Source organism: Cryptomeria japonica, chromosome 5 (assembly GCF_030272615.1).
Source record: "Cryptomeria japonica chromosome 5, Sugi_1.0, whole genome shotgun sequence".
Classification (NCBI taxonomy): Eukaryota; Viridiplantae; Streptophyta; class Pinopsida; order Cupressales; family Cupressaceae; genus Cryptomeria; species Cryptomeria japonica.
Window position 1 is genome coordinate 7,352,541 of NC_081409.1, and position 144,179 is coordinate 7,496,719.

Genomic DNA, 144,179 nt, shown 5'->3' on the forward strand with positions numbered 1-144,179 from the left:
AGGTCACATCAAGGTCTTTTTGCTTCAATCCTTGTCTCTTCTTATGAAGTTGGACTTCATAATCCTCTGGTAAGTAGTTCTCCTTGGTCTTACTCACCATGGCCTTCCAATTTGCAATAGGTAGCTTCCCCATGCTAACTCTCTCTTCTTGCAGGTACTTCCACCATGTCAAGGTTGCTCCCCTTGGTCTTGATTTGGCAACCTTAACCTTTTGAGCTTCTGTCACACCTTCACCCTCGATCCATTCCATGACAGTGTCAATGTCCATCCTTCCACTGAAATGTGGCAATCCTTCAAAAGCTTTGGTATTCAAAGCCTTAATGGCCTTTACAAAAGGTTCTTTATTGACCAGGGGGTTTGGTTTAGGTATAATGTCATCTATGTCAATAGTTTTCTTGCCTTTATCCTTGGTGTCCTCACCCCAGGGTCCATGTGTCCTCTGATCAACCACTTCTTGCAGCTTGTCCCTTATCTCACTCATAGCTTCTTCAAGAAGTCTATTCTTCTCCTTCTTCTCTTCTACCTCCCTAGCCAGCTCTGCATTAGTGACCATTATGTTCTCCCCTACTGATACCACAATATAGAGACATGCACGGTCCACCAAATCTTTAACCAGCTCTGATACCAATATGATGGGAATGGGTATGGAGTAGACTAATCTAGTCTATGCTCTTTGATCCTTTCCTTGGATCACCAGGTGTTCCAACCACACCCTAGGGTCTCTAGGACTTCCATTGCTTGTGGAATTCCCCTGATCTTACCCAATCCACCCACCAACAACTTGCAATACTTCTCTTAAGGTCTCACCTACTCGTGAGATTCAAAAGAACCCTTACTTAGGCTCATAAGGGTTTGGCTTATCCTACACCTTCTTAGGTCCTAGCAAGGTTAGGACTGGTTCTAAGCATGGTTTTCCAACCATTCATGTACCCCCAAGAGTTTTAGGCCTCCCTATCTATTACCGATCTCACCATTTTGCCTCTATCTTGCAAAATAGGGCTACAAGGAATGAGCCCAATTAGGCCTCCATTCCGGACTTTTAGGGCTCCCTCTTGCAAACGATGACCCAACTTGTGAAACTCCCCAAAAGGACTGCTGTTCAATTGGAAAAAGCTCAAAGATTTCCTAGGTTTTAGGCCTCCAAGTGTCTGTACACTGCCCTAGGTGAATTTTGGGGTTTTTAAGGGTTTTTAAGAGGGTTTTTAGGCCTGCCAGGGTCACAGTGAAGGTTTAGTGTTTCTACCACCTTGTCTGGATTGGTGGAAGCTTCTCCTTCTCACCAATGGTTCTCCACACACCCCTCTACAACTCCTCCAAAGGGTGCATCCTCCTCTAACCTTCCTTGCTCTCACGGACCTCTGTAATCTTGACCCTTCCTAGTCAGGCACTGTCCAGTCTCACCTAGGAGTGGGTCTTTGGATGGCTTCCTTGCATCTTCAAGGGCCCTTCTTGCTCTAAAGTAATGTACAGGGTCTATACTCCTACTCCCCATGGTTTCATGGTGATTCCACAATGGGGATAGGAGTTGTTAACCCATTGACACAAAACAGTCCAAAATTGGACAGTGAAAGAGTGTTTTACAAAATATTTACAAAAGACTCAAAACCTGCACAACACACTAAAGCTAATTGCTCAAAATGGAAGAGTAAACACAAAACAAAGCTTTCAACACAATTTAGTCTGCAAATCAATCCATTATCACTCTCTAATGCTCCATTTGTGCCGACTGACAACAAAATCACAGTCACAATCAAGGTCTCTTTTCTTGGGTTGTACAAAACTAACATCCAAACCATCATTTTAGGGTTTGAAACTATATATAGTATCCTTTCCTTGGTCTGTGTGCCAAAATTAGGGTTGTCCATGCTAAGCTAAGGTTTTTGACCTATTAGGTGGAAAAGTTGCTTGACAACTTTGAAAAGTTGTCATGCAAATTTTTGCAACTTTTGAGCAACTTTTCCAAAGTTGCTTTTCTTAACTCCTAGGCCTACATTGGGTTATCCTATGGACACCACCATGCTAAAAGGACCCCAAACTCATCAATGGCACACATAAACTCTCCTCCACAAGAAATGAGAACCTAGGACCTAAATTAGGACCTAATTAAGACTAATGAGCTCATGGCTCTTATTACATTTACAATGGCTTCTTAAAGAAGCAAAACACCAAGAAAAACCAAAAGGAGGAAGACCTCAGAAGGGTGCTCCCACACCACATACTCAGAGCTGTGTTATCTGGCAAGGGTCTTGCTTCTACCCACTTTGTGAGGTATTCTGTAGCCATTACAATATATTTGCACCTATGCCTGCTACTCGGTTTCAAGGGTCCTACAAAGTCCAGACCCCACCGTTCAAATAGCTCATGTGGCTGTGAGGGAAAGAGGGGCATGAATTCTCGCTCGAGTAGTTTTCCTGCATGATGGCAAGTGTCACACCCGACCACCCACTCCCGTGCGTCAGTGTGTAGAGTTGGCCACCATGGATTGGCCATAAGTACTTTCCCGACAGTTGCATCTGGTCCCATGTGTCCACCTACTAACTTGTCATGTGCTTCCTTCAAAACACTGGGGATTTCCTCCTCCATAACACATCTCCTTAGGATTTGGTTGGGGGCCATTTTATATAACAAGCCATTGATTAGCTAGAAAGTCGTACTCTTCAATGCTAGCTTTCGTCGTTCCCTCGGGGGCATCTCCTTTAGGAATGTGGAAGTAGAGAGGTACTGGCCAATATTTTCATACCACAATGGTAGTACTTCAATTTGGAACAAGTGTGCATCTGGGAAGTCCTCGTTCACCCCTTCGACCGGTTCTCCTAATCTAATCCTTGATAGTTGGTCAGCTATCACATGCGATTTGCTTGGCCATACAATAATGGTGAAGGTGAATTGTTGCAACAGGAGTAGCCATCTCCTTACTTGACTCTGGATAATTGGTTTATTTACCAAGTACATTAGTGCCTGATGGTCCATGTATAACGTGAACGGAGTAGCCAACAGGTAGTGGCAAAACTTTTGTATCGCATACACCATCCTGAGTGCCTCCCTCTCTGTTGTGTTGTAGTTTTGTTCAGCCCTTGACAAAAGTCGGTTGGCAAAAAAAACATAATGATCCAATCCTTGCATCCCTACTTGTGCAAGGGTAGCACCAATCGCAAAGTTGGAGGCATCGATGTGTACATGAAACTCCTTATTCCAATCCGAGTACACTAGTATTGGTGCACTTACCAGCTGATCTTTCAATTCCTTGAAGGCTTCTTCCTGCTTCGTACCCCATACGAATGACTCTCCCTTCCTTGTCAACTTGTCTAGGTCCCAAGAGACTTGTTCAAATCCTTTGATAAATCTTTGGTAGTAGCCAACGTGGCCCAAGAATGACTTCACCCCTCTCACATTCATCGGATTTCCATGTTGACGATCACTCCTATCTTATCTGGGTTTGTCTTCAGACCTTCCTTACAAACAATGTGGCCAAGAAGCTTTCCTTGTAGTACCATAAACCTACACTTCCTCGGGTTAAGAGCTATCCTATCTTTCTGACACCTCTCCATACATTCTCCGAGTGCCTTTAGATGGGTGTCCTGGTCACTGAAAATCGACCAGTCATCCAAGAATGCCCTGAAATTTCCTATGGACATTTTGTCAAAAATGTGTAAAATTATTCTCTGGAAGGTTGTCGATGCATTACATAACCCGAAGGGCATGCGATTGTAGGCATACACCCTCTCCTCCACCACGAATGTGGTCTTTATCTTATCTTCTTCCGCAATACTTATCTGATTGTATCTCGAAAACCCATCTAGAAATGTGTATATCTCATGCCCAGCTACTTCTTCCAGAATGTTGTCAGTGAATGGAATTGGGAATGGATCTTTGATTGTTACTGCGTTTAGGTACCTGAAGTCCATGCATATCCTTATCTGATTAGCTTCCTTCTCGAGAGAAATGACTATTGGGGAAACCTAGTCACTTGTTTCCACTTTGAATATGATCCCAACTTCCAACATTTTGTTGATTTCCTCATTCACCTTGGTGGCGTAGTTCTTGTTCATCCTGTATGGTCTCCTCCGTATGGGTTGGGCTCCTAGTACGAGGGATATGCGATGTATGCATAATTTCGGTGGTAACCCCCTTCAAGTCCTTGTAGGTCTAGGCAAATATGTCCTTGTATTCCAGAAATATCCTGAAAGCCGCTGCCTTCAGTACAGGGTTCCAGTCCTCCCCTACGAGTATCACCTGCGGGTGCTCATCCTTGCCTAGATTGACTTTTTTCACATCCCTTTCCTCATACTTGATGGGTTTGTCTCGTTCAAACTGGTGGGATGGTGTGTCATCCACCCGTGCCATTCCCTCCTAGTACCTACCGTACTTCGAGGGAAATGACTATTCTTCCATATTGCCACTTGATTCCCCAATCTCGCATATTTGCAGAATGTGGCACTCCGGGTGGAAGACCTTGTAGTCCTCCATCTGCCAATGGAAAAGTCTGGCTAGCAAACTAGTTCCATCTTCAGAGCATCTATCCAGTTCCAACACTCCTTCTTCGTTGGGTTCCCTCCCTCCTCTGTCTCCGTCGGAACCCCACTCCCATCTATTTGAGTCCTCCGAGTTGGAGTCAGACGACGCGAGCTCTTCACTGACGGATTGATTCCTCAGGTCAATCACATACTTATGACCTTCACTCTCGATTGAGAGTGTATTCTTCTTCCAGTTATGATTGGCTCGAGCCACGATCAACCATCCCCTTCCTAGGAGGGCGTCGTATGCTTTTCTCTCTAGTGGAATGACTACGAAGTCCAGAAGGAATTGTTGTGTCCCGATCACTACCTTTTGTGCCATGAGAGTCCTAAGGGGTTTGATGTCGTGTTGATCCGCACCAACAAGATGAAATATTGGTGGCCAGAGAGTAGGCTTGCCAAGACCTCTCCAACTTTCTTTCGGTAGCACGTTGACTCCAGACCTGCCATCCACAATGGTGTTTGTGAGCTTCCGTCCCATTATGTCCATCTCCACCATGACAAGTTTTCATCCAATGCTTACTGTGAGCAGCATAGGGTCCATGGCATCCATACCAGGTTCCTTCACTGGAGCCGCACTAGGTGGTTTTGTCTTCGTCTGGTGTTCCTGACTGATGGTGATGTCATCGACTGCATTTGTCAAGGCCATCCTCAACTATGGCATGGTCTGTAGAAGGTCGGATACCCGTACGAGTATAGTGGTCTGTAACATTTGCTTAATGATAGTTTTTTCTGGTCCTGACCAGAGTCGGGTACTGGCAGCCTGGTGTGAGGCCTTCTATTCTTCTGCCATCGCCAGCTCAATATCTGCCCTGGCTTCCTGGAGTCTTTCCTTCTCCTTGCGAGGGTCAGGATACATGGCTTTCTTGTTTTGCAATCTTGTGATTGCCAGTATGCCTTCCTCTGGTTCTTTTACCTCCAGCATATTCACCCCTTTTTGCTTTGGACACTTTGTGTCCTCACGATTCCCTAGACCACAGTATTTGCACAACAAACTTCTTGTGTCATCTCCATTTTGACATTCCCACGCAAAGTGACCCCATTCGTTGCATTTCTGACATTGGATCATGGGTCGTCCCTTTGCATTGTATTGAATTCTACTCCTCGGGGTGTTATTATTGGCCTTGTTGTTACCCCGTTGGTTGTTTCAGTACCCTCCAAGAGAGGCATAAGAGTTTGTTGTCGGCTTTGGAGGTGTCGTTGGCGGTGTGACTTGGTTGGATTGGGCATATAGCACTTGTGTACTCCGTGCTTTCAAGTTGTACGAGCAATCCTTAATGGAATGTTCCATTACTTGGCATATGTCACAGAAGGCTTTTTGAGTGCAACTCCCCTTAGTGTGCCCTTCTATCTTGCAGTCGGTGCACCATAGTTCCTTTTCCTTCCTTGCCACTTTCTTTGTTAGCCTTTAGTTTTTTTATCATCCTCATCATATCCCTTCGGAGTGCTTGCACGGTTTTGGACTCCCCATCGTTGTCTTCATTTGTACTATCACCATCGCTGTCTTCATTTGTACTATCACCATTGCTCACCTGACGCTTCCCTTGGGATGCCTTATTTTCACTCTCAATATCCATCATGCGGTTGTATGCTTCGTCATACGAGGGCAGAGGGACCACTTTTATCTTCTGTCTGAGAGATGGTACCGGTCCTTCAACAAACCATCTCTTCTTCAGGCTATCAGCCGACTGGTTCTCCATTTTGTTGAGTAGTTCCCTTAGCTTCCTGTTATATGCCTGAACACTTGCATGTTTTCCCTACTTGGTATTGTAAATCTTCGCCCTGATTTTATTGTCATCCCGTAGGAGTTTGAACTCCTCTTGGAAATCCTTCTTCAGACTGTTCCATGACGTTTTATATTGGGCATCCAGGTCTGTATACCAATCAATTGCTATTCCTTGTAGGGTGGTTGGAAATGCCTTCAACCAGTGATCCTGGTCGTCCTGGCCATTTGCCTCCCAAATGGTCACGCATGTCTTACAATGTCGTACGGGATCCTTCAATTCGTCGCCCATGAATTTTGGAAGGTTTTGTTTCTTCGGGGTGTGTGCCATTGTTTTTGTTTGGAGGGTTTTATGTAGTGCTTGGAAGTTACTATATGTCCAAAAGGTATTATGTGTTTGGAAGGTACCGTATGCTCTTGACTTGGTTGGACCCCTGTTCGCAGGGATTTGGTCACCTTCGCTCCTATAGTCCCTCCTTCTCGGGGTTTCTGGATCTGACCCTCCTATTTTGGTTCCCTCTGGTAACGATAAATTCCTGATGCCGGATAATGTCATTTCAAAAATATTGGTGATCTCTTCATGCAAATCTCATACCGCCTCCTCTCCTTGTTCGGAATACTCTGACAGGTTGCTCTGTGAATCGGCTCCAGAGTCTTCTTCACTCGACGTCGAGTGTGGGGCCTGGTCGACAAGATCTTCCTCCGCTACGTTTGGAAGTGGCAGGCTGCTGGCGACCTCCTCCAACTCCTTCCACGTGCACGCCTTTTGTCTCTCCCAACTATGGCTCCGACTCACACTCCGACTTTGACTATGTTCTTCAGAGCTCTTTGAGTCAACAACTTCCTTTAGTCGTCGTCTTCGTTTGACCTGTTCTTTTATGCAGAGAGACCTTCGTACAACTCCCTCGTCTACTCCTCCTCCTCCAGTGGTAGTTGTATGTTTGTCTTTGTTTGGCCATGGGGGCATTAAGTGCTAGGGGTACGACGTTGGCTTGTCTTACTTTCCTCTTCCTCCCTATGGTTTCACTCTTCGTACCTTTGGAGTACTTGTTGCCGACGAAGTTCCCGTGCAGTTTCCTCCCTTCGGTCTTAGAGTGCAATCAGATTTCTAGCGAGTAACCTTGGAATACTTCCGAGCATGTCAAAGACGAGAGTGCTGATAGTGAGTTCACCACGCACTGTGCCTTCAGAGACAACTCTCTCCCGAGCTTCCCTCTGCATGTACTACGTGATTGACACGTCCCACAACTCTACCAAGTTTGTCGTCAACTGATCCTCTCATGCCTCTTCCGCAGTACTTTCTTCGTGTGTGTCCCTATCTATGACAGTTAATTGCTAGTTGAATGACCAACCCATTAATTCCTCCCACATGCAGCTATAGTTATCTCCAGGTTCATTCAGACAACGATGCTAAAATGTTTGGTCCTTAATGTGAGGTTGGTAAACTCATGGATAAAACAAGGATATCCCACATGTACCAACTATTCATGTAACAAAACATTCATATATCAAAGCGTGAGTAACAATAACAAAACAACTATACCAAAAGAATGATATCTTTATTGAATTCTCAAGAATATGTCAGTACAATACCATCCCTACTGAGGTTCCATCCATGTCATATATAGACTCGATGGTTGGCTCAGTTGCCAACCGCCACTAACTACCAACTACCCCACGAGAACCTCTCGGCGACTCAACATAACAAACATAAACACCCAAACCTAACTACGAACTAAGATGTGTTATTGACCCCTAACACTACCATCAGGAAACCTGATCCTAACTTTACCTTGACCAATAATGTCTAAATGTGAATCATCACCCAAGTACACCTTGCCTCCATTAAAGTCTTCATATTCAGAAAATCAATCTTTATTGGAAGTCATATGAAAAGATGCACCAGAGTCAATTAAATCATTGCCTGCATGAGTAGCCAAAGCTACAATGAATGCATCACCATATCCCTTCTCAAGCTCAAATTCAAAATCGTAGTTCTTTTTCTTCTTCTTTTCTTCTTTGTGTAATACCCTAAAAATGGTCATCTAAACCATGGGCCCCTAATCTCGACTACATCACCAAGGTCCTAACCAAAGACAATTAAATCAATCTTGAGCACCTAATTAATTAATTCCTAAATCATCAATGTCACATGAAAAATTAATCACTTCAATCAAATAAATCATCAAATCTCTTTAATCAATTGTCCTATTTATTTAATTAAATATCCTAGCATATTTAATTAATAAATCAATTTGCCATTAAATCATAAAAAATGAATTAATTTGAAAAAAAATAATAATTAATTTGAGAAAAGAAATCAACTTGAGATATTTTGAAAATACATTTTGAGATAACTTGAGAAATCTCAGAAAAGCAATTAAATCAATTAAATCTCAAAATTGAATAAAAATATGCAATAAATCAGTTTTTTCTGATTTTAACTTAAAGAAAAACAACTTTTTTTTATTTTTTTCAAACAAATCTTGAGCAAATAAAAGAAACATGCATTAAATCAATACTTTTTAATTGATTTTATCTCCAATGCAAACTCAGACTCGAAATGCATTAAATCAAGCTTTATTAAATCTATCTCAAGATCAACTCAATCTTATCTCTTCTAAAACTGAGAAAAGCATCCAATCATCTCAATTCACTTGGATTGTGCTTCTTCTTGGAGAATCTCGATCGCTCATCAACCGTTGGTCTCTCTCTGGATTTTCTATAAATTTAGGCTCTCATCTCTCAATCCACTATTCTAGAGATTTTATTGTTATCATGTTGGTTTTGCTCTAGAGTTGTTGAGAATATTGCATCTTAGCTTATTGCATATTAGCTTAATCGTGCTAGCTTGATAGAATCATATAACTTGATAATTATTGCTTTCATCTAGATTTCATATAGCTTAATCTTGCATTCAAATAGATTAAATCCTTGTCTTGGTGTAGTCTAGAGTCACTGGTATTGCTTAGATAAATTTGAGAGCAAATCGATACTCGCATCTTTTAGGAGGCAATAGGTTGATTTGTTATATTTTTTACATTTATTGATTTTGATCAACTAACCATGCATGCAATGATTTATTGAGTGTTTGTGTTTCAGATACAGATTCCAAATTTCACACACACACACTTTACAATCCTTATAGATGTGTTCTGGTTTACTGCAATTCCAACAGATGACTTTGGACTTTCTAGGATATTTTGATCTCTCTTTGGACTTGGATTTATTACGCTTCTCATTCTTCTTGCCTTTTTCCTTAGGTCTTCCACGAACAGTTAGGGATTCCTTTGAACTGATGGATACCTTCCTCCACATCTTTTTGCCAAGTAGGGCACCCACCACATCTTTAGACTTCAAAACAACAAAAGTACTATTGATAGCCATAACAAGAGAATCCCACGAATCAGGCAAAGAACAAAGCAAGGTCTGACATTTCTCCTCTTCGTCCATCTTAACACCAACAAATACCAATTGAGACACCAACATATTAAATGCTTCCAGGTGGTTTGCAATTCGTCTAGCCTCTTCCATCTTCAAGGAATACAATTTCTTCCTCAAGAAAATCTGATTTAATAAGGATTTCGCTTGATACATCTCACCAAGCTTAGCCCATAACTTTTGTGCAGAGTTCTCTTCGTGGACATTGATCAGAACAAAGTCTGCCAAACACACTCTTATTAGACCCTTGGCTTTACGATCCATAACATCATATTGAGTAGCCGCAATAGGATCTAAGGGTCTTGAGACATTTGCATCAACAACATCCCACAAATCTCGATCTATTAGCAGATCTTCCATCTCCAGCTTCCATATATCAAAATTACTGTCATTAAATTTCTCCACCTCTATTCTCCTTGACGAACTTGCCATTTGAAAATTCCTGCAACAAGATCAAAAAGTGTCTTCTACACAAGCTCCCACTCAAATATGGATTAGTTCAAAAAACCCAACAACTCACAACTGAAACCAAAGGTGATCAGGCTCTGATACCATTGTATGGAAGTTAAGTAGCGAAATAAATTCCTACACTAACCTTGAGAGGAGGGTAATGGAAAACTTTTTCAGATCGTTACAACAGTCACAAAAACTTAACAAAAATAAACATTATATCATGCATACCACAACATAGTAACACAATGATTTACGTGGTGAAAACCCTTTTGGAGGAAAAACCCCACACTCCAAAAGCTGCCCAATATATTATTTAGCAATCAATGACAGATTACAATATACTTGTAGAGAAATCTCTTTGCAATAGTACCACTAATCAAAGATTTAGAGGTAACTCAATAGCCATAAGACTCTTACACACAACTTCTATCTCACACACCTCATATATAGGAGATACAATACAAGAAACCATCAAACGGTATTACAAAACCATGGGCTAAAACCACCCAATAAAGAATAGCCAACCTTATCTCCAATCTAGATGCCTTATGATGTGTCAAAACACACATGTCAACACGTGTCCCTCCCTTTTATAGCTCATTTATGTGTTAGATGCATTTTATATTTCCTATTTTAGGAGTCCAAACTTCCAGAGGCCATAACTTGTGAATCGTGTGTCCGATTGACGAATTGTTTGAAGCGCCAAAAATCTTGCAAAGTGCTCCATCACCTAGTAAATTCTATGTCATTTACGCCCACTTTTCAGGGCATTTCGGAGGGTCTAAAGTCCTCAAAATTAAATTTAAACCTTTCATCGCACTCTAAAAAACCAGAAAATTTAATATCTTCAAAACTAGTTGTGTTCTTGTGATGAAACTTTATTGGTATGCTTATCTAGCCAACCAAAAGCTTTGGGGAGAATTTCGCACCATTTCATGCTCAAATGAAAACTTACTATAAATAGTAACCTCATATAAATGCAAGGTTGAGACACCATTTTCCCAATTATACATGCAAAGTATTTTTCAACAATTTTAATATAAGTGTTTAGAAGTTGATATTTCTGATGGGAAAATATATCTCTTTTTTTTATGTAAAATGTTTAGGATGATTAAACAAATAAAGCAATCGATAAATAATTAATTTTGATAAATGAGTTAGGACTTGAAATATTAAATGTTAAATTTATTGTAAAAATTAAATGCGTTTATATGTAATATTTGATTCGATTTTGGAAATAGGAAAATGACAAGGAAACAATTTGTCACAATTATTTTAGGAAGTGATCGATAAATGCCCCTAAATTTGTAAATTGATTGTGAGTTGCTCTAATTTATATCAACAGTTATGGATTTGATGTCCTTGACTACAAATGTGATTTAGTATACAAAATTGAACTTGGATCCGTGATAACGAATGTATAAAAAATTGAGTGTTAGAATCTAGTCACCTTGATTAATGATGCCTAAATCCGAGTTAGGGTTGGCAACGTTTACAAGCATTTTGAGAAATTTGTTGAATTGTGAGGGTCATTGATTCAACTCTTTTGGAACAATGATTGAGGATAATAAGCAATCATGAAATAGATCTAACACGATGTCACAAGTTGAGAATGTAAAATTGATTCCTAAAAAATCTCTTTGATCTAAATGTCCTTTCACATTCCAACATGTTTTTAAAACAATTAAAGAATGTTTTTATATACAAGAGCATATCACAAAAAATTAATTTAGAGCAATGAATAAAAGATCTAAATATTAAAATAAATGTATAAAAATACATGATGATAATAGATCTAAATATGATGATATCATAAATTGAACACACAAAAATATACTACCTATAAAATCATTATTATATAATTTACTACTAATATTAAAAAAACATTTTAATCAAAATAAAACTATAAATATAATTTTCACCATTATAAAATGATATATATCTAAAATATTTGATTTAGTAGTCATTACGAGTTACTACCTACTCCCCTGTAGTTAAAAAATATTTGATGGTGTAAGGAACCATTCTGTCAATATCAAGACGTATATGCTTGTACAAACATGCAAGCACTTGTCCAATAGAGTGAAGACACTACACTCGCATTTTTAAAAAGTCAAGGTGTAAGCTTCGCTACACGTCTATTCCATTTCATCCTGCAATGCTCCTTTCACAATGAAAATCAATTAATATATTCCCCTCTTTATTATTTTTAAAAAAATATCAATTAATATATTCCCCTCTTTATTATTATTAAAAAAAGTCATCAATTTTATTTTAATCTATACGACTTGTCTCTCCTATACTCATTTAGGCTGCTTGGAAGAGAAGCTGAAGGTAGTTACAGCATTTAAGATAATCCCATAAATAAAAGACCTGGACTTTTCAGAAGCTCTAACTTCTATACAAAATTGTACGACCGCCATTCGAACAGGGTGGATCGGAGTGAAAAAAATAGAGAGAAAAAACAAGAAAACATGTTAAGCTCAGGCATTAATTTGAGCATGACTATATTAGGTTTTGCAGTGAGCGTAATGTTCATAATGTTCGTGTGCATTCGGCTGCTGTGCGCCAGGTTGCATCTCAGAGATCCAATTATACGAAGAATTGAGTCATCTTTATTTCAGCGGGGTTTCGGCGGGGTTAGTATTATGTTTTTCTGCGTCAACAGTTAAATATGTGCGTAATTAATACAGTTACTTTTCAAAAATTTATGTCTATCCAAAGAAAGCTGTTATTTTTCGGTTATTTGTAGAATTGTAGTACAGAAAATTTCTGTGTGCAGCTTTAGAGGAATTATTGTTGGCGAGATTGTTATTATTTTCCCCTTTTATTTGTTTTTAATGTATATCTGAATATTGACTTTATGTGGAAGTGAGTTGAAGTCTAGTCTATTAATTTGCCATAAACTCGTCAGACCGCTTTACAGTTTTTTGCCCGTAGTTGGTGTTATTTGTGGTGGATTGATCTCTACAGATTATGATTTGTACTGCAAGGAAGCTAAGTAATCGTTTGATTTAATTTATCTATTAGTGTAAGTGGATCTAAGAAGTATAATTTCAGAGGCGCCGGCGAACTGTAGGGAAAATTTTGGGAACACTATCCCTCTGAATGTGTTTCGCATATCGAGGTTCGTTTTTGCGGCGTAAAATCTTCGTAGAATATCTAGATTAAGCTGTGCGTATGCTGACAGATTTGTGTTGAACAGTTCATTAACAGTACTCTTCAACTTGGTATTGTATGTGTAAAAGAAATTTCGATCTTTGATCTAACCAACCTCTACGTTAAATTTTTGTTAATTAAACTAGCAAGATTGTTTACTTTCCTTCGAGAAATGAAAAACGTATACAAAATTAAGTAATGGTAAATCCAATTAGTATCAAGAGCTGGGTTATATACGAAATATTATCTAAGCTACTGAAATGATGAAGAGGGTTAGGAAGAGCATCTCCGATTCACCGGTTGGAGCTGAAGATCGTTGACTGAAGCGGAAACAAACTTGAGCAATGAGGTTCATGAAATTAGAAGCAGATTTTGTACAGAAGCATGACAGGTTGTGGTAGAGACTGCCACGGAGTAGTTGCAACCATAGTAGTGTGGTGTGACGCAGTACTGAACACATGAAAAGTGCAGAAGTGAGGGAAATTGAATTTGGAAAATTGCTGCAGCTATCATCTAATTCGGTAGGGACCCTACTAGAGCCGTGGCGTTCTTTGAGATCCGGAATCTTAAACTCCTACAATTCGTACATGTTCCTCTGCTTCTTGTCGTTGTGTTTGCAGATTTTGGAGACGGTTTTTCTGTAAACAGATATTAGGGCCAAGACTTGTAGGGTGGACAAGAACAATTAATTAGGTTGCTTGGGAGCCCACCTTATTCAAGCCTTTGCTTGGTTTATTTTAACTTCCATGTGTAACATAGAAATATCGGTGCGTGATGGCCTGGGTGCAAAAAGTGCTGGTAAATAAATGTTTTAGGGAGTTTCTACAAGCTTTCAACCACTGTGTGACAAGTGCTACCGTGAATTTAAAAAGCAAGGGTTATGGATTTGCCGAGATGTCAAGGGTATATTGGGGGTGAAGTATGGGGCTACGAGTTTATGCATGGGTAATGATGGTGGCATTAGGAAAATTGTAGAAGCTATGGAAGAAGTCTATAGAAGGTTGGAAGAGCGGAAGAAGAAACTGATAGGTTTCTTTTGGAGAGCTCACGGAAACAATAGCCAAAAATCTAGAATTAGAGAAACTAATTGTAAAACTTAAAAATCTTGAGATGAATGATAATGTTTGAAATAGCTCATTTAAGAAGATAGCGCGCATGGTAATTGTTCCAAAATGCAAAAACACCACAAGAGTTGGCTTTTAATTGTTTGAAAACGGTTTATTGTGCGTGGCCACTACTGAGCTCGTATGTTCAGGTCTCTACTGCATTTGCCTTAGAGTTCGAATGGGCACAAATTTTCAGAAAGTTCAGAAGTTGGTCAGAAATAGGAACTGAGCAGGGTCATGTTCATATGACATCTTGAAAGTTGGTTTTAAGGCTGAGGAATTGATTAAATTTATCCTAAAGTATGTTATAGGAATTGATACTAAAACGAGTGTATAATTTAGGTAGAAATTGCAAATTAGGCAATTTCCAACTCTATATTTAGCAGACTTACGAAACTGGGTCATATAGTATGCTAAATTAAATTGCATAGATAATAATTTGAAATTTTTGAACGATATAGTAAAGGATACGTGGGGTTTTGCTCCCTCTTCTCTTTCTTTGCTCGTCTTTCCAGTATGCATTACAAGGCATACGCATAAGGAAAATCAACGATTGTTCATCTAGGTAAAGTTAAAAAAAGTTAGAAAATTAACAACATCATATATTATCTATCATCTTTCATTTAAGTGAACTCGGTCGGGTGAGAGAGGAGAAAGAAAAAGTAATAGGAACACAGGAAAATGCTGGCACGTGCTTTGGGTTGACTGTGGAACAGGAACTTAAGAAAAGTGAGAGTAGGAAAAATAGGTGGCCAGGCCAGGCCTAAAACAACCTGGATAACATGGTGTATGGACCACAAAATGATTTAGGGACCATAAAAATTGGCTTAGGGACCAAGAATTGGGTAACTGGAAATCCTGATTAAGAATGTGGTGGAGTATATTACCCCCTTAAATTTATTTAGGCTATGGGATGGAATTAGTTTAAGGAGTTTTTGGATAGAAAGAAAATTGTGCTAACGTGTAGGATAGAAAGAATAATACAAGGAAGGAGTAAGAAGTAGGCCATAGCGCCCCCAAGAATATGTAAGAAGTAGGAAAATAAGAAAGGAATATCAAGTATAAAAGAGATAGGATGCAAAGCAGTGATGGCCCCCGAAAAAGTGTATATATTTTTGCCATTGTAATGAAGGCCAAGAAAGAGAATAATATAAGCATGTCATATGAATCATAAAGATAAACAAGGAAAATTTGCAGGGTTCCATGGGGACGCGTCCCCCCCAAAAATCTTGTGTCCCCTATATGGGGACATATTCAGGACTTGGGGACTTGGGGAAAGTCCCCCCACAACACCACCACCTCTACCACCTCCGCTGAGGATGCCATTGGGTTGCTTGCTGTATGGCACATGCCATACATACTAATTGCAACCTTTAACTTTGTGAAAGCTAGTTTGCCTTTCATGGGCCAGTCATAGAGATGTTATATTGCAGATTTTGCCTTGAAAGTTTCAATTCACCTCAATTTGTATATCAGCACCGGCCCCCCACCGCCGCTCCGCTGCTGTCCCCTTGCCATCCCCAAATTTATGCCCTTGGTCCCCCCATCTCCGAAACCCATCCTCGTGTCCCCTTGTCAAGAAACTCTGTGGAACTATGAAAATTTGTCATCATATGAGGCCGTGTTAAATATCCATTTATATAAGAAGAATCATGAGTAAATTATAGAAAGAAAAGTAACATGAGTGGAATGGTGTAAAAGTAGCGCATTAGAGAAGTCAAACATAGATATGAGAGTATGGAGTAGATATCAAGAATGAAGAATAATCATGAGAAAATTATTGAAAGAAAATGTAACATGAGCAAAATGGTGTAAAGGTAGAGCATTAAAGAAGTCAAACATAGAAATGAGAGTATGAAGTAGATAAAAGTAAAGAGATAATATGGAAAACAAAGGGATCTATGTGTATGAGGTCAAGAATATTGGAATTGTACAATAGAATTGCTCATGTATTTGTCATCATTCCCCATACACATAGAACAACAAGTACAAAGGAAGAAGTAGGAATAAAGAAGTGGGAGACCATAAATATGGTGGATGGGGATAGTTGTTTGTGGGTCAACATTAAAAATGTGTGAAGCACCCTAGTTCCTTGAATTGTCCCTAATTATATAAATATCAAAGGAGATGAGTTTGGAATTAAAACATAGAGAAGCAATCCAAATACATATTAACGAAAAACATAATGCGTCTCCTTTTCTATGTAATCATGTTCCAAGAAGGATGGCATGAGTCATCCATACTAAGGAAGGAATTGATGACAAAACATATATTGGAAGTACTAAGAAACACAAAGAAATTTGTCAATCATAGAATTATAAAAAGTATCCTCCAAGCAATCATTGTTGTCATAATATCCAGGTGAGAGCTTTGCCAAACATTTCAGATGACTAAGAGAAAGTTCCAAAGGAAGCTCAAGAGAGAAAGGTGTGTTAAGAATAAATCTAGAAGGTAGAGAAAGAATGTTAGCAATGTTCTTAAATAATGCCTCATTAGAAGGGAGAGGTGTATTAAGTATTGTAGAAGTGAAAAGAGTAGCAACAGTAGTAGAGAAATTAGAAATACCAGTAGGAGGGTCCTTAGGAATGGTAATAGGATTCATAGTAGCACCAAATAAAGGGGAACTATGGTAGTGACAAGTGGCGTATGAAAGGGAATACAAAAGTTAGTAGGAGTAATAAATTTAGGTTGAGGCTCTAGGGAAAGCAATTTGTGTCTTGAGGCAAATCATTTTTGAAGTTAGGGTTAATTAGAGGAGAGAGATGGTAGGAACAAGTTGAAGAGGGAATATTAGGTGGGGCTAAGAAGGGTGGTAGGGTAGGAGGGCCACAATAGGTTTAGGAAGAGGAGGGCCCTTGGATTTTGGCTTTGTTTGAGGTGGGTTGGGTGATTTTAGGTTGAAGGTTGAGGCTATGGCTGGGGTTGCGGTTTAGGCTAGGGCTTGGGAAGCTTGGTTTGCAGGTTAGTATGAGGCCTAGGAGGATGAGAAAGAGGAGTGGATGTAGTATAGGAAGTGGTGAAATAATCTGGCATATGAGGCTTGAGAAAAAATATCAGGGACCTCAATAGGAAGAGCAAGATTATCAGTAAGAATAATGGGCCTTCTAAAGCCAATAACATTCATATAGATTAAGCAAAGTGTTATGTCATGTGTAAGGAGGCCTCTTAGGATTTGTAATGAAAGGTTCTATTGTGAAGTTCCCAACTTTGGAGGGAGGCTAAGGAGGCTCTATTGTGAAGTTCCCAAGTTTGGAGGGAGGCTAGTACTCATGACGTGGGATGGCGATTATCTCATTATCATGCATGAGTTTTAGGCATTGGTGAATCATTGAGGAAACAACTTTGGCAACATCAAGCCAAGGATGACTTGAGAGAATGCTAAATTAGCTAGAAATGAGTATAACATGACAAAGAGTAACAAGCTTTTGGACCAAATTAAATGAGAAGAATAACACATACCAATATATTAATAAAAGTAGTGTTCCACAAGGAGGTGGCCCTTAAAAAATTGACATTTCTAGGATGAGGATGTCTTGAGGTGTAGGGACTTGAGGGAGATGTCCCCTCACCGTGTCATTATTACTTCCTAGTTTCGAGGATGTTCCTCTCAAACAAGGAATGTTTATGGGACGTTTCCTATTTTTGGGGTGTTGGGGATCTTGGCTGTTTATATAACTTGTCTGCCTCCTATACCATCGTGAGCTTATGCTCATAGGTTGCTTGTGGAGACCTCTCTTGTGCGCACATGGTGGTGGTGTTTGGTACTTGGCCGATTGGTGAGTATTGTGTGGCCTATTGATTGGTTGACTGGAGCTAATGTGGTGGGGAACCCACCACATATATCGTCTCAGCCCTAAAGGGCTTATTTTTTGCCGCTGAATTGTTCTCTGTGGTCGTATGTTGGAATTAGGGGCTTTTGTGGATTCTGAAAGTGCCTAGAATAGGCCTTTTTCATTTTTGCATAACTTTTGCAAACAGAGTCCGATTTTTGCAAACCAGATATCGAAGGAAAGGTCTTTTCGTCAACTTTGCAATGGTTAGTTATTTTTCACATATTTTGTTGTTTGATGCCCTTTTTAGCTCGTTGAAGTCAGATATTGGTATTGCTCATTTCTTGTGAAGAAAGGAGTTATTTGATGGTATTGTGAGGCAAATTTGTTGCATTCTCTTGTTTCATTATGGATTTGCCTCAAATATAATTTCTAACTCCATACAACTATCATAAGTGGAAATCCGATATGGAGATTTTATTATTGAAATTGCAATTGAAGCAAATCACATCAGGCCAAGATCCTGAACCCATAGATGCTGTAGAAAAGAGAAAATGGTTTGATAGAAGGGATGAAGCTCTTGGAACTCTTATTTTGCTGATTTCTACTGATCTTTGATATCATGTTGCATCTTGTACACATCCCAATGATATTTGGACTATCCAAGAGAGTCTCTTTGGTAAGATATATAAGATGAGGAAATTTAGGTTGGAGAATGAACTAACGAGTATTGATCCTTGACATTTTGATAATATCCGGGACTTCTTCACCAAGCTCAATTCTTTCAGGTTGCAATTGTCTAAATGCAGGGTTACAAAAGATGATGAGTAGTTGATCTTTTCTATTCTCTCTAAGCTAGTTCCTGATTATCTTGTATTTGTTTATGCATTTTATGCTACTATGGATGCTCTAGGTAGTGCACACAAAATGCCTTCTTTTGATGGTTTTGCAACACAACTGACAAGGGAACAAGCAAAGTTGGCACAAATGGGTACATTGACGCCTCCATTGTCGCAAATACTTCTTTTAAAGGACCCAAATCCAAAGGCTTCAAGTAGCTAGGACAAGAAACATAATAAGGATTCTAAGTCTAATGAGAGAGCTAAGGATTCTCCTTCACAACCTCCTCCTGAGTCCAAGACCTCTTCTCAAGAGGAATCATCCAAAAAGAAGATCAAATGTGTTTATTGCAAAAGATCAAGACATGATGAGCATAAGTGTTATATTAAGAAAATTGATGAGCTTTCACACCTTCTTCAAAAGCACCATATCCCGCTTCCCTCATCAATTTCTCCATCTTCTTCATCATCTCAATTGGCAGCATCTTCATCAACACAGTCAGTAATTGCAGGATTTGTCAATGGGATGAAAGGTAAAGAACTCTTGGCTTCCACTATTCCTAAAAACGGGAGATGGCTTCTTGATTCAGGTGCATCTCATCATATGGCATCTTCTTTGGATATGTTCTCTTCTTTTGAGCCTTGTTGTTCAGCTAACATTTTGATGGGTAATAATATATATATATGAAGGTTTATGGGAAAGGTTATGATCTTTCTATTATGTTCTTTGTGTACCCTCCTTGACCACTAATCTCGTTTTAGTTTATTAAATTACTCATGGTGCACAAGGAAAGATAGTTGAGTTCACTCCTGATCATGTATACATTATTGCTATAGGTATGGTTGATCATGCATCTCGCTTGTATTCCTTCTCTCATTTTGCTCTTGATTATGATGTTCCTTTGGCTGATGTTCACACCCTTCCATCAAGGGTGAATCGTGTTTGTGAGGAGAAGTTTGGTCATTTGAACCTTGGTGTTCTTAAGACTAGTGTTGAGCTTCCTCCTCCTCCTACACCTGCTTCTTCAAATTTAGAGATTGCTTCTATTCAAAAGGTTGATCATAGTGTTCCAAATATTGCTATGTGGGATGAGTATTTGGCAGTTATTTCAGACTTGTTTGTGGAGTCTCATATTGCAGATTTGGGAGACATACTTAAGGGGATTTCTCTCCTCTTTGATGTCAGTTCTAGAACAATCTTTGATACATTGTCTTTGGAGATTGACATTGATGAGTTTTCTCCTTAACTTGCTTTGTCACATTCCTTGGTTGAGTTTGACCATGAGTATGTGGTGGCTTATTTGAGCTTGGAGTCTTATCAAATTTGAAATACTTCTCTTTTGATAATTCCTTCCTCCATCTTTCAGTTGGACATAGGGTGACTTCTTCATCATTCAGTGGACTTGTTTGCTTGTAGGCATTGGATTATCTTTTGTTTCCAGGCATACTTTATTGGCATTGAAGCTTCTTCATTATGGTGGGGGGGGGGGGGGATATCATGTCTCTCTTCTTCCTTCCTATGGGTGGATTCTTGATTGTATATACATGCATCATCATCTTGTTTCATTTCTCTCTTTTGGAAAGGAGTTTTATCCCACAGGGTTCTCTCCTTTTCTCCACTTTGTGAGAGATCTCATTTCATTTCTTTTCATTGCATTGCATTTGCATTGCACATGGCTACCTAATTGGTTTTGTAGCTGGGACCCATCTTGCATCTTGCTCATATTGCATAATAATCTTCTCCCTAAGTTGCACTCAAGGGGGGGTGTTGGAGTAAATAATATTTAATCATGCTTAAGTCCAACTTAGGCATTTATCATTTAATATTTTAGGTTGCATTAATATTTGTAGCTGAGTAGTTGTTGGTAGATGGACACTACCTACTCTCACATATGATTGAGACACATGTCCATACCATGTGATCTCCTTCCTATTGCTCTTGCCTTTATAAGCAAGGCCAATGTACATATCTCAACATCTCAAATCAATTCATCTCTTTGGTGAAATATCTATTTCTCTCCTTGAAGGTTATATTGCAGGTTGTGTCCTTAACTTCTTGGCAATGGAGTTTTACTCCAAAAGTTTATAAAAGGTTGGAAGATTGGAGGAAGAAAGAATAGATTTGCGAGAGCTCATGGGAACAATAGCAAAAAATTTAAAAATAGAAAAAGAATTCCAAAAGTTTGCTAACAAATATTTTAGAAATCTTGAGATGAAAAATAATGTTTTAAATAACTTATTTAAGAAGATGGCTCATAAACTAGTCATTCCAAAAATAAAAAATGCCACAAGATTTGACTTATAATTGTTTGAAAATGGTTCATTGTGCATGGACACTACTTCGATTATAGTAGTGACCAGGTCACTATTGCATTTGATTTAGATTTGAGTAGGCAGAAAATTTCAAGAAGTTTTAAAAGCTGGTTAAAAGTAGATACTGGATAAGGTTGTGTCCCTTTGGCATCTTGACAATCTATTTTAAGGTTGAGGAATTGTCTAAATATATGGTAAAACATGCTATGGGAACAAACACTATCATGAATAACACCTAATATCGAGTAGAAATTGCAATTGCAACGTAGGCAATTTCTAACTGTACATATTGGCCACACTTTATCAAGTTCATGACACTAGGTGATATAGTATGCTAAGAGTAAATTGTATAAGTATTACGTTGAAATATTTGGAGGATACAATAAAGGATATTTGAGGGGTTTTGCCCCCAATCTTCTCTTTCTTTGCTCTTCTTTCCAATACGTGCTTCTCATCTGCAAGGCACGCACATAAGGAAGATTAGTTACTATTCATTGTTTTAAAGTAAAAGCAAGTATAAAATAAACATTATATATTATCTTATATCTATCATCTACAGTTTTAGTGAACCCAAAGGATAAAGAAAAATGTGACAAGAACACAAGAAAAGATATTAGCGCATGATTTGTATTGATTTTGGAATAGGAACATTAGAAAAATTAGAGTAGGAAAAACAGGGGGCTAGGTAAAGCCTAAAACAAACTAGGTAACATAGTTCCACGAAATGGCCTAGGGAACTGTTGTGACGTTTTCACACATCGCCCCATTGCAAATGGGGGACCCTTGCTTTTTTGCTTTTTAGGGTTTGGTCTTTAGGTTTTTTAGGGTTTTGTTAGTTAGCCTTTGCATTTTGAGTGCTGTCGGGGAGATCAATAGGGTAGCAAGTCCTACTTAAGTGATGCCCTAGTCCTGAAATTTGGCTAAGTCTGGAATGTCCTGATCCTGAATTTGACTAAGTCTGGAAACTGAAAAACCTCAAAAAACTAGATTTTGCAATATAACTCCTGGAGGTCTGAAACCACTCTCAAACACCCTGAAAGTATATATGGAATATAACTTAAAGTATAGGACTTATACTTAAATGTTATATTCCATAAAAGTTATCCTGATAGAGAGTTCGAAAAGTCAAATTTCGCTCCTGTCCTTCACTGAGGATCCAGAGCGAATTTCGCTCCTGTCCCTCCCAGGAGGACCAAGGCGAAGCGCTCCTGTCCCTCACCAAGGGACCAGGGCGATAATACTTATTTGAGCCATTCCTGACCTTGTTTGGACGAATTGAGACATCAAAGGCATGGTGAAGGGCAAAATGAGCATGATGGAGCATCCAGACTTGATCAAAAACAATGAAATGATGAAGTTTTTGCCTAGAAGGTCAAATTCGCTCCTGTCCCTCACTGAAGGACCAGAGCGATTTTCTTTATATGCACAATTTTAGACCTTTTTTGGACATTAACTTTTATTCATAGCATGAAGCAGGATGATATCTTCCCTAGCAAAGACATTTCATGGTGAAAAGTGAAGCATTTGGGCCTGGAGGACAAAAATCGCTCCTGTCCCTCATTGAAGGACCGGAGCTTGAAATCCAAAATTGCCTTGCCCTTGAAAGATTTGAACGATTTCGTGAATTGAGAAGATCAAAGGAGATACATTTTATCAGTTGAATATAACTTGAAAGCGCAATCATGAGGAAAATTGACCCTAGAAGCAAAATCGCTCCTATCCCTCTGCCAGGGACCAGGGCGAATTTAAAGTGATAGCTCCCGTCCCTCTCTCAGAGACCAGAGCGATTTTCCCTATAAGACAGGTTTTGGGCGAAGATCAAGTAAGTGTTAAGTTTGAGGCAAGCAAAGGAGGCGTAACGAATCCGTTGAAGATAATTTGAAGATTGCAAAAACGCCAAGTGAAGCCCATATTGTCCTAGGCGCTCCTGTCCCTCTCCCAGGGACCAGAGCGATTTCTTCCTTAGACAAATCTCTCGCCAAGATGAAGCAAATTACATGTCAAGGATGAGTGAAAGGGGGCACAACAAGTCCGTTGAAGATAATTTTAAACATGGGCAAAGTGTGATTGAGCCTAGAAAATGAAGTTCGCTCCTGTCCCTCTCCAAGGGACCAGAGCGAAATGTTCAAGTGTGTCCAAGTTTAAGTTGCCACTCACATTTCAAGTGTTCAAAAGGGAGTAAGGAACATCATTTTACACTGTGAAGACAGTTGCAAGTTGATATAAACAAGGATGAGCACAAGGAACAAAGGTTCGCTCCTGTCCCTCACCAAGGGACCAGGGCGATATTCACTCAAATATCAAATTTGCATTGTAAAGGACGAGTAAAGTATGCATGGAATGAATAGATAACATTGTTACCTGCCTTGCGATATAAATTGGTGATTAAAGAAACAAAGACCCAAGGAAAAGGGCAAGTTTGCTCCTGTCCCTCACCAAGGGACCAGGGCGAAAGTACTTTAAAGCGCACTCCTTCCACAAAAGGGACGAATTAAGCTCAAGATTCCCAATTAAAATGCTATTTTGGACGTCTAAGACATGACTCTGAACGTGAAAAACAAGAAAAACAAGGCCAAAATGAAGGGCGCTCCTGTCCCTCTCCCAGGGACTAGAGCGATCTTGTTGATGTCCATTATCTTGCCATGCCTAGGCACCAATATCATCTATGACACATTAAATGCCAATTTCGATGAAACCTTGAGATATTTAAAAAAATTAAATTGGCATTTAAAAATAGCGCATAAGGTATTTAATTAATTTATTTAGCCTTTTAAAAATCGAAATTATTAACTACAAAGGCATTTAAATTAATTAATTATTAAATTAAATTTTAAAAAAAAGGGGAGCGCTTGGGGTATTGTTTTGCAAGGTCGGCCCCCTCTTTTATTAAATTTTATTTGTTTTTTGGGCCTATTTTCCAAGTCGGCCTAGGGGCAATTGTCAAGATGAGCGCCTATATAAGAGGGGTGTGTTGAGCATGTTAATCCATCTTTCAATCATTTGTCCAAGTGCGATTTTGAAGGAGCAATAAAGGAGTGCGAGTTGAAGGCTAGAGGTGGAGCGAATTTTCCTCAAGACGTTGAAGGCTAGAAGTGGTGAAGTTGATAGAAGAAGCACATTTTGAAGACTTTGATCCACATTTTGCCTAGCAAACTTGCTTAATTTTGCATCTTTTCTTAGAGTTAATTCCCAAGTGGAGGTATGGCGAGATTCTCCTAGTCTCAATTTTGAATTTTGAATTTTCAATCTCAAGTGGCTTAGTAAATTTAGGAAATGATAATTCAAAGATTTATCATGAGGTTTCCTAATTTAAAACTTAAATCCTCTTTCTAGTCTATATTTCCACATTGCAAAATATATTACTAATTTTGAAATGTTGTGTAGGTATCAAGATGGCGACTCCAAGCTCGAAGGATTTGCAAGTCGGAAGATTCTCCTCAAGGAAAATCAAGCCAGATCAAGGACGGTCTCCTCAAGGACGATCAAGCAAGGACAAGGGCGGCCTCCTCCAATCCAGCGTTTCAAGGCGAGGTACATCATCATCCTGCAAATCAAGGACGCAAGAAGTCAGAACAAGGGTTGTCATCACTTCTCCAGTCAGTGTGGTCCACCTCAGCATTTCCAGATTCAATGTACCTAACTCATGGAAGGTGGCACAAACTCCGATGTACCTACCCCGGCTATCCATTGGTCGATTTTTCTAGAGAGGACATGTGTCCAAGCAATACAATTTTATCATTGGTCAAGCATTAAATGTTATGTAATGGTTGTAACAAACCCTAATTAGGGTTTTCATTGTTGAATCTTGGCCATTGATCTCGAATTGATCTAAGCCATCGAATTGTATTGAGGGCACTATATAAGCCCTGGCATTTCATTTTGTAAAGGCATTAGGAATTAGAGAGAGTTAGAGTTAGTTAGTGAATAGAGAGTAGTTAGAAGGTGATTAGAATAGCAATTAGAGTAGAGTAGAGAGAGAAGGCAAAGATTGTTGCCAAGATGTTGTTGTAAAAGACTTGTAACTTCATTGAAGAAATGGTGAAATTTATGGGTCGATTCGACAATTTGCATGGTCTTTATACTTCTCATATTTGATTTCATGTTATTAGATGAGTGGAAGAAATATGCTTGATTGATGGTGAAATTCGCATATCCATGTTATCGGGAAAAAGTGTATAGTTAGTAATGTTAATTATCAATAGTTAGTTTAGCCGATGGGTAGGTAGTTAGAGTCGCGACGGTTGGGTCGCACCCCTTCGGCAGTCATATATTGTACCACCTCCGGGTGTTGAGACAGGGAATGTTAGCCGTGTCAGATGTAATGTATTGTTGACGACGGATATAATATGAACATCCTTTGACATTAATGGAAAGCTTATTCTGGTACTTCTTTTATATTTGCATTGTACATTGTTGTTCAGTTTCTGTATTCTTCCTGTTTACCCAGTGAGGTAAACATTTGGCGCCGTTGCCGACACGAACTCGAAACAGGAGACACGGAGACACGGATGGCGCACAGACACAATGGGCCTACCCGTTGGTGAGGTGAATTCGGAGGTCGACGATGCCCAAACAGAACTCTATATAGGAGAAGACACTGCGACGAGAGAATTTTCGATTCTACTCCAAGTAGCCATTCAGACCCACGTGCGACGAGAGGCGGCAGAGGCAGGAGTCCCACCAAGTGCCGTGTGGACAGCGTTGGAAGTGAGTCCGGAGGTAAATCGGTTGATGAACCATCTCCCTCGACTGCTAGCACAAGCATCGTTGGCACAACAAGCTCGCCTGGAGGAGATTGCCCGGGAGGAGCGACGCCAAGAAATTTTGCAATAGTACGAGGAACGGGAAGCAGAACGAGATGGCGCCAGGGGCATTTGAACCGTGAGCCATACGGGACGGAATAAAAAACACTTATTGTAATAATTATGTCATATTGTTGACATAAACTTGTCTTCCACATTATGAATGAATAAAAGTGTTCTACTTTTTATGTCATTAAAGCGGTCTGGGAATTAATGCCCAATACACTGAATAAAGACAAAAATAAACAACAATATATAGATGAACGTGCAGTAGCCCAACGTGCCTTGATCCTTGAACAGCAAGCGGAAAGGCGGCAGAGGTATAAGCGAAGAGAGGAGGAACGCTCCGAAGGGGACGGTGAGGCCAGAGGCCACCCACGGAGTCGGGAGGAGTTACTTGCGGAAACCCGCCGCAGGATAGAGTGTACCCAAACTCAGTTGAGGGAGTTGAGGGACTTGCCACACACACCAGAGGCTAGCAAAACTCCAAGGAGTGGGGAGGAGGCAGTAGAGGGAGAAGACACCGGGGCTGCCAGGAGTGTCGGAGGGACACCGGGGCACGGCGGTCAAGCACCCCTTATAGGATCTGACCCATCAGGAGTAGGACAACAGCCACCACCAGTAGTAAAAAGGCAAGGTATGGCACAAAAACAAAAACTTCCAAAGTTCCATGGGGATGGGAAAGAAGACCCTGTCCGCCACTGTCGCACGTGTGAAACAATTTGGGGAGCGAATGGTGTTACCGATGAGGACGATTGGGTAACACAGTTTCCCGCAACACTGAGGGGCGTAGCCATCGACTGGTTTTCGAACACGGATAAGGCTAAAATTGGCACATGGGCAGACCTAAAGAAGGAATTTCAAGCAGAGTTTCGTCTCCTAAGAGACGATAATGAGATCGTAGCCGAAATCTACGACACGAAACAGAGGAAGGACGAGACTGTCTGAACCTACAGCCGGCGGCTCAAAGAGCTGCTAGGAAAGATGGAGAACCAGCCGGCAGACGGATTGAAAAAACGGTGGTTCGTGGAAGGTCTAAAGAAATCCCTTAGACGAAAAATGAAGATAGTACCCCCTTCTTCATATTCGGACGCCTATAACAGGGCAATGGATTTAGAAAGTGAACAGAAGACGTCCAAGAAGAAGAAAAATAAATCCTCGACGGACGATGATTCCTCTTCGGACAAAAGTGATAGTAGTGATGACGACTCTAATCGGAAGGTACGGGCTCTCCAAAAAGATATGGAGCGAATGATGAGAGAGATAAAGGCAACAAAAGGAAGCACAAGCAAGGGCGACGAAGGGGAGTTATGGTGCACGGACTGCCGTACCGACGGACACACCAAGGGGTCTTGTCCGAAAAAAGCATTTTGTGATATTTGTCAGATTGCCGGACACCTTACCAAGGAGTGTCCGTACAATATGAGGACCCGTAGCCAACAGGTTCTCTTTGCAGAACCATCTGCGTCAGCCGGCACGTCCCAGCCTGCGAGCAACAACGCCTCGTCTGGCGGCTACCGAAACAACAGGCGAGGAAGAGGCAATAATAACAATACGAATAATAGAAGCCGAATCCAATACGACGCTAAAGGGCGGCCGATGATACAATGCCGAGCTTGCAATCACTGGGGGCATTTCGCCAGAGACTGTACGGTGGAGGAAGCACCACAAAAGCTTTGCAAGTGGTGCGGTCCGGGGGACCATGATGATGGCAATTGTCCCAAATTTGGCGTGAACCTATTGAATGTAGAAACGGAGGATGCACTCGCCATAACAAGGTCCAAGACGAAAGCAGCCACTTATCCAGACCCCCGTACGGAAAAACGAAAGGCACTGGAGGCACGAGCGGAATTAGAGGAGGAGATGTCAAGGAGCAAGGATGCACAGGGGCTTGCGGGTACTTCTCGCTCTGAAGGAGAAACAAATATTATAAACCAACTGTTACAGGTCGAGATACCCGTCAAAATGAAGGACCTCCTGGAAAGTATGCCGCACTTGCGAGCGACGTTGTTGCAATCCGCAATAATAACCCCAGTAGGCCAACCAATACATGGCAAGGACAACCTTGGCGAGACAGCAGCAGACCCATTAACCCTGACGATCAACAATGGTAGACACCCAGCAGTGGTGGAGATGGGTATATTGGGCACCATCCTGACCGACACAATTGTCGACGGCGGGTCGGGAGTAAATGTCTTGCCAAAGGAAACATGGAAAAAATTGGGTAAACCTACTCTCTGGCCGTCCACCTTTAATTTATTGGGAGCAGACCAACACGGCATCAAGCCGCTTGGCACACTCATGGCGCAACAGGTGACGATCGGAACACAGCCATTCGTCCTGAATTTTGTGGTCATCCCATTGTAGAAGAAGGGGTACGACGCCATCCTCGGCAGAGGCTGGTTGGTGGCGGCCAAAGCAAATCACAATTGGAAGAAAAACACCTTGTCCATGGAAAAGGCTGGCCGAAGGTATACCATTGACCTCAAAACTCAATTGGTCAGTGAAGAGTTGGCGTCGGAGTCAGAGTCCGACGGAGACGATACGGACGAAGGGAAGGAGGGCAGGGAACCAAATGATGAAGGCATCTTAGGAATTCAAGCCTGTTCTGAGGATGAGATGGATTCTTTGAGAGGGCTCTTCCATTGGCAAATGGAAGACTATGAATTATTGTACGGGTGCAATATGTTGGGGATTGAAGGACCTGACATGAACGAGTTTCCGCTAGAGTACGGACAATACAAGGAAGGGGATGTCCCTGTGGATGACGCACCAGCGCACAAGTTTGACAAAAGTAAGCCCATAAGGTATGAAGAATCCGCACTTCAAGTTACAAACCTTGGAGAAACTTCAGAACAGAAAAATATTCTAGTCGGCGACGACTGGAATCCCGTCTTAAAGACGGCGGCGTTCAAAATCTTCACCGAATACAAGGATGTGTTCGCTTGGACATATAAGGACCTCAAGGGGGTACCACAAGAACTTTGTGTACATCGGATTCCTCTGGTTCCCGGAGCCGTGCCCGTACGGAAGAGGCCATACAGGATGAACAAAAATTATGCGGCCAGGGTAAATAATGAAATTGATCGCATGCTTGAATCAGGGATTATCTTCAAGGTCTAGACGAGTGAATGGGTATCACCCATTGTGATATCTTTGAAAAAGGAGGCCGATCAGATAAGAATCTGTGTAGACTTCAGGTGTTTGAATGCTGTCACAATTAAAGATCCGTTTCCCATACCATTCACAGACACCATTCTCGAGGAAGTCGCGGGTCATGAAATTTATTCGTTTATGGATGGATTCTCCGGATACAATCAAATTTCCATTGCAGAGGAGGACAAATTGAAGACCACCTTTGTCGTAGAAGATGGCGTCTATGCATACAACCGGATGCCATTCGGGTTGTGCAATGCGCCAGCTACCTTTCAACGGATAATCCTCCATATCTTCGATAAAATGTCCGTAGGAAACTTCAAAGCATTCTTGGATGATTGGTCCATTTACAGCACGGAGGAGGCACATCTGGCCGCACTTGGCGAATGCATGGAGAGATGTCGACGAGCCCGCCTCGCCTTAAATCCCAAGAAATGCAGATTCATGGTGCCTCAGGGCAAGTTACTAGGGCACATCGTCTGTAAGGCTGGACTGAAGACGGACCCTGACAAAATACGAGTCATTGTGGAGATGGAGGCGCCCGACGATGTCACCGGCGTCAAGTCATTTCTTGGACACATCGGGTATTATAGGCGGTTTATTAAGAACTTTGCCCAAGTATCATACCCACTTGATAAGCTGACACGAAGAGGGGAGCCGTACGTCTGGGGGACGGCCCAAGAAGAGGCTTTTCAAGAGTTAAAATCACGATTGGTGGGTGCGCCAATCTTGACATACCCAGACTGGGACAAAGAGTTCCATGTACACGTCGACGCATCCAACTTCGCCATAGGGGCCACCCTGGCACAGGTCGGCAGCCACGGGCTGGACCACCCAGTATATTTTGCAAGTCGACTCTTGTCAAACGCGGAGAGGAACTACAGCACGACGGAGAGAGAAGCCCTCGGCATGGTATACTCCGTCCAAAAATTCAGACATTATTTATTGGCGACACCATTCACATTTTATGTGGATCACCAGGCGTTGATGTATTTGGTGAACAAGCCAATCATCCAGGGGCGGATTAGTCGATGGCTGTTGCTGTTACAAGAATTTTCGTTCAACATCATTGTCAGACCTGGCAGGAGCCACGTCATAGCCGACCAGCTATCACGGATCAAGTCGGGAGAGCCGGCCGAAGGCATTAGCGAGGATTTTTCGGACACCCATCTTTTCCGCATTGCCATCCTTCCTCATTGGTACACGAGTGTGGGTGAATATCTGTCAACATCAAAATTTCCGAAGGAAATGCCACCAGGTGAAAGACGGAAACTTGTATTAAGAAGCCGAACATTCCAACTTATAAATGGTCTTCTCAACAAAATGGAGACAATGTAATATAAATATACAACCAAGTGAAAGTCAAGGAGGGGGCTGAGGAAGCGTCCCTGAAGTCGAAGGGTGAGATGCGGGTGTCTGGGCCGCCAGGCGGGCGTGGAGCTCATAGACCTGCTGGGTGCGCGCTGCCACATCCCGCTCTGCTACCAACACCTTCTCTAAGGCAGTCTTCACCATAAGCGCAGCCTCCAGTAGCTCCCTCTCCTTGGTATCGGCCGACTCTGTCATGCGAACCAACTGGGCCTGAACACCATCTAACTCCTGCTGGACGAGACTCCGCGCACCCTGTTCCTCTGAAAGACGGGCGTCCACCGCAACCTTCTCTGCGCGGGCTGTCTCAAGCTGTGCGACCAACTCTGATCTCTCGGCTGCCCACGAGGCTTGTTGCCTGGCCATGTCCTGCTCTAACTCCACTCGAGCAGCCTCGCGAACCGCAGACTCATGCTGTGTCTGGCGTAAGGCATAGTAGGCCTCCCTGTAAACCTGCTCAATCTCCCGGGCGAGAGTCGTCACCCTACTCTCCACGACGGGCTGAGGCACACGCCAAGCCTCCAACATCGCCTCCGTCTGGGTAACTGGCCACCCTCGTGCCTCAAAACATGAGGTGAAAGCTGCGGGACAGCCCTCTCGCATAAACTGGAGGACCTGCTCTAATTCCTCCACAACCTGCTGTAGAGACCGTGTCTGAGCCGCGGCCACCACTCGCCGACCCCTCGTCACCATATCTGCCAGATAAACCTCAATATCCTCTCCCTCTAGTCCCGATGTAGGTACAGGAAGCCCACGTGGTAACTCAAAAGTCTCCTCAACCACACCAACTGCATCCTGCTGGCCCAGAACACCCTCTCCAAGGACCTGTCCCTCTGCTGGTGCCTGCGTCTCCGCCGAGGAATCCTCCAGATCCACCACCTCAGTGGGAGGCTCTCGCCGAGGTGAGAGTACAGCTGCTCCTACGGGTGGCGTCACTGTCATCTGGAATCTCCGGGTCAGCCAATACCAAGGAGAGGGAGCTACTGGAGGCTGCGCTTATGGTGAAGACTGCCTTAGAGAAGGTGTTGGTAGCAGAGCGGGATGTGGCAGCGCGCACCCAGCAGGTCTATGAGCTCCGCGCCCGCCTGGCGGCCCAGACACCCGCATCTCACCCTTCGACTTCAGGGACGCTTCCTCAGCCCCCTCCTTGACTTTCACTTGGTTCTATATTTATATTACATTGTCTCCATTTTGTTGTTAGTCGTCGGAGACGACTTCTTTTTTGGGGGGGATGATGTTATCGGGAAAAAGTGTATAGTTAGTAATGTTAATTATCAATAGTTAGTTAGCCGACGGGTAGGTAGTTGGAGTCGCGACGGTTGGGTCGCACCCCTTCGGCAGTCATATATTGTACCACCTCCGGGTGTTGAGATAGGGAATGTTAGCTGTGTCAGATGTAATGTATTGTTGACGACGGATATAATATGAACATCCTTTGACATTAATGGAAAGCTTATTCTGGTACTTATTTTATATTTGCATTGTACATTGCTGTTCAGTTTCTGTATTCTTCCTGTTTACCCAGTGAGGTAAACAATCCATACTACTAGCAGTTTGTTGATTGCAGACTTGCCTTGTGTAGTCAACTGGAATCATTCAGCTTAAGCGTAACTTCAATTGTCGCTTCTTCATTGATATGCATCAACCTGATGGTGTCTATGCCTGCAGTGATGATTTGAACATCATAAAGCTTCCCTTCGAAGATCGCACTAGCCTTGTGGAGATGGTCCTGCGATGTCAAAACAAGACCTAGTTAGAGTTTCATCAAAGATCAATCATTGCTCCTACATTCTTAGTATTAGGATTAGATCCTCTCTTCGCCCTCAACCTTTTTCCATTTTTTCAAATCTAAGCTAGTAAGAGCCTGTGTTCCAGCAAAGCAGATCAGAAGTTCAATCATCAAATGTAAGTCCCCTTGTGATTCCAGCAAATCACATCATACCACTGGAGCTTATCCACACGTAGAGACCCTACATACAAGAACCTTGAAGTTTCTCCGATTGATCCTTTTCGCGATATCTTCAGCATTCAGAAACTTTATTCAAGAGAGGATAAGGTACCCTTGGGTATTTTATTCTGTGTTAGGCTGTGTACAAAATACACGTCAACAGGAACATGAAAACTGCTCAGATACCAAGAAGTTGGATAATTAGAATTCATGAACAACGAGGTCGGTATAGTTTACTCCTAAAATTGATTGTATGTGATGGGATGCAATCAGTTTAGGGAGTATGTGAATAGAAAGGAAAATGTGCTAATGTGTAGGATAGAAAGAATAATATAAGGAGAGAAGCAGGAGTTGTTGTGCACAAGAAAAGAAAAGCTTTGGGAGAGCTTATGGGCACAATAGCCAAAAAATTAGAATTAGAGAAACTAGTTCTAAAGTTTGCTACGGAAGATTTTAGAAATCCTAAGTTGAGTAATAATGTTTGAAATAACTTATTTAAGAAACAAGGTGCAGTGAGCATGGTAGCCATTTGGAAACACAAAAATGCCACAGTAGTAAGCTTTTGACCATTTGACAATGGTTCATTGTGCAGGGGCACTACCATGATCATTATTGTGTTAGTGACCTGCTCACTACCACAATTGTGATAGAGTTTGGGTGGGCACAAATTTTCAAAATTTTAGGATGATGAGCACATGCTTATATTGAGAGGGAGGGTGAATCAATATAAGACAATCTTTTACTTTTTCAAATTGGCAACCATAATAATATCAATCGCACAACATTATTCACATAAGATCTGACAATTGAGAGACACAAGGAGAACACAAGATTTACATGGAAACCCTTTCGGGAGAAAACCACAACAAAATATTACTTATATAAAATTTCTCTTACAAACTTTGTAGGCACCAACCTAATGGAGACACCAATCCCCACTATTGAGCACCAACTCAGCTAGAGACACCAATCTCTTCTGTTAAACAAGGTTCCACCTTTCGAATGTTGCTTCTTCAACGGATGATGGACAATTCAAAATCTTAATCTCACGCCAAATCTGCATATACTTCCCTTTCATAAATCTGCTTATAACTTTTTCTTTCTCCCACAAATCTGCTCTTAGAAGATGCATTATATATGCTATCTTTCACAAATTAATTTATTAATTATATAGCATTTTCACCAACGTCTTCCTTCAAAATAATTTTGCTCCAAGTCTGCTCAAAATCACATGATTATCATTGCCAGGTTTGCTAATCCTTCACATATGTTTCTGCTCTAAACCTGCTCTTCATCTGCTCTAAATCTGCTTTTTATCTGCTCTAGATCGAATGATATTTCATTGCTTTTCTTGACACTTTTTCTTCTTAACGAGTGATCTCCCTCTTATATCTTGCTCTCTTGAATAGATATGTCTCTTCATAATACCTATTGACCATTCAACATAATCTTTGTTTAATTCTAATTCTGTGTAATATAATTATCTTTTATGCTGTTCACTGCCTTTTCTATTTATTTCAGTTTCTGTCATTGGAGACTTATTGATTGCTGCCTCAGAGATTTGTTGATCGCTGCCTTAGAGATGTGTTATCACTCATTTTTCTGCTCTCTTGAATGGTATTTATATATAAACATCTTTTTGATAAAGTCAGCCTATAAGTATAACAAAAGAACATAATTTAATTTATTTTCTTATTTAGGAGTCGGCCAAGGCTGAAGGGAGTTGGCCAGTATTAGCAAAATCTGTGTCATGATATCTATGCTCTTATTATCTTGTAGCTCGTGTGGGCAATTTCACATCGCTCTCTTCTCACATAATTTGCTGATATTTTTTTTTTGATCGGTCATAATTTGCTGATATTATTTTATCTGTTCTGTGGTATCTTTGGAAGCCTTGTGTGCATCTTTATTACTTTAATTTCATCCTTATAAAACAATTACATAAATTAAGAAGTCCATAAGTATGTTTACCAGTTGCAGCCCTGGGGTGTAAACTTTATACGATAAGAAATCAGCTCATACATATTATAATTGACTCTTTGCATCTTGCTTCATTTTAAGAGTTATCCTTACCTCGTCAACCATTCCTCGCCTCATTTCATTTGAATCCCAATACCCATTCAATAACAACTCACCCATAGCATCTCTATTATGGTTTCTTGATATATTCCTTCTCCTTGTGTCACTGTCACTCTTATTGTCACTCTCAGTTGGATATCAATGACAACAACAATCTTGTCTGTGCACCTTTGACATCAATGGCAATTGCAACATAGAGTTGGTCTAAAATGGGTGTTGGACAGAATTATGTCTGTTGGTTATAATGCTATGGAATTGGCTAAATGTATCATAAAACATGCTATGGGAATGGACATCTTATCGTAGAGTAGAAATTGCAAAGTAGGCAATTTCTAACTCTATAATATGCAGATAGAATTGTATTGAAAATTTTAGTGACTACCATTCCTCAATTGGCGACTTTTGTGATTTGAGTATTTAGTTTCTTTTCGCAATGTAGCATCTTCTTAGAATGTTCTAGAATAAGCTGCATTTATGTAGATAGATTTATGTTGAAAATTTTAGTGACTTCTATTCCTAAATTCACTATACAGGCAGATACAGTTATATTGAAAAATTTATTGACTTCTACTTTTTGATTGGCTATTTTTGCAAATTGAGTATTGAGGTTCTTTGCAGAGTGTAGCATCTCTGGAGAATTTTCTAGAATAAGTTAAATATTAAAGATAGATTTGTACAGCTAATTTTAGTAACCAATATTCCTAACTGGCTGTTTTTGTGATTTTGAGTTTTGAGGTTCTTTTCTAGCTTAGCATCCTTGTAGAATCTTCTGTAATAAGGTGCTAAGTTTCAATAACAGATGGTTTGAGTGACATATAGGACTCGTCATAAGGGTAGTAAAGCTATATTGTGATTATTTTAGAAAAGAAAAATGTTTGTTATAATTTTGTAATTTTTTTAGATAAAACCTACTATTTTAATATGAAAATTATGCATAATTTTTATAAATCAATATTTTTTGTATTTTGTTTCCAAGCAGTTTGTTCAATTGGGCTGGGTGAAGTTTCAAGCCAGTCTAGGTGCTTAACGTGATGATACCAAGTTTCAAAACCAGTGGGTTGCCCTTGGGTGTTGGCTGTCAATACAGGTTGTTCCTATAAGGTGGCTAACCAAGTCAACTCTTCAAGCTGTCTCAAAGCAAACCGGAAAGCGGTTTTGCTTTCCAATTAATTGTTTTAAGCAATTTGAAAAATGATTTTGGTGGAGGGGTAAGCCCAAGCATTTGGTGGAGTGAGGCATAGGTCCTAACTCAGTGGGCTGCCCTTGGGTGTTTGTGTGGATCAGTTTCTGCCCAGGTTGTTAATATAGGCCACTATTGTATGGTGGCTAACTGAGCCCACTTTTTGAGCTGTAATGGTGGAACTCAATTTCAAAATCAAAAAGCAGTTCCAATTTTAGAAAACAATTAACTATTTAAAACATGATGACTGGGTTGTTATTTCAGGTTGTTCTTATATGGTTGCTAGTTAAGCCCACTCTTCAAGCTGTAAATATGGACTGAATATAGTAATCAAATAGCAGTTCCCAAAAACATTATTGACCATTTGGAAAACATCAATTCTCTGCAATATCTACACCTGGGATGTTAACATGGCCTTGTTGACGGGTGTTTTATGACCACACCAACACAGAATAAAGTTTCCAATGGTCACTCTATCCTCTCTTGAGCAAAGACCCCTCGTATGCTAAGATTGCGAAGATCATAGAGATGACTCCAAGGTCCCTATTGCGAACTTGCGACTTTATGTTTGATATGAGCTTGTTTGGCTTGATTTTTTGCTGGTAATCAAAGGGGGACTTACATGCAGTGAATAAGACTTAAACAAATTGAAACTTCAAGGACTTATTGCAAATGATTTAGCAATAGATAGCTCTTTTGGAAATGTTTTCTCAATAAGATGCAAAAAGTAAATAAGAAAGTGTTTAGAGAGATGCTAATCTAATCTAAGGAACTCAAAAGACAACAAAGGCTCAGGTGAAATCGACCAAACTTTGTTTCGCCAACATCAAACATCTATGCAAAGGTTGTGCAAAGGATTTTCATATTACCAATGAACACCATCAAAGAACAATGCTCACTCGATAATCAAAGTTAAACATACACATTCAAGAGGCTTAGTCCAACCTTACACTGCAAATAGAAATCATCTACCTAAAAAAGGTATGAGCGAATGATTTCACCATGAAACAATGCTATCTATCTCATTCATCTACTTGCTTGAAAACAAATCTAATCTATTTGAGGAAGAGAAATCATGCAACTTCAAATAACTCAAGCAATCACCAAAATCAATGAATCACTCTTATTATCTTGACAACTTATAGCAATAATTTCTTACGAATTCTCCCTCCTTTCACGAAGCTCACTCGCATGTACTTAGCTGCGCTCCTTGTCAACTTCCAGGCAAGATTGTTCAATCCCGAAATGATGTCTTCTTGATCGTCGTTAAATCCCAAGTTTGGTTGCAAGACTGGGATTGTATATCTAGGCAACACCATCTTGATTCATGCTAGATTGCTCTCCTTGAAAATTGATTTCTTCTTCAACGAAATTCCTTCTTGAATTGTTGGGAAATTGCCCCTTCTAGCGTCAATTCTGTTATGATGGAAGAATTTCCTAGCCTTAGTAAAAAATTTTGAATTTCCATTTCTAAGGAATCCTTGAGTGCATATTAATCCTGGAGGAGGAATTCTTCACTTAATCAATTTTATCATTTTCCAAGAATCTTGGCGTGCTTGGGGTTTGGAGGAGGAAATTTTGACACTTAGCCATTTTTTTGTGATTTCCAAGTTTGATTGCATACATGGGCATATTTTGGGCATGATGAAGGAATTTTGCCCTTGAGGAATAATCCTCCTTTGTGGGTTTGCGCCTCAGAAGCCTGCTTGGGTGCATTTCAGAGGTCAAGGAGGAATTTCATTCTGTAGGGAAAATCCTTCCCGCCTTGGGATTAGTGCCCAAGGCAGGGGTTTGGGCACAAATGAGGGGTGGAGGAATTTTAAGGATTTTGAAAAATCCTCTTCTCCTAGTAAAATGCGCCCTCCTTGTCTTGAGCACAAAATGAGTGAAGGATTTTTGAATTTTGGAAGATTCCTCCTGTTCTTGGGAATTGCACCCAAGAATGGATTTTTCCATGCCTTGTCATTTCGGGAAGGATTTCCAAACTTATGACAAAATTTTGATCATTTGCATGCTCTTCAACTTTTCCGGATTTAGAATTGGATATTCAGGAACATTCTGTCGTCAATCCTTTGCCAGTTGCCAGAGATAAACTTTCCAAAAATAGTAAGCTCTTCCAAACACCAAATTAGGGCAAACTGGATCACAGTGACACTAAAAGTAGATGTACTAAAAGTAGACTGCTAAAAATAATAAGTTTGTTTAAACACAAAATTAGGCCAATCCAGGCTGCAGTGAAACTTACTAAAAATAGTAAGTCCTTAGATGTCACTCAAATTTTACTGGTAGTTTCCTTGAAGGGTTCTCTTTTCAATGCTTCACTCATATTTCACAATGCCCTATGCTACTTGTTGAGACATGGACCAACTAGGACTCAAACCTAGGACCTTCCATACGTTGCTGGAATTCATGCTTCACTCATATTTCACAATGCCCTCTACATTCATCCAACTTGCCTAACGCATACAACTGTTCCCGCAGGCTCTCCATATCTCCTAGGCGATTCTCGATCGTGATCCTTAAACTCGGAACCATGAATTCTGCTGGCACAATAGCTTCCTGCCCGTACATTAGCTGAAAGGGTGTCTGGCTTGTGGTGACTTTGTAGGTGGTCTTGTATGCCCATAGTACCGATGGCAACTTCTCCTCCCAGAATTCCTGTTCAACTCCACAGGACTTATAGATCACCGACACCAGTATTTTGTTAGTCGCCTCCGCTTGCCCGTTGGCCCTCGGGTAGTACGCGCTTGACAAGGAATGAAAAATCTTGAATTCCGTCGTGAGCAGCTTGACGATATGATTCACAAAGTGTCCACCGCGATCACTTGTCAGTTGGATTGGGATGCCGTACCTTGTAATAATCTGTTCATAAATGAACTTGGCTATATTTAAAGCTGAGTTGTCCGGCAGTGCTCGCGCCCACTTTGTAAGGTATTCTGTCGCCACCACAATGTAACGACATCTCCGTGTTCGGCTGACCTTCAGAGGTCCAATGAAATCCAGACCCCAGCGTTCAAACATCTCCTGGGCATGGGATGGATTGAGGGGCATAAAGTCCCACTTTAATGGTTTCCCTGCCCTCTGGCATGTATCACAACCCACCACCCATTCCCGTGCATCATTATACAGGGTGGGCCACCATAGTCCTGCTAGCAATACCTTGCGCGCTGTTGTCCTCATTTTTGTTTCCAAAAATGAAGGACCACTACGGTGAAATTTTTATGAAAAAATGAAATTTTTTACTCTATGGCACGCTTCTCGAGGCAAAATTTTGACTAATCCTTGGACTGGCTTAATCCTTAGTCCATTCTCGAACTACGTTTCGAATTTCATCCAATTCTGGGTTCGTTTGCTATGCCTTTCCTTCAATTTCGGGTTTTAAAACCTAGACTGCAGGTGGAGAATTTTCTTCAAACTGCAAGTTTTAATGATATTCATTGTTTTGGTCTTTGTAGGGGAATTTTTGACCAATTACATGTGCACTTTTATTTTAAATATGTCACTTGTAATTTATTTTAAGTTTCCCCTTTGATGTTTTTATCTTTTTATTGTTTTTTGGTCATTTTTAGTTAAAATAGGGATTTTTTGGCTCAACTGCAAGTAAACTTGCAGTTTGGTCAAAAAACCCCTACTTTAATGGTTTTTACATGTAATAGGGATTTTAAATCCCCATTACATATGTGCAAGTGTTTCTAACTTGTTGTAGGGATTTTATTTCCCTTTTACAAGTATTTTAAACTTGCAGTTTGCTCCAAAAAACCCGATTTTGCCTTGCAAATGCATTTTTGACAATTTTTAAACTTGTCATTTGTCCAAAAAAAACCCGATTTTGGCTTGGTAAGTGAAAAAGTGAATTTTTAAACTTGCCATTTGTCTTTAAAAACCCGATTTTGGCATGTAAGTGGAAAAAGTGAAAATAAAACTTGTTATTTTCTCTCTAAAACCCGATTTGCTTCATTTTGGGCAATTCGAACTTGTCATGTGTCTTCTAAAACCCGATTTGCATGGAAAATGGATTTGTTGAAGATGTCAAAGCGATTTTTTGGGGAGATTTGCTGGAGATGCAAGGCGTTTAGGATTCTATCCTATTCTCATGCTTTCACAAACACATTTTTTGCCATTTAGAGTTTATTGTTGCTGGTTTTTGGTGCCAAATCAGCAAAACGTGGTTCTTCTAATCCACTTTTTGGGCGTTTTTATTCCACTCTCCTAAATCGTTTTGCCTTTTCCTACCTAGGCGTGGAGGGTGAGAGGATTTTCAAACCATTTAATGATGCCGTTGGAGTTTATAATGGTAGCCACGTGATTCCCTTTGGCAACGTTTTCAACCTTTGGCAACGTTTTCAACATTTGGCATCATTGCTTCTTCTTCCTCCTTAGGCGTTTTGCTCTAATAAACTTGGATGCACACTCTCATTAGCATTTTGGTCCTCCAAGTTTGAGATTGCTGCTATATTTATCAGTTTGGGGCATTTTTACAAAAAACGTGATAAGGGTTTGACATTCCGGATTGCTCCTTTTCACCGGTTTTGCTTCTTCATTCCAAGAATTGTTGCATTATTGGAGAAGCATTTGCATTTTTAAGAAAGGTATGTTTTTTTTTTCCTTTCTTCCCTTCATTTTATTATTCTCTTGTTTTCTTTATTTTTCGTTCTTAGTTGCATTTTTGGCATGTGTTGTTCTTCCCACAAAATTGGTTTTTGTGAAAGAAATCTTCCCCTTGGTATGCAATTGTTGAATTGCATTGTTCTTCCCAAAAATTCCCTCTTTACTTGTATTCGGGATTTTTAATTTTGATTACAAGTTCGCTGGAAATTCTTGTTCTTCCCCTACGAATAAGGAATTTAACTATTTTTGGTTAAAATTCCAAGTTGGAAAGTGTGAAATACCCCTCCCTTGCAAATTCGGGTTTTAAAAACCAGATTACATGTTGAAGAGTTCTTCCCATTTTCATGAAAATGACTTTCCCGGATATTCCCATTTCTATCCATTCATGTTCCCCATATCCGTACTTTCCATTTCCATCATTTCCCGCAAGTCAAAATCTCATTTTCCGTCCATTTCTCCATTTTCAAATTTACAAGTGTACTTGTATTCGGGTTTTAAAATCCCGATTGCATGTATGTCCTTTCCAACTTGTATACTTGTGAAAATTCTCCCAAGATCCGAAATTGGTCAAAGTCAAGATTTTCCCATTTCTACATATTTCCCTCTTCCTCTCTCAAAACCGTGAAATTTAGAAATCAAAGTTTTACCCATTTGAAGAAGGAAGAATGATATTTGCAGCTGACTATGATGTTGCCTTAACTCTTTTAAGTCTTCATCACAGCATTCCAGGTTCACAATCAATGTCAGATTTGCCGGCATCTCCAACTCCAAAGAAAATGAAATACAAATATGACAAATATCAGAATGAGGTTGCACCTTCCTAGGTTTCTTCTCCTTTGGATCGCATCAGGGACACGGAGATAGGGCACGTTGATATGGCAGAATTCATCAACAGGGTAGAAGATCCACAGGATAACAACTTGCAGCGGCTGTTGGACGGCCATATCCATCATGCATCTTTTTTCCCAGTGGCTGCCCTAGAACCTGAGTTTGTTCTTGCATGCGCCCATCATTTTGACAAAGAGTCAAGAGTCATCAAAAATGATGATGGTGAAGTTATAATTCGTCTTGATGCGGATACAATCGAGAAGGTCTTCAAAATACCTCCTGCACCTGTTTATATGGAAATCACCAAAGAAAGTGCAGCAGAGTATTATGTGAAAAGGGAAAAAGATTGCAAGCGACACATCAATAGGTGGATCCAAGAGCCATGTCCTTCCTTCTCAAGATGGGCAAAGTTGTACCGTTGTGATTTCAAGTGGGAGATAGGAGATACCATCACTCTTCTCAGCAGGATGATGGACCTTGAGCACTCCAATGTCTTTGAGCCATGGATGTATCAATTCATTATGTTCATACGGCAGTCACATCACATTTCATGGGGTGAAATCATCAGCGATGCTTTGTGTGAACAACTTGCAGCAGTTCCTACCACTATGACCTTCTTCATGAATTCTTATTTGGTATATTTAGCCGCGTCACTTAGACACTTTCCAAGTCTTTCTACCAAGGGTGATCGCTCGCTTATACCAGTTTGGGAATATTATGATCAGTTGCCATTGAAGCCTAGCAAACTGCATTTCAGAAGAGTCCAAGATGCATTCTTCGGATATTTCATGTGTCAGTTTGACGTGGATCTCAGAAACAAAAGAGTATCAGATGAGGCATGGGTCAAGGTGTCTGAGTATGGGTGTTTGTTCCTGCAATTTCCCACCTTCACCTATATGAGGATTGGATGCTATGATGGGCAGCCATACATGCTTCCAAGATACCCAACCGATAAGATAATTCTTATGGAGTTGGGAAGACAGATCATGGCTGTTCATACTTTTCAGTCTGCTAGACACAAGGTTGGAATGGGGATCTCTAGCACAAACCCATTGAAAATTGGTCGATACTCCCTTGTCACATCTGTGAAGGCTAAGGCCATGGAGGTTGAATTGCAGGAAATCAAGCTTAAGAGGTTCAAACCTAGAGCTGATTTTGATTATAGAGGTATGAAGGAGAAGATCAAGAAATCCTTTGTGCATGTTCATTGCATTGAAGACATCTGGGTAGATCTCCGCACGGAAGCCGAAGTTCTGAAGATGGATTACTACAGGCTCACTGCTGAGCAAATTGTTGACTTGAACTTGGCGGAGATGGATTACTGCAAGCTCACTGTTGAGCAAATTGTTCAAACCTAGAGCTGATTTTGATTATAGAGGTATGAAGGAGAAGATCAAGAAATCCTTTGTGCATGTTCATCGCATTGAAGACATCTGGGTAGATCTCCGCACGGAAGCCGAAGTTCTGAAGATGGATTACTGCAGGCTCATTGTTGAGCAAATTGCTGACTTGAACTTGGTGGATATCCCACAAGGGATGATCAATGACAGGCATATACTTGATCCTGAATACACTTCACGAAGGGTTGAGGAAGCTCCACTTCCTTTGATCCAATGGTCACACAAGGAGTGCGTCTCCATCCTTGACAGATTTCAGCCTATCTTGGCCAACACTAACGCATGGCTGAAAAGTAATGCTGTTAGACTGATCAAAATCAAGGTTGGTAAAGAAGATGATTCTACAGGGCCTCTTGGACGGAAGTCTGAGATTCAGATTGATAACAGGGAGGGTGCTTCATCTTCAGGCACAAGGATCAAGTTACGAGTTAGTCGTGCAGTAGTGCTTCCTCCTGAGGAGATGACTACTCGTGGGAAGGAGAAATCACGGTTCCATGTTCGGGTGATCGATCTGGATAATCCAAAAGAGGGGCAGCAATTTGACGATGTGCCTAAGTCTCCAGTTTCAGACTCGCCTCACGAGGTCATTCCTCCAGTTTCCATTGAGACGCCTCTTTCTCCTCCTGATTTGCTCGTAGATGAGTCTCCTCAGAATGCAGTTCCCATTTCAGCATACGAGCCTTCTCCTGATCGACAACGAGAAAGTGTGTTGAAAGTTCCTGAAGATAATCCCACTTGCATTCAGTTATCAGAAATTGATACTTCCACTTCTGGTTTTGAAGAATTCATAAGGCAATCTTCATGTCCATTGGTAATTGAGCAAACCGTGGTCGCTATTCAAACAGATATTCCTTCCAGGGTGACCACGGTAATTCAAACAGAAACTGCTTCTCCTTTGCCTACGGCTGCTACTGGAAGTGAGTTGATGACTTTGCCTACATGGCTTAGTTCTTTCACCCCGAAAAGGAAGAAGCAAGAGATCTCACCTGATGCCTTTGACTACCAGCAACTCAAACAGTCCAGATCCAAAGTTGCTAAGAAGGCAAAGACTATCTCTAGGGTAATTGTTGATAGCAACAAGATGAAAGTAGCTGAAATTGTGGAACCTATTGCAGATAAACCACTTGATGAAATGTCAGCTGCTGATTATAAGGTTACAAGGGTAGAATTGGGAAAGCAAACACATGAGGTCATTAAACATGATGCTCAATTATCTGTTGCTTCACTAGTGCAAAGGTGTGACGATCTTCTTGCAAAGAAAGACAAGCTAGAAGAAGAAAACCGACAGCTCATGGCAGCCATTCATAAAATCACAAAACCTGCCGCTGAAGGGAGTAACTCCATAGGTTCTTCTGGTTCCCAAGAATCGATTCGTGGAGTGGAAAGGGCTGCTCAGAAAGTACAAGCACTGGATTCCTGGGTTGATCAGCTTCATGATCAATGTGTACAAGTGGTAAAAGACATTTTTCAAATAATGTCCAAGTTGGAAACCATTGAGGAGAAACTGGATCAGACTTCTAACTCTTTCAAAAAGAATCTGGAAAGTGTTGAGAAAAGTCTGGCAATCTGGCGTACCATGCCCCAACAACAGCTGAGTATTTTGCAGGAGCACGCCATCATCTCTTCTAGGGTCATGTACTTGGAATTTGAAGAACTCATGGAAAACAAGACCCTTGTTCTTAAATCCCTCATTGAGGAGATCAGTGATGCAAGGAGATTCCGGGATGAAGTCTATCGAGGTATTGTCTCACATTGTGAAAGGGCCTCTTGCAATATAGTAAGTCAGGATGGAGAGCTGATTCTAGAAGAAGAAGTTCTTGCTGATTTACAAATGAGGATTCATAATGAATGGAGGAGCGAACAATTTTCGGCAGCTTCAATTCAAGCATTGATGAAACACCAAGCCTTTTTGCATGAGATCTAGTCTAGCCTGGATAAAGACAATTCCGCGCTCCTCTGCTGTCACGACACTATTGTGAAGACTATGGTTGTTGCTAAGAACACCCATGAACCGAATCCCGAGGAACTACAAGCGAGCATCTAGAAATTTCAAGGATTCGTGTCTTCACAAAATACAACTTAAGTGTTTTTCAACACTTAGTTTGATTTTCCCTCTTTTGTAATCTTTAGTTGTAATTTTGTTTTGACAAGTTACATGTAAAAGTATTTTTTGTAAAATGCAAGTTACACATTACTTGCACTTTTGTAATTACATGTAAGGCAACTACAAGATGTGTCCGATTAGGACTGTAGTTGGAATAAGTCTTAGTTAGTTAGAGTAACTCTTAGTTAGTTAATGAAGTCTCAGTTATTTATTGAATGAGTCTTGGTGGTTGAGAGACTCTCTCAAATTAGTTAGGATCCTCCCACCTTTTTCTCAAGGCTCCTTTTCTATAAATACTTGAGAGGTCCATTGTAATTATCATCTTTTGGAAAGCAAGCAAAAACTCTGCCAAATTTACAGCAAGAAGTCTTTGAGCTTATGTATGTGAATTGAAGGTTTTGAAGAATAATAAAGAAGGATTACTCAAGTTTTGAGTCTTTGAGCTACATGTTTGAATTTGAATCTTTTTATCTCTTTTATGCAAAGTGTTTCTAAAGGAGCTTAGTCCAATCTGATTTGAAGTCTTTGAGCTGCAAGTAGAGAAGATTAATTAAAATAGGAAACTCTCTTGAAGGAGCAGCAAGTCTTTGAGCTTGCATCTATTCTTGAAGAAAAAATTACTGTTTGATAAGAAATAGCAGCAAGTCTTTGAGCTTGCATTAGTTCTTGTCTTTGTGTTGAAAGAATAGATTATTCTAGTCTTTGAGCTGTTATCTTTTATTCGTTGTAAAAATTTAGTATAGCAAAGGGTAGATAAGACTTCCAATAGTCAAGTCTTTGAGCTTGATATTGCTGTCCCGTCCCGAAGGAAGTGACGGAAGTCTTTGCACTTTCAGGAAACTTCATTTCCTTTCTCCTATTTCACTTAAAAGTGGTTACTGCTGTTATTCAATCGCTATCCTTTTCTCTTCACAGAGAAAAGGATATTGTCTTTCTTGAAAAAAGAAGAAAGATTGCTGCCCCATCCCATTTTACTTTCCAAGTTGTAGTTAGATAGGGGGAGCCTTCCCTTAATTAGGAGAGTTTTTACTTGTGTGCTGTGGTTGAAACCACAATTTTGTATATTTCCCCAAGTGTACAAAATTTTCAACCAACACGCGCGGTGGTGTTTGGACCCATGTGACCTCCTGTGGGCCCTTCGTGTGCTTTTCGGAGCACTCCCGGAATCTCTTCTTCCATCACACACCTTCTGAGGACTTCGTCAGGTCCCATTTTATATAGCAACCCATTAATTAGCTGAAATGTCTTGCTTCTCAAGACCAACTTCCTTCTCTCGCTTGGTAACATTCCGGTTGGGAACTCGAGAGGTAGACAAGTATTCCCCAATGTTCGCATACCACGGCGGTAGTGCTGCAATTTGGAACAGATGTGCGTCAGGAAAATCGTCATTGACTCCCTCCGGCGGCTCCCCCGACCTAATCCGGGACAATTGATCGGTGATCACATGGCTCTTGCCTGGCCGTACAATTATTGTGAAAGTGAACTCCTGAAGGAGCAGTAGCCACTTGCTTATCCTGCCTTGGATAATGGGTTTATTTACCAGGTACATCAACGCTTGGTGATCCACATAGAAGGTGAAGGGTGTCGCCAACAAGTAGTGCCAAAATTTTTGTATGGCATAGACCATTCCGAGGGCTTCCCTCTCGGTGGTACTGTAGTTCTTCTCGACTTTCGACATCAATCGATTGGCAAAATAGATGGGATGATCCAACCCATGTCCCCCTTCTTGTGCTAGCATAGCCCCAATGGCATAGTTTGAGGTATCCATGTGTACATGGAATTCTTGGTCCCAGTTTGGATAGGCCAGAATGGGTGCTGCCACCAGTCTCCTCTTGAGTTCCTTGAATGCTTCCCCTTGTGTCGGTCCCCATATGTACGGTTCGCCCTTTCTTGTTAGTTTGTCCAGTGGGAATGAAAGTTGGGCAAAGTTCTTGATGAACTTCCGGTAGTATCCTATATGTCCCAAGAAGGACTTGACTCCCGTCACATCAATGGGCGACTCCATCTCTACAATTACCCGTACCTTATCCGGGTCAGTTTTCAGTCCAGCTTTACAAATGATATGGCCCAACAACTTTCCTTGTGGTACCATAAATCTGCATTTCCGCGGATTCAAGGCCAGCTTGGCCCTTCGACATCTCTCCATGCACTCTCTCAGTGCCACCAAGTGAGTGTCTTCGCTACTGAAAATCGACCAGTCATCCAAAAAGGCTTTAAAATTTCCCATAGACATCTTATTGAAGATGTGAAGGACTATCCTCTGAAATGTCGCCGGAGCATTGCACAACCCGAACGACATCCGGTTGTATGCATAGACTCCGTCGTCCACCACAAAGGTGGTCTTCAACTTGTCCTCAGCTATCGAAATCTGATTGTATCCGGAAAAGCCGTCTAGAAATGAGTACATTTCATGGCCAGCCACCTCCTCCAGGATGCTGTTTGTGAAAGGTATAGGGAACGGATCCTTGATGGTGACTGCGTCGAGGCACTGAAAATCCACGCAGATGCGGATCTAGTTGGCCTCCTTTAGTGAGATCACAATTGGCGAAACCCACTCACTTGTCTCCACCCGAAATATGATGCCGGCCTCCAACATCTGTTCAATCTCTTCGTTCACCTTGGCAGCATTGTTCTTATTCATTCAGTACAGCGTCTTCCGTACCGGCTGGGCTCCCGGGACCAATGGTATCCGATGGATGCACAATTCTGGCGGGACCCCTTTTAGATCCTTGTAGGACCAAGCGAACACGTCCTTGTATTCCATGAAGATTTTGAATGCTGCAGCCTTCAGCATCGGGCTCCAATCGTCTCCTACCCAGATATTTCGAGGGGTGGCAGTGTCTCCTAAGTTCGTCTCCTTCACGATGGGGTCTTCGTACCTCATCGGTCTGTCCTTTGAAAATTTGTATGTCGGGACATCATTTACTTTGGCTTCTCCCTCCTTATATTCCCTGTATTCTGGCAGGAACTCCTCCTTCTCGCTTGGCTCTTCTTCAATTTGCAGCATGTGACAAGCAGGGTGAAACACTTCATAATCTTCCATTTGCCAGTGGAAGAGTCCATTCAATGAGCATATGTCATCTTCCGAGCAGCCATCGAGTTCAAGCACTCCTTCATTGTTTGGTTCCATCTTGTCTTTGCCTTCATAGGAATCCCACTCCCATCTATTTGAGTCCTCTGAATTAGAGTCGGATGATGCAAGCTCCTCGCTGACAACTTGGGTCCTCAGGTCAATGATGTACTTCCGCCCCCCTTTCTCCATGGAAAGGGTGTTCTTCTTCTTGTTGTGGTTCACCTTTGTTGTAACCAGCCACCCTCTCCCTAAGATGGCGTCATAGCCCTTCTTCTTAATTGGGATTACCACAAAATCCAATAGGAAGGGTTGTGTGCCAATGGTCATGGCTTGAGCCATCAGGGTGCCGAGTGGCTTGATGCCGTGCTGGTCTGCTTCCACTAAATTGAATGTGGGTGGCCATAGTGTTGGCTTCCTGAGCTTCTTCCATGTATCCTCCGGTAGCACATTCACCCCAAAACCTTTGTCCACGATGGTGTCCTTGAGGATAGCCTTGAGGATTCCCATTTCTACTACCGCAAGATGCCGACCACTATTTAAGGCCAACAACATTGGATCAGTGGAGGCGTTGACCAAAACTTCCGTTTGAGTTGCACTTGAAGGTGCATGTGCGATGCTTTGTTCGAAACTGAAAATGGCGGTCCTCAGTTGTGGCATGGTGTCTAGAAGGTCCTTCACCCTTATCGGCACCTCCATCTGCAAGACTTTCCCAATTATGTTCTTTTCGGCTTCAGTACGGGATGATGTACTCACCACCTTTGCATTGTTCCGTCGTTCTATCGTCATCTCGCGCTCAATGTTGGCCTTTGCCTCTCCTAATTTCTCCTTCTCCGTACGGGGGTCGGGATAAGTGGCCTTTTTGATTTGAGCACGGGTGATTGCCAGTACTTCTTTATCACCAGTCTTCTCAATATTGAAAAGATTAATCCCTGGCTTGGGGCAATTTGTCTCATCGTGGTCTCCAGGACCACACCATCTGCACAAGTTCTGCGGTGTCTCCTCTTTCTGGCAATCTTGCGCAAAGTGTCGCCACTGGTTGCATGCTCGACATTGAATCATCAGCTGTCCTTTGGCATCATACTGCATTCGACTCCGGTTATTGCTATTATTATTGTTGCCTCTTCCTCCCCTTTGGTTACCCTTGTAACCACCAGATGATGCCGTGGTGTTGACTTGAGGCTGCGATGTGCCTGCTGTTGCGAAGGGTGACGACTGCTCCTGGGTGAAGAGCACCTGATTTCCCCGTGTCTTCATGTTGTAGGGACATTCTTTGGTGGAGTGTCTCAACACTTGGCAAATGTCGCAGAAGGCCTTTTTAGGACAGGAGCCTTTTGTGTGACCTTCCTCCTTACATTCCACGCACCACACCTCATTTTTGCTGGTGCTTCCCTTCATGCTTTTGAATTCCTTAATCATGCGATGCATATCCTTCTAAAGGGCTTGCACCTTTTTACTCGACCTCTCGTCGCTACTACTTTCATTGGAGGAGTCCTCTCCAGAGGATATGTCTTTCTTCTTTCTGGATGTCTTCCCTTCACTTTCCAGGTCCATTGCCCGGTTATAGGCATCTTCGTAGGATGTGGGGGGTACAATTTTCATTTTCCTTCTGAGTGATGACGTTAAACCCTCCACAAACCACCTTTTCTTCAATCCACCGCCAGGCTGGTTGTCCATTTTTCCCAGCAATTCCCTTAGGCGTCGGCTATATGCTCGGATGGTCTCACTTTTCCCTTGCTTGGTGCTCAAGATTTCTGCCACGATTTCATTATCGTCTCTGAGGAGTTGAAACTCTGTTTCGAAGGGGCTTTGTGCAATTCATCCCAAGTTGTTAGCTTGGTTTTATCAGCATCCAAGTACCAATCGATGGCTACTCCTCTTAGGGTGGCAGGGAATTGCACCACCCATTCTGCCCTGTCGGCCATGCCATTGGCCAACCAGATTGTCTCACATGTACGACAATGCTGTATGGGGTCTTCTTTCCGGCCTCCGGTGAACTTGCCGATTCGCCATCACGTTCCTTGGCGACGACCCAGTTTGCCCTCCGGAACTCGAACTTGACCTTCCAGGAACTCCTCCACACACTGGTCCTCCCGAAGGTACTCCGTCGAGATTTGGTCCGTTGGGTCCTAGCAAGTTGCTTTGACTACTAGGGTGTGATGAGCCTGCACCGAACAGATTGCTTCTACTACCGTGCCCTTGTGTCCTCCTGACACCTTAGGTCGCACCGGTATCCTCCGCCTCTTTGTTCTCGGTCTCTGTTTCTTCCTCTCTCCTGGTCTCGGCACCTCTGTGTGGTGTGTACAGCTCTACCGTACTCTCGTCACCAATCTCTTCCAAAGTCAGGGAAAGGTCCCCCAATCGCTTCCTGGTGGTTTCTATTAGTACGAAAACTTGGCCCTCAGCACCCTAGCCATCATTGCCAGTTATGCTTTCTTCCGCAAGTTTCTTCAGCCGTCGTTGATGTTCTGCTTGTTGTTCTAACGTCAGCGTCCTCGCTACTGCCTCGTGCGTGTCTTTTTCCTCCCTCGGCACAGGGTTTCTATCCTTATTTAGCGTCACATGCATTTATTCCTTCTTTCTGTGGGTTGAAGGTTTGTCGACGACTTTCGTCACGTTCCTCCTCTTGTCGACTCATTTCTTCAAATTGCTGTAAAATTTGTTGTCGACGGGTCTCGCGGTAGGTTTCTTCCTGGCGAGTTTGGAGAGCAAGGAATGCTTGTGCCAGCAAGCTTGGCAAGTTGTTCATCAACCGATTTACAACCGAACTTATGCCAAGGGCACTCCACACTGCACTCTTAGGGACGTCCTCGGTTGTGGCCTCCCTCCGTACGTAAGTTTCGATGGATGCCTGTAGAATGCAGGTGAAATTGTAATATCCCAGTAAATTTTTTTTTGAATTTTTAACAATAAGAGATAAAAGCAATCACCACAACCCGTTAAGGTTAGAGAAATAATACAAATTGCCGAAAGGGAACCCTTCCACCTTTTGTTCACCGAGAGCCCAGTCTGGGAGGGTGAGAGCATACGGTGTTCTGGGATCGTTAGCAACAATAATCAAACTAAAATTACAATGCCTAGGCGACAAGCCAGCGTCTTCTGCTTATCCAACAGGATAGAAACCAAACTCTTGGTGGTAAACCGGCCAAGGGAAAATGACAAGAAATTGAAATTCAATCACTCTAGCGCATATTTCAGCGGGAGGACATTACATTAAACTATCACTCTACTGCATATTTCGGCGGGAGGACAATTGCATTAAACTTATCACTCGACCACTTATTCAATGGGAGGACTGAGTACATAAACTGAATTTCAAAGTAAGAAGGCGGCTAAGCCAGCCTCTTCCACTTATGCAGTGGGAATTACAAAATAAGGTCAGCAAGAATGATTGATCAGTACTACTGAACAACCTTACAAAATTAGAGATGAAAGAAGGAGAGTAATGCAGATTTCTACAACAAGAATATAATTTCTGTTACAATCAATCTGCAAGCTGAAAGTACAAAACATCAGCCCATGGAAACACCCAAATGCTCATAACTCCCTCATTTTTCATCCAATTTGACTCAAACTAGTCCCGAACCCACCGTAATTCACTCACAATAGCAACCAATCAAAACCACAACCCAAACAACCCAACAATTATTTGGCACGCATCCCAATGCAGGCACAAAACCCAACGCTAGACCTAGGAAGTTCGATTTTGTCTAGAAAAATCATTGCTGAATTAAATTTGCTAAAAACTTACACAATGTATCGCCATGGTTGGGAAGGAAGGATGAGCCGGTACCCAGAATGATGGAGTCGCCTAGTTAAGAGGTGTGAGCAAAATATACTTTCAGCAGTCCTGCGACCAGCAACCAGAAAACACTCAATCCCACATAGAACACTCCACAATCTGCAACTCATTCACCCACAACACTGGGAATACAAGGACACAGCTAGGTACTATCTTGCAAGTACGAAACTGAGACTTAGCTAGGAAGCCATACTTCGAAGCTCAGATTTTCAGTAGCCAAACTGGCAGCATAACGATGCAATTTTCAAAAGATGTCTCAAATGAGAGCCCAAGGCTCTTATTTATAACTCTTCAACAACCAAAATCAAATGCAAATTCCTCCAAACGCCACTCCTTCATTTGCATTTCATTTCACCCAAGTGTAGCGCCACTTTTCATAAGTCAAACCTCACGCCAAAAGGGAAGGGACCCACGTTAATTACTTGGCAAATAATGGAGATGCAATATAACATAATATTCCTCTAAAATATTTCGCCATCCCATAGTACACATGAGTTTCGCCAAACACTTAGGATAAAATAGGCATTAATCCCAATTTTAATAAATCAGTCGCAAATAATCAGATTAATTAAATATTAAACCTTAGGATAAGGAAATAATATTTAATTATGTCGCATATGACTCCTGTACTGATTATTAACACAACTAGGATGAAATTGAGCCAGGACGACCACATAACTGTTGCAGAATCAGAACCTTGTCTACTGCCAAAAATAGAATTGTGCCACACTGCCACTTACTAAAAATAGTAAGTCAAGAACTAATGCTCAGAAAAGCATGATCATCACATCCAGAGGCAAAACATGGAGAGCTCAGTAAGACAGTAACACCAAAATGGCCATTCCCTGACTTACTAAAAATAGTAAGTCCTCGTTTCATCAATTCTGGACCCCTCATTCTTCATTCCACCTAGCCTACGGGTCTCAGTAATAGGCTAATGGACCACTGGAAGGTCATCAGTGAGAAGGGGACATTACAGTCCGCCCTCCCCAAAATTGCTTGTCCTCAAGCAACTGTAAGGCTGGATGCAATAAAATCTCCTCATTTTCCCACGTAGCATCCTCTTCTAGTAGATTCTTCCATTTGATCAAGTATTCTCTGATCACTCTTCTCCTCAAAGATCGTTCCCTGAATTCAAGGATAGCTTCTGGAACCAAAACCAACTCTCCCTCCTTATCAAGCGGAGGTAACTCAGCTGAAGCAACAACATTATGTCCCAGAGCCTTCTTAAGGCGAGACACATGAAATACATTATGGATCCTGCTGCTTGCTGGTAATTCCAACTCATAAGCCACTTCTCCAACCCTTCTGCTGACTCTGAAAGGCCCATAGAATCGAGGCTTCAATTTCTCAACCCCACTCTTCTTGAGAGTAGATTGTTTGTAGGGATGGAGCGTCAAATAAACCATGTCGCCCACCTCAAAAGTGTTCTCAATTCGCTGCTGATTAGCATATAACTTCTGCTGATTCTGTGCATGTTGGAGATTGTCCCTCAAAATCCTTAGAATATCTTGACTTTACTTCATCATATCCTTTGCCTGAGGGGTTCTGCTATCACCAAATACCAAGTCCACGAAGCTAGGAGCTTCATAACCATATAGTGCCATGAATGGTGACATTCGAATGGACATGTGATAGGAAGAATTGTAACAATTTCCCCTAGGTGAAGCCATCTCACCCAAGTATTCTGCTGCTCCGAGACATAGTTTCTGAGATAACCTTCCAACCACTTATTCATTATCTCGGTCTGCCCATCAGTTTGAGGGTGATAACTGGTGCTTGGAGTGAGCACAGTACCACACAATCTGAAAATCTCCTGCCAAAAAGCATTTAGGAACTTGCTGTCCCTATCACTCACAATGTTCTTCAGTAAACCATGTAATCTGAACACCTCCCGGAAGAACACTTCAGCAACTTGTGCTGCTGTAAAAGAGCTGGTGATGGCGAAGAAATGAGCAAACTTTGTAAGTCTGTCCACCACCACATAGATACTATCTTTCCCTTGAGCCCGAGGCAGCCCTGTGATGAAATCCATGGAGATACTCTCCCATTTTTTACCGGGAATAGGCAAGGGTTGTAGCAAACCAGCTGGTAGAGTGTGCTCATCTTTGTTCTTTTGACATGTAAGACACTCCTTAATGTACTTCAAAACATCACTTTTAAGTCCCTTCCAAGAGAATCTCTCCCGGATCTACCTGTATGTTTTGAAATAACCTTGGTGACCAGCAAGGGGGATATCATGGAAAGTCTTCAAGATCTTCTCTTTTAACTTAGATTCAGCTACTATGAAGATTCTTCCCTTGTATAGTATCAATCCCTCAACCAGTTTGTACCTTTCATCATGAAAAGTACCTTCTATAAGGCTTGTTGCAAACTGATTTTTGGCATAATCAGCAAGCAACAACTTCCTCCAATCGGCAGTAAGCTCGCAAAGTGAGCTTAAATGGGGCCTTCTGGACAAAGCATTTGCCACAACATTGTTTTTCCCCTTAACATATTCAATATCGAAATTGTAAGCCTGCAGCTTACTCACCCATTTCTGCTGTCTCTCATTTAAATCCTTCTGATGCATGAAGTGTTTAAGACTATCGTGATCAATCTTAACAATGAATTTACTCCCCACCAGATACTGCCTGAATTTTGCAAGGGCATGCATTATGGCAAGCATTTCCTTGTCATAAATGGAATACAGTCTCTCCGGACCTCTCAGCTTTCTGCTCTCAAAGACTATAAGATGCTTATCTTTCATGAGGACTGCACCAACACCTTCTCCAGATGCATCACACTGTAGCTCAAATGGCTTGGTGAAATCAGGTAATGCTAAAACAGGGCAGGAACTCATGATCCCTTTAAATTGCTCAAATGTTGTTTGGGCCTTTTCGGACCATTCAAAAGTTCCTTTCTTTGTAAGATCTGTAAGGGGGGCAGCCAACTGAGAATATCCCTTCACAAACCTCCGATAGAATCCACACAACCCCTAAAATCCCCTCAAATGTGTTATGTTTTCAAGAGTAGGCCAATCAATGATGACTCTAATCTTTTCGGGATCCACCTTCACACCACCAGCACTGATAATGTGACCGAGGTAGAGCAACTCTTCCATCCCAAACTCACATTTGGACTCCTTGGCAAACAGGGACTCGGATTCTAATATGCCCAACACTTCATCCAACTGCTGTAAATGTTCTTTCCAAGATTTGCTGAATATTAGGATGTCATCAAAAAATATCAAAACAAGCTTCCTTAACTGTTCTTGGAAGATTCTGTTCATGCATGATTGAAATGTTGCAGGAGCATTAGTCAAACCAAAGGGCATGACTAGGAACTCGAAACGCCCAAAGTGGCATCTGAAAGCAGTCTTCTCCACATCTGAAGCTCTCATTCTAATCTGATGGTACCCCGATCTGAGGTCAATCTTGGAAAAGAACACTGCCCCATGTAGCTCGTCAATGAGCTCATCAATTCTCGGAAAAGGATACCGATTCTTGATGGTCTTCTGATTCAGGGCTCTGTAATCCACACACATGCACATGGTCGCATCCTTCTTTCTCACCAAAACAACAGTCGAAGCAAACAGGCTTTTGCTAGGCCGTATGTAACCCATGTCAAGCAATTCTTGAATTGCTTTCTCAATCTCATCCTTTTGCTTCTTTGGATATCGGTAAGGAGTAGTCATGACTGGCTTAGCTCCTTCCTCAAGCTCAATACTGTGTTCGGCACCTCTTTCAGAAGACCTGCTAGGAGGTGGATTTTCGAACACCTTGCTTCTCTTGGTTATCAAAGCTTGAATGTCTTCAGGATAATCTCTGTGCTCCTTTTGTGGTTCTAAAGGCATGACCATGATCTTGCTTCTATCCTTGATCATTGCTGAAATATCTGAGGAATAGCTGCCCTTATCTACCAATGGATTGGAAGGCATTATCAAACACTCTGCTGCCCACTCCACCTGATTATGGCGGATCAGCCTTTCCATTCTTTTCAAGGATACAACTTTAAGTCCCCCATGCGACATTCCTCTCAAAACTACCTTCTTCCCTTCAGACATGAATTTCAGCTCCATGGTTTGTAGGTTTAGTGTGATCTCACCAAGAGATCTCAGCCATTGAATCCCGAGGACTGCATCATCAGTCCCTCCAATACTCACCACAAAGAAATCATCTTTGATTTCATGATTTCCCAACTTTAGAGACATGTTGGAAATCATTCGATTACAGGATATAGTGGAGCCATCTGCTACCATGACTTTGAAACCCTCAACTTCCTCTGCCACTAGTCCCTTTTTTGCAACAATCCTCTCATCAATGAAGTTGTGTGTTGCACCTGTGTCAATGAGAGCAATGACACGATGCTCTCCAATCACACCCCGAACTCTGAAGGATTCATTTTTGTGAATGCTTGAGAGTTGAGCAACCACTCCTCTATCTTCTGACCCAGATTCAGGCCCTTCAGGAGCCTCTTCATACTCGCTGTCCTCAACTTCAGTTTGCTGTTCTGAAATTTCAGAATCTGATCCATCTTTTGAATAGCATTCCATTTGATGCAAATTCCCTTTTCCATGGCACCTATGTCCGGGGACCCAAGGTTCTCTGCAAGAATAACATAGATTCTTTTTCCGGAGCTCTTGACGGAGCCCGTCATCCATACGCGGAGGGAACCTCCTGGTCTGATTCGTGAACTTGTAATGTTCCCTAATATTTCATTAAGCTCCTAGTCTAAGTTAAGACTAGCGTATTAATTACTTTTATATTAGTCAAGCTTATCCGTTAATATAATATAATTAATTAATAAAATGCTTGAAGCTTTGCAAATAAGAGACCCATAGATTTACTTAATCATTGAAAGTTAGTTTTGGTTTTTACGGGATTCATACCCGTCTCCGTTCTATTTGAAGGGGAAATTTGGATGATCGATGGGGATGAATTACAGAAGTTTTCGAAAGAGTTTGACACTACTTTCTCTACGTGAGAAATCGTATGTCCCTTATTCGGCCTTTCGTCATAATTAATGTCTGACCTATTGGTTTTAGCTTGTAAAGAGCGGAATTGGTGAAGTGTCGGTGTTGGTCGTGGAGCTTTGCATTGGCATGAGTTTCGGATAAATCCAGTCGCAAATATCAGTGTTCGAGGCGGGGACTCCCGTATTAACCCCAAACGCAGTGCTAGTGTGTTATTCTCGTGCGTGGTATCGGTGTTCTGCAGACAAACAGTGATGGGAATTAACGGGAGCAACTACAGATGCAGAGCGGAGTGAATGACAAACGCAGGGGAAGCTGACAGACGTCGTGCGGGAGTGTTTGACAAACACGGGGAAAGTCTACGCAGATTACCGCCACAAGCCAAGAGCCCCGATATCGGGAAATGCTTCTATTGCCGTGAGTTGCACCGACGATGCCAGTGATCGTGACGGAGGAAGCTGCAGGATGATTGCGACACATGTGATTAACAACCAGTCTTTGGCATTGTATTGTTGCGAAACTACAGGTTCACAATAAAATCAATGAAATATTTAGTCATACAGTCTGAATGCAATGAAATATTTAATTACACTGTGTTTACCAACAAACTGCGTGACAATGCTATGTGATTAAGAAGCATGCAAGTAAACTCTGAAATGTATCAATTATATTCTGAGGCATTACAAAAATCAACTAGTTAAAAGTAATACTTCGCTGCATATTCTGGAATATACACATTCACTTACAAACAGTCCTAATAAAGAATTTTACCGTAGTTCTCTGTATAATCTGGAATGGACACATTTACTTTCAAACAGACCCACAGTAAGGAATTTTACAGTGGTATCAGAGCATTGAGTCCTGCCAGCCTGTAGGGTATTTGAAGTTGAAAAATATTTTTGATTAAAACCATGCACTGTTGAGTATGCACCAGGGAAATTATAATTTCCGGAGTACTAGGGCCCGTCAAAACAGATTTCAAAACTCTCCATTCGCACAGAGTAGTTCATCTATTTCGATTGAAATTGAAAATAGTCATACAGAGACTGACGAAGAACTTATTTTTGAACCAAACATGGGAGAACCAGAAAGTAATAGGGATTTGATTACAGCATTAGTCAAAAGTCAACAAGATATGCAGGATAATGTCAACAAAATGACTAATTTAATGACTCAGTTCATGGCACAAAATTTTAATCAGCATCAAAATAATGGAGGAAATAATCAAAATGGTAGAAATAATGGGGGTAGAGACGACCTTTCGGTTAATAACAATCAGCCAGAAAGAACTGGAACCGCTAGACCCTTTATGCCAACTTTCACAGCTAGAAATTTGCAACCGGAAAATGAACCTACCATTAGGGAGTTGCAGGAGGAAATTCATCGAGATTGGTTATTGTCCGGGGAAGAATTCAGATCCACCATGACATTTAGAGAGTATTTAGATGTCAGGATGAAACATAGGCCTCGAGGACAGCAAGGGAATAACAGTGAACTACAAAGGAAAATTGGAAAAATGTCCATCCCTTACTTTGATGGGTCAGGTAAAACAACTGCTCGGGCTTAGGTACAAAAATTAGACACATACTTCCAATTAAATCCTATGTTGGAAGATGAGGCAATTAAATATGTTGCGTTACATCTCGAAGGTGTAGCACATGAATGGTGGCATCATGGGCAAGTAACCTTGGGTCATAATCTGATAGATACCTATGTTGAGTTTACTGAGAAACTTATTGACAGGTTTGATTCTAAAGATCCTGAATTGCATCTTAAAGATTTGACTCAGCTTAAGCAAACTGGAACTGTTGAACAATATATTTCTGAATTTGAAAAATTAGCAGTTTTAGTTACTGAAATCTCAGAAAGACACAAGATTGTAATATTTATAGATGGATTGTCTGATTCCATCAAAGGTTGGGTTAAGTCTTTAAACCCTCCTACTCTACAAACAACAACCAAAAGAGCAAGAGAATTAGAACCATCTTCAAAAGGCAAAAATTTTAATAAAGGACCACCACTTAAGCCAGAAAAAGACAAACAACCTTTCAATAAAGATAATTTCTCTAGTCCTAAGTTAGATAAAGAAGAAAGGGAAGAACTCAGAAGGAAAAAACTATGTTTCAGTTGTAGAGAATCATGGCAGCCAGGACATAGGTGTTTGGGAAAGGGCAAAATTCATTATATTGAAGTTATGTCTGACAGTGAGGATGAAGAGAATGTTGATCCTAACATAGCAAATGTATCACAGAACACAGAGTCAGACAGGTACCAAACAAGGTGGAGGAGTTATAGCTTCTATGACAGGAACTCCACATTATAATATTTTCAGAGTTAGAGGAGTTTTGAATGGACAACGTGTTGTTGTAATGCTTGATAGTGGTTCAACTCATAATTTCATTGATGCGGCACTTGTTGAGAAACGTGGTTTGCAGACTGAAAAACATGAAGGATTTGATGTTAGAGTAGCAGGTGGAACTAATTTATCTAGTACTCATAAGGTTCCTAAACTGAGTATTACTCTTGGTAATTACACTGTTACAGATGATTTTTATGTGATTGATTTGGCTGACACTAATGTTGTTTTGGGTATACAGTGGATGGAAACATTGGATGAATATACACAAAGTTTTAAACGATTGGAATTTTCTTTTAAGATTGATGATAAGAAAGTAATTCTTCGTGGAATGTCTAATGGTGGACCCAGGATTGTTAGTGCTAAAAGAATGGAAGCTATCTTCAGACATGGAGACGTAGCTTGGTCAGCACAATGTTTAATTTCCAACAAGGTATTAGGGTTTGAACCTAAATCTTATCAAGATGATTTGTTACAAGTATTAGATTCACATCATTTGGTTTTCAGTGATATTCCCCCAGGAGTTCCGCCTGATAGAGGATTTGAGCATACTATTGAATGAGAAGAAGGTGCCAAACCGGTTATCACAACTCCTTACAGACATCCTAAAGCATTCAGAGATGAAATAGAAAAGGCAATTAAGGAACTGTTAGGTATGGGACATATCAGACCTAGTTCTAGCCCCTTTGCATCATCAGTTGTATTGGTTAAAAAAAAAGATGGAACTCTTCGTATGTGTATTGACTACAGGGCTCTTAACAAGAAAACAATCAAAAACAGGTATCCAATTCCTAGAATTGATGAATTGTTAGATGAGTTACATGGTGCTGTTTATTTTTCCAAAATTGATTTGAGGTCCGGATATCATCAAATTAAGTTAAGAGATCAGGATATTCGTAAAACTGCTTTTCGCTGTCATTATGGTCATTATGAATTTTTGGTTATGCCGTTTGGTTTAACCAATGCTCCGGCAACATTCCAGTCCTGTATGAATCATATCTTTAACAAGCAGTTAAGGAAATTTTTGCTAGTTTTCTTTGATGATATATTAATTTATAGCAAAACTTGGGAAGAGCACTTGAAACATATTGATATAGTACTTGGAATTATGGAATCTCAATCACTTTATGCAAAGGCTTCTAAATGTGAATTTGGCATGACAGAAATTTTGTATCTAGGGCATATGATTAGTGCTACAGGTGTACAGGTTCATCAGGAGAAGATAAAAGCTATTTTGGATTGGCCACCACCTCGTAATCTCACAGAATTAAGAGGATTCTTTGGTTTATGCAGTTATTACAGGAGATTTGTCAGAGGTTTTTCACAGCTTGGGGCGCCATTGACAGATCTTACCAAAAAGGGGGCGTTTCGATGGACTGAAGAAGCACAACAAGTTTTTGATAAACTCAAAGGGGTAATGAGTTCTTGTCCAGTACTTGCACTTCCAGATTTTACTTAGCCTTTTGTTTTAGAATGTGATGCATCTGGTGAGGGGATAGGAGCAGTTTTAATGCAGAATAAACATCCTATCGTTTATGAAAGCAGAAAATTAAGTAATCTTGAGAAGTTGTATTCTATCTATGACAAAGAAATGTTAGCAATCATGCACGCACTGGCAAAATTCAGACAATATTTGGTTGGTAGCAGATTTGTAGTAAAAACTGACCATAACAGTTTGAGATATTTCTTGGAACAAAAAGATTTGAATGACAGGCAGCAAAAATGGATCAGTAAGATCCAAGCTTATGATTTTGAAATTGAATATGTTAAGGGTAAAAGCAATGTTGTTGCCGATGCATTATCTAGGAGGCCTGAAATAAACGCACTTTCTGTAGTAACAGCTGACTGGAAATCTTTATTGCTGGTTGAATATTCTAAAGATTCTTTTGCATGTGATCTGATGGATGGTAATGTACAGGATGACAAATATAAAGTTGTTAATGATATTATTTATTACAAGGACAGGATTTACTTGGTTCCAGGATCGAAGTTGAAAGAAAAGGTCCTACAATCCGTACATGATATTCCTTTGGCAGGGCATCGAGGGTACTTCAAAACTTATCGACAGATAAGAGAAAGGTTCACATGGAAAGGATTAAAAAATGATGTCCTATGTTATGTCAAAGAATGCACCATTTGCTAGCAAAATAAAGCCGAACATACTTATCCTGCAGGACTATTACAGCCGCTGCCTATACCGGAACAGAAATGGGAAAGTATATCGATGGGTTTTATCACAGGTTTACTACGATCTCAAGGTAAAGATTGTATTTATGTTGTGGTTGATAGATTAACTAAATTTGCACACTTCTTTCCTATTACTACAGAGTTCACAGCTGTTCAGATCGCAGATTTATTCTTTAGGGAGATATTCCGCCTACATGGTTTACCAAAGAGTATAATAAGTGATCGTGATAGCAGGTTTTTGAGTATATTTTGTGGGGAACTTTTCAGATTGACAGGTACAGAATTGAATCACAGTACTAGCTATCATCCGCAAACTGACGGGCAGACGGAAATAGTGAACAAATGGATAGAGGGTTACCTTCGTAACTATGTAGCAGGCCATCAGAAAGCTTGGGTTCGTTGGTTATATCTGGGTGAATATTGTTATAACACTACATTTCATATGTCAATTGGTATGACTCCTTTTAAGGCATTATATGGTTATGATGTTCTTTCTTTTCTAGATCTGGCATTTGATTAGAGTAATGTTCCCAAGTCTCATGATTGGCTACAGGAAAGCCAGGATATCTTGAAAGCCCTTAAGAAGAATTTACAGTGTGCACAAAACCAACAGAAAATGTATGCAGATAAAAAGCGAATTGAACGTCACTTTGACGTCGGCGACTTGGTGTATCTTAGGTTGCAGCCATACTGGCAATCATCTCTCAAACGTAGTGGTGTTGAGAAATTAAAGCCTCGGTTTTATGGACCTTACCGTATTGTCAGGAAAGTGGGTGTTGTAGCATATGAGCTTGATCTACCAGCAGTTAGCATTATATACAATGTATTCCACGTTTTATGTCTCAAAAAAGCTTTGGGACAACAAGTGACAGTTTCAGAAGATTTACCACCAATGGATGAGGAAGGCAAATTAGAGATGATTCCTGAAGTGATTTTGGAGACTCGGGATAGACACTTGCGGAATAGGGCAATCACGGAATATCTCATTAAATGGCAAAATTTACCATTGGAAGATGCTACTTGGGAAAATGAACGAGTTCTTGAGCATTTGAATTTGTAGTTGCTTGTGGGCAAGCAACAAGAGGCAGGGGAGACTGTAATGTTCCCTAATATTTCATTAAGCTCCTAGTCTAAGTTAAGACTAGCGTATTAATTACTTTTATATTAGTTAAGCTTATCCGTTAATATAATATAATTAATTAATAAAATGCTCGAAGCTTTGCAAATAAGAGACCCATAGATTTACTTAATCATTGAAAGTTAGTTTTGGTTTTTACGGGATTCATACCCATCTCCGTTCTATTTGAAGGGGAAATTTGGATGATCGATGGGGCTGAATTATAGAAGTTTTCGAAAGAGTTTGACACTACTTTCTCTACGTGAGAAATCGTATGTCCCTTATTCGGCCTTTCGTCATAATTAATGTCTGACCTATTGGTTTTAGCCGGTAAAGAGTGGAATTGGTGAAGTGTCGGTGTTGGTCGTGGAGCTTTGCATTGGCATGAGTTTCGGATAAATCCAGTCGCAAATATCAGTGTTCGAGGCGGGGACTCCCGTATTAACCCCAAACGCAGTGCTAGTGTGTTATTCTCGTGCGTGGTATCGGTGTTCTGCAGACAAACAGTGACGGGAATTAACGGGAGCAACTACAGATGCAGAGCGGAGTGAATGACAAACGCAGGGGAAGCTGACAGACGTCGTGCGGGAGTGTTTGACAAACACGGGGAAAGTCTATGCAGATTACCGCCACAAGCCAAGAGCCCGAATATCGGGAAATGCTTCTATTGCCGTGAGTTGCACCGACGACGCCAGTGATCGTGACGGAGGAAGCTGCAGGATGATTGCGACACATGTGATTAACAGCCAGTCTTTGGCATTGTATTGTTGCGAAACTACAGGTTCACAATAAAATCAATGAAATATTTAGTCATACAGTCTGAATGCAATGAAATATTTAATTACACTGTGTTTACCAACAAACTGTGTGACAATGCTATGTGATTAAGAAGCGTGCAAGTAAATTCTGAAATGTATGAATTATATTTTGAGGCATTACAAAAATCAACCAGTTAAAAGTAATACTTCGCTGCATATTCTGGAATATACAAATTCACTTACAAACAGTCCTAATAAAGAATTTTACCATAGTTCTCTGTATAATCTGGAATGGACACATTTACTTTCAAACAGACCCAGTAAGGAATTTTACAGAACTTCTTCTTGTCCTTTTTGAAAGGGAAAGGCTTGGACTGAGTTTTACTCTTTGGGGCAGCCAACTCCATGCTTCGAGATTTTTTGACAACTTCTGCCAGGGTGGGTGGATCAAAAGCTTTGACCCATCCTCTCAATGGTTCTTCAAGTCCTTCAGTGAAAAGGACAACCAACCGCTTCTCTAAGATGCTACTCACCATGACTGATAGGTTTTGGAATTCAGTCACGTAAGTGTCCAATGAACCTTGCTGCCTCAGTTGTGCAAGTTCTCTAAACTTCACCTCTGGATCCCTGGTGTCAAATCTCTCAATTAGCTTGTTGGTGAAATCAGCGTATGTGGTGACTAAGTTGTGACCAACCCATGGTAACACCATTCGTGGGCCACTCCATCCAAGTGCAAGGTAGCAAACTTGATGGCGTCCTCCTCCGACATCGGTCTCAAGGACAAGTAATTGTCCAACTTTTGTACCCATGCTCTAGCTGTACTCTTAGCGCTTCCATCAAAGTGTGCTAAGGTCACTCTTCCAAGAGCTTGCTGGAAATCTCTTGGGGCAGCGACTTGTAGTCATTCCTCCTTCCTCTCTTCATTTTCTGATTCATGAATTGATCCAGAGTTAGGATATCTCGGATCTCATCAGGCAGGGAAGCATACTCTATGTAGCTGTTTCTTATTTCATCAGCTGTAGGTGTCTCTGTTTCAGTTTGTTGTACTTCTTTTGGCAAAAAGACATGTTGTAAAGGCCTTGGGGCTGAACCTCCATTGTTACTCCCGTTCCCATTGTCTACAGGAGCGTTAGAAGTGCTGGCTTCCGGACCATTGTTGGGTTGATTGGGGGTCCCAACAATGTTTTGGTTAAGCTTGGCCAGCAGTAGAGACATCATGTCCATCATGGCAGCAAATTGTCTATCTGCCTTCTTATCAGGTGCCTCATTCGGGTTTGTGGTCCTATCTGCCATTGAATCCACTGAATCTAAAGGATCTATATCCTTTCCTTTGTTTCTCAGTACTTCCGAGAAAGTATCCTCTTTCGGCACTATCAGAACCTGAAACTGCTGTCTCTTCTGCTCTCTGTTATAGTATCTAACGTCTCTGTCACTCATGGAGACTTCTGAATCCATTGACTCTCACAGGCTGGTAGGAAAACCAGCTCTGATACCACTGTAATATCCCAGTAATTTTTTTTTTTGAATTTTTAACAATAAGAGATACAAGCAATCACCACAACCCGTTAAGGTTAGAGAAATAATCCAAACTGCTGAAAGGGAACCCTTCCACCTTTTGTTCACCGAGAGCCTAGTCTGGGAGGGTGAGAGCATACGATGTTTCGGGGATCGTTAGCAACAATAATCAAACTGAAATTACAATGCCTGGGCGGCAAGCCAACCCCTTCTGCTTATCCAACATGATAGAAACCAAACTCTTGGCGATAAACCGGCCAAGGGAAAATGACAAGAAACTGAAATTCAATCACTCTACCGCATATTTCAGCGGGAGGACATTACATTAAACTATCACTCTACCGCATATTTCAGCAGGAGGACAATTGCATTAAACTTATTACTCGACCACTTATTCAGTGGGAGGATTGAGTACATAAACTGAATTTCAAAGTAAGAAGGCGGCTAAGCCAGCCTCTTCCACTTATGCAGTGGGAATTACAAAATAAGTTCAGCAAGAATGATTGATCAGTACTATTGAACAACCTTACAAAATTAGAGATGAAAGGAGACTAATGCAGATTTCTACAGCAAGAATATAATTTTCTGTTACAATCAATTTGCAAGCTGAAAATACAAAACAACAGCCCATGGAAACACCCAAATGCTCATAACTCCCTCATTTTTCATCCAATTTGACTCAAACCAGTCCCAAACCCACCGTAATTCACTCACAACAGCAACCAATCAAAACCACAATGCAAACAACCCAACAATTATTTGGCACGCATCCCAATGCAGGCACAAAACCCAACGCTAGACCTAGGAAGTTCGATTTTTTCTAGAAAAATCATTGCTGAATTAAACTTGCTAAAAATTTACACAATGTATTGCCATGGCTGGGAAGGAAGGATGAGCCGGTACCCAGAATGATGGAGTCGCCTAGTTAAGAGGTGTGAGCAAAATATACTTTAAGCAGTCCTGCGACCAGCAACCAGAAAACACTCAAATCCCACATAGAACACTCCACAATCTACAACTCATTCACCCACAACACTGGGAATACAAGGACACAGCTAGGTACTATCTTGCAAGTACGAAACTAAGACTTAGCTTGGAAGCCATACTTCGAAGCTCAGATTTTTCATTTGCCAAACTGGCAGCATAACGATGCAATTTTCAAAAGATGTCTCAAATGAGAGCCCAAGGCTCTTATTTATAACTCTTCAACAACCAAAATCAAATGCAAATTCCTCCAAACGCCACTCCTTCATTTGCATTTCATTTCACCCAAGTGTAGCGCCACTTTTCATAAGTCAAACCTCACGCCAAAAGGGGAGGGACCCACGTTAATTACTTGGCAAATAATGGAGATGCAATATAACATAATATTCCTCTAAAATATTTCGCCATCCCATAGTACACGAGTTTCGCCAAACACTTAGGATAAAATAGGCATTAATCCCAATTTTAATAAATCAGTCGCAAATAATCAGATTAATTAAATATTAAACCTTAGGATAAGGAAATAATATTTTATTATGTCGCATATGACTCCCGTACTGATTATTAACACAACTAGGATGAAACTGAGCTAGGACGACCACAAAACTGCTGCAGAATCAGAACCCTGTCTACTGCCAAAAATAGAATTGTGCCACACTGCCACTTACTAAAAATAGTAAGTCAAGAACTAATGCTTAGAAAAGCATGATCATCGCATCCAAAGGCAAAACATGGAGAGCTCAGTAGGATAGTAACACCAGAATGGCCATTCCTTGACTTCCTAAAAATAGTAAGTCCTCGTTTCATCAATGTTGGACCCCTCATTCTTCATTCCACCTAGCCTACGGGTCTCAGGAATAGGCTAATGGACCATTGGAAGGTCATCAGTGAGAAGGGGACATTACAGAAATCCCTTGTTAGTGCTCCCTCTCCTTCGAACAATTTCATCGGCTCTTCCTCGGGATTGCTGTCGGTCCCCTTGCTCACTGGTTGCCCCATTATCATCGTGCCATGTAGTATATTCCCATCATTCCAAGTTTAATTTGGCAACGACGCCAGATGTTTTCCCTCGAGGGGTGTGTGTTTCAATAGTGCATAATAGTACAAAAATGTAGGAAATTTGACAGTATACAGCAATGCAAGTAAACAAAAGAACTGAGATGTATGTATTCTTTAATGCCAAATGCTAGTACATTCAAAACATAACTTTCTTTGACAATATCTACATAACTTTCTTTGACAATATCTACCCACTGAAATAGGAAACCAAGTACATATATATAGGTGTCGGTGTAGGTTGTCCAGTGCCAACTGCCAACAATTGTCACGGAACCACCGGCCCTTAACACACGTAACGTTTTAATTACAATATGACATAATTACCCGACAACATCATTCTCTGAAATAGTGATTTGAAGAAACCCATGATTCACATCAATCATCCAATACCCCGCAGGATGGCAAGATCATACTCTGATACCACTATAATGTCCTCGACTAAAAAATTATGATTATTTTCAGATCTGAAAATGAATTTACCAATTATGCCAAATTCACCAAAAAATGCCAAAACTAGTTAACTAGTTCTTGCACAAAGAGGACAACAAGTTAATGACATTTCCAAAGAACAGCATTAAATTGATTTTCTGATATAAACATCATATGTACAGGTCTGAAAATATGATATAATAACAGCAACAAAGCTTTAACTTCACACTCCAAAATCTCACACAAATTCACAAAACTAGACTACCCGATTTGCCCCAAACTTCACCAATTGAAATAGTTTTCTCACCAAATGAAAGTAACAGCATATGGACCTGATTACAAACTGAATAACAGTAGCATACTGCTGTGATACGTCCGCAATACTCAAAACTAACAGCAAATTACACAACTATGTTTGAAGAATCCTCAAAACACCGCATGAAGAGCATCCACACACTAAAAGAAGAAACTAACAGTTTTACAAAGTTTTCTTTAGCCCAAATGCATCTCTGGATGAATGAATGAATGACGGGATTTTAATAACGTCCATGAGACCCAACGGTCTAAGGGACCAAGAGACAGCAAATTAATCTGATTTCGAGTTCTTTTCTAAATTCTTTCTCTTATTATGGATCGAGTAAGAAACTTGCTGTTTTGTAAAGCCTTGTCTCTTCAAAAAGCTCATTCAAACTGTCCACCTTTAAGTAGTTATCAAATAGACTACGAATATCTTCATACGCTGCACACTCTTTGATGAAATGCCATTTTGTTTCCACCACTCCCTTGCTGAAAAAAGTGCACATCCTTTCTTCCCAGTCTTCTTTGGGCACCTTCCATCTACGAGTTTCACATCTCAAATGATAATAGATAGTCATGAATTGTGCAATTAACATTTTAGCCTTTCCCTTAATCATAGATTTCAAATAAACTTTTTCATCATGCTTTCATATGGGGTCAAGTTCTTTCATATAGTATGTTTTTTGTCTGCCTAACTGTTTTGTCCACATGGCATTCTTGAATTTTCCTAACACCCACTCTTTTATCGCCTCGTTAGTGTTAGGACAATCATGTAGGTTTATTTCCCACTTGTTCAACCACTTGCAATTCTGTTTCTTCAAAGTCTTTGCCCTTTGACTTGAGATAAGATTTGATTGTCCTTTTGGCTTTGAAAATGAATGAACAATAATAAATATTAAATGAATCTTTCTTCTTATTCTTACCTAATTAACCCATAAATTAACAAAGTGAGTTAATATTGACCCAAATCCAATTTTAAACAAAAGGGTGTAATGTCCCCTTTCTAGCACAAGTTGTATGAGGTTGTCATTAGTCTATTTCTCCATGGTCCCGTAGGATAACCAAGACATTTAAGGTATCTTGAGGATATTTGGCTTAGGCAGTTTCAGTTGCAATCGATTTTGATGTGTTTTGATGTGTTTTTGAGATACTATTAATAGTAAGTCTGCTGGGCCATGTCTGGATTGACAAGAAACTCATAAATAATATCCTGATGATGATAGTTGTTGTTTTTGACTGGAGCTTTAATAATCGTTTGCGATTATTAATTTATTTATCAATAAAGTTAAATTAAATATTTAACTTTATTAATGTGGGAACTTAAGTAAAGGGGAAAGTTATTTAAAAATTAAAAGTTCCCTTTCACTAAAAGTACTTGGAGACTTGAATATTAAAAGGGAAGTGTTTTATTTATCCCACATTGGCTAGAGATGTGTGTGGGCTCTCTTGGGAAAGTTATAAAAGACTCTTTAAGAGTTATTTTTGGATATGCTGGTTTGAATTGGTAATTTGTGAATTAATTGGAGAGTTCATCTTCAAGGGTTTGTGAGGACGAAATCCCTCATGAATGACTTTTTGCTGTTGCAAGATACAGCTAAAGGAATTAATGGTGTTTCTACTTTAGGAGGCACATTGAGCTTGAATTGAAAGATATTTTCAGGTTACAGGTTGTAAGGTATTTTGAGGTTATAGGTTGTATTTCCAGATTAAGCTTATTGCTGCATTATTTCAGTTTGGAAAGGACGACTTCACAAGGGAAGAGCTGAGTTATTTAATTGTGAAAACTCCCATATCTGGGCCGTACATTCTGGTACAAGAAGCTGTCCCAAATGCAAGGTCGACTTGACCATAGGGCTGAGTGTTGCTGATATCGAGTTTGCTGAGTGATGAAAGGGATTTGAAGAGACATTATTTCAGTTAACGTGAGTTCTTAGAACAGCGATAGTGTTCTATTTGCTGGCCGTACTGCATTAATATTGCTGTAGCTGCATATTTGTACTGGTTGTACACTTCCAGCCTGGGCCGTGCCTCTCCTTATTTATTGGGCATTTACATATTTACTGGGTGTGGGACTGCTGGCTTTGGCATCTAAGGGTATAAAGGATTTATGTCTGCAACTTGAAGGTCTTCCATTGCTGATACCAATTAGCTGTACCACCTAGAGTGTAAAATTTGCAATCCAAAGACTTGGTACTACCTTCTTGTGGCGTCATTACTGCTGGTGAAAATCTGTAGCAGACTTAGGGCATCATTATCATGTATTGAAGACATTACCAGGTCTGAGATGTTTTTTTAATTTGATTTGTAATGATTGGAACAAGTTATATGAAATCTAGATAAGTTTGTGATATCTGGAATTGATTGTTTATGCTAAGTTGCAAAGCATTAAGTTTATGTATTGTTTCCTATATTGAATGAAATCTGAAAGTTCACCTAGCAAATAACAACAAACAAACATATACAACTGCATACTGAGAGCAAATCAGAAAACTCCGTAGTCAGCTTGCAAGCAAACTGTTTGACGAAATTACAGTGTGTGGAAAAGGCATGAAAAGGTGTTTAGCAAGGGGGCATCTTACAAAGGACACACGACACATTTGGATAATTGAAACATAATATTTCTCTCACAAGTAGAACTACAATAGGTCTAAAATATGTAGAGCTTGTGATTGATCATTCTTGTTACCATACATTCCATATAGGCATCCTTGTTATGTGTCCAATACACAAAAACCTACGGATGAACATCCTATTGCTACCCAATTGGCAGGGTTGAGAACCCTTATCTTTTTGAAAAGTTTGTCTTCTCTACCAATCTTCATAGCCCTTCGTCATAAGAAATTTGGCAAGATTCTTCTTTTCCCTTAAATGTTCTTAATTCAAAAACTTAAAGGGCCCTCGTTTTTTATTGTTGGGGACTCCAACTTTTTCAGATTGATGATGAGAACTGGCATGTGAGTATAGGCCAATGTATGTCATTTTCCTGTATAATTGCCATGTCAGTGACCCCTACTATCTTCTTCTTGTCAGAACAATAAGGAAATATAGGCTACTAAGGCCATAATAGTATCAAGATTTTAAAAAGTCTCTAAGGCCATGATAGTATCAAGATTTTTAGGCTGTAATATTGGGAAGAGCTTTCCAAACTAAATGCTAAAGAGAACTTCATCATATACCCTTTAACATTATTATCAGGATTTTGTCTTTGCCATCACTAGTTTGAATGCTGAGAAAGAGGAATTAACAACATGAACAAACCTAGGCGGGATTACAGTTTGCAGCACGAATCCCAATATTAGAAGCCTGAATATGATCAGCATTATGTCCGATAGGAGTCTCTTGTACTAAACCTTGTGAAACTACCATTTCTCATGAGATCAACCATTGAAGGGACAACAAACTGTTGGAGTGTGGTAGATGATAATTACATTATTGTAAGGATTTGATGTTATGGAAATTTCAAGTACTCAAAGTCTTCAACTAATGGAACTAATAACTCTTTAAATAATTCCATAAATGCAAATCTTCTTTGTGGATCCCAAGTCATTCCTCATTTAAAGGGCGCAAATCCTAAACAAGTTGAGGAATGCTAGCTTTTGATTTTGTTCTTGGTTTAAGGTCATATATTTAATTTTGTGAGATAAACAGATTTTAAGATTATGACATTATAGTTTGACTTTTGCTTGACCAATTATAAGGTGGGAGTATTTGTGGATTTTGTACCATTTAATATTATTCAATTTGTTATTATTATTATTATTATTATTTTTTGACAGTTTGAGCGTGGATTCAATGGAGTAGAAGCTGTTATTGTGGATACGTTTCCTATCATAAAGTACAACCATGAGATGTTTACTTCCATAGAAGATGCCGTGTAAGTTTATTTACTTCTCCCTGCTTCTCCCCCACCCCCTTTGTCACAATGCTATGATTGTGTTATGTACTTTTATAATTTATGATTTCTTGTTTGAAATTCATGACATTGAAGCAAGCTAGACCCAGGTGATTTGACTACTTATACTAATGACTAATAAGAAAAAGTTAGCACTATGTTCAGTATGAGTAACAATATTTGGCAGACAATATCATAAATAATTGTAGCTTGCCTTGTCAAAAAGTATACAATGGTACAAGCAAAAAGTTGTAGTATAAATAGAAATATGAACAGCAACATAAGCATATAGAATGGGGAGAAACAGAGGACATACACAACATTGATTGTGTTATCAATAACAAAAGATGTCGCAAATAGAAGGCAATAGAGTGTGAACGCAGGATCTCCTTGTCCAAGTCTGTTGTGACCATGGGTATGAACTGGTGGTCATAGAATTGAACAACTTAAGAGTTAATATAATGCATGATTTAATGTGAATCTCAAATGTAGCTGCCCCCTTTTGTCAACTGGTAATTTAATGATTGATTCAAATGTTTTTTTTAATGAAAAAACTTTGTTTGCTTCGTTTTTGTGAAAATATCACAATACAAAACTTGCAAATCTTAAAGTTCAATTGAAAATTGATTCTTAGTGAAAATTTAAAAAATTGAGAGATGTCGATGCAGTTGTTTTGTATGGCCAAATTTTGGCTGTTGACTATACTTCCATTATTGATCAATTTCTCCTTTGTACGGTTCCCTCTAAATTTTATTGTTTTACTAATTGTTCTGCCTTACAGACTTAATCTAGTGGATTTATGCCTTTTGACAGTGCTCTTGGGTGTTCTGATTTCCAATTCTTTGGCTGTGTCCAATTTTGACACAATTCTCAAAACTCTTGTGATTTCTCTCTTGATTCAGAAAAAGCTGTAGAATTTAACTCTCAGGTGGTGAAGACTTACATGGTTAAAACCCATGAAATCAATGAATTGAATGGTCAAAATCCAAAATCTTATAAAAAATTGTGTAAAGAACCGCAATGATTCTTCAGATCTTAGTATTTGAAATGTGAGCCTTTTGGCAGCGTGTGGGTGTTCAGCAACACCCAACTTTCTGGCAATGCCCAACTTTGTGGTAGTGTCCAATTTTGTCACACGCTTATCTTTCTTGTGCTCTCTCACAATTCTGCAAAATTTGCGTAATTCAACTAATGGCTGGGAAAGAATTTATTTGGCTAAATTATGAAACCTTTGAAATCCAAACTTTTGTAAGAAACCACGTAAAGGGCCTCAATTTTTATTTTAATTTTTTTAATGGTTTGAACTGTGGCCTTTTTGAGAGTGCTCGAGTGTGTGTTGTCTAATATTGACACAAGGCCCACTGACTTTTAATCTCTCCTTGCTGGCAAAGATTTGTTGAGCTGAAGCTTGTAACCCTCAAAATACAAAAAAAATAAAATGTGTAGAGGGCCTCAATTTGTTTTTTCAAAATTTAATATTCGAAATATGTGTCACTCATCATCCTTCACCTCATACAGATCTTTTGGACATGTATGGCCTGGTCAGAGGCTTATACACCTTGTCATCAATTTACCATCAATATTGAATGTTTGGGTGACAGTAGTCCTTTTATCAATGCACAGCCAACCTGTATGGCCATGCCAGAACAGCTAATGCACAACCAACTTGTATAAATTGTCAATGCTTTTGCAGCCGTACATGCCTTGATATTTGTCCAGACTGCTGCTGCCTTAAACCTTTTTGTTGATTGGATTATTTTCTTAGCTTTTTTTTGTTGTTAACTTGATTTTCTTCCTTTATCTTTGGCCAACTAAAATGATATGCAAGTCCCTGTCAAACATAAGACTTATACCCAGTCAATTGTAAATATGTCTTTTATTGGGGTCATCATTGCTATTTTTTCTGAATTCATATTTGCATTGCTGTCTTCAATAAACAAAATTAGGGTTGTACCTCACTTGGTGGTGATTGACTCTCTAGTTAGCAGACTTCTTCTTCACCACATGCTTGGTGGTCTTCTTCTTCACCATACTCTAAATAGTTATTTAGTTTCAGCAACTTCATATCTGCCTACCACTCTAATTGATTCATCTTAGTAAATATTTAAAAAATGGAATGGAAGGAAAATTAAACAACAAAAAAGTATTCATATTTCATTCATTCAAAATGTTATACAATGTACATATTTATCAATATGAAATGACTGTTCAATTCATCTTCTAGTGTATCTAGGAAATATAAAATATAAAATATAAAATATTAGTGCACTATATGTAGAATTATGTACAATAGTATTACATTAGCCCCTTAATCCAAAAGGATATTGGTAAAACCATTGTTTGTGTTGTGCATTAGTCAACTTGTTTATGGTGCCTCATTTTCTTGATATAAAGCTTCAATCTTCTACAAAAGGTTTTTCTGTGATAGTTTGTTCCCTTTGCAATTTTAGAAATTTCAAGAACCAAGATATTGACTTGGTAAAGACGTAACTTTGTTTTCTTAAGTTGAATTAGCTATCCATGATGCTATACCCTATTTGATAGAATACTATAACTGCTTGCTATAAAATTTGCGAATTCACTACCATTTTCTATTTTGTGTGATGAATAAATTTGTAGAAGAAGATTGTTAAACTCTGTCACTTCTATCTCCAAAGAGAGTGAGAATTGGAGAGCCCAGGCTGATTGTGCCTATGAGTAACCCAAAAGTGTGCTACAATTACATCATGTGGCCTGAAAATTGGATAACCTAGGCTGATTGTGCCCATGAGCAACCCCAGAGTTTGCCAAAGCATGCACTGAATGTCCTGACTTCTGTCAGGCTAAAAATGTGAATCACTTTCTGTCCACAATGCTCTCAAATAAAGGCACATGACACAAAAAATTGCTCTTGTAACAGGAAACATTGCATAAAAAATGAAGGCATATGATGATCTCACCCCATGCAGTCATCAAACACCATAATGTATTGTGTAATCTCGTGAGTTTAGATGTTGAGCTCAACATTATTTACTGCTGCAATGATAAATCGTCAATAGACAATGTGAACTTTTCAAGTACCATTCTTGAAGAACTCAAAATCTGAATCCTAATGTCCTCCTTGTAAGATGAGAGTGGAGAGCTATTGCAAAGGTCCCCTAGAAAAATAACATACATGAACTTGTGTATAGGGTTGCTGCAAAGCTGCCCTTGGAAAGAGATGCACAACTCAATGACGTCCTCTTGGGTTTTCATCACATGTCTCTATTAAGCTGCCCTTTTGGGTTGTCAACAGGACGGGGAGAGTTTGTAAGCTGCCCTTTTCAGGCTTTCAACTTACAACTCAAGTGCAAAAGTATATCAACAATAGCCTATGTTTGTAGCCTCAAATTATCTGTATTGAGCTGCATATCTAGCAGTCTTAGCATGCTCATTATCAATATTCCAATCAGAATGGGAAATTATAGGTATTAAGTGCATAGTTATCCTTTGTGAGAATTGAGTGCAACTCTATAATTCTCTTAGCAGGTTGTCTCTCAATAGTAGAAGAATTGATAATATCTGTAATGCTAAGCTCATTATTAATTGGATTGAGCTCATTATTAATTGGATTGATAGCAACATCCACATCAGAGTAGACAAGCTCAATAAGATCTCATACCAACCCTCAACAATATTTGTAATGCTGAGCTCATTATCAATTAGATTGACATCTACATCAGGAGTAGACGAGCTACCATTTCATATACTGTTGTGAATAAATTTTTTGACATTTATTATGGTGATGTTCACAGTCAGAAAGTCTATTTGACCTCTCACACTGCTTAGTTATATAATATCAACACTTTTAGCTGCAGTATCAGTAGTGCTTTTAGTTATGTCTATTGTAATAGGATCAAGCTGAAGGTTAAAAATGCCTTGGCCTTTAATAGCTAGTGGAAATTTTGAATGTCTAAATTTGTTTTTTCTAGGTACTCACTTATTGTAACCCTGTTCTTATATTAAAATTAATGTTTCCCCCTTTTTCTTGAAGGATACAAGCAACTACTGAATCCAGAAAATATTTTTTTTTTGAAACTATGTATCTAGATTCTAATACACTTTTGCCATCCTACAGGCAGTTTGTTTTGACAACGATATAACTTTGAAACATATTTATAGAGCAAGCTGTCCATTCACAAAGAAGCATGCTTCACATGTCCTTTCATAAACTGGGCTGAGCTTTACTCCAGTAACAGAATAACTTATCCTTCTGAACTCTATACATTATGGTCTTTAAATTTTAGAACTTATAATAAATACTTTTTACATGAGATGGTAATCTGTGGCTTATAGTACATATGCCTTCCTATTCAATCTACTTACATGATACCACCTCCTTTATGAGGTGTCCCTAGCATTCACAACATGTATATTGCAAGGAATTAACATTTGAGAAGAAAATAGACATTTAAGTTGGTCACATTATATTGCCTGATTCAAACCAATTTTGAGACATGGCTGTTAGTACAGCTTCCATTAGGTAGTAGCTCAGTTGGTCATCTTTTGGATAACGTTGTCCTAAATTGCTTATCCAAATTTCTTTCTATCCATTTGACTTGTTTGTGATTGGTCTGTAAATCCATACAAAGTTCTTACACATTCATGTGGCTTTAAATTTAGCCAGTTTATTTCACTATGTTAATATTAATTGTGTATGATCTTACTACTGAGTACATTGCGATTGTTTTACTTAAATGTGCTTACACAGTTGCACAGTATGCCTTGGAGAATATGAAGAGAAAGACATATTGCGTGTGTTGCCCACTTGTGGCCATGCATTTCATATTAATTGTATTGATGTATGGCTACGACAACACTCGACATGTCCTGTGTGCCGATTATCTCTTCGCACTTCTTTTGATGAAGGAGCCATACTGTCTCCATACTTAACCATAGCAGCCCAGTCAAGGTATAGTACCAGAGCAATTTCAGAGAATCTATCAGAAAATTCCTATCCCGAGTCATTCAATAGCAACCAATATCAGTTTGGAGCTAGAGTCCATGGTCAAGAGTGCTCTGTAATTTCCTTTTCTTCAGAGCAAAATCAATGTGGAAGTGGCTTGCATGAGATGGACAAATTTGATAATGAAAAGCAACACAGTTTGTACTATGTCAGCAAAAACAACCAGGAAGTTGAGGATCTATCACCTTTGCAACTAAATGATGCTGTAATCAATCATAATCAATTTAAATCTACAGATCTTACTCAAATTGTAATTGATAAGGAGGACAGCAGGCATAAGCCTTGTGAAATTTTGGAGAACAGGAGCATGGCAGTGGGCAATCTGATTGTTGTTCAAGATAGCCAAAAAAGCTGTGTTTCTGTTCAAACTGATTCTAATGAAATCACTGGGATTGCACGTTCATCTGAAGATCAACTGAAGAAGAATATTGGGAGTTATGTACAGGCTGTTGAAATGTCTGACAGACTAGGTAAATTTCACACGGTTTCAACTGCTTCAGGTTTTACTGAAACTGACATGTCATCAACCATAAGTGGGAGACAGAATGCAGATGGCATTGTATCTACAGATAATTCTGGCACATGTGAATGTTTGAAAAACAAATCAATCTTCTCTCATATTGAAGATGGAAAATGTACACTTAAAAGCAAGGTTGATTTTTCTTGAGAGAATAGCTGAAGATGGAAGCTTATTGGCTGTTTGTGATGTCAGCAGTGGTGACTCAGTGTTCCCATCTTGAAACGCTAGTTCTAATACAATCTAATGGTTCTCTTATATATTCGTCATACATAGATTAGATGGCAATGTTTATTTGAGAGTTCTGTGAGAAAGGACTTCAAGAAAAGGCTAAACAAGCAAAGCTTAATTCCAGTGTCCAAGGTATTTTGTGGCAATGTGACTGCATAGATAGCTCAGGTAGAGTATTTATTCACAATATGGATGAAAATTTTAATGAAGTCTTTGTTAGTGTTTCCGTACACATCATCATGATGACTCATTTTAGCAAGAGGGGTACAAAGAAACTAAAATACTGATTTTTAATGTCATGGAGCTTCAGAATTAGATTTAAGGACTGTACAGCAGTTTTAATAGCCTGAGAAAATGCAGAGCTGCACGCCAGCCAGAAACAAAACCTAGACAAGAAGCTTGCTTCTTTTGATATTCAGAGCAATTGAATGGACGGTGAAGCCCTGGAAAAAGCCCAGTTAAGTGGCCGTCAGTATCTCCCAAAAATGATGCAAATTCAGGCAACAATATCAGCTTGTTGCATTTTATCAACATGTTCAAGGCTATTCAGATCCTAAAGTTCTTGGGACAAACACTGAATGAGCATTTTGCTACTTTTGAAGACATTGTAAATATAGTTATTGTGGACCTGGACTAACAAAACACATTTAAGAATCCTGTTCTTTTGAAACATTGAGATATGGATAGTAGCTGGAGCGATGCCACAACTTTGGAAAGAGATTTTTGAAACCTTATGAATGATGAAGGGAACTTTTTTGAGACATGGTAGAATGACGGAACTGCTATAAAAACTCCAAGGGTTGCTTATCATATACAAGGTTGCTAATTGTTCCACAGAGAAGTGATGGTCTCTAGAATCTAGATGATCTAGATGGCTTGTACATAAAGTGGTGAAATAAAATGGATGTTCTCAAGTTTGAGATCCCAATTAAGGTACCGTGTTATCATATTTACCATTTACTTAACAAAGTGTTTTACATTTTTAACCTGTTATTCTCACATTTGAACACAAGGGATACACTAGCTTTTAAGATTCAGAACCAATAGCTACATTTTAGATAAATTTACACCAGTACAAAATGCTTGAATGATAAAGTGTAGTAATGTGCGAGTGCAATTTTATTGGCATCCTCACTTCGACAGTATATTGGACATACTTTGCTTAAGTCTACTCATCTTGGCTGGTAGTTTTACACAGGTTCATATTCCTCCCCCATAATTTGGACTGAATAATGGCAATCTTGCTCAAGTAATATTTTCTGTTGTTGTTGATAGCATTACATTTCTGCATTTCAATCTCTCATAGGATCATTTAATCTGCATTTAGACAGGAATGTCTTTTGGCACCACTAAAGCATGTAAAAAAATAATTTAAGGTGGATTGTGCGAAACAGGCAACCAAACATAGACTATCATTGTATTAATGATGTTGCATGTAAATAAGCATTTAAATTTATCAAGAAAAGCTTCTTGCCAGCGCTTGCCTTAAAGTTTTGCAATTATGAGAGTTTATAATTTGGTCCTATCACATTGATAAGTTCAATGCAGGAAGAGCTATAAATTTATTTTTTCAAAAAATATAATAGCATCCTTATTAGCAAAAAAATGAATATTAGCACAAAGTTCCTCCCTCTACATCATTCTCACAAGTTTAGAAAACCTAAATGTTAATTACTTGTTTTCTTTGACATCTAGAAGATGACTTTTCTTTTGGGGGATAATGCAAAGTTGCATGGACATGGATATGAATACAAATACGGATATGGTCATGTTTTAAGACACCCAATATGGATATGACATTCATAAAAAGTACATATATTTAACACAATTTTCTAAGTTATTAGAGAAAATTTTCATTACTTTAAAAGCAATACATACACATAATTGCTACATAAATAATTATAAGTTGATAATATGCAAAAATAGTAGAATTTTATAAGTTGATAATATGCAAAAATAGTAGAGTTGCATTGGAAGATAACCTAAAAAAATGGGTTGCTGAAATAGAAAAACATTTCATTTGTCTTTACCTAAAAAAATGGGTTGCTGAAATAGAAAAACATTTCATTTATCTTTCTCACTTGGTGTAGGTTTTGTTTATACCAAAAAAAATTGCATGAATGAAGTTTTCTTAAATTAAGTTTAGGAAGATTTACGTCAAATTTTTAAACAATCAAATCACATAGTAGTTAGCATAGTTGGAAAATCAAGGTTTTTTGGGCACATGTGGGTACATTATGCTACATGTATTTGGGCTGTATTGAATATATATATGTTTCAGTTACGGGGATACACGTCCCTAGGGAGGGACAAAGGAGTATCTGGCTAATTTGGAATAATGTAGTTAGCATACAATGCCTTTATTATATTTTGTTATTATGATTGTATCCAACTATGTATTAATTGTTTGTTGGATTTCAAGAAGTTATAGGAGTCAGTAGAAGGTCGTTTTTTGTTGGGCAACTGGTGGGAAGTTCTAGATGAATTTTTTGTAGTTAGAGAAAGTAGTCTGATCTTTGGTCTACTTCTGTAAGAACTTCATATGTGAGTAAAGATATATTTTATTACTCTATCTATTCATTATATTAGGTATTGGTTTCATTAGAAAGAAGAGTACAAACAAGGGAGAGGTCCTAATAAAAAGAATTTTTGGAATCCAAAAAGGCATTTGATGCCTACTTAAAACATTTGTTCCTTTCTACTTTTGTTTATCACTATTATCCTTAAATTTTGTCAAAGCAAATTAGTAGGGGCAGCTTGTGGGATTAAGTCTCCCCTTTATAGTGAGGGGAGGTTACCCTTTAATAAAAGCAAGTGAAAATATCACATTGAATTGAATAGACAGACGTCCTTATATACATACAAGCTTGCTTTGTAAAAGATGAATCCTTAAATTGCAATACTTGAAGAAATTAACACTTATTTTCCTCTTTATGATGAAATTGACACCTGTATTCCTCTTTATGATGCCTATTTGTGACAAGATATTAATCCACTTGAAATAAACAAAGCAATTAGTGGGGAATGATGGATTTATAAATGTATTACATTGATGAGTACTAATCTTGCAGAAATAAAAGCAATGAATTTGGAAGACTGAATATGATATTGCAAGATGGACATCTTCAAGGCCTAAGAACCTTGCAAGGTGCCTCTTGAGTTATATCCATGTTCTTTACAATTGTACCAAGTACTCTCATATGCTGCCTCCTTATTGTCATTTTGGGATGATGACTACAAATGATACGAGTTTGCCTATTTAAAACATTTCAAGTAGTTACTGTAGACGTATAAAAATGACCATATTCCTAAATGAATATTTTATGTTCATTTCTCTATTTAATTATATCCAATTTAATTAAATTACTCGTATTCCTCTATTTAATTAAGTAAATTACTCAATTAAATTCACTATACCCATTTAATAGAATAAATTCATTTTATTCAATTAAAGCCTCTATCCTCTTTTTAATTAAATTCAAATTTAATTAAAATAGTTATCCTAAATTAAATAAATCTAATTTATTTAATTGCAACCAAATTGAATTAAATTCAATTAAAACCCATTATCCCTTCATCCACTTGCAAAATCCTACACCTCCCACTTGCATCCTAACCATCTTCTTAATTTCTTCTAGAATCTATCTAATCCTAATTAATTAGCCCAAACCTATCCATTATCCTTTTTCCCTAAATTTGAGGTCGTCACTTTTCAAGTTTGGAGTAAAGTCTTCAAAAAACATTAAAGCCTTTATCCATTCAACAAATTTGTCCCCAAAGTCTTTATAACCATTAATGGTTAACTCAACCCTCTAGCATGGTTAAAGAATTTCTCTAAACTCAACTTCCATGTAACCCAAGGGTCTCATCAAGCATTTATTGCTTTGACCATGGTTATCCTTAATCTTTTGCACAAGAATTTATCCTTTGGATAAAAGCTTTATCCAATGGGTAATCTTAACTTAACCTTAACCCTTAACCCCTAGGGTAACCATGAGGTCTTCTCAAGCATTTAATGCTTCTTGCATCTCCTCTCAACCAACCTTATGTTGACAATTGTCACCATTTCATTGGTGCCAATTGCAAACATGGATTCCCAACTTTCAAACTCAACCCTTGATTGCCTCTTTCAATCCTGACCATCCATTGCCCTATTTTTGCTATAAATAGAGCTCTCATCCCTCCATTTTTCATCATCCAAGTCTTTAGCATCACACTTATACTAAAATCCATTCAAGCTTTCATATATCATTTATGCTCATCATTTAGCCTCTCTTTTAAATAGGAATTAATCTAAATATGTAAATTTAGAGTATGTTCCTTATCATTTAGCTTAATCATAGATTACTATAGCATGCTAGGATAGTCTTGTTTGCTAATCTTGTCATCTTATAACTAGTTTATTGCATTTATAGGATCATGCATAGCTTAGGATGCATTTCTTCTTAAAATCAATAAAAGCATCCTTCATTCTTGCATTTGTCATCCCTAAACCATTTTGCTCAGTGATCTGAGAGCAAAAACATTGGTTTGAGGGATCGTGTAAGATAGAGAACCATGGAACCAACCTTGGGAAGCTGAGCCATACTTCATAACTCCATAGCTTGCACCAAGAAGTTCTGTGGGTGTGTGAGCAAGGCTCCCTAGAGCTTCGTTTTTCACATTTCGAGTTCTATCGACCCGCTTTTCCCGTATACATTTTTGTTGCCCACCGTGGGGCATCACCCCATCTATCAAATCGGTTTTTGAATTTAACCACTTTTGCAGGTTCGCGGGAAACAAGAATCAGCGCGTGGGAAACATTTCCTAGCGCATGTAGTTAACAGCCTAGCGCATCCGGCTTACTATTCAGCGCGTTGGGTCCATCATCTAGCGCGTGAAGTCTTTTCCTTAGTGCATCATAATACTAATATTTTCCTGTAGGTCTCGGCGCGGTAGAAAAATAGAGCAACGCCTCCAGAACACAGAGTAGCGCATCCTGAAAACAGTATAGCGCACCTCTGCCTTCTTTAAGCGCATCACTGTTATTTTGTAGCGCGTGCAGTTTGTTCTGAAGCGCATCATAGACAGATAGAGATAAGAAAAATAAAATCTGTAACCGAGGATAAAAATTAGACTTGTTGAAGTCCACCCGCTATCTAACGTTTTTCGCTTGTTATTTTGTAGGATTCTAACGATTTTATTGCAGATAGGAGCTTAGTCTTAAGATTATTAAGATAGTTAGAGTTTTTACTAACTTAGTTAAGTTAGTTTAAAATTTGAATTTTTTCTTAAAATTGAACTCACTCTATTTTTGGGCTATAAAAACAACCACAATCAGAAATTTTCTTGCTTTCATAAGAGAAAAACTTTATTTTGGGCTCTAAAAAGAACAATACAAACTTTCCTTTTTGCAAAAGTGGCTTTAAAAAGAACCTCACCGTCCTTTGGTGTATAAAATGATTCATTTTAAATTTTTGCAAAGGAAAGAACCACTCTTAAAAGTTTTTGTTACAATCAAAGAGGGACGTTATTCCCCTTTTTACCGATTTCCTTTTGTTGTCCAAATCGAAGTTTTGCTTTGTTGATTCGGTTTTTTTCCTAGATTAGATAATCACTGATTTGGGGAAATAAAATAAACTCCATGTTTTTTTGGAGCAACATCTCCAAATAGAAGTTAGCAAATCATTATCTTAAAGGTTAAAAAGAAGATTGTTTACCTTGTCTCGAAAGTGGAAGGTATATGTTCTCCCCTTAACAGGGTGATCAAAAAGTCAAACCACTCTTAAGCTTTCTGTACTTCAAGCATTATGCAACCTTTAGCAGACCTGCCTTCCCGAGGAGTTGGAATCAACTCTTAAAGCCATTTATGGCCGGTGTGAAGGGAACGACCTAAGTGGGAAACAACTTTGACGCCAAGTATTCCAACCCACTATAATCAAAAGTGGAAAGTGACGAAAGTCCTTTTCAAGGGTTGCGCGCAGCGATTAGCCTTCCCCCAGTATCCTTGAGATACGTAAAGCCTTTGTTCTAAAGGTTGGGAAGCCTCCTGAGGGCTCCTGAGGGAGTTTATCATTGACGACCGAATAGGAAGCCTAATTACGAACCATAGAAATAGAAACCTTGAGCCGAGTCAGTAACCAGACATTTATAATATCATAGTGCAAGGGTGGGGAAGAATCCGCCCCCAAGATCGCTCACCATATATCTTCCAAGATAACTACTCAATTGTGAAGCAATTCACTTTGAGTTAATTTCTGGCAAAAGGCAAAAAAACGGGCACCTTCTAGGGGGTGACACGGCTGTTTGAGCTGACGGAGTATCGAGACTAGAGGGCTATAATGTTATTTATGACCTTTGAATAAAGAGTCTTCTTGAAGTGTATTATTTGTACCCAAGCTTGTTAAAACATTGGGGATTTGAACACATCCTCACAGAACATACACTTTTTGTTAGATTAAGCAAAATGGTTGTCTTTTTGGTGCTATGCTTGCATTTACTACTTCAGAAAATCATTCATCAAAACTGAAAAACTCATAACAAAAATTCAAAAATTGCCAAAAACCAACCAAAGAAAAATATCAGGTCAGTCTAGCACGTGAGAGCAACTTCTTAGCGCGTGTGGTATATTTGTTAGCGCATCAGGGCATCCAGTTAGCGCTTCCGGTTAAAATAGTAGCGTTCTACGAAAAATTTCAAAACAACATTACACAGTCAGCGCCACTGGAAAACAGCCTAGCGCGTTCGAAAAACAGCCTAGCGCGTTGGAGTCAAACAATAGCGCATAAGGTTTAACAGTTAGCGCGTAGAAGACCCATATTAGCACATAACTTTTCCGAGCAAATCAGAAAACAAATTTTAGCAGTCTAAACAATTAGCGCGTGGCTGGGGGCAGCTTAGCGCGTGCTGTCTTTTATTTAGCGCGTGAAGAAATTTCGGTAGTGCATCTTGTCTCTGTTTTAGCGCGTGACCAAACCTAGAAAAACAGGGGGCAAAATAGTGAGGAATTTAAAAAATTTAGAAAACATTTTTGGAAACCTCTTTCCATCAGCATTATTTTTTGTCAAAACAAAGTATCAAAAACAGAGCTTTAAAAACTATTTCTTGAGCAAAATTTGTGTCAAACAAACGTTGTAAAAATCCAAAACTGGTTGCGCGATAAAACATATCTATCCTATCAAAATCAGGAAACATCATCACAAGTGACAAAAGGGTCATTTATCATCTCACGGATTTTATCTCAAAAACACTTGTTTAAAACCTCAGGTTGTCAAATCAAGTTTCCATATCGGGAGACTTTATCCATATCATTTGACACGCTTTGTCGTGAAGGGGAATCTAAACCTTCACTTTGATAAAGTAAAACTTGAGTTTTCAAAGCAAGATCAACTGAATTTAAAACCATTCAAAGGAAACCATTGACCACTTATACATGACTAATCTCCATATTTTGAGAAGAAAGAATATTTATCGTAACACCACGTTGAAGAAACAACAACCAAGTTTTTCCAAATTTATCAAAAGAAACAATTTTTTATACATCAACCATCAACTCTTTAAATCTCATCGAACATTCCTTCATCACGTTAAACTTTATATTCAAAACAAATCCAACGAATTTGACAAAGAGCCTTTAAAGACTAGGGCATATTGTCAAAAATCCGCATTTAATCAAATCATAAACCGTGGAGGAAGGATCAATCCGACATTCTTGTCCGACGAGTGCATCACTTACAACACACCCCGACTTGAACCACCAACTCCCGAGCAACATATCAAAGAGGATTTTGTCCCCTTCGTCATAGAAAGTTTCTACTAAAATGCTTGTTACTCGCTCTCAAAACAAACAAAGCGAGGCACAAGCAGAATCTAGTATGAATCGAAGGTTATCAAATCCTTTTGAAGGTCCACACCTAGAGGATACTGAAATTTCTGAAGAACTTCTTCAAGAATACCAAAAAAGTGCTTCATTCCAAAAACTTGTAGAAAGACTCATGCAAAATGACAAGGAAAAATACTTGCTCATGCTCACAAGCAAAGGAGTCAAACTCCCTGAAGACTTTGACGCAGATGTGTTTAGAACAAGACCACAACATTACGAATATCAAGAACGACAACAAGAAGGGGAAGCACGTGACCCTGAACAAGATATCCCCGAGCAAAACATACTGGAACAACATACACCAAGACAAAACATCTCCGAGCAAAACATACCGTTCCATACATCGTTTCAACCCAGGATCAACGCGAGGGAAGAGCTCTTCCCTCGGCAAAACAATACGCCTTTGGTTGCCCTTACTCAACAAATGCAAATGTTACAAAGACAAATGCAAGACATGCAACAAGGGACGACAATGTGGTACTCATTAAACAAAATTTGTCCTTATCCCTTTGATAGAAGATTGCACATAATCCCTTTTCCTCCAAACTCAAATGTAACTAAATTTGACAAATACGATGGAAAAAGTGATCCCCGTGATCATGTCAGAGAATTCTGTACCATGAGTCTTGAATTTGCTCATGATGACACCTATCTGATGAGGTTATTCCCAAGAAGCTTGGGAGGACAAATAAAGGAATGGTTATCCAAAATTACACCTCCTGTCAGATCATTTGATGAATTGGTTAACAAGTTCATAACACAATATTCCTATAACATTCAACATGCTATAACCATGCTAGACGTTTGCAACACCAAATAGAAAAACAATGAAACATTTATGATATTCCTTCAACATTCGCGACGTATGGTTTCGCGATATCCTCGAGACATTCTTGAAAATGAGAAAATGGAAATTTTCATCGACAACTTGAATGGTGAGATGAGTTACAGGCTCAAACTCCAATGCATATCGTCTTTTGCTAAATTGATTGAAAACGACATTCAAGTAGAAGAGGCATGTGTCAAAAAGGGAACGCTCAAATTCTTCAAAGAAGGAACAAATTCATCAAACTACAATAACCAAAACAACAACTACTTAGACAAGTCTTGATTCTGGACTCGAAACAAAAACGAAGGCAACAATGAATCGCATGATCCAAAATCTAAGCAACCAGTGCTCGCATTATCCAGAAATCCTCAAGCTACGAAATTCCTAAAGGTGCTAACCCAAACGCTAACACATACACACCAAATACCAATCAAGGTCAACCCAACGCAAACAACACCAACGATACTCAAAACAAAACCACGAATCAAGGACCTAATAACAATTCACACGACGACACCCACAATTTCCAAAAACGTGTCTTCACACCACTGGGACAATCACTAGAGTCAGCATTCAGAGAGCTCCTGGCAAACAAGATTATCTCTTTGCCTGCAATCATCAACTATGAACCCCAAATCAAACCACCTTGGTGGAATGACTCACATTATTGTGATTTTCATCGTAACAAAGGTCATCGAATGAACGATTGCATGAGATTGAAAAACATTGTTCAGGACATGATTGATCGAGGTGATTTAACGGTAGATGGTCTCAAAACAAATAGTGACCATGAAGCCTTTAAAAATCCTCTTCCAAACTACAACAAAGAGGGAGCTTCAACCTCAAACGATACACGTGGATCTCGTATCGACCACATCTACAATAACACCATCAATCACATATCAGCTGAAGACCATCATGTGAATGTCATCACAATCCGAGACCAACATGCTCATGAATCTATCAATGTAACAACCGGAGCTTAGAAATATGTCTTGAAGGGACATACATCGCCTACAACCACTACACCAAAAATCCAATATGATTTAGTCAGCCAACTATGCAAAACTCCTGCTCAAATATCTATACTAGAATTGCTGAAACTGTCGCCAAAACACAAAGACATATTGGAACAAGCACTATTAGAAACCAATGTACCTTAAGATCTGGATGCAGACAGATTTCAAGCCATGGTCGCTCATATGATAGGGCCTCATAATCTCACCTTCTCAGAGCATGATAATACTTCCTTAAGTCATCCACATAACACTCCCCTCCATATTGAAGTCATCGTTTATAAACACCGAGTAAAAAGAGTATTGATAGATGGAGGAGCTGGACTTAATATATGTACCTTAAAACTTATCCGTGCATTAGGCTTCTCAGAGGAGTCTATTGATCCACGTAAAAAAATTACCATAAAGGCATATGATGATGAGGAAAGGTCATCTAAAGGAACTGTGATGTTACCCATACAAGTTGGACCAGTGCAAAAGGATACTATGTGTCAGGTCTTAGACATAGACCTCACCTACAATATTTTATTAGGTCGACCCTGGATACATGAAATGCAAGTAGTGCCTTCTACGTATCACCAATGTGTCAAATTTCCCTATAACGGACAAGAGGTCTCTATATCTGCTGATCACAATCCATTTCAACATTGTAATGCAATGGGAGTAGCCTAAGATAGTTTGGTTCCCCATAATAGGGAAAAATAGAAATCCTCAACATCAAATCTACAGAAGGCAAAGCTTGAATCACTACCTGGAGATTTCAAACAGAAAATGCAAATCGGAGAACAAGGTATGGGCGAATACTCTTTGGAACCCATGTGTTTGGCCAACTTACCAACATCACCCAAATCTCATGGATTACCCACAACATCAACTCATCAGGTAACTCAGTCCGTCACCAAATTTGATGGTACCTTCATCCAACTAGGCACTCTAGCATGTGAATCAGAAGAGAACGACATTCTTAGCTGGTTATACAAAGATGAGGAAGAAGATAACAGAGTAGCTGCTCTGGATATAGTTCTACCAACACACCTATATGGAAAGGGCTACTTAATCATGCAACAAATGGGATATGATGGTAAAGGACCTATTGGAAAACGCAAAGAAGGAGTCACTGAACCCATAGACCTTCATTCACAGCTCAGTAGAGACAAAACAGGATTGGGTTGTAAACTCACTTTCTTATTAAGAAAGACACCACACATAACTCCAAAACCTCAATGGAAAGCAAAGAATAAGTACAAAGAAGAATCCTGGCAAGAAGCACTATTTGAGTCAGTAGAAACAATCCGCAAGGCACGTGAACGTCAAGAACAAAAGCAACATCAGGAAAAGCTCCTCATTCATACAAAGGCCATATCTACAGCAGTAGCTCATATTCAAACACCAATATCTCAAAAACAAATAGAATCATCTCCTAATACCGTTATTTCCCCCCAAGGAGGCATAGTTTATGAACAAATACAAAAAGTAGAAGCAGGATCCGACACCGAATCAACAAAGACTATCAAACTGGTATCCATCATCAAAGATCTATTTTCACCATATAACATACCTGTTTACAACACGGATAAAATCTGGGATGATAACTCAGAGACTGATTCCAATGAATATGAATGGGGTAGCTACTCAAACGCTACTAGAGATATCATTGACAATACTGACTCCATATCCCTTTCTCAAGAAGAGCATAACGCAGAAGATAGACTACCTGAATTTGGACCATAGAATATCTATGACGCCAAGGAAAGCGAACATAAACATTATGAACAAGTCTATACGAAAGATAATACCATCGAAGATCTTGACGAAATCTTTGACTTCTTTAAAACCAAGACCAATCATGATAAAAACTCTGTCTTAACACTTACAGTAGCAGAACTTGATCCACCAAACGATTCCTTACTGCTTGTCTTTCTCGACCTTATTGACTGGGACGAACCCGAAATACATGATATACCAATTTTCCCAGACGATGAATCCATTATCCACTACCTATGTACCGTTAACCCGGAAATAGGCTCTACCAGTAAACGAAGTAACGATGTTTGCAAACCAGGGGGTGCCAAGTCTCTCAGTCGCAAAAATGAACTAAATAAAAGATCTGATGCTGAAAACTAGTCAATGGCAGCTCTAGATCACAAAAAAGTAAAAATAAAGGACGCATCTGAGGGTGAAAACCTTTTTAAGGCACATAAGGATGGGAGACTTGACACTCTTCCTAAACATTTTCATGAGCGATTACCCATATTGATTGAGCCCACTCAATCAATCAACATTGGTACTACAGAAACAACCAAAAACATACACCTAGCAGAATCTCTGACAGAGGAGGAAAGATCGACATTTCTCATCTTTTTTAAAGAAAAGAAAATTAACTTTGCTTGGTCATATGCAGATATGCCCAAAATTGATCAACACTTGATCATGCATCACTTATCCATCTCTCCAGGAGTTAAGCTAGTCAAGCAAAAACTATGAAAGATGAATCCACAGGTGGCACTCATGGTCAAGGCTGAACTAAAGAAACTATTAGATGTAGGATTCATTCGACCCATCGACTATGCAGAATGGATTTCCAACATAGTACCAGTATCAAAACCAGACGGCAGTATCAGGATTTGCATTGATTTCAGAGATGTCAACAAAGCTTGTCCAAAGGATGACTTTCCTCTACCCAGTATCGACATAATTGTAGAACTCACCGCGGGCCATGCAATGCTTTCACTAATGGACGATTTTTTTGGCTATAATCAAATAAAAATAGCCCCAGGGGATCAAGATAAAACATCGTTTACCTGCCCTTGGGGAACGTACTGTTGGAACGTTATGCCTTTTGGCTTAAAGAATGCAGGGGCTACTTATCAACCAGCAATGACAACAATCTTCCATGACATGATGCATACCTTCATGGAAGACTATGTGGATGATTTACTAGCTAAATCTTTCACCAAAACAAAACACCTCAGCATCTTGACAAAGATCTTTGATCGATTAGAGAAATTCCAAGTCAGGCTCAACCCTAAGAAGTGTGTCTTCAGGGTTACATCAGGCAAGTTACTAGGCTACATCGTCTCAGCTAAAGTTATTGAAGTGGATCCAACAAAGGTACAAGCCATTATGGAGATGCCACCACCAAAGAATATCAGTCAGCTCAGATCTCTACAAGGACGACTCCAATCAATCAGGCAATTCATTGCTCAACTAGCTAATAAAAGTCTACCATTCAATCATTTGCTCCATAAGAATGTACCTTTCAGATGGGAAGCCAAGTGTGCAGAATCTTTTTATCAAATCAAATAGTATCTAATGAACCCACTAGTTCTAGTACCACCGGTCACAGGAAAGCCCCTTATTCTATATATTTCAACGACATATATATCACTAGGGGCACTGTTGGCACAAGAAGGTCAACAAGGAAAGGAACGAGCCATATACTACATCAGCAGGACATTGAATGGCTACGAACTCAACTATACATTCATTGAGAAGGCTTGTCTAACAGTCGTCTTCGCATCTCAAAAGTTCCGACATTATATGCTAGCACACACAATTAAGCTAGTAGCAAAAATTGATCCTCTGAAATATCTACTCAACAAGGCAGCTCTTACCGGCCGGTTGGCTAAATGGGTCATGATTCTCAGTGAATTTGACATCCACTACATAGAAGGAAGAGCTATCAAAGGACAAGCAATTGCAGATCAACTAGCTAAAGCATCGCTACCAGGAAAACAAACTATGGAGATTGAATTTCCGGAAAAGGGACGTTTTTGCTATTTCTACCACACAATGGACCATATACTTTGACAGATCCTACACACAACATGGTTCAGGTGCTGTCATTCTATTCATCACTCCTGAAGGGCATACTATACCAAGATCATATCGACTTATGTTCCCATGCACAAATAATGTGGCTGAATATGAGGCATTGGTTATAGGCATCAAATGGCCGTAGAATGGAAAATCACAGAGTTAATGGTCTATGGAGATTCACAACTAGTCGTCAATCAAATCAACAACGACTATTAGACAAAGGATGCCAAGCTACTACACTACAAGCGAATGGTGGATGACTTCAAACAATATTTTGTACACATCACCTTCGAGCAAATACCAAGGTTGAACAACAAAGTAGCCGATGCCATGGCTACTATCGCTTCATTACTACAAATTTCAGAGCAACAGAGTTGTTACGAGTTTCTGGTAGAGCAACTGTTCTCCCCAGCCTATGACCACTCTGAATCCTATGTTATCTATGCCTTAACCAGTGCGGATTCTCCTTTGTATGGACCGATATATGATTATCCGAAGAACAACATCCTACCCATTGACTTGTCCCGTAACCAAAAACGTAATTTTATCCGAGAAGCCGCCCGTTATACCCTTACCGCTGATACTTTGTATTGTCGAGGTCTAGATGGTACTCTTCTTCGTTGCCTTGATCGAAATGAATCTGATTCCACTTTACACGAGCTTCACGAAGGTATTTGTGGCACACATTCAAGTGGGACTACTCTTGCTAAAAAGCTTCTAAGGATGGGATACTACTGGCCTACAATGGAAAAAGATTCTTACCACTTCGCCAAGAAGTGTCCTAAGTACCAGATCCATGGCAATTTGATACATGCACCAGCACAGGAACTAAAACCATTTACAACATCCTGACCCTTTTGTCAGTGGGGACTAGACTTGGTCGGCAAAATTCATCCTTCATCTTCAAATGGACACAAGTTCATTATAACTGCAACAAAATACTTTACTAAGTGGATAGAAGCAGTCCCATGACCACAGTAACTGGAAAACAAATTGCGTCTTTTATCTTGAACTATCTAATCTACAGATATGGTATTCCAAGTTCCATCATCACCGATAATGGACGACCGTTCAAAAACTAAGATGTCCAAGAACTATGTGAACAATTCAAAATACAACATCGGTTCTCTACGCCATACTACCCCCAGGGGAATGATCAAGCAGAAGTATCCAATAAAACAATATTGAAAATCCTAAAGAAAATAGTAAATGATGCAGGCAAAGATTGGCATATACAACTCAATCCAGCACTTTGGGCATACAAAACTAGCATCCGTACACCTACAGGAGCCACACCTTTCTCATTGGTCTATGGATCCGAAGCTATTTTACCGTTGGAGGTAGAAATTCCGTCTCTCAGAGTCTCTCTAAAAGGCTTAATTCCAGATGAAGAGTATCAAGTCAACCGACTGCAAGAACTGGAACTATTAGATGAAATACGTCAGCATGCTTACACTCATCTCAAAGCATATCAACAACGCATGTGCAAAAGCTACAATCACAAGGTCATCCCTCATAACTTCAAAATTGGTGACCTAGTCCTCAAAGAAAATCCAAGAAATCAACAAGATCGAGAAAAGAAAGGGAAATTTGAACCTAACTGGTTGGATCCCTATGTCATCATATCAGTCTATGGATCAGGTGCTTATCAACTTACAACTTCAGAAGGAGATGTGCTCGACGAGTCAACTAACAACATTCATTCGAAGAAATACTAACACTTGAGTAGTCTAATGCACGGAAAAGTAAAATAAAAATAAAAAATGAAAATATCAAGAAAAAGCAAAATAAAAAGGTACAATAAAAACAACTAGTAAAAACCTGGTAACAGACGCTATTGTGAAAGGACAACTCCTTTATCTATATCCACATCCTTATCTCCGCAGTACAACACTATCGGCCATCGCCCGACACTTAGCAAATATCCATTCAGGACATACTTAGCGTAGTCACTATCCTGGTTTATCCATATATATCCTTTTACCACATCTCACCATGGCTTGGTAATCACTGTGCATATCCGCATCGAGAGGTACACTTAGCTAGGGGCAATATTCGTCAACACTTGCAACACATTCAAGGACATCAAGACTATTTGCAAAACTTAGAAACACCACATCCAACAACCAAACACTTACTCCATCGCAAAACAAAACATTGGATCGCTAAAACAAGAATCACAAAAACACTACGATGGATGATTTTTTGAAGTACTAAATGTTGCATTATTGCATAGAGTCTTGACTATTTTTGCATTTGAACCTTTTAAATTATTGGATTCTCTGCATTTTCTCAACAAATGCTTCAAAGCAAGAGATCATGGGAAAACTCCAATATTTTCTTAGTCTTCTGTTTGAGAGGCGATCACTTGTACTGTGTAAATACTTGTCTCGAGACGTGATACAACGAGTATCACTGAAGACATGGTTCCACTTTACGCATACAAATGGTTTAATCTTGTCTGTTTATACGCAATCCGCACTCTGGTCATCTTGGTTCAATCATACCTTGACGCTTGTGCTATCTTGCAAAATCAAAAATCATGTAAATTTTTCTCAAGTCATTATGGTTCAATTATACCATTGTGTTTGTATAAATTTTCAACAAATTCTAAACAAATCAATGCTCAATGATGATACCTATATCGAAAGCAAATAACATATGGTTATATCGGGATGACAAATGCAGAATGAGGATGCTCCAAAAACAAATAGTTGCATATCATTTTACAAATAGTTGCATATCATTTTAAATCTTTCATTTAGTTGCACATCATTATCATTATCATACATCTCATTTTCATGATACATCTCACAGCATATCAAATCATACATCTCATTTTCAAGATATATCTCACAACATATCAAATCATACATCATACATTTACATCATGCATCATATCATCTATCTAAGCATTGCATCATCATAAAGTAAAGAACGAACATATAGAACATGCATCCATAACACATCACATGATCAAAGAAAATGGTGTCATATATATATATATATCAAAAATGATCAAAATGTACAAATATCTGTCATGTCTGTGCCCCATACAACAAAACAATGATCCAAAATACAATAGAGACATCGTCTCTCAAGTATGACTATCTCCTGAGGGCGATGGTCTCGCTGCTGATGTCGCAGCTCCTGGATCTCCAGGAGGATCCTGTCTCGAGGGCCCCGTCACGCCTTTGCTCTCTGACTGTGACCCAGTCTCTCGAGATCGACTCGATCTCGCCTGCGTGAAGCTCTGCACTCTGTGCTCCCTGGGCACCGCATCCTCATAATGGCGTCGATAATACTCCGCCTCCCTCACTCTCAAGGACAGCTCTCTCATGATGTCCCTCATCAGACCACCTACTGCCACTCTCTACATACTCCCTGCCAGCTCCTCCGCTCGACCGCGTCGCTCTATCTCTGTATCACGCTCTAGGGTCAACTGGGTAATTTGACGCTGCTGAGTCAATAGCTGTGCCTGCAGCTGCTGTATTCTTAACTCCAGAGTCCTGATTTGGGCATCCTCCACATGCGTCAGGATCCTGACCCGTAGGGGCACCTGTGAAGGGGTGCCCCCTATCCCTCTGCCTGTCCTCGGTGCTGGTGGAGGTAACTCATCAGTCCTCCTTCTCTGCGCTGGCCGTCTCCACTCATCAGTCCCTCCCACCGCTGCTATCACCTCCCCCACTCTCCCCTCCTCCTCTGCTCCGATCGCCAACCCTCCCTCTGTCCATCACAGCTCGTCAAACTGCTCTCTCCACTCGCACTCCCCCATCTCTACCCCTGTCTCTTCTCCTCCCCCGATATCCTCTCCCTCGTCGTCCTCCTCCACCTCCATCATCTCCATCATCACCATCTCCCCCTACCTCATCCTCGTCATCATCAAAGGCAGGCTGCATCTCCTCAGGATCTGATATCTTGGCCACAACACGAGCTACAAACAAACCAGCAAACTCATGTGTCATCCCCGCATCTAGTATCTCGGGAGCATAGTCCCATATCTGACCTACTAATCTGGAGAACTCCTCTACAACCGCTCCACTATCAATAGTAGGGCCCCAATCTGGTATATCTTGTCTCTGACGCGCATACAAACAGGTCCCCTGTGGTATCCCCTGCTGCCGACCATACTGCTGCAAAACCCTACCAACCTGGAATCTCTCAATCACAAAGGGCGTCCGCCCTATCAAAAACCGACTCATAAAAACATAAGGCATCTCTAGCCCATCCTTGGCCCAGACCTCGCAATCTGTATAAGGTTGCTAGATGACCGTATCGATATCATCCAACACCCTCCTCCAGTGCTCAAGTTTGCCCAACTTACGCTGGACAACTAGCCCCCTTTAACCATATGCATATGCCCACCCAACAGGCCTGTCCCTATCCACCAGTGGCCTCACTGCTGGAATGTGCTCCCAGCACCATACCTATAGGAGTGTCACGCCAGCTGACAAACTCCCGTAACCCAGATACACAACCTCATGTAAATCCCTATATAAGTGAGCTAACATGGCCGATCCCTAAGCAAACCTGCGGCCCTGGGTCACCATCTCCTCGAGCACCAATCCCCAACCCATAGAAAATCCCTTCGACCTACGGTTGGGACAAAGGAATCCACCTATAAAACCTGCTAGTACGGACGGAAGAGGCGCATAGTCCAGATCCAAGAACTCCTGCCAAGGGATCTCATACCCACACACTGTCTCATCGTGAAATATGCACCGCAGTGCCTATGTCCCACCCTCCTCAGTCTACTCATATGACAATAATGCACCTGCTATGGGAATCCGCAATATCCTATAACATTCCTCTAGAGTAACCGTCATCTCCCCAGTAGCAAAGTGAAAGGTGTTCGTATCACTATGCCATCTCTCGGCGAGCACTGTGAGTAAACCCTGGTTCACAGTGAACCGAGGCATATCCAACAAAGATGACAAGCCGCATCTCTCAATAACATCTAGGTCAGCCTGTGCCAACCGTGGTATCAATGCCCATGGTCTGGGGAACCGCTCACGTGACTGAACCACTCCCAATCGCTCCTATCAAAAAGCAAAACAAGTCTAATATCAGTTTCAACATCAAAACAAAGATATCAAAATCAAAATCACATCAAAAACATAAAACAATTTGGAAATCTAATCAAGTTTCACATCATATCATTCCATATCAACTTGTAACACAACTCAAGTTTTCAAAAACCATATCAAAACTTGTAAAACAACTCAAGTCTCCACATCACATAAACTTGTAAAACAATTCAAGTTTCCCACCCATATCAGCTTGTAAAACAACTCAAGTTTCCAACCCATATCAACTTGCAACACAACTCAAGTTCCACATTCATATCAGCTTGTAACACAAATCAGGCTCCACACATATGAACTTGAAATGGTGCAAATCAAATCATGGTTCGATAAAAAACACATTAATATCTACATCAATAACTTGAACAATCACAAATTAAACCAAGTTATATCAATACTCATATTGGACAAATTATCAAAAACATGACAACAGACACAACAAATGACAAAAATCCACCTCCTCAGGCAAAACTAGCCTTTTCCTATGTAATTTTCTACATTAAAAAATCGCCAAATCTTGCACAAACCCGATCTATGCGCTAATTAAATTTGGCTATGTGCTAGACTAACTCTACGTGCTACCCTATTTTCTCCACGCGCTATCCTATCTACCCTATGCGCTAGACTAACTCTACGCACTACCCTTTTTTCTCCATGCGCCAACCAATTTACCTTAAGCGCTAAAATTGACCCATGCGCTAACCTATCCCATGCTTGGGCTACCTATTTAACCTTATGCACTAGGTCTAACCTATGCACTACATCCCCCTGCCCATGCGACCCCCTGTGGACCCTATGCGCTAGGTTTAGCCTATGCGCTACCCTTTTGACCCAAAGTGCTACCCTATGTCCATCATGTGCTAACCTATAAATTTTCGGACGCTACCCTAAATTGCAACCCTATGCGCTACTGAATTTTTTGTATGCACTAAACTAAGACTTCTATGCGCTAAAACGTAAAAACCGAATTTCCAAAATAAAAAACTGACAAAAAACGATCAAATTAAAAATCCAAAAGGGGTCAAAAGGGTTGACTTAGTGGTGGTCCATACGCGGCAGGCCTCCGATACCTCCGAACGCGCTCAAATCGATGCGTAGAATAGGGAATAGGCATTTTGTCTTCTCTCCAAAAGTCTCTTTCTCCAAAGTCAACAAGCACAAATGAGACAAAACAATGCACTTTTCCCCTTTTATAGGGTAAAATAAAATTAGGGTTAGGAAATGAGCATGTAATTTGCTCACGGAATTCCTCGTACCCTCGCACACATCAATATTGGGAGATGAATCAATTTAAACATTTCACCTAGCCAAAATTTTGCACCGCAAATGCAATTATCAAATCAAATCAAATTTTTCAAAATTTTGATTCATCTCCCGAGGGGGCATTATCTGCATTATCACCATTGTTTATCAAATTTGGGGCATCACACATCAAATCTGGGGCACGACATGAAAATCCATAAAAATGACATTGATCATAAAATCGCAACAACACATCATTTTCTTTGAAATAACATGTGCACACACGTCACTTCAAAGAGGGGCAAAATGTAGATGTATAAAAATGACCATATTCCTAAATGAATATTTTATGTTCATTTCTCTATTTAATTAAATCCAATTTAATTAAATTACTTGTATTCCTCTATTTAATTAAGTAAATTACTTAATTAAATTCACTATACCCATTTAATAGAATAAATTCATTTTATTCAATTAAAGCCCCTATCCACTTTTTAATTAAATTCAAATTTAATTAAAATAGTTATCCTAAATTAAATAAATCTAATTTATTTAATTGCAACCAAATTGAATTAAATTCAATTAAAACCCATTAAATTGCAACCAAATTGAATTAAATTCAATTAAAACCCATTATCCCTTCATCCACTTGCAAAATCCTACACCTCCCACTTGCATCCTAACCCTCTTCCTAATTTCTTCTAGAATCCATCTAATCCTAATTAATTAACCCAAACCCATCCATTATTCTTTTTCCCTAAATTTGAGGAGGTCACTTCTCAAGTTTGGAGTAAAGTCTTCAAAAAGCATTAAAGCCTTTATCCATTCAACAAGCTATCTTGTTGAATACCCCCAAATTTGGAAGGACTCTTACAAATTTGTCCCCAAAGTCTTCGTAACCATTAATGGTTAACTCAACCCTCTAGCATGGTTAAATAATTTCCCTCAACTCAACCTCCATGTAACCCAAGGGTCTCATCAAGCATTTATTGCTTTGACCATGGTTATCCTTAATCCTTTGCACAAGAATTTATCCTTTGGATAAAAGCTTTATCCAATGGGTAATCTTAACTTAACCTTAACCCTTAACCCTTAGGGTAACCATGAGGTCTTTTCAAGTATTTAATGCTTCTTGCATCTCCTCTCAACCAACCTTATGTTGACAATTGTCACCATTTCATTGGTGCCAATTGCAAACATGGATTCCCAACTTTCAAACTCAACCCTTGATTGCCTCTTTCAATCTTGACCACCCATTGCCCTATTTTTGCTATAAATAGAGCTCTCATCCCTCCATTTTTCATCGTCCAAGTCTTTATCATCACACTTATACTAAAATCCATTCAAGCTTTCATATATCATTTATGTTCATCATTTAGCCTCTCTTTTAAATAGGAATTAATCTAAATATGCAAATTTAGAGTATGTTCCTTATCATTTAGCTTAATCATAAACTAATATAGCATGCTAGGATAGTCTTGTTTGCTAATCTTGTCATCTTATAACTAGTTTATTGCATTTATAGGATCATGCATAGCTTAGGATGCATTTCATCTTAAAATCAACAAAAACATCCCTCGTTCTTGCATTTGTCATCCCTAAACCATTTTGCTCAGTGATCTGAGAGCAAAAACATTGGTTTGAGGGACCGTGTAAGATAGAGAACCATGAAACCAACCTTGGGAAGCTGAGCCATACTTCATGACTCCATAGCTTGCACCAAGAAGTCCTGTGGGTGTGTGAGCAAGACTCCCTAGAGCTCCGTTTATCACATTTCGAGTTCTATCGACCTGCTTTTCCCGCATACAGTTACAAATTCTAACTAGCATGTAACTACCTCATAACCACCTTGTAGCCATCTGAAAACCCTAAAGTGACTTAAATCGATTAAGTTATTCTAGTTCACTTAAAAAATATAAATTTGGACCCATAAATTAAGTGATGTAATGTTCCCCTTAATTTTTATTTATTTTTGCAATAAGATTTATAGAACAAACACAATAATCCGTTAAGGTTAGATAAATATAATCACAATACTGTTGAAAGTAACCATTCCACTTTCTGATCATCAAGAGCCCAAACTGGGAGGGTGAGAGCCTACGGTAGCAGGGGATCGTTAGTGATAATCTATTGAAGTGTTGAATACAATAATGGGAGGTAGGCCAACCCCTTCCACTTAACCAGCGGGTAAGCAAGAAACTTGGTGGTAACCCAGCCAAGAGAACAATACTCCAAAACACAAATCACTCTATTGCAATATCTCAGCGGGACGACTGAACACACCAAACAAGCTCAATTCAATCGCTTATGCAGTGAGAGGATCATTACAACAAATATCACTCAACCGCTTATGCAGCAGGAAGACTATTACAAACAGATATCACTCGACTGCTTATGCAACAGGAGGATTGAGCAACAAATATCAAAATATAGGCGGCGAGCCAGCCTCTTCCACTTTTCAGTGGGAAAACTTACAATCCATAAATGGTTAGTAGTACTACTACTTAACCTTACAATATAGAAATAGAGAGATAGAATAGAGAAGTAATGTTGTCCAATGTTGATAAATATCTCTAAACAATTACCAATTCCCAAAGATCCTTCAACATGTAATTATGAAATTCTTCGATCAATAACATGCAGACCAACAACTTCAAGAAACTATGAAATGCTCATATCTCTCTCCAAACTCCCCCAAATCACACCCAAATCAACTAATTTACTCACACTTTGAAATGCACACCGAAACGCTAACTTCTGGAAATCTCTAATTTATCACGACAAGCTGGAAATGCACAACCAACAACACCAAGACACACTAAAATGCATAAAACTCACTCACAACTCACACCAACATCCCCAAAAAACTTCCAAACTGCTAATATATCATAAATGACCAAGTACAATCAACAAAATGACCTCTATATATACCGACCACCACAACTTGCTTCCAAATGTCCACACTAAGAATGACGCCTAGGCTGGGAAGTTCGATTTGCATAATAAAATTGAAAACTCAAATATTAGAGCTGGAAACTTACAAATAACATCGCCTAGGACATAGAAAACCAAGGAGCCAATACCTAGAAGCAACGAGAGATCACACCGAGACTTATGAATGAAAGTATGCTTCAGCCATGATGTCCCCAGCAGTCTGGAAACACACCAAAACTCGAACTACAACAAAACCAGCAATCCCACACTTCAACAAATTCTCTAGTATCACTGAAAGATCATGGAAAACAACTAGGTACTGTCTTGCAAGTACAAAACTACACTTAGCTAGGAAGGCTCACTTTGAAGCTCGGATTTCATTCGCCAATCCGACAGTATAACGGTGTAATTTCTCCAAGATAACAAATGAGAGGCCAAGCACCCACATTTATAGATTTATCTTTGAAATTCAAATGTGAATGGCACCCAAACTCAACTGAAACTCATTTCATTCCATCTCATGTCCTCTACTAGACATGGCATCCACTTTCCCCATCTCCATAGGCAAAGTTTGAACTTTTTCCTAGGTGACAACTTGCAACATAAAAATAATATAAACATGAAATGTTTTATCATCCTCAACGCCACCTTTTATGCCACCGACTTAGGAAAAGGGCAATATTGATGGCAAAAAGATATTTTTTCCTAAGTCGCCCACAACATAATTAATCAGTAATAAAAATAATTAAATATTAAACCTTAGGATAAGGAATTAATATTTAATTAAATACCTTATAACTCCAATACTAATCAATACCAAAATTAAGGATGAAGCTGTGCGATGAAGACCACTGAACCGTGTTGAGTCAAGACCCTGTCCGAGATTGCTAAAAATAGAAATGCTCAACATAGCCACTTACTAAAAATAGTAGGTCAATAAATACTGCTCCGAAAAACATGATTTTCGCACCTAGATAAATAGCTTGGAAAGCTCAGTAGAATTGCATCATCCAAACAACCAAACCCTAACTTACTAAAAATAGTAATTTCTGACTTCACCAAAGAATTAAATACATGTTATGCCACCCTGGAGTTCATGGAAAACCCGTAAGAAAACCATAAGAAGAACTGAAGAATTCCTTCCTGACAAACCCTAAAAAGCTCTTGCAGACCTCCACAAAAATTGGAAACCCTAATTCTCCTCTCCAAATAGCCTACGGGTCTCCGGAATAGGCCAATGGACCACTAAATACACTTCACTGAGAAGGGGACATTACATTCTGCGCTCCCCAAAATTGCTTGTCCTCAAGCAATCGCAAACTGGGGTGCTGTAATATCTCCTCATTCTCCCACGTAGCATCCTCCACTGGTAAGTCTTTCCACTTAACCAAATACTCTTTGATGATCTTTCTCCTCAAAATTCATTCCCTGACATCAAGGATTTCTTCAAGAACCAGTACCAATTCGCCCTCTTCATCCAAAGGAGGCAAATCGAATGAGACTATCATGTTGTGCCCAAGTGCCTTTTTGAGGCGTGACACATGGAAGCCATTGTGTACTCGGTTACTCACTGGTAGCTACAACTCATAAGCCACAACTCCCACTCTCCTGATGACCCTAAATGGTCCATAAAACCGTGGCTTAAGCTTTTCCGCTCCACTCTTCTTAAGAGTAGATTGTCTGAAGGGCTGGAGTCTTAAGTAGACCATATCACCAATCTCAAATGAATGCTCAACTCGCTGCTGATCAATGTACATCTTCTGTTGATTCTGTGCAATCTGGAGGTTGTCCTTCAATGCCTTCAGAATATCCTAACACTATTGAACCATATCCCTAGTTTGAGGTGCTCTGCTATCTCCAAACACCAAGTCAACAAAGCTAGGGGCCTCATAACCGTAGAGTGCCATGAAAGGAGACATCCAGATGGACATGTGATAAGTGGAATTATAGCAATATTCACCAAGGTATAGCCATCTTACCCACGCCTTCTGTGTTGTTCTGAAACATAATTTCTCAAATAACCTTCCAAACACTTATTAACTATCTTTGTTTGTCAATTTGTTTGAGGATGGTAACTCATGGTTGGGGTGAGCACAGTACCACACAATCTAAAAATCTTCTGCTAGAAAGAGATTAGGAACTTGCTATCCCTATCACTCACAATGTTTTTAGGCAGCCCATGTAGCCTAAACACCTCACGGAAGAACAATTTAAATGAGCTGGTGATAGCGAAAAAATGAGCAAATTTTGTTAATCTATCTACCACCACATAGATACAATCCTTCCCACTAGCTCTCGACTACCTAGTGATGAAATCCATAGAGATGCGTTCCCATTTTTGACTGGGAATCGACAGTGGTTGCAACAATCTGGCAGGTGCAGTGTGCTCAACCTTGTTCTTCTGACAAACATGGCATTCCTTGATATACTTCAGAACATCCTTTTCAACCCTTTCCAAGAGAATCTCTCTCGGATCTGCCTATAAGTTTTGAAAAAACCCTGATGGCCAATAAGAGGAATGTCATGAAAAGTCTGTAATACCTTCCCCTTCAACTTAGATTCAGGTAGAAGAAGGATCCTACCCTTGTAAACAATCAATCCATCAACCAATCTATAATTTTCATCATGAAAAGTACCCTCAATAATGCTAGTTGCAAACTGATTTTTGGCATAATCAGCAAGCAAGAAGTCCCTCCAATCAATTGTAAGCTCACTCATAGAGCTCAAATGGGGTCTTCGGGAAAGAGAATCTGCTACTATGTTGTTCTTCCCTTTGACATACTCAATGTCAAATTCATAAGCTTGAAGCTTACTAACCCACTTCTGTTGCCTTTCGTTCAAGTCTTCTGGTGCATGAAGTGCTTAAGACTGTTATGATCACTCTTAACAACAAACTTACTCCCCACAAGATACTACCTAAACTTCACAAGAGCATGCATGATGGCAAGAATCTTTTTGTCATAGATGGAGTCCAATTTTTCTGCTCCTCTTAATTTTCTGCTCTCAAAGACAATAGGGTGCTTGTCTTGCATGAGGACTACACCAACACCTTCACTAGAAGCATCACACTGTAGCTCAAAAGGCTTAGTGAAATCAGGTAGAGCTAAAACAGGGCACAAGCTCATGATCTCCTTAAACCGATCAAATACTACTTGTGCCTTGTCTGACCACTCAAAAGCTCCTTTCCTTGTAAGATCTATGGAGGGGGGGCAACCAACTGAGAGTATCCCTTCACAAACCTATGGTAAAAACCACAAAGACCCTAGAATCCCTTCAAGTGTGTTATGTTCTCGGGAGGAGGCCAATCAATGATAGCTCTAATCTTTTCGGGATTTACCTTCACACCCTTTGCATAGATAATGTGACAAAAGTAGAGCAATTTTTTCATTCCAAATTCACATTTGGACTCCTTTGCAAATAGGGATTCAGATTCCAGTATGCTCAACACTTCATCCAAGTGTTGTAAATGCTCCTTCCAGGACTTGCTGAATATGATTATATCATTAAAGAATATGAGAACAAACTTCCTCAATTGTTTCTAGAAGATTTTGTTCATGCATGATTGGAATGTGGTCGGGGCATTAGTCAAGCCAAAGGGCATGACTAGGAACTTAAAATGCCCAAAGTGTTATCGGAAAGCAGTCTTCTCCATATTTGACGCCCTCATCTTGATTTGGTGGTAACTCGATCTTAGATCTATCTTTGAAAAGAGCACGACTCCATGTAGCTCATCAATTCTTGGAATTGGGTACCGATTCTTGATGGTTTTCTGATTCAGAGCTCGGTTGTCCACACACATGCACATTGTCCCATCCTTCTTCTTCACCAAAACCAAAACCAAAGAAAAAATGCTTTTTCTTGGCCAAATATATCCCATGTCAAGAAGCTCCTTAATAACTTTTTCTATTTCATCCTTCTGCTTCTTGGGGTACCGATAGGGAGTAGTCATAACAGGCTTGGCTCCCTCTTCTAGCTCAATGATGTGTTGTGCACCTCTTTCAGGAGGTCTACCAAGAGGTGGACTGTCAAACACCTTACTCCTCTTGGTTATCAAAGCTTGGATGTCTTCAGGATAACTCTTCTTCTCTTTAGGTGGATTGTATGGCGTAAGCATGAACTTTGTAGGTTTACCAAGGACTGGATCCCCAAGAGTCTTACTCCTCTCCGTGATCAAAGCTTGAATGTCTATAGAGTAGCCCCTCTTATCTTCAAGTGTATCTGAAGGCAATATCAAACACTCTGCTACCCACTCCACTTGGTTATGACAGATCAACCTCTCCATCCACTTCAAAGATACTACTCTAAGTCCACCATTGGACATTCCTCTTAGGACTACCTTCTTCCCATCTGCCATAAATTTCAGCTCCATGGTTTGTCGATTTAGAGTAATCTCTCTAGGAGATCTCAGCCACTGAATTCCAAGGACTGCATCATCAGTCCCTCCAATGCTAACCACAAAGAAGTCATCTCAAATCTCATGGTTTCCCAACTTCAGAGACATGTTGGAAATCATTTAGTTGCAAGATATAGTGGAGCCATCGGCTACCATGACTTTGAAGCCTTCTACTTCCTCTGACACTAGCCCCTCCTTTGCAACAACTCTCTCATCAATGAAATTATGAGTCACTCTAGTGTCAATGAGAGCAATGACATGATGTTCTCCTATCACACCTCGAACTCTAAAAGACTCATTCTTGTGAATGCTCGAGAGTTGAACAACCACTCCTCTATCTTCTAGTTCAGTTTCAGGCTCTTTAGGTGCCTCTTCATACTCGTTGTCCTCAATTTCGGTCTACTATTTTGAAATTTTAGAATCTGATTCATCCGCAAAATAGCACTCCATTTGATGTAAATTGCCCTTCCCATGACATTTATGTCCTAGGGTGGTGCAGGAGCACCTGAGCACCTGAGTGCTCAAAACCCATCAGGTATAAAATTTTGTTGCATATTAAGCATGTGTGTTTATTTTATGCTTCTAGTAGGTTTAATAGGTTTGTCTAGTGGTTTAATAAGGTTTGGAACTCATTTTGTTGAAGAGTTTCCAAGATTTTTGATTTTTGCTCACTAGGCCAAAAATTGTCAAATTTGGGTCAAAATGAGCATTTTTGCATTTTTGTTGTTTTAAAGCCTTGAAAGGCATTGGAGCATGTTTATTTAGTGTTTCCAAATGATTTTGAGTCATTAGATTGAGTGCCAAGTCACCGGAAGTCAAAATGCAATTTTTGAGCAACAAAAGTTGTCAAAAAGTTATCAAAAGTTGTCAAAAAAGGGGTTTTTGGTGGTTTTGGTTAGTTCCAGCCTGTACCTGTCCATACAAGGGCTTTAATGAGATGGAACATGTATAAAAACCATGTTCCCATCATTGTATGGGTTGGTCTTATTGGAAAAAGTGAAAAAAAACACTCTTTTGCTCTTGTTTTTGTGAAGTTTCAATTAGTTTTCTGCACTTTGTGAAGTACAGTCCGTACCATGCCATAAACAGGCTGTACTGGTACTGTTTCTCTTTGTTTATGAACATCATTTAATGACTTGAGTAGTTGTATTTGAGTTTCATTGGTATTTGAATACTTTTTGCTTGGAGTGGTTGTGTTAAGGCATTGGTTTGAGTTCTCAATGGAGGTTCCTCTATGGTCCAATCAATTTCCTTGAAGTTTATTCATCCATGGCTTCGAGGGAACTTGTTGGATCACCTGTACATACTGTACCATACTTCTATTTTCTTTTTCTAGCAATGCATAAGAGTTGGTAAGCCCATGGCAAGTGTGTGAAGGCAACAACTTGGCTTGGGTTCTCTTTAAAAGTTTTGTATTGTACCTTGCTCTCATAGCATTGTACATTGATATATTGAAAAGTGTTTTAAGTTGAAAATGACAAAGTGAACTTACCATTCTTGTCCTTTCATGACCTGGGTGGATGTGAAGTTCCCTATGAAAATCTGATTCAAAACAGTGAGTCACTGTTTTCCTGCTAACTGTTTGTAGAAATTCCATTGCCAACATTCATTTGGAACAAATGGAATGATTGGAAATTTATTTTGTAATCTTGAGAAGTGTTTTGAAAGTATTTGATTCTCAAGTAACTAATGTTCTATGGTTATTGTTGTAATGGACCTAAATAAGGATCCTAAAAACAGTGTATTCTTTGTCACAGTCACATAATGTTTTTATGATTTATGTCATCCTTTAAGTACTCAACTCATTAAGATCTTTGAAGAGGTTATGTGCACTATTTTATCATGCCGATTATACCTTCTTGCAGGCCAAGGACAACATGAATAAACAGGTCAAACAGAGAGATTAAAGTTGTCACAGTTTCTAAGACTGTGAAAGTGCAGTAAGGCAGATAAGAGACCAACAATCATAAAAAAAACCCTTTCATACTTGCTTGCAGGTTACTCCAACTGTTGTCAAGGCATTATTGCATTCATATGTGATATATTTTCATTGTACTTACGTTATTAACGTTAAACAAAGCATATAAAACCTTGAAAACATCGCTGTCCCTGTTTTTGGACTGTTATTTCTGAGAAAATGCAGCAGTATGATAACTATTTGATAAAATGTCAATATTAGAAGATGAGGTTTAAGTCCTTGGGAGTGTTTGGTATATGTGGAAGCAAGGTTTGAAACATTTAAATTGGTCTATTATCATGAGGAAGACTTGTAAATTGCAAACCCTCACTAGAAACCTCAAAAACCCTTGAAAATTGCACATTTTGTGGGATAGCACTAAAACAGTCCGTACAGTACTTGCCATAGAAAAAATATTTGAGGTTGCATCATAATTAGACCATTCCTAAAAGGGTTTGTCATGAAATTGAGCAGATTTAACAGGGTGAGCAAATTTCACTAGCAACTAGGACTAATTCTAGTAGCCTTTTTAAGGTTGATTTGGCAAATTGGTGAAATCGGTAAGGAGGGAAGAGTTGTAGTTTGTTTCAAACCATCAAAGTTGACAAGTGATGATCAGAGACAACCTTCTATGGGCTCATCAACAATACATTTCAAAATTTGATCAAAATTGACTTTTAGAACCTAGTAATGCTTTGAGTTACTCAACACTCTTGTATCCAAAATTGGGTAGTTTCACTCCTGCAAGTGAAGGACAGTCAATCAGACTTTGCCAACCTGTTTAGTAGACCATCAAACACATCAACATGCCTGAAACATTGATAGATGCAAGCAAAGATTCATAGATCATGGTTCTTCAACAGTTGCCCATTTCTGGAAGAGAGGAGATCCAGCCAGTTGGACAACCAAACTTGTTTGTTTTTAGTGACACATAAGAGGACCTCATTTCAGACTTGAATGCTCTAGCTTGGAAGGTAAGGAGGAGTGATGTGCAGTATAATAGGGTGCAAGATGTGTTGAACAAAGAGGAGGAGACAGGAGAAAGGTTTAGGAGAATGCCATTTGCTCCTAGAGATTGAATGGAAAGATAATTGAACAAAGCCCACTAAAACTTGAAAAAACTAAGTCCTATCTACCTCCTCATCATAGGGCCCAAGGTTCTCTGCAAGAATAGAAAAGATTCTTCCTTCAGAGCTCTTAACTGATCTCATCATCCATCCGCGAAGGAAACTTCTTGGTCTGATTTGTAAACTTCTTCTTATCCTTTCGGAAAGGAAAAGCCTTGGATTGAAATTTGTTCTTAGGGGCAGCCAACTTCATGCTCCTAGATTTCTTAATGGCTTCTGTTAAGGTGGGCGGATCAAAAGCTTTAACCCAACCTTTCAAAGGTTCTTCAAGTCCTTCAGTGAAAAGGACCACTAACCGCTTCTCACAAATACTACTTACCATAACTGAGAGATTTTGGAATTTAGATATGTAAGAGTCCAATGAACCTTCCTGTTTGAGTTGAGCAAGTTCCCTAAATTTCACCTCCGGATCCTTGGTATCAAATCTTTCTATCAGCTTGTTGGTGAAATCAGCATAAGTGATTATCAAGTTATGACCAAGGGTGACCAACCCATGGTACCACCATTCATGAGCAACACCATCCAAATGCAAAGTGGCGAACTTGATGGCATATTCTTTGGGCATAGGCCTCAAGGACAAATAATTGTCCAACTTCTACACCCATGCTCTAGCTGTGCTCTTATTGCTTCCATCAAAATGTGCTAGAGTCACCCTTCCAAGAGCTTGTTGATAATCTCTTGGGGCAGGAAATCGGTTGTCATTCCTCCTTCCTTGCTTCATTTTATGATTCACGTATTGATCCAAGGTGAGAATATCTGGGATCTCTATAGGGAGAGAAGCATACTCCATATAGCTGCTCCTTATCTCATCAACTGTGGGTATCTCAACTTCATCTTGTGGTGATTCTCTAGGTAGGAAGACAGGTTGCAAAGGTCTTGGAGCTGAACCTCCATTGTTTCTCTCATTGTTACTCTCGTTTCCATTTCCTCCAGGAGTATTAGACGTGATAGCTTCTGGGCCATTGTTGGGTTGATTAGGGGTCCCAACAACATTCTGGTTAAGTTTGGCCAGCATCTGAGACATCATATCCATCATGACATTGAATTGCCTTTAGCCTTTTTGTCAGGTGCCTCATTCTATTCTACAACCTTCTCTGCCATTGAATCTACTAAATTTGTAGAATCCACTTCCTTGCCTCTGTTTCTCAATACCTCTGATAAAGTATCTTCTTCTGGCACTAATGGAACCTGAAACTACTGTCTTCTCTGTTCCCGATTGTAGTATCTGATATCTCTGTCACTCATGGAACTCTTTAGTCACACATGCTAGCAGGATGTGTGGCTCTGATACCACTGTAATATTCCCCTTAATTTTATTTGATTTTTTCAATAATATTTATAGAACAAACACAATAACCCATTAAGGTTAGAGAAATATAATCACAATACTGTAGAAAGTAACCCTTCCACTTTTTGATCATCGAGAGCCCAAACTGGGAGGGTGGGAGCATACAGTAGCAGGGGATCGTTAGTGATAATTTGTTATAGTGCTGAATACAATAATGGGCGGCAAGCCAACCCCTTTTGCTTAACCAATAGGTAAGCAAAAAACGTGGCGGTAAACCAGTCAAGAGAACAATACTCCAAAACACGAATCACTCTATCGTAATATTTCAGCGGGAGGACTGAACACACCAAACAAGCTCAACTCAACCGCTTATGAAGTGGGAGGATCATTACAACAAATATCACTCAATCACTTATGCAGCGGGAGGACTATTACAAACATATATCACTAGGCCGCTTATGTAGTAGGAGGACTGAGCAACAAATATCAAAATATAAGCGGCGAGCCAACCTCTTCCACTTTTCAGTGGGAAAGCTTACAATCCAGAAATGGTTAGTAGTACTACTACTTAACCTTACAATATAGAAATAGAGAGATAGAATAGATAAGTAATGCTGTCCAATGCTGATAAATATCTCCAAACAATTACTAACTCCCAAAGATCCTTCAACACGTAATTATGAAATTCTAGGATCAATAACACGTAGACCAACAACTTCAAGAAGCTATGAAATGCTCATATCTCTCTCCAAACTCGCCCAAATCACCCCAAATCACACCCAAATCAACTAATCTACTCATACTTCGAAATGCACACCCAAAAGCTAACTTCTGGAAATTTGTAATTTATGACAACAAGCTGGAAATGCACAACCAACAACACCAAGACACACTAAAATGCATAAAACTCATTCACAACTCACACCAACATCCCCAACAAACTCCCAAACTGCTAATATATCATAAATGACCAAGTACAATCAGCAAAATGACCTCTATATATACCAACCACCCCAATTTGCTTCCAATTGTCCACACTAAGAATGATGCCTAGGCTAGGAAGTTTGATTTGCATAATAAAATTGAAAAATCAAAGATTAGAGCTAGAAACTTACAAATAACATCGCCTAGGACATAGTGTTAAAATGTGAGAAATAGATTACAACCCATAATTGAATTGAAAGAGATAGATCAAATAAACTATAAATGCAAATGAAATAAACAACATAACAGTGATATCGAGAGAAAACTGATGTGAAGTGCTCCAAGGCAAAATAACATCAGATTACTATCTCCAACTATATGAAAATACAAGAAAGGTAGCATGTTTATATAGACTCAAGAGAGGGGTGAAGGTGGCAATACCGGCCAATGAGGAGAGACCACCATGATGGTCTAAACATAGTAAATGCACCTCCTCATAGCATGCCGACACCTCAATACCCACTTGTCTTAAGTAAACATGATTTATTAACCTAAGCAAGCTTAATTAAAGTGTAGGAAAAACCTAGGAAAAGGGAAAATAATAAACCCAACTAGGAAAATAAAAACCTACACTAACACCCCCCCTTAAGTATAGCTTAGGTGGGTGAAAATATGGGTCCCGACAAATGAAACCTAATGAGGTACCCATGCACATAGTCCTCCCCCCCAACAAAGAAGAAGCTCCCCCCAACAAAGGAGAGTACACCCCCTTAGAATAGAGAGAGAGAAAAAAGGAACTAAGAAGCCCCCCAACAAAAGAGAACACCTGCCGTACCCCAAGCAAAGATCTCAAATGAATGAACTTGCTTTCAGTGAAGGGTTTGGTGAAGATGTCTGCAGTTTGGTCTGATGTCAGACATTACTGAAGATCAAGAACCTGTTCATGAATCAACTCTCGAATATAGTGCATGTGAATCTCAATGTGCTTGGTCTGTTGATGATGGACTGGATTGCGAGAAATCTGAATAGCACTCTAGTTGTCACAAAAGATGACTGTAGGCTTTCGAAAGGAAATGCCAAATTCAGTGAGAATGTTCTGAAGCCAAATGGCCTCAGTAGCAACATTAATTGCTCCTCGATACTCAACCTCAGTAGATGAAAGAGCAATAGCAGATTGTTTCTTGCTCGACCAATAAATTGGACTAGAACCAAGAGAGAAGCAATACCCTGAAGTGGACTTGCGATCTAGAGAATCACCTGCCCAATCTGAATCTGTATATCCCACCAAGTCAATATCCACGCCCGCTGTATAATGAATCCCATAACTGTGAGTACCCTATACATAGTGAAGAATCTGCTTAGCTGCTTTCCAATGCAGCTCATGTGGCTCCTGCATGAACATGGAGATAGGCCCACTGTATATGAAATATCAGGCCTTGTGTGAGTCAAATATATGCGGCTTCCAACTAATTGACGATACAAGGTAGCATCCGCCAAGGGTGAAGACTAAGAAGCCTCAAGTTTGACTCCTGACAAAAATGGAGTCGGTGCGGGCTTACAGTTAGCCATGCAAAATCTCAAGAGCATATCAAGAGTGTACTTAGGCTGTCCAATGAAGATACCAGAAGGCAACTAAGTGATCTCAATCCCTAAGAAGTAGTGGAGTAGGCCTAAGTCAGACATCAAGAAGGGATCATGAAGGGCAGTTTTGACTGCCTTGATACAGGATGAGTGACTCCCAGTGATCAATAAGTCATCAACATAGAGAACAAGGAAGGTGAGAGTATCATCCTGCTGCAAAGTGTAGACATTTGGATCAGAATAGAACCAAGTGAACCCAACTGACAGAAGGAAGGAGTCCATCTTGGCATACCAGGCACGAGGGGCCTGTTTAAGGCCATAGAATGACTTTTGAAGGTGATAAACAAGTGAAGGATCCTGTACAAACCCTTGTGGCTGCTCCATATATATTTCCTCTTGAAGGTCACCATGAAGAAAAGAACTCTTCACATCCATCTGATGAACTTACCAACGATGGGTTGTAGCAATAGCAAGGACAAGTTGGATGGAATTCATCTTGACAATTGGCGCAAAAGTCTCAGAGTAGTCAATCCCAACAACCTGGGAGAATCCTTTAGCGACCAGGCGAGCCTTATGCTTATCAACCGACTCATCTGCAACAAATTTTGTTTGGTAGATCCACTTGCACCGAACAAGTTTCCTTCCCTTAGGAAGAGGGACTAAATCCCAAGTATGGTTCCTCTCCAAGGAATTGAACTCCTCTTGCATAGCTGCATCCCACTCGGGGACACCTGAAGCTTCCCGAAAGGTTTGTGGATTGGAAGTTGTAGCAAAGAAGAGATGTGGAGCATGCTCAAATTGTGACCTTGCTTCTCTCATCTAAAGGATCACCAACCCAATCACTTGTTGACTCCAATGTCTGACAAGCCCAAAGAGGCCCAATAGCTAGAAAATGAGGAGAATCTGGAGGAGAATCATCACCCTCCGAAGGATGACTAAGAGAAGAGAAAGATAAATCCTCACCATTGTCATCTGAAGTGGAGGAAGAAGACTCCTCAGAAGGATCAGGAGGATTAAAATCCTCAGAAGAACTGTCATCATGAAGTTGCAATGTCTCCATAGGAATGAAAGATGGAGAAGTGGTAGAAGAAGAACTGGAAGTATCCTCCTCAAAACGAACACTCCTCTTAATGAAAATCTCATGTGTGGTAGGATGGAGAAGCTTGTAGCCTTTAACACCATCTGAATACCCAAAAAATATGCAAGGCTTGCTCTGTGGATCCATAGCCTTGCGTTTCTCTACTGAAATGTGGGCCCATGCAGAAGACCCAAACACTCAGATGTGTTTGACTATGGGTTTCTGACCAGTCCAAGCTTGAAAAGGAGTTACCCCCTTCACAACTCGATGAGGAACTCGATTCTGGATATAACATGCATAGTTGATGGCCTCTTCCCAATATTGAGGTGCCAATGATATGGAGTGGATCATACAATTAGCCATTTACTTCAAGGACCAATTCTTACATTCTGCAACTCCATTTTGTTGTGGAGTGTAGGGAAATGTGCGTTAAAGATCAATTCCTTCTGAGATACAAAACTGCTCAAACCTCTAGTTGACATATTCCCCCCCATTATCGGTGCATAGAACCTTGATGGTTTTCCCTAATTGCTTCTCTAAAAAGGCTTTGAATTCTTGAAAAGACTCAAAGACCTCAAACTTTTGTTTGAGAAAATATACAAAGGTGTACTGAGAAAGATCATCAATGAATGTCAAGACATATTTGGCCCTGCTGAAAGAAGGATTTGGAAATGGTCCTGCTAAATCACTGTGAACTAGCTCCAAAAGTTGTGTGGCTCTCCATGCTTTGCCTTTATCAATTTTTTCTTCAAGGTGCTTGCCAAGAATGCATCCTTGACAAACTCCATCGAGAAATCAAATAGAAGGCAACCCTATAACCATGTCATGCTGACTGAGCTGCAGCAAGTAGCGATAGTTCAAGTGGCCAAACTGTTGATGCCACAAATGAATTACCTCATTTGAGTGAGTAAGCAATGCAAGTGAAGGATAATCAGGAACAAAGTGAGAAAAGTGATACAATCTAGACTAATGATCTGCATTTCCCACTACAATTGTAGACCCATTATGCATCTCACTAATTACCACTGTGTCTGGAGTGAACTCAACCCGCTTGCTAGAGCCAGTGTGAGTAATCTGATAGACCGATAGGAGATTAGTTGACAAAGATGGAACACAAAGGACATCCTGAAATGTTCCTTCACCCACGTCAACAGACCCTCTCCCATGCACTTCAACAGGAGTGTTGTCACCCAATAAATTAGATGGCATAGAACATGACTCCAAGGAGGAAAAACTATCATTTGATGAAGCCATATAGTGCGAAGCACTCGAGTCGATAATCTAGGAATTAGGCTAGGAAGCAACAACAACTAGGGCCTTGCTCTTTCCTTTCCCCTTACTTGTGTCCTTTGAAGATTCCTGAGATGAACTTGGTTTGATAGAATCAGACACCTTGATGTTGTTCTTCTCTAGAAGATGAGTCAAATGATCAATTTGCTTCTTTAGACATTTATGTTCATCATGACCAGGTTTCTTACAATAGGAACACTTAGTTTTCTCCTTCTTAGGCTTCTCACCCTTTGAAGAAGATGCATCATTAGTTGCTTTTGAAGTAATTGGCTTTTGTTCTTGCTTCTTTTCTCCTGGGTTCTTTTGTTTCTTTTCTTGCTTAGAAAGCCCATTTTGATCTTTTGTACCTTGGTTGGGAACCAAGGTTTGAGAATTAGAGGGCTTAATTGTGCCCATTTGAATTAGCTTATCCTGTTCTTGTGTGAGTTCTTTTGCAAAATCACCAAGAGAAGGCATTTTAAAGCTGGTTCCTAAGGCACTTTTTGTAGCGTAGAAAGTAGACACAAAAACTGAATAGTTTGGACCAAGTTTGGAAATAATGTTTAGAATCAATTGTGAATCTTTCTTATCTATCCCACATGCCTTCAATTGCAATCTAACAACCTTTAGTTTTGTGAAGAAGTCCTGAATTGTATCAAAATTACATGGATTCATCCCTATTAGCTCATTCTCCAAGTGGTGTCCTCTTAACTCATCTTGTTTACCAAACAACCCTTCTAATGTTGTCCATACATCATTTGAAGTTTTAGCAGATTCAACATGAAAAAGAAGATCAGAAGATACAAACATACATATAGTACCATAAACTTCATCACATTTGTTAAACCATTTTGGCTTTTATGCAATTAGTGTTGGTTCAGTTTCAAGTCCCATAGTTACTCTAAACAACCCCAACTTCTTAAGATAGATTGTCATTTTTTATTTCCACTCATAGTAGTTGTAAGGTGTGAGCATTGGTACTATATTTTGATCCATTTTAATGCAGAAAGTAAGATTGCTTGTGTAGGAAAGAGAGACGAAAAACTTAGAGAGAACACACTAGACCACCCCCCATTGTACTAGATCAAAAATCATCCCCCCATATATTATAAGGTGGCACTTTATAATTTAGTGCATATACAATGCTGGAGTTATTTTCCAGTGTTTTACAAAGTCCAAAAAATGGACACAAATACTGAAGGGAAAAATAATATCTCAGAATATTAGTATCAAACCAACACCAATGTATTTTAATTGAAAAAATATCCACTTTAAAAAAAAGAATGACCTGAATCCGAGATCATATGTGAAAGTTATAGTGGTTTGAAGTTCATAAAATAGGGATTGCCCTTCAGATCTGTTGATAAAACTGAATTTTTGGAAAATTGGTAACTTCTAAGAGAGAATTGATTGCACCAATGGAAACATCACTAAACAATACCCTATTTCAAAAAAAATGCATTGAAAAATACCTCCGTATGACTGAGAAAACCTCATTTGAAGATCAGATGCAAAAATGAAAACTGCAATGGTGAGGGGTCTGGCTGAAGCTTTACGACGCAATTTTCAAAATATTTGTTGAGTGAATAAAAATTCTGGCAATGAACTAGACGGTTTTTTTCCAACGGAGAAACAAACCCAGAAAACGTTTTTATTTATCACTTTCAAAAGATGGGGCCACAATGTTAAAAAAATGCTTCCAACAAGGAAAAAATGACATGCAAAGCTTTTGGTGTTCGATCTGCACACACTTTATATGAAAATAAAGGTTTTTGGGCCTTCTAAACACAAAGGAAATGTCTGTTAGGCCTGAAAACACACTATCTGAAAGTTTCTTCACAAATCTAAGCCTTAAAAACCTTGTTTTACAAAAAAAACATATAAGTAAAATAATATTACCGGATCTTCATAAACCTTTGCTATTTTTTTAGATCATGCAAGATGCAAAATAAAATGCAACAAGATTTTACAAGATCTCTACAATAATCTAATCTTTCAAAACAAGCTCTAATACCATGTTAAAATCTGAGAAATAGATTACAACCCAAAATTGAATTGAAAGAGATAGATCAAATAAACTGTAAATGCAAATGAAATAAACAACATAACAATGATACTGAGAGAAAACTGATGTGAAGTTCTCCAATGCAAAATAACATCAAATTACTATCTCTAACTATATGAAAATACAAGCAAGGTAGCATGTTTATATAGACTCAAGAGAGGGGTGGAGGTGGCAATACCGACCAATGAGGAGAGACAACCATGAAGGTCTAAACATAGTAAATGCACCTCCTCATAGCATGCTGACACCTCAATACCCACTTGTCTTAAGTAAACATGATTTATTAACCTAAGCAAGCTTAATTAAAGTGTAGGAAAAACATAGGAAAAGGGAAAATAATAAACCCAACTAGGAAAATAAAAACCTACACTAACACATAGAAAACCAAGGAGTTGATACCCAGAAGCAACGAGAGATAAAACATAGACTTATGAATGAAAGTATGCTTCAGCCATGACGTCCCCAACAACCTGGAAACACACCAAAACTCGAACTACAGCAAAACCAACAATCCCATGCTTCAAGAAACTCCTTAATATCATTGAAAGATCATGGAAAACAACTAGGTACCGTCTTGCAAGTACGAAACTGCACTTAGCTAGGAAGGCTCACTTCGAAGCTCAGATTTCATTCGCCAAACCAATAGCATAACAATGTAATTTCTTCAAGATAACAAATGAGAGGCCAAGCACATGTATTTATAGATTTATCTCTCTAAAATTCAAATGCAAATGGTGCCCAAACTCAATTGAAACTCATTTCATTTCATTTCATGTCCTCTACTAGACATGACATCCACTTTCCCATCTCCCTAGGCAAAGTTCGAACTTTTTCCTAGGTGACAACTTGCAACATAAAAAAAATATAAACATGAAATGTTTTATCATCCTCAACCCCACCTTTTACACCACCGACTTAGGAAAAGGGCAATATTGATGGCAGATAGATATTTTTTCCTAAGTCGCCCACAACACAATTAATCAGTAATTAAAATAATTAAATATTAAACCTTAGGATAAAGAATTAATATTTAATTAAATAATTTACAACTCCAATACCAATTAATGCCAAAATCAAGGATGAAGCTGTGCGATGAATACCACTAAACCATGCTGAGTCAAGACCCCGTCCAAGACTGCTAAAAATAGAAATGCTCAACGCAACCATTTACTAAAAATAGTAAGTCAACAAATACTGCTCCGAAAAACATGATCTTCGCACCTACAGAAAGAGCTTGGAAAGGTCAGTAGAACTGCATCATCCAAACAACCAAACCCTAACTTACTAAAAATAGTAAGTTCTGACTTCACCAAAGAATCAAATGCATGTTATGCCACCCTGGAGTTCATGGAACCCTAGAAGGAAACCCTAAGCAGAACTGAAGAATTCCCTCCTGACAAACCCTAAAAAGCTCGTGCAGAACTCCACAAAAATTAGAAACCCTAATTCTCCTCTCCAAATAGCCTACGGGTCTTCAGAATAGGCCAATGGACCATTAAATACACCTCACTGAGAAGGGGACATTACAAGTGATGACTTAAGTAATTGATAAATTATAGCTTGCATTAGGGTTCACACATCCTCATTGAGACACACAATTGGAACATGAGTTAGCACATTTTCTGCATTGTGCTATATGGATATAGCCTTCCACGACAATGTCACCTTTGCATAATGACATTTTATTTGATAGCTTTTTAAAATTTTGTGGTATGCTGGCCTCTTGGCAAATTAAACTAGTAATATTAATGACCACCAATTAACTACCTTAGATCGTCAACAACCAATGATTACATTAAGGGATGCCTGTTAGGACCAGTTGATTTCACTTGGAATTATGGGATTTATATCCATTTGGTTGCTCACTTGTCTATGTTTGATGCATATTCCCATTTTCAAGTGATAGGTTATGGTACTCGACCCTAGCATACATGATACATTTATTTGTGTATGGTTTGGATCTCTCTTAGTAGAAAGTACTCAATTGCTTCAAATCCTTCATTTTTACTAATAACTTCCATGCTTGTTAATTCCACTTTGACCATGGGGCCATGTGGATCTATTTATTTATGTATGTGCTTCTTGGAAAGCCTTTATTCATCTTCTTTGTGAAGTACAAAGATCAAACATCATGACACATTGACAAACAATTATCTTGATGTTTAGAACAAATGGGATTGTGTTTTAAAAGATCATTCACAAATATTAAGTTAAATCATCTATAAATAAATCTTAGAATGATTGCTTCATTTTATTGCCATCTCATATGGATCAACAACTATATTATAATTTAACCTCAATGACCTATCATCAATGACATCTTGAATAACTCCCTTTAGTGTTGCTCTCCCATCTTGGCTCCCATAGCAATTGCCACTTTTGATTCAATGGTTTGCCTAGATGCTTTGAGCAGGTTCAATGGTCTTCAATAGAAAATAAAGGTACAACTTGATTGGAAGTTAAATAAGGAAGATGACTGCCATACTCATGAGGATGACAATCTATTGTAGTTAGCACTACACTTAGGAGAACTTTAACTTTACAATGATAATGGCAATGTTCACATTTAAGCATTTCATTGGGAACATGTTAAGATTGTGAAAAAACAATGGGACTAATATTATAAAATGGTAATTATAAATTATAATTTAAATATAATATTTTGTTTGAGGGTGCAATTTTTGCATAGATACAATCACTCTTTATACCACAAGGAATCTCCATTTTGACAAAACTTATTTGAGTTGCTTTGATCATTTTGCAATTGTCAAATGAAATTCCATGTAGCAATGTCTTGCTACCACTCTAATCTCACTTTCAACACAATGTACTTGTAAATGTAATGTCCCATCTTTGAATATGATTTAATTATAAATAATAATGATACATTAAAATACAAAAGAATAAAAATAAAATATAAATAAAAATATAAAAGAATAAAATTAAAATATAAGTAAGTTTAATGAATGGCCAAAAGGCATGAAATGAAAAGTTGTGACTCCTTCAAACATGAGATATAAAAGGGAGAAGAGAACTTCATTTGAAAGGAGGATGGGGGAGGAAGAAGAAGGGAGCAAGTGAAACAAGGAGGGATTAATGGAAGTAGAAAAGAATGGGTGGAAATGATGAAGGGTTGTAACTCTTTCAAAGGATGATAATCATTAAAGGTTGTGACCCTTGCAAGGGGTAGATATGATGAAGAGGTGTGACTCTCCCTCACATGGGAAGACATAAAGAGGAGAAGATTCCATTTGAGGAATACATCCAAGGGAGATCAAATTGGGGAATATAAAATAAACATTGTAATGAACAATCATAAGTGCAGATTTGATTTGAATAATAATACAACAATGAGGAGACATGACCCATTTGAATGGATGTGTCTCCTCAATGAGATATGGAAGTATAAAAAGAGTAAGCAATTATTGGAAGATGATCAACACGATGAATCATTTTTGCATGAGTTGGAGAGCAACAAACACAAAATAAGACACTCAGTAGATCGAAGAAGAGATAATTTTGATTAAGGAATTTTAGATCGAACCTCTAGTCATCCAACAACAAATTTACATCAAAGGAATTAATCTCCAGATCAGGATTAAAATAATAGTTTGATATTATTTCCAAATTTTCCCTTCTTAGCACTCTATACTCTCACATCTACTTGTGGTACACACACACACATGTTGCTTATATGGAGAGCTTGTGGTGTAAGTGAAAGGGGTTTAAGAGGGCTAAGTAAGTAGGCCATCCTAGAGTTGACCATAATGGCTCATAGGACTAGAGGGCACTTACGTAGAAGAGCCATGGAACCCACTTACGATCTCCGCCCAACTCCACAATGATGACACTTTTTGTTTGGAGGATGAGACATTGATAGGGAAAGTAGGTACGTGCACAACTGGTGTAGGAGCACCTAGGACTTAGGCTTATAGTCCTTTGACAATTTTGGCTTGTACTGACCTTAGCCAAGTCAGGTTCCTAATAAGGACTCTAGGAGGGTCCAAGTTGAGTGTGTGATGTTTTTTTTGAGTCAAGTGTAGGCCTAGTTGAGTTAGCTTTCTTCCTAGGTTTGCATTTTGTGCATAGGTAGTAGTTTGAGTAGGAAATTGACCTTCTTGATGGTCAAAAGTGGCATAACTTGGTATAATAATTAGAGAGGTTTAGTATGGTCTTAGGAATGCTTAGAAAGTCATGAGTAATGACTTAAAATAGGTTTTATAGGTTGGCGAACCAAAAAGTGCAAAGTTGTAAAAGTTGTCATGACAACTTTTGTCCTAAAAGTGCTTAGCGATGGAGTTAGGGATAGCACAACACCCTAGAATGCCCCCACACATGGGGAAGACTATTAAAACCTCCTCTTGCATGGTTACCAAGGTTGGAAGTTTGTTTTTGTATGATCAACAATCTGAAACTACTCATTTTCGAACTGTTATCACTATTTTTGGCTTATTTTGCTTACAATATGAATACAAATGGATTGAATCCACTAATCCAGTTATGGATTGAATTTATTTGGTGTGTTTCAGATTCATTTGTTTCATTTCAATATTTTTAGTTAGTGTGTGTTGGTGTTTTCATAGTTTTGTTTTCAATCAGCCAGTTTTGGCGTTTATATAGTAATTTCTTGTAAAATGGTTGCCCAATAAAGTCTTTTCTGTGCTACCATAACGGCCTATTTGGAAATGGAAGGAAACCACTTGTACAATGTACATATGTAGGGAGAAGTTCTGGAAGTGGTGTTTGATATGGCTACCACCTTGTTCTAGGCGAGTCCAGGAGCAACTTGGCTAGAGAAGACAAGGTGAAATTTGAGTGCATAGTGCAGAGGTGAACACAAAACCACAACAAAATCATTTGGATGGGTCCATGAAGTCCATACCAAGTTTCCATAGCAAGGAGAAGCCTTGAAAAGACCTTTTGATGCCCATTTCACAAACTTGACCAGTCACTACCGGTTAAGAGGCCTAGAAACCCTTCAAAACCCTCATTTTTGGGTTAGGGCATTGTACGATGAGTTGGGAAACCAAAACCTTCAAAATCACTTGGAGATAAGTGACTGAATGAAGAAAATCAAACCTTGTTTCTGGGTCTTTTGGACCGTTTTCTTCTAAACCCTTGAAAACCAGATTTTGGAGGCCTAATAGGGGCTCATTCCTTGTAGCCCTTTCCTAGGCAAAATGGTGAAATCGGTAGGAAGAATAATGGATGCAAACCACAACTGGACCCAAATCGAATTAATTTCATGTTAAAAGCCACCTCCACACCTCTGCAACATCTCATAATAGTATGGGGGTGAATTGACAAGTTGAAGTCAAGACAACAAGAATAAGCATATGGGAAAGACTTTGAATTGGTAGGGTTCCTAGTTAAACGCTTGTTGCAAACACCTTGAGATTGGCAAGAAGAAATCCCTAGAAGAGATTGAGAAGGACTTGGAGGTCTTGGAGCATAGATAGACCTGGAGAGGTTGGTGGAATTGAGCAACACCAACTAGGTGAAGTGTGAGCAAGCTAGGTGAACCCTATCAAATTGGTATCGAAGCCTATAAGATTTGGGTTAGGTGAGTAGATGTCCTCAATGGAATCTATAGGAGACAACAACATGGTGACCAATGCAGAGTTGGCAAAGAAAGTGGATGATCAGAAGGAAGAAAATAGACTCCTAAAGGAGACGTTGATTGAATTGGAAAGTAAGCTTGGTGAGATTGAAACCAAGGCAGATGAAGTGTTGGTAAAGGTTGAAGGAGCAGAAGGGAAGGGTAAAGAGGTGTCAGAGATAGACAAATTACCTCAACTTGATCATGTCTTAGAACAAGAACCTTTCCTAAAGGCATTGAAAGCCTTAAGTGGTAAATCACTAGAAGGATTGCCATTGTTTACTGGTAAGATGGAGGCAGAAGTGGTTCTAGAATGGATAGAGGGCATGGAGAACCATTTTGAATGTGAAGGCATAAATGAAGCTCAAAGAGTTAAAGTGGAAAAGTCTAGAATGAGAGGAGCTGCTCTCACATGGTGGAAATTTGTGCAAGATGAGAGAAAGAAAATGGGCAAAACACCCATCTCTTCTTGGAAAGGGATGTTAGTCAAAATCAAAGAAGTCTATTTCCTTGATGACTATGAAGTGCAGATTCATAGAAAAAGACAAAACCTAAGACAAAAATACCTTGATGTAAGTGGTTATACGGAGGAGTTCCACAAACTTAGCCTTAGATCTCATGCGGTGGAAGAAGAAAGTCTCAAAGTTGCTAGGTACCTAAATGGACTACGGTGGAATGTCCAAGAGGAACTCAGTCTAATGAGTCCAAAGACAGTTCATCAAAGCTATCAACTTGCCCTTAAGGTGGAAGAAAAACTGAAAAGAAAACATGATTCAAGTAGTAATAGGGGCAGGGGTAGAGGAAAAGAAAATAGAGGCCATATGGCAGGCTTTGAAGGAAGAAGTTCAGAGAAAAGGACACAAGGTGACTCTAAACTCACTAAGTAGCAAGAAATTGGCATTGGTAAAGGAGGATTCAATAGAGGAAGGGGGTCAAATAGTGGTTTTAGAGGAAGGTCTAGTGGACAAGGTAGAGGTTCCTCATATTTTGCAACAATGAAGTGTTACCATTGCAACCAACTTGGTCATCCAACATATAGGTGTCTAGAGAAGGGACCATCATCACAGAATAGTGAAAGGAGAGTGAACTACCTTCAAGAAGAGACTTCAAGCAGCAAGACTTCAGAGGTTTCCTAGAATCAGAGGTAGGTGACAACTTGATGATAAGAAGAACTTTGATAAAAGAACCTTTCAAAGAAGAGCCTAGCCAAAGGAGATCATTATTTAGGATCAAATGCAAGATTATGGACAAAGTTTGCAATGTGATCATTGATTCAGGGTCAACAGACAACATTGTGTTAGAAGAGGTAGTGAGTAAGCTTAAATTGCAATGGATACCTCACAACAACCCATATAGAGTCACTTGGTTGAACAAAGGCCAACTTGCCCTAGTCAATGAGAAAACATGGGTGGATATTACCATTGGGAGGTATAAGGACAAAGTGTTATGTGATGTCCTACCCATGGATGCATGCCATCTTCTATTAGGAAGACGATGGCAATTTGATAGACAAGCTATTCATGATGGAGCCAAGAATGCATACTCATTCAAGAAAGATGGAGTCACATTTAAGATTCAATCTATCCTTGAGGAAGGTGAAAAGAGGGAAGCAGGTCCTAATGTTCTTTTGGTGAGTGAAAAATAGTTCTTGAAGACACTTGAGGAAGGTGAAGGTATAGGGTTTGCTTTAGTAATGAAGCCTAAAGAGGAAGACAAGAAAGAGTAGCCAGATTTGCCAATAGAGGTTCAAGTCCTATTGAAGAGGTTCAAGGGAATAGTGAGTGATGGACAACCAACCACCTTACCTCCTAAAAGAACCATAAGCCATCAAATAGACTTTATTCCTGGAGCATCCTTACCTAACAAGGCAACTTAAAAAATGACTCCCCAACAAAATGTTGAGATTGCCAAGCAAATCCAAGAGCTTTTAGGCCAAGGCCTAATTAGGAAAAACATTATCCCTTGTGCTGTCCCTCCCGTGTCAGCTCCAAAGAAAGGTGGTACTTGGAGATTGTATACTGACTGTAGAGTTATAAATAGGATCACCATCAGATATAGGTTTCCAATTCCTAGAATAGAAGACCTAATGGATTGTTTAGGGGAAGCCAAATACTTTACCAAGATTGACCTTAAAAGTGGATACCACCAAATTAGGATTAAGGAGAGTGATGAATGGAAAACTGCATTCAAGACAACATAGGGTCTTTATGAATGGCTTGTAATTCCATTTGGTTTATCCAATGCTCCAAGCACCTTCATGAGACTCATGAATGAGATGATGAAGGACTTCATAGGTAAATTTGTGGTGGTATATCTAGACGATATTCTCATTTTCAATAAGGATAGAGTAGATCATATTAATCATTTGCAAAATGTGTTACAAAGATTGTATGAAGAGAAGCTAACCATGAACTTGGACAAGTGTGAATTTGTTAAGAAGGAGTTGGTTTACCTTGGGTTTGTGTTGTCTCAAGGAAACCTCAAGATGGATCCCAACAAGGTTGAAGCCATAGTAAATTGGCCTACTCCCAAGTCAGCAACAGAGGTGAGAAGCTTCCATGGACTAGCTTAGTACTACAGGAAGTTCATTAGACAATTTAGTGCTATATGTGCACCAATGTTGGACACCATTAGAGGTGGAATGAAGGAAAAGTTTCAGTGGAATGAACAAGCATATATAAGTTTTGAAACCTTGAAGGAGAAGATAGCTACTCAACGGTGTTAGTGTTGCCTAGTTTTGAGAAACTCTTCACAGTGGAATGTGATGCAAGAAATGTTGCAGTAGGTGTTGTCCTAAGATAAGAAGAAAGACTAGTAGCCTTCCATAGTGAGAAGCTAAGTGATGCAAAGAGGAAATACTCCTCTTATGACTTGGAATTATATCCTTTAGTGTAGGCTTTGAGGAAGTGGAGACACTATCTCCTTCCTAAGGAATTTGTAGTCTATATGGACAAAAAAGCTTTAAGTTTTCTAAACTCACAAGATAAACTCAGTCACAAACACATGAAGTGGGTGGAGTACATGCAAGCCTACATATTTACAATCAAGCACAAAAAATGACAGTTAAACCGGGTTGCTGATTAATTGAGCAGAAGACTCTTGACAATCCAAAAAATTCAGTTAAGGAGCATAGGCATTGACAGTTTTAGAGACCTATACCCGAAGGATGAAGACTTCTCAAATGCCGACAAGGTGTGTAAAGAGTACCAAAATCATTTTCATAGTGAGTATTCAGATTTTACCTTGCAAGATGGACTATTGTTTAGAGGTGGACAAAGGCCAAGGGCACTTCTTCAAATGTCGATTTATACCAACCTCTTCCCATACTAAATAGACCTTGGGAGTGCATTAGTATGGAATTTATAGTAGGTCTACCAAGGACAAAGCAGAGATTTGACAACATTTATGTTACTGTGGACAGATTTAGTAAGATGGCCCACTTTGTGCCTTGCAAGACTACTCATGATGCATGCCAAATAGCTCATTTGTTCTTCAAGGAAGTGATAAGGATACATGGTTTACCCCTGAGCATTGTTTCAGCTAGGGACTCAAAGTTCATGAGTCATTTTTGGAAGACACTTTGGAAAAAGCTTGGCACCAACCTATCTTTTGGATCAGCCTACCATCCACAAACAGATGGGCAGACCGAAGTGGTTAATAGGAGCTTGGAGAACTTATTGAGGTGCCTTACCAAAGAGTATGGTCAGACATGAGATCAAGTGCTATCACAAGCTGAATATGCTTACAATGACACAATAAATAGGACCACTGACAAGAGCCCTTTTGAAGTGGTCTATGGTGTTCACCCAAGGGGTATATTGGAGTTAAGAGACTTAGGGAATGCAACAACAAGAAGTGGATATGTAGAAGAATTTTCTCTGTCAATGAAGGAGGTACATGAATCAGTCAAGCAAGCATTGAAGGAGAACACAAGTAAGATCAAGCAAAAAGTTGATGAGAGAAGGAAGAACCTACAATTCCAAGTAGGAGATCTTGTCATGGTGCACCTAAACAAAGCAAGGCTACATCAAGGAGTACCTAACAAGTTGCAAATGAGAAGGTTGGGTCCATGTGCCATTCTAGCCAAGTATGGAGAAAATGCATACAAGGTGGACCTACCTAGTGACATAGGATTGTCATCGGTTTTCAACATAGCAGACTTAGTTGCCTACAAAGGACCAATTCAAGGTTCAGTTTGCAGTCACTTAGAGGTATCAGATGATGCAAACAACCTTCAATTACCAACAAAACCAAATCCAAAGGCTAAAAAGATATTGAGTTCAAGGATCGCTAAGAAGACAAGACACCAAATCTATTGGGAGCACCTAATCAAGTGGCAAGGTATGGATGATGTTGAAGATACATGGGTGCTTGAGATAGAGTTTAAGAAGTTAGGCATTGATCAGAATCTGATTCCCAAAGAGGTGACTTAGTTTCATTTTGTTTGGGAGAATGGTGCAGGGGCACCTAGGACTTAGGCTTATAGTCCTTTCACAATTTTGGCTTGTACTGACCTTAACCAAATCAGGTTCCTAATAAGGACTGCAAGAGAGTACAAGTTGAGTTTGTGATGTTTGTTTTGAGTCAAGTGTAGGCCTAGTTGTGTTAGTTTTCTTCCTAGGTTTGCATTTTATGTATAGGTAGTAGTTTGAGTAGGAAATTGACCTTCTTGATGGTCAAAAGTGGCATAACTTGGTATAAGAATTAGAGAGGTTTAGTATGGTCTTAGGAATGCTTAGAAAGTCATGAGTAATGACTTAAAATAGGTTTTATAGGCTGGCAAAGCAAAAAGTGCAAAGTTGTAAAAGTTGTCATGACAACTTTTGTCCTAAAAGTTCTTAGTGATGGAGTTAGGGATAGCACAAAGCCCTAGAAAGCATCCACACATAAGGAAGACTATTAAAACCTCCTCTTGCATGGTTACCAAGGTTGGAAGTTTGTTTTTGTATGATCAACAATCTGAAACTACTCATTTTCAGACTGTTATCACTGTTTTTGGCTTATTATGTTTACAACGTGAATACAAATAGATTGAATCCATTAATAAAGTTATGAATTGAGTTTCTTTGGTGTGTTTCAGAGTCATTTGTTTCATTTCAAGCTTTGTAGTTAGTGTGTGTTGGTGTTTTCATAGTTTTGTTTTCAATCAACCAGTTTTGGCTTGTATATAGCAATTTCTTGTAAAATGGTTGCCTCATAAAATCCCTCCGTGATACCATCACAACCTGTTGGGACATGGAAGGCAACCACTTGTATAGTGTACATATGCAGGGAGAAGTTTTGTAAGTGGTGTTTGATATGGCTACCACCTTGTTCTAGGCGAGTCCCAGAGTAACCCGACTAGAGAAGACATGGTGAAATTTGAGTGCATAGTGCAGAGGTGAACACAAAACCACAACCAAATCAAGGAGAAGCCTTGACAAGACCTTTTGATGCCCATTTCAAAAAATTGACCAGTCACCGTCGGTTAAGAGGCTTAGTGATGAATACTAAGAGGGGGGGGGTGAATTAGTATACCAAAAAATACTGAACTTAAACACTTAAACAGTTTAGTAGTAAACCGATATAACAATTTTACTAACAAACCGGTTAACACAAATGCAAACCAAATAGCAAATAAGGCATTCACCCACAAAAGCATAATCACCATAACACAAGAGATTTTGACGTGGAAACCCAAATGGGAAAACCACGGTGAGATGAAACTCACAAATAATTATATGTAGAATAGTAACTAGACCGGTTAAGGTTAGATTGGTTAAGGTCATACAATGTTCTTTACCAGAACATATCCTATTAGGAATCTCAATCTTTGTTAGGAGATAAGTCCGATTAAAGACTTCCTTGTGAGAGGATTTCAGATCCACACTTGTGAACCACCTTGTTAGAGGATTTACAAAGGCTTTGCCAGGCCTACTCGGTTAAGGGTTACATACTCGTCGAAGATGTGAGTAATCAACAAGTGAATGATCTAGCAAATAGCACAGTTAGCTTGATTAGATCCATGATAGCTCATTGCTAATGCATTTCAGCATTACTTCAGTCTTTAGTAAATCCACACTCTGTTGCTGCACACAAACTTGATCTTCTCTTTTAAGATCACACATACAGAAACTTCATCAACCACACAAAAACCCCTAACTCATCCTAAAACCCTAGACATGATGTCCTTATAAAGGAATCTGATTTCATGTTGGTCCAATAGGATTACATTGCAAGTTCCTAGGTTCATTGCATCTAGACACATTTGGTAACATGACACATAATCACCGCCAAAGTGTTGGTGGATGATAACTCATCACAAAAATAATACCGGTTGGTAACTCATCACAGAGTAATACCAGTTCATAAATTTACCTATTACCGGTTCACATATTTTACCGATTACCAGTTTGCCAAAATGAAGACTGGGAAAAATGATAACTACCGCTTCAGTTCCTTCGTACCGCTTGAGATCCTCGATCTGCTTGAGGTCCTCATACCGCTTGGGATCGGTAGACACTTTCTACAAAAACTGATAGCCTAAAGGCTATAATACATAATATCGATTTGGAACAAATACTAGTTGAGCATAACTCATACATACAAAAAGTGATCTCAAAGCAAGTGTGTGTCCATCAATGAAAATCACAACATCATAAAAAATGCCAACAATCTCCCCCTTTGGCATTGATGGCAACACTTATGAAATTTTTTGACATCTAAGTGTTTTACAACAAAAAAAAATGCCATAATCAAAATTACTCCCCCTAAGCATATACACTACCCCTTTTGCAGAAAATACAATGTATACTACTCTCTCAATGAGATAAACATGAAAGTATACATAACATGCATCAAAATTTTAAATACATAATACTACTCCCCCTTTGCCAACAATGACAAAGTACAGCTAAATAACCCCTGTTTCCATTATCATTAAAGTAATAAGTGTTTATGACAATAAAGAGTGAAACTTGACAAAAACTGATTTAAAGTCTTGCATAAATGTCTTCATGGATAAAGACCATGACTCAAGCAATGAGGTAGCAACCTCACTTTCCGTTTGCATCTGGAAAACCTGTTCCTCCATGGCATCCAAGGTACTCATTTCTTGAGTTACCATTAAGGCTTCCAGATTGAGATAGCACTTCTGAAGTATTTCCAATCTTGGTAGTAGAAATAGTTGAAGTTCCTGCAGATCTTGTGTCTGGTTGCTGATCTCTAACTCAATTCTTTTAGTTTGGAGTTGAAACCGGTGAACGGTTTGCCCAAATGTGGTGAAGGAATCATAGGGCATCTTGAAGGTGCTTATATATGCTTGCAGGTCAGATTGCAGCTTCTCCTTCTGTGCAAGAACATCATCACAAAATAGATGAGGTTTACTAATCTTACTGAGCAGTAGATTCTCCTCATCCAGAGCATCCCTTATGTCCTTTTGTGCCTTCTGATTTTCTAACTGGAGCTCATTTAACTTCTTCACTAAGGCAGTGTTCAAAGCCTTTTGATGCTTCTTTTGTGCATTGGCTTCAACAACATCTTCCAGGCATTGCACTTGGTCCTCTACAACTGTGCATAGGAGTTTCAGTTGAGCTAGAGAGGAATAGGTACTTGTGAGATTGGTACCGAGAATCAAACTGGTAAGAGTTTCCACCGCAATTTGAATAACACTTTCCTCCTTTTTCCTCCTTAGCACTTCCAGTCACTCTTGGGCAAGCTTAATGCTTTGCAGTAGCTCCATTTCATTTGCAGATTGGAGGTCAATGGGACTGGTAATGTTAGCCGATTTGGCTTGACTACCGGTTGCCTTTGGGGTCTCCACTTGTACGCTCTTTGCCGCTTCCTCCTTGTCCTTGGCTTTTTTTTTTCTTCTTCTACCTTCTTTTGCTCCTCTGCTTCTTTCTTACTTTCTTTTCTCTTCTTCCTTCTTCCTTTCTTCTTCTTTCCGCTTCTCTTCCTACTTCTTCTTCTCCTCTTCCTTCTTCCTTTTCTCCTCTTCCTATTTCTTTTCTTCTTCCTTCTTCTTCTTCTTCTCTTCCTGCTTCTTCTTCTCTTCTTCCTTCTTCCTCTTCTCCTCTTCCTGTTTCTTTCCTTCTTCCTTCTTCTTCTTCTCCTCTTCCCGTTTCTTTTCTTCTTCCTTCTTCTTCTTCTCCTCTTCCTATTTCTTCTTCTCCTCTTCTTGTTTTCTCTTTTCCTCCTCCTCTTTTCTCTTTTTCTCCTCTTCTGTTTGTTTCCTCTTCTCTTCCTATTTTCTCTTTTCCTCCTCTTGTTTCTTTTTCTCATTCTCCGCTTTCTCTCTATCAGCCTTTTCTTTGTCCTGTTTCTCCTTGTCCACTTTCTCTTTGTCAGCTTTGTCCATTGCTATATCCGGGGTGACATTTTCACCATCCAAAGCATCAACATCAATAGGGTCCATTTGACCAGTGACCTGTTCTCCTTCACTGTTATACACCCCATCCGGTTTTTCAATTTCTGGTTCTTGTTCAGCCTTTTTGTTGGCTTTGGACACTTGGTGCAATCTCAAAGCGGCTTTGGCATGAGAGGGTATCTTTTACCACTTTAGGGACTTTCCCTTCTAGCAACAAGAGTCTCCTTCTTCTCATGAATAAGAGGCCTTTATATTTTTCCATAACTTCATAAAGTTCTGAATTAGACACATCAGGAAAACATTGAGCAAATATTTCCTCTCTTATCTCCCATTCCTTTTCTATGGCAATGCGCCATTTATTATCTAAAGAATTGTATAAAGAATCTAGTGTTACAGATTTAATTTCTGATGGCGACCAGTCATTAATACATAAATATTGAATGACTTTCTGTTCTACTTCCTCTTTCTCATTGTCATTGAAATCATCAAAACAATCTACTAAATCACTCAACACTTTTCTCCTAATATTCTTGATAGTTCTTTGACAATGTGTCAAAGGTTTGTAAGAGGTAATATCAATATTTATCGGTGTTGATGATGTCGGTTCATTGCTGGTTGTCTTTGTCTTCTTCCTTATTTGCCTAGTCTTCTTAGGTTGTTCTTCAGATTTTGTGTCCTCTGAGTCTGGTGTGTTGCCTTTTGTCTTCTGTTTCCTCTCAAATACCTTGGCGGGTGCAACTTTCGGTTTCTTCTTTGTCGGTGACCGCTTGGTCACTTTAGGACTTGCTGGAGTAACAGGTGCTGATATAGATGGAACTACCTTTCCCTTCTTTATTGAAGGCTCTCCAACTGATGTAACCCTTTCCAGATAGGTGTCGGTTCTCTTCTTCTTAGGATCAAGCGGTGAGGCAAGTAGGGTAGAAGTATACCCGTCTAGCATATCATACATTACCTCATATCCCATAGGTTCCACCTTTTCTTTTCTAGGCTCAACCGCCTCCATTATACACTCATCTACTTTGATGGTGAAGCAGATGTCCTCTTCATACTTCTTGACAATATCACCAAATATTCTCACCCTTTGGCTCATCTTGCTTTTGAACTCATCCAAGTATTTGTTGAGGACTTTAGGATAACCGGTTCCAACTGCTTGAAGACTTTCTCTGATTTTCTTGGTAACCGGTTGCTCAACAGACTACTGAATATCACCGACTCCTGGGAAGTAGCCTTGGAAGTAGAAGAACAATTCATCCAATACTTGTCCAAATTTAAACTTCAAGGCATTGTCCTATTTGATTGACTTCAGATTCACCAGAAGTTGCCTTTGCATACAGGTGCATAAATCAAACGAGGCATCTTCCATGATCATCCTATAGGTGGCATTTACCGCTGCAGCAGAGACAAAGTTAATTCTGCTAGCATGGAATGTCCGGTAACCTATCACCATGCAAGTATATTTGACCAGATCATCCTTGATGGTATTGACAGTCATTCTCTGTTGGCTGCTCACAAAACCGGTGAGCTTGGTCATTTCCGTGTCAATGACTTTCCTTAGGGAAGGCACATCTCCAACATTACAGAAACTGGTGACCGCATGAATCGCTTATGGTGTAATGTCATGTGTTTGCTCCAAATACATTTTGTCACCGTGCACTTTGCTTAGAATGATGCGGATGTGATCATCTATAAATTCTTCAAGAAAATAGACCGCATTGTGAAGCTTCTTCTTTTCCAAGATGTTGTATTCCGATTTGATCTTCTTGTCCTTCCCGCAGAATAGGCTTAACTGAGAATGGATCACTAGAGATCCTAGGTCTTCAATTTTACAGTCAATATAATCCGAAATCCCTTCCTCTACTATAACGCCAACAGGTATTTAGGATAGGGAATTATATTTTGCCTTCCATTGGATGAAATCAATTGAATCAACGGGTGTACTAGAACTAGAGTGCGATGCAGAAGCCATGATAAACAGAGAAAATCAAAAAATACCTTCACACGTCGAGATTTAGGGCTTGCAAATTCCGCTTCGCCACACACTACTTGGGTTGCTGGATTATCGCTTTGAGTTCTACACTTGATCGATTGATATTATCTTCTGATTCTTCTTCAAAGTTTTGAAATCTCTCTGAATCGCAAGACAAATTGCCTTTTGTCACTCTACACTCGAAAACTTCTTCGCTCACAAATTGATAAGTGAAAATGACTTGAAAATCCATTTTAAACAAATTCTTCACCTACCATAATAAATGCTCCACCATTAGGGTGTAAACCCTAATTTGCCTTTTACCATTTCCGGTCTTCTGCCAATTGATAGGTATCACATACTGGTTAAGGCCTTTTACCGATGTAAACTGGGGGTTCAAAACATTTCACTGATTTGTTTCCCCCCTAAGCTTTTCTATAGCTTAGTTTGCTGGTTCAATGACTTCCACACTAGGTGCAAAAACTAGTTCTTGTTGTGAAACTTCTTCAGGTATCTTCTTCCATGTTGTCTTCATTTCTATTTTAATAGTTTCAACATCAATCTTTCCTTCCAGAGTGATTGGTATATCATCTAATATGCTCTTTCTCAATCTGCAGGTCCTGGCAGGGTGTCCCGGTTTGTTGTAATGATAACAAACCATTCTAGGTGATCTCCAAGGTCCATTATTCATGTTTCCATTCTTCCTTCTGCATGTTGCAGCTGTGTGACCATTTCCATGATAGATCAAATAGGTTGCACTCCATCCGGTTGCTATAGCCACCGCTACCTAACTGATGATTATAGGTATTAAACCGGTTTGGATTCCGGTTCCCAGAGGGTTCAGGAAAAACTCCTTGACTCCTTTGAGGATACCTTCCGGTGTTGTGCATGATAGACCTGCATTCAAATGCTCTATGCCCAAACTTGTTGCATGCATAACAATTTCCATTGAATCTATTGGATCTAGGCTTATTGTTTAGAAAGTAAGGAAAGTTATTGTAAGCCTTATTTCTACATACATTAGCAGTATGTCCTTCCTTGAGATAATTAAAGCAAACAGGTTTGAACTTTTTCTTACCTTTATCCTTTGATGTCGGTTGCTTCTTTGATGCTACATCTTTTGTTCCAGAGGTGTCACCTTCCTCATAACGAGGAAAACCAAGTCCAATGGTATTCTTCACCAGTTTTGCTGATTGAAGCTTTTGTTCTAGCTTAACAGTGCTCTTATTGAATTTGGCAAGTATTTCCTTTGACTCAATGAGTTCTTTGGAAATAGTAGCATTGGACTCCTTCAAGGTTGCATTATTAGAAATAGCCATGTTTAGTTCACCTTGCATTTCCTCTTTTTCCACTTTGCTCTCTTGGAGATGAGTGGTAAGTGCACTGATTTCTTGCTTCAGCTTGGAGATCTCATGATCTTTGTCTTTTACCAGATCTTCAGCTTTTCTCTGGTTCTCAAGCTCTTGACACATCCTGATAGTTAGTCCTTCAAGTTCCCTTCTCGGGTTGGCATTAGACTCATTTAGTTTTTTAACTTCTTCAACTAGTGCTTCCATGTCCGCTTCATCAGAGGAACTGTTTTCAGTTAGTTCCATCAGTTTTTCAGCATGCTCTCCTCTTTTTGCCAAAGAGGCCTTATATTTGACTTTGAGTTCATCAAAGGCTTTCTCAGTCTGAGTGAGTTGATGAGTAAGTTCCCTCACAGTGTATTCCCCCATATCTCTTTCTAGGTGGTTAAAATTATAGAAAGGTTCGCTCTGATACCAATTGATGAATACTAAGAGGGGGGGATGAATTAGTATACCAAAAAATACTGAACTTAAACACTTAAACAGTTTAGCAGTAAACCGGTATAACAATTTTACTAACAAACCGGTTAACACAAATGCAAACCAAACAGCAAATAAGGCATTCACCCACAGAAGTACAATCACCATAACACAAGAGATTTTGACGTGGAAACCCAAATGGGAAAAACCACGGTGAGATGAAACTCACAAGTAACTATCTGTAGAATAGTAACCAGACCGGTTAAGGTCATACAGTGTTCTTTACCAGAACAGATCCTATTAGGAATCTCAATCTCTGTTAGGAGATAAGTCTGATTAAAGACTACCTTGTGAGAGGATTTTAGATCCACAGTTGTGAACCACCTTGTTAGAGGATTTACAAAGGCTTTGCCAGGCCTACCTGGTTAAGGGTTACAGACTCGTCGAAGATGTGAGTAATCAATAAGTGAATGATCTAGCAAATAGCACAGTCAGCTTGATTAGATCCATGATAGCTCATTGCTAATGCATTTCAGCATTACTTTAGTCTTCAGTAAATCCACACTCTATTGCTGCACACATACTTGATCTTCTCTTTTAAGATCGCACATACAAAAACTTCATCAACCACATGAAAACCCCTAACTCATACTAAAACCCTAGACATGATGTCCTTATAAAGGAATATGATTTCATGTCGGTCCAATAGGATTACATTGCAAGTTCCTAGGTTTAGTGCATCGAGATACATTTGGTAACACGACACAGAATCACTACCAAAGTGTCGGTGGATGATAACTCATCACAAAAATAATATCGGTTGGTAACTCATCACAGAGTAATATCGGTTCATAAATTTACCTATTATCGGTTCACATATTTTACCGATTACCGGTTTGCCAAAATGAAGACTGGGAAAAATGTTAATTGCCGCTTCAGTTCCTTCGTACCGCTTGAGATCCTCGAACCGCTTGAGGTCTTCATACCGCTTGGGATTGGTAGACACTTTCTGCAAAAATGATAGCCTAAAGGCTATAATAAATAATACCGGTTTGGAACAAATACTAGTTGAGCATAACTCATACATACAAAAAGTGATCTCAAAGCAAGAGTGTGTCCATCAATGACAATCACAACAACATCATAAAAAATGCCAACACCTAGAAACCCTTCAAAACCCTCATTTTTGGGTTAGGGCATTTTACGGTGAGTTGGGAAACCAAAACCACCAAAATCACTTGGGGATAGGTGAATGGATGAAGAAAATCAAACCTTGTTGCTAGGTCTTTTGGACTGTTTTCTTCTAAACCCTTGAAAACCAGATTTTGGAGGCCTAATAGGGGCTCATTCCTTGTAGCCCTTTTCTAGGAAAATGGTGAAATCGGTAGGAAGAATAATGGATGCAAACCACAAATGGACCCAAATGGAATTCATTTCATGTTAAAAGCCACCTCCACACCTCTGCAACATCTCACAATAGTATGGGGGTGAATTGACAAGTTGAAGTCAAGACAACAAGAATAAGCATATGGGAAACACTTTGAATTGGTAGGGTTCGTAGTTAAACACTTGTTGCAAACACCTTGAGATTGGAAAGAAGCAAGCCCTAGAAGAGATTGAGAAGGACTTGGAGGTCTTGGAGCATAGCTAGACCTGGAGAGGTTGGTGGAATTGAGCAACACCAACTAGGTGAAGTGTGAGCAAGCTAGGTGAACCCCATCAACAACCCACTAAGTAAGCCACCTCAATGGATGTCCTTATTGATTTCTCAGCAAGGCCAAGAGGGATCTAACATTTACTCCGCTCTTGGGCTTAGTGTAGAAATGGCTTTGGGTGGACCTATCATGTCTCCTCCTCCAAAACCTAATATGCATGTATAATAATATTATGGATAGTAGTTGAATGCAATGTGATCTTGTCTAACGCTAGTAATTAAATATACATATATTGTATATGTTTCTTATGTTTTGATTGCATGATTCAAATTCATAATCATGTTATTTAAAGAGATATTTTACTTGGTAAGATGTAACCCTAACCCTAGTTTTTTGCAATTACAATTCTAGGGCAAATTAGGAAGGGGACACTATAGTAATATTGGAATAGCACACAATAATGCCTCATCCTCACCATCCTTTTTGAATAGTGCATCAACAATTATATTCTCTTTTCCTTTCCTATTATGAGATTTTGCCAAGATCAAGGGCACAATGAAAATTATAAAAGAGAGACAAAAGAATGACAAGAACAAATTGTATTCTCATCAATATGCAAATGATCAACTAGATTAACCAATACAATGAATATGGGCCTACTTATATAGGCAAGGCTATATGGATGTACGAGCACACAATCATGACATGTGGCTCAATGAGAAACAAGGGTAGGTAAGAAATACCAGGGGTAGGTAGGAGAAATAATATAATATTCCACAAGAGGTGGATGACCCACTGAATGTGGAGTATAACAACAAAATAAGACCACAAAAGGTGAAATTTCTCCTACAAGCTATATCCGTATCTGCACACTTCTCGAAGTGTCTCAAATCCAAACTACGAAGAGATACATAATCCTTAGTTAACTTAATTAAATTGTAATAATATCCATGATGAATATTTATTTACACCAACACCCCCCCTTAGGTGCAACTTAGGGGAATGAAGACTCAAGTCAACAATGCAAGATGGGTCTCGGCTACTAGGCCATGATAGGTACCCATGTACAATATGCAAATGCAAGAAAAACTATGCAATGCAATCTCTCACAAACGGAGAAAGGGAGAGAACCTAGTGGGAAAAAACTCTCCCCCAAAAGAGAGATGAATGTACAAAAGACTCTCAAAGAAAAAGGACAAAACCTCAAGGAGGAAACAGTCCCCCCCACAAGAGAGGAAGCAGAAGTCAGATGACCCCAACTAATCAGACATCTCGCAACCCCAAGAGAGCTCACAACTGCTAGAACATACTCTCAGTGAAAGGTTTGGTGAATATGTCTGCAACCTGCTCCGCTATAGGAGAATATTGCAAGTCAATGATCTGCTCTTGTATCAACTCTCGGGTATAGTGCATATGGATCTCGATGTGTTTGGTCCACTGGTGCTGAACCAGGTTCTTCGAGAATGCAATAGCACTCTGATTGTCGCAATGGAGAACTGTCACCCATGGAGTGGTGAACCCAAACTCTGTGAGAATCTGCTGAAGCCAAATGGTCTCAATCGATGCATTAATAGCTCCTCGATACTCAGCCTCAATCAAAGAGAGAGCAATAGCATGCTGCTTCTTACTCTGCCAACAAATGGGGCCTGAACCAAGGTGAAAACTGTAACCAAAAGTAGACTTACGATCATCAAGATCGCCAGCCCAACTGAAGACTGTGTAACCAACCAAGAGAAGTCCTGTGCTTGCTGCATAGTGAATCCCATAGTGAGGTGTACCTTGGATGTAATGAAGGATGCCAACTGCAAATGAAATATCAGGGTGTGTATGAGTCAAGTAGATGAGACTACCCACAAGTTGACGATATAATGTGGCATCAATTGGTGGAGAAGAACACTGAGCCTCAAGATTGAATCCTAAAGAAAGGGAGTCGGGGCTGACTTACAATCAGACATATGAAAACGTGCAAGTAGATCAAGAGCATACTTGGGCTGTGATAGTGTAATCCCATAAGGTGACTTTTAAATCTCTATCCCGAGAAAGTAGTGCAAAAGACCCAAGTCAGTCATAGCAAATCTGTCATGCAAAACAGATTTGACCTTGCTAATGATGGATGCAGTGCTCCCTGTAATAATCAAATCATCAACATAGAGCACAAGTATCAAGTGAAAGTTATCCTGTCGCCAAATGCAGACATTCAGATCATAATGACACTTGGTGAACCCTGTTGAGAGAAGAAACAAATCCATCTTGGCATACCAAGCCCTAGGGGCCTGCTTAAGGCCATAGAGAGATTTCCTTAGTCTGCAAACCAAGGAAGTATCCTAGTTGAAACCCTATGGCTGCTCCATATAAATCTCCTCATCAAGATCCCCATGAAGAATAGCACTCTTCACATCCATCTGATGTACAACACAACCATGAGTTGCAACAATAGCAAGTGTCAAGCAAATGGAGTTCATCTTGGCTACAGGCGCAAAGGTCTTAGTATAGCTAACACCTGGAACCTGAGAGAAACCATTTGCAACAAGACGAGCCTTATACTTATCCACACTACCATCCGCTACAAACTTGGTCTGATAGATCCACTTACATCGAACCATCTTTCTCCCCTTAGGGAGATGGACTAAATCCCATGTGTTGTTCCTCATCAAGGAACTACACTCTTCCTGCATAGCTTGGTCCCACTCAAAAACCCCTGATGCTTCTCGAAATGTCTGTGGATCGGAAGCGGTAGAAATGAATGCATGTAGAAGATCCCGATGCTATGATCAAGTCCTTCGTGTATCTGAAGGATCCCCAAGAAGAGAACCCACTAACTCAAGTGTCTGTCAAGCCCAACGAGGTCTAGGTGGAGGTGGAGAACGAGGCTCCTCAACTGCAAGTGGAACCTATGAAGGTGTAACCCTGCAAGTCATAGTTGAAGGAGTCTCATCATCTGAATCACTGGCATCACTATCCACAATAGAGGAAGGTGGAGGAGGTATAGAGGCTAAGCTAGGAGAGCTTTCCTCAAAGTGAACACTCCTCTCAATAAACACCTCATGTGTCTTAGGATCCATCAATCTATATGCCTTAACATCCTCAGAATATCCAACAAAGATGCAAGGCCTACTCTGAGGTTCCAATGCCTTGCATTTCTATGGAGGTATGCGAGCCCATGCTGGACACCCAAAGACTTTGAAATGTCTCACGATCTGTTTCCTACCAGCCCAAGCCTCAAAAGTAGTAATACCTTACAAAGCTTTGTGAGGAACCTGATTCTAGATGTGTGTGGCACAACTGATAGACTCTGCCCAAAAGGCAGGATCAAGAGAACATGCATGCATCATACAACTAGCCATTTCTTTGAGAGTTCTATTATTACGTTCTGCAACTTCATTATGTTGTGGAGTGTATGCAACAAAATGATGAAGATCAATCCCCTCAAATGTACAAAAGTCCTCAAGTCTTTTGTTCACATATTCTCTTCCATTATCTATACGAAGAATCATGACCACTTTCCCGAATTGCTTCTCCACACGAGTCATGAAGTCCTGAAATTTGTCAAATACTTCACTCTTATGAATGAGAAAGTAGACCCAAGTGAAGCGGGAGTACTCATCAATGAAGGTGAGGACATAGTGGGCCTTGCTAAATGAAGGTGCTAGAAATGGACCTACTACATCGTTGTTAACAAGTTGAAGAACTTCCAAAGCTCTCCAAGCTTTCCCCTTATCAAACTTCTCCTCGGGATGCTTACCCATGGAACAACTTGAACATACACCCTCTGAAAAACTGATTCAAGGTAGACCCGTGACCATGCCTTTAGTGCTGAGCTGCTGAACATAGCGGTAGTTGAGGTGACCAAACCGCTCATGCCATAGCTTACTTTCTAAATTTGAATGAGTAAGCAAGGCCCTAGAACGAGAACTTGGTACAAAGTGGGAGAATGAATAAATCCTTGAGTTGTCATTAACTTGTCCCATTTTTACCAAGGCATCATTATCAAGTTCCTTTACCACAACTAAATGAGGTGTAAAATCAACTTTTTTCCCATTCCCATAGTGAGTGATTTGGTAGATAGCGAGAAGGTTGGTAGAAAAGTTAGGAACATAAAGAACATTCTCAAATGTTCCATCATCCATGTCAACTGAACCTTTCCCTTCAACCTCTACTTGTGTATCATCACCTATGTAAATGTGAGGTACCTTAGATGGCTCCAATGAAGAAAACTTCTCCTTTGTAGAACCCATGTGATAGGAGGCACCCGAGTCAAGTATCCATTGTTGTGAAGAACCTGTTGTAGCTACAAATGCTTGCCCCTTTTCCCTTAGTCTGTGAGGAAGAGGAAGGAGATGAATCCTTCTTTGTGTAGGCAGATGGCAAGTTGATGTTGTTTTTCTTAAGAAGATTTGTCAACTCATCAACTTGCATTGTGTGGCATCGATGCTCATCATGACCATACTTCTTGTAATATGCACAAGTTGGTTTATCCTTCTTAGGTGGAGTCCCCTTCTTGGAAGAGGATGTAAAATCACCTTGTGATGGAAAGGATGATTGTGCTTTTTCCTGTTGTGGATTTGACTTGGATTGCTTCTTCTTCTTGTTGGAATTTTTGCCTTGACTCCCTTAAATCCCTTAACTCCCTTGATTAGCCACCAAAGCCTTGGACTTTGAAGACTTGAGAAGCCCCATGTTCAACAACTTAGATTGTTCCAATAACAACATTTCTGTGAAAGCATCAAATGAAGGCATACTATAGGAACTCCGCATTGTCAAACGATGAGTTTGGAATAGACACAAATATTGCATATTCTGGTGCAAGCTTGTCCAACAAGTTGAATATCAACTGAGCATCCTTTTTGTCAATTCCACAATCCTTAAGCTTTTCTCTTAGCTCATTTGCTTTGGTGACATAATCTTGGATTGTATCAAAACTCTTGGGATCCAAGTTGGTGAGCTCGTTGTCAATCTTGTAACCTCTGATTTCATCAACTTGACCATACAATTTCTGATACATATCCCAAGCCTCTTTGATTCTTGTACACTTCTCAATGTGAAAAATGAGGTCATCTGATACATACTTATGCAAAGTTCCAAGAGCCATGCAATTCTTAGGGAGCCATTCTAACTAAGCATTAGGATCACCCTTAAGATCAGGTGGTGCTACTATTTTTCGATCTATGTAATGTGTGAGACCTTTTTCCATTAATTTGCTCCATATTTTAATTTTTCATGATGCATAATTATGTGGAGTTAAAGGTGGAAATTTATGAGGACTCATTGCAACAAAGATGAAAGAGCACAAGGAAAGAGAGGCACAATCACACAAGACACCCCCCAAATTCACTCAATCAAAGAACCCCCCCCACCCAAAATGATGATTTGACACTTTATACTTAGTGCGTGTACAATGGGCCACTTGCAAAAATGGCAAAGTGGACTTCTGATTTCAAATTTACAACTGCCTCAATAAGGCCAAAGGAGACTTAAACTAATAATGCAAGAAAGCTAAACTAAGATCGAAGCAAATTACAAGTACCAATTAGGCCAAATAAGACCAATATATGAAAGTATAATTTCCACTCAAAATCTCTGAAAAATGATCATAGATTATGAAAGTAGATGAAAAAAATGCACTTTCAAAAACACCGACACCTGAAAAGGAGGTCGTATGACCTCAAACGAACCCTTTGAAGTTACAAAATTGAGGATTAGAAAGGTACAACTGAGAGAATCCAAACATTTTGAACAACCTATGCACCAAAATCAGAAAATAACCACACCATTGCAAAGAGCACGAAAAATTAGCCCAAATAAAAAAAAATTGCACCAAAAAAGGAGCAAAAATGAGCAAGTTATGAGCCTCCAAAGTTGACTCAAAAATCCAAACTGCTCAACAAAGAGGGGTCTACAAATATTTTCAAAAAATGCTGACTGGGCACTGACTGGGCAAAAAATGCTGACTGTTTAAAAAAATGTAAGGTGGCGCTAACTGGGCACCTGCAGGTGATGTGGCAGGTGACTGTATCTGATAGTAACGTGGCAGGGAGAGATGGGTGACGTGGCCTGCTGAAGTGGTAGGCAAAGTGGCTCTGTTGTTGGTCACCGGAAAACTGGCTGGCGGCGGCTGAAGGGCCAGTGGAGGACTGCTGGCGGTGGGAGTTGTCGACGGTTGCTGGAGTGGCGAGGTAGGCGGGAGGTGTCGGCGATGGCTGGAGCGACGTGGTCGGCGGGAGGCGCCGGCAGCGGACTCGGAGCCCGACGGTGGTGACCGGAGTGGCAGGGTGGGGGCGCTGCTGCGATGGTGGCTGCAGGGGCCGGTGGCGGTGTTGCTGCTGGGGGCCAGTAATAGTGCTGTTGCTAGGGCCGGCGGTGGTGGGCATTGCGGATGACATTGTTGACGGTGACGGACTCCTGCAGCCTCTGCGGATGGGTATGGAGGGGGGGTGGGTCACGGGACCCACCCAAATTTCAATTTTTTAATTTTTTTTTTTTAAATTTTGAAAAAATTTAACGAAAATTCCATACCGTACCGCCCGAATTGGGCAAAAAATTCTTCCAACACCCAAAATTTGATTTTTGCCAAAATAGGTTGAGTTTATACTCAATTTTTATGGAAATGACCTCCTAGACATAATGGTGAGGTCGAAAAAGCTCCAAGCTGCCTCCAAAAAGTGTTGTCCCTCAGATCCGAAAATAGAAGTCCTCCAAGATGTCTCCCAAAAACCAATCAATGAAGCCCCAATGGCTCTAATACCATGTGAGATTTTGCCAAGATCAAGGGCACAATGAAAAGTATAAAAGAGAGACAAAAGAATGACAATTAAAAACTGTATTCTCATCAATATGCAAATGATCAACTAGATTAACCAATACAATGAATATGGGCCTTCTTATATAGGCAAGGCCATATGGATGTACAAGCACACAATCATGACATGTGGATCAATGAGAAATAAGGGTAGGTAAGAAATACCAGGGGTAGGTAGGAGAAATAATATAATATTCCACAAGAGGTGGATGACCCACCGAATGTGGAGTGTAACAGCAAAATAAGATCACAAAAGGTGGAATTTCTCCTACAAGCTATATCCCTATGTGCACACTTCCTTAAGTGTCTCAAATCCAAACTACAAAGAGATGCATAATCCTAAGTTAACTTAAGTAAAGTGTAATAATATCCATGATGAATATTTATTTTCACCAACACCCCCCTTAAGTGAAACTTAGCGGAATGAAGACTCAAGTCAGCAATGCAAGATGGGTCTCGGCTACTAGGCCAAGATAGGTACCCATGTACTATATGAAAATCCAAGAAAAAATATGCAATGCAATCTCTCACAAATGGAGAAAGGGAGAAAACCCAGTGGGAAAAAACTCTCCCCCAAAAGAGAGATGAATGTGCAAAAGACTCTCAAAGAAGAAGGACAAAACCTCAAGGAGGAAAAAGTCCCCCCCATAAGAGAGGAAGGAGAAGTCAGTTGTCTCCCCTTAATGAGATATCCCACACCCCCAAGAGAGCTCGCAATTACTGGAACTTACTCTCGATGAAAGGTTTGGTCAATATGTTTGCAACCTGCACCGTTGTAGGACAATACTGCAAGTCAATGACCTGCTCCTGAATCAGCTCTCAGATATAGTGCATATGGATCTCGATGTGTTTGGTCCGCTAGTGTTGGACCGGGTTCTTCAAGATTGCAATAGCACTCTGATTGTCGCAATGGAGAACTGTCGGCCCTGGAGTGCTGAACCCAAACTCTGTGAGAATCAGCTGAAGCCAAATGGTCTCAGTTGCTGCGTTAACAGCTCCTCAATACTCAGCCTCAATCGAAGAGAGAGCAATAGCATGTTGCTTCTTGCTCTGCCAACAAATGGGGCCTGAACCAAGGTGAAAAATGTAACCTGAAGTAGACTTACGATCATCAAGATCGCCAACCCAATCGGAATCTGTGTAACCAACCAAGCGAAGTCCTGTGCCTGCTGCATAGTGAATCCCATAGTGATGTGTACCCTGGATGTAATGAAGGATGCATTTGGTGGATTTCCAATGAAACTCATGTGGTTCCTGCATGAAGTGGAAAACCATGCCAACTGTAAATGAAATATCAGGGCATGTATGAGTCAAGTAGATGAGACTACCCACAAGTTGACGATACAATGTGGCATCAATTGGTGGAGAAGAACACTAAGCCTCAAGCTTGACTACTGAAAGAAAGGGAGTCAAGGCAGGCTTACAATCAGCCATATAAAAGCATGCAAGTAGTTCAAGAGCATACTTGGGTTGCGATAGTGTAATCCCAGAAGGTGACTGTTAAATCTCTATCCCAAGAAAGTAGTGCAAAAGGCCCAAGTCATTCATAGCAAATTTGTCATGCAAAGTAGATTTGACCCTACTAATGATGGATGTAGTGCTCCCTGTAATGATCAAATCATCAACATAGATTACAAGTATCAAGTGAGAGTCATCTTGTCACAAAATGTAGACATTCGGATCAAAATGACACCTGGTGAACCTTGCTGAGAGAAGAAAGGAATCCATCTTGGCGTACTAAGCTCTGGGGGCCTGCTTAAGGCCATAGAGAGATTTCCTTAGTCTGCAAACCAAGGAAGTATCCTGGATGAAACCTTGTGGCTACTCCATATAAATCTCCTCATCAAGATCCCCATGAAGAAAAAAACTCTTCACATCCATCTTATGTATAGCCCAACCATGAGTTGCAGCAATAGCAAGTGTCAAGCGAATGGAGTTCTTCTTGGCTATGGGCACAAAGGTCTCAGTATAGTCAACACCTGGAACCTGAGAGAAACCTTTCAAAACAAGTTGAGCCTTATACTTATCCACATTATCATCCACTAAAAACTTGGTCCAATAGATCCACTTACATCGAACCATCTTTCTCCCCTTAGGGATATGGAATAAATCCCATGTGTTGTTCCTCATCAAGGAACTATACTCTTCCTCCATAGCTTGGTCCCACTTAGGAACCCCTGATGCTTCCCAAAATGTCTTGGATCGAAAGCGGTAGAAATGAATGCATGTGGAAGATCCTGATGCTGTGATCGAGTCCTCCGTGTATATGAAGAATCCCCAACAAGAGAACCCACTGACTCAAGTGTCTATTGAGCCCAACAAGGTCTCGGTGGAGGTGGAGAATGAGGCTCCTCAACTGCATGTGGACCCTGTGGAGGTGTAACCCTGTGAGTTGGAGTTGAAGGAGTCTCATCATCTAAATCACTGGCATCACTATCCACAATGGAGGAAGGTGAAGGAGGTATAGAGGCTAAGCTAGGAGATCTTTCCTCAAAGTGAACATCCTTCAGTAAACACCTCATGTGTCTCAGGATCCATCAATCTATATGCCTTAACACCCTCAAGATATCCAACAAATATGCAAGGCCTACTCTGAGGTTCCAATGCCTTGCGTTTTTGCGGAGGTATGCGAGCCCATTC

The 144,179-nt window shown here is 39.7% G+C and overlaps 1 protein-coding gene across 1 annotated transcript; it reads left to right on the forward strand.

The window, feature by feature from the left end:
* The first annotated feature begins 12,421 nt into the window (after positions 1-12,421).
* Positions 12,422-77,926, forward strand: LOC131077965 (uncharacterized). The gene is made up of 3 exons (XM_058015573.2): positions 12,422-12,770; positions 71,093-71,190; positions 75,938-77,926. Exons 1-3 carry the CDS (start codon positions 12,606-12,608, stop codon positions 76,857-76,859), a joined length of 1,185 nt encoding a protein of 394 aa, XP_057871556.1. The 5' UTR covers positions 12,422-12,605; the 3' UTR covers positions 76,860-77,926.
* The last annotated feature ends 66,253 nt before the right edge of the window (positions 77,927-144,179 follow it).

What these genes read in the sequence shown, in the direction of transcription:
- LOC131077965 (XM_058015573.2), top strand. Translation starts at nt 12,606, where the DNA reads ATGTTAAGCTCAGGCATTAATTTGAGCATGACTATATTAGGTTTTGCA. An exon ending in TTCAGCGGGGTTTCGGCGGG is followed by an intron (nt 12,771 to 71,092) that starts GTTAGTATTATG and finishes ATTTTTTGACAG; the next exon opens with TTTGAGCGTGGATTCAATGG. An exon ending in ACTTCCATAGAAGATGCCGT is followed by an intron (nt 71,191 to 75,937) that starts GTAAGTTTATTT and finishes GTGCTTACACAG; the next exon opens with TTGCACAGTATGCCTTGGAG.